The sequence below is a fragment of the Panthera tigris genome, chromosome B1 (genome assembly GCF_018350195.1).
Source record: "Panthera tigris isolate Pti1 chromosome B1, P.tigris_Pti1_mat1.1, whole genome shotgun sequence".
Taxonomy (NCBI): Eukaryota; Metazoa; Chordata; class Mammalia; order Carnivora; family Felidae; genus Panthera; species Panthera tigris.
Window position 1 is genome coordinate 182,902,740 of NC_056663.1, and position 144,179 is coordinate 183,046,918.

The window sequence follows — 144,179 nt, forward strand, 5'->3', positions numbered from 1 at the left end:
ACAGCTTTGTGCCAGGCACTCAAGCGAGTTTATCCTGAACACAAAAAACTACATGTATAAAGTACATTCTTACAGGTTCTGACTGGGCCTGTGACTTACAGGGCCATCACTTGACCTTATGCTTTAGGCTCTAACCCTTAGGTCAAGGTGAATAACCTCTTTATATACATCAGCTACATCGGTCTCCTTCATGATTTCCTAGCACTGAACTTTTTTTAAGGATTTCTTTTTAGTCTAACATTCTAGATTTTTTTTTTTTTTTAAAGGGAAAGACTCCCTTCTGTGACCACTTACTGCTAGAACCTGATGTAGCCTGCCCTCTCCATCCCCGTAAATGGCAATCATCTGGAGGTGCTGTGACAAAAAGAGTAAGATACACTTAATGGATCTTTGGTAAGATTGCTTGGAAAGGGCTCACATACTGTTTATGGCAAGGAATACACATTTATTATTCTCTTCTGAACTCTAAATCAAGTAATCACTATCAATCTCGAGCCTTAAAAGCTTCCGACTTAAATTGTCTCTTATTTAACAATCACTATTTTTAGAGCAAGATGTCTTTAGAAAAATTCTGATAACATGTTTTTCTTGGAAGGGGGGAGAAGTCAGATAAAAAACAAACTTGCTAGGATTTAAAAAATATGTAACGTCCCCTTTAACTCTGTTTCAGTACTAAACACAGAATCTTCTCTCTCCGTATCAGGAGGCCCCACTAAAAAGCACAAACCATCATTGTATGTTCTTTTGTGCATCAAACCAAATACCAACTTTATATTGGAAAAGCAAGCTGCTGTTAAATAATACTCGTTAATCTTGTTGACATTAGCTTGAAATGCTCCTGGATTGGGAGATCTGCCCCGTGGGTGACAAAGCCCCTTTCCTTATTTATTATGTACATGGAGAAAACCCCCAAAACTATCTCTCTGGAAAGCATTACACAGTTACAAATACTGAATAGGAAATGAGCATAGCTATCGCTTTGACGTGATATAGACAGCAAGGTAAGATTTTTAATACGCAAACTGTGATACGTAATTTAATTCTACTTCATGAACTATTCAGAGAGCCAAGACGCAAAGACGTGCATCAGGCACAGCCAACAGAAGACTTTACAATGGTTTGTGTTTCCTTTTTTATTTATTCCTTGAAACTGCCCGTATTGCAGGTTTCTCATGGGCGAAATATGGAACTGAGCAGATTCTTTTTTCTACAAAATTATGGTATAAACTTGCTCAATTTTCTATCTTATTGCTAATAAACCTTACAGGCGCACAGTTTGTAAAATAAACCCCTTAAGGACTGAATGCGTACAGCATGCTGCAAGGTACAAGAAATAAGCTAAAAATGAGCATATAAACCTACGTCTGGACCAACACAGTACTGAATGCCGGCAAACATTTATCACGACACAGGGAAAAATTAATAGGAGATACAGTTCAGTCCTGAAAGGGTTAAATAGAAACCCTAATATATTATTGTTTCTAATCATCCAGCCCACATTACAGTGCTTGAAAACAAAATCAGAAGTACCGAACACACATTTGTTCAGCACTCATTAGAAAACACAGCTGCTTTTGAAATCAAAAGTAAGTAACTTGGTTAATAATTGAATAGCATTTTGTTTAAAAAAGGAACCCCCCTCCCCCACCCCGTGGATTATCTGGTTAAACAGGACGAGTTTAGTTCTCAAAAACTGCATGGGGAATATTCTGTGAGGGCACAGATGGTACCAGTTTCATTAAAAACAAAAACAAAAACGAAAACTAACCAGTTATGATCGCAAATAAGTCTGTGCAGAAGAGGGATAAATATTTCACTAACACATATATGAGGATGCCTTTAGTTGCCACAGTTGAAGAAAAGTCAGCAGCAGGTTAAATATTATACTAGTGTTCGATTCTGAAATCATTCAAAATCAAAAGGGCATTCTGCATTTAAAGCCTTTAACTTGCCTTCCCAATCTATGTGATCAATTCGATGGAACTAAAAAACAGACTGGATCATGGACTCAGCTTCTAGCATATTTTTAGAAATTGCATAGCTCACGAGAGCACAAGATACCCTTCTAAAACAGAATTTTAAAAAACCAGAAACAACCCAAAACTCGAATGTTTTCTAACTGAAGTGGTCACCATTCTAAGAAGAGCATCTAGCATCTCTAATAATGCCATCGGAGGAGGGGCTGTATTCTACTATAACCAGAGGACAAGGCTCCTATAAATTATACACTGAAAATGATTTACAAATCCATAAAGATTTTTTTTTTAAAGCAGCTGACAAAAGAACTACTGATAAAAAAAATAAGCTACAACAGAAATCATTTCAGTCTTTAGTTTGTGGTATGCAGAATGGCATAAAATAGCAAGGGAAATGTCTGTAGAAGTACATTCTTGGACTTTTCAAACAAACAAAAAACAAACAGGAAAAGGCTTTACAGTCTAGTATTTCAAAATTATCTTATTAAAAGAAACAAACAGCCAAAATAAGGTATAATTAAATAGTAAAAAAGCAAAGTTCATTTTAACAAAGCCATAAACTTGAAGAATTAATTTGAGCTGCAAAGCTACGTAAGGAATAGTCTGTTCTTCAAAAGTATCTCATCTGTTATCGGTTAATTTAACATAGTTTTGTATGTAACTAAACACCAAACCTGGGAAGTGGAGGAAACTTGTGGCCCATTGGAAGTAAAGCGGCACTGAAAATATTTCCACGCTCTGAACCAAAAGCAGTGTAAAGATTACTTCCATGACTCAACAGAGAAGAATAAATACTACTCAGAAATAAGCAAGTTTGCAAGAAGGAGCTAGTAAACAGTTAAAACAAAGAAAGGTAAGGCCACAATTCTGCCCTTGATCACTGGATCAGATTTGAAGTGTGAGGCAGGGTCAGCTTACAAGAGAAGCTAGTGACTGGAGCAGATCTGAAGAGAAGGCTATACATATAGAATAATGCAGCCTGTGAGTAATTAAAAAGGCTTGCAGTACGATAAAACCACAATAACTCTGATTTAACCAGTAATGTGTTTTACAAGTGACTTCCTCCTTGAAAACTGAGGAAAAGGTGATTTAGAGAAGTTAGGAATTGTATTTACAATGACACAGTCTGAGCAAAAGAATGAGTTGATGAAGATAACAAAGCTGGGGAGAGGGGGAAAGCTACTGTTTACAAAGTCTACCGATGAAGACGTTTTCAAAACAGCCCATGACACCAGAAAGACAATGTTCTGTATGGCAACACTGTGGGAAGTTAGTTTTGCATTCATAAGGTACTTGTGGCTCCTGTTTTATGGGACAGTAAAAGCTTACCACACTCTAGAGGTAGTTTTGAACTCTAGAAAGAATGATTGTAGTACTAGACTGTGTCCAGAACATCACACACATGGTTCCTGTACTAAATGTAGCCCAGTGAGTCGGCTGCAATTTCTAAGAAACTGAACAAAGGCCTGACCAGAGTGCAGGAATGGAAGCAAGGAAAAACCGGTGAGCCTATAGCATGGAAGGGCCAACACACAACCCGAATGCAACGAAATCTTAACTGAATGGAAAAGAAATGTCTTCTGAGTAGGAGACATCTGTGGAGACACTCAGCACTGGAGAAGAGAAGACAGAGAAGTCAGGAGAGAGATGAAAAGATTAATTGCATTTGCAGTTTTTACAGTCTCACAACTATCTGTTCTAAAGTACTGTCTTCCAAGCTATTTGAGTTGGTCATCTAATAAAAGCATCTTGTTTCAAGGTTACAATGATGTTTTGACCTAGGCTACCAAAAAAATAATAATAATAATAAAATAAAAAAAAATAAGTAAACAAACACATGCTTTTGCTGAGATTTTCTCATTATACAATAAGGGCACCATCTACCAGCTGGTAGCAAATACTTCTCATGATATTTTTTTTTTTTTTTTGTCCTATGCTAACAAGGCGGAAAACACCCTGCTGAAGGAGATCACTGGGAACATTCCAAGTTCAAAATAAAATGTTTAACTTACACATAATACAAGTTATGTACAAGATTAGGAGTGGGGCGGGGGGACCTGAACGAATCTGGAACATGTAGATACATTTACACATGGGCAAAGGGGAGAGAACACTTCCAATACCAACATGTTCTGCACCATGAATTCATTAATGACTAAATGGCCACATTTAATTCCACGGAAATTTTAGAACCTCTTGGAATACCACTATAAATACATTTAGAACAACAACAACAAAAAAAGGAAAACAAGGAAAGAACTACCAACAGTGTCTGAGAATAGAGACTAAGTTAACATACATTGCATGTACTGCAGGCAAGGCAGAGGCATTTTTTTTTAAAGCTTTTGCACAGACTTCATATAATCTTAAAAAAAAAAAAAATAGGCGGGCCTTTACAAGATTTGACTTGCTGAAATCAGAACAATTTTGACTCGTGAAAAGTCATAAGACATCAGCTTTAAAAAAATAAAATAAAATAAAATAAAAAGATCAGTTCCAGCCTTAAACCAAACAAAAAAAACCTGGAAGAATATGGTAATTAGGTTAAACAAGCATGGTCAGGCTTGGAACTTGAATGTACTGTAGAGCAAAAGCTCAGACGGGGTGGGGAGGAGAGGGACCTATTTGGTAACAAAGGTGTACTATATACTGTGATATAAAAAAAGGTATGGTGAAAATGTACCTTTTGCTAAAGCTTATACAAGTTCCTTGGTCCGTAAAAACTATGTTAGATTTGTGTCTTCTAGTTTGATTAACTTTTATTCCAGCCACATCTCTATTTCTTGCCCATTTAAACAAAACCAAACAAAAACCAACCAAACAAGAGTAACAGCCGAAAACAATCGATTCCCAATAGTTTGTACATTTCGACGTTTTGTTTGCTTTACTGCGGCTTCTGCACTTCAGATCAGCACTTGTAGGTAATGGGGTTTCTGAACAGTATCACCTGGTATGAAAAGTTTTCCCAAGAAACCACAAAAGATTGTTCATTTTTTTTTCTTTCTTTCTTTCTTTTTTTTTTTTTTTGTCAACATTTTGCCGCACTCAAGTCAGTTTAAGTCCCAGCAAGAAGCCGGTAGTTAGGACACCACTGTTGCTGCAGATGATGTGACACTGGTAGAATTTGTGCTGACATTTGTGTAACTTCCCTCGCTGTTTGTGTTTGATTCATTAGGGGGCACTTGGCTTGAACTGGCTCGAAGGATTGCTCCTGCCGCACTGCAGTGTGGCCGTGGCCCTGGTTCCGGTGTGTAGGTAAAGGTAAGGCTGGTGGAATAAATGATTCCATCATTACGGACCAAAGTTACTGGAACCTGGACTGGCTGCCGGACCCATCGCCAGCCCTCCCGGAATGCAGAAATGTCTGGGACAACACAGAGCATACTCTCTCCACATCTGAGGAGGAAATATAAAGCACTTAAAAGGAAGGTAAATTTTAGAACTGGAACTTAAAACAAGGTTGCTCGATACATTATGATCAGTATTAGGAAAGAATCTCATGTACCCAACCCCATCAAAAACTCTGGATGACGTAAAAAGTTTCATTAAGTACCTGTACATAGTTTCAGCTTCTACATCCCCAAACCACACTCGTAAATTTGGAGTGAAATTCTGTCCTGTAAGTTCAAGCATTGCTACGTCCCCACCGCCATTCAACTGAAATTCACAGAAAATCAGAACAATGTTGAGAAAACTTTTCATTTTCCATTAAAGTACACATATTAGTTTTTCATTTGACTATGATTTGTGAAAAAAATGGAAAAATAAAACTCTTCTTTTAAATAATATGATTATAAGGACAAAATGAGCTAAAAAACATCTCAAGATAATATAGTTAAACTTAAATTTTCTTGTATAAAAAGTATGCTTTTATTTTTTTTAATCAACAAACAATGTATTAAAATCTCCAAATCTTATGATTAATTGTGAATAAAATCATGCTAAGTCAGAGCAGAGAAAGCAACTGCAAAGAGCTAAAAGTCAACTTGTAAGGGGTCTCACCTGAAGACTTTCTACGACAGGCACAGGGGTGACTGGGGCAAGGACAGGGCCCATCCCCTCGTAAAATGTATACTCTGCCTTATCCGTACTAATGATTGTCCAGGAAGCTCCATCATTTATCATCTCTTTATTTGGTTCTTTTGGGCATGGAGTGGCCTGATGAAGAAAGAAATGTTTAGAAATGGAAGTTTACATACACTGCAGTATAAAGACAATTTTAACAAGGTAACATTCATAGACTGGAGTTAACAGGCAGACAATTTACTACAAATTTCTGAACTTTCCAAACATGGCGCTCTGCCAATCCCTAACTAAACACAGAGCATCAATATGACAACCTCACATCCAGTAGTTTTTTATACCATGAAATATTTCAGGGACATATTAAAAATAATACCTTTCAGAATACCCATTTAAGAGCACACCAGTACCTGCATAATTTCTTTAATAAAAGATAGTATTCGTGATGTAAATAGCTACTTAAAACTCTTTATGGGTCCCTAAGAGAAAAAGAGCCCTTCAAGCGTCAAGAGCAGTTAAACCTAGGTACTCCCAGCAGGAGGAAACCAAGATGTGAACTGGCAACCCCCCACCCCTACCTTCAAACACCCAGGCCAGTCCAGCAGTTCTGGGCTGAGGAGGACGGCTGTATGTGGCCATCTCTCTGAAACGGGGTCTTCAGGTGTTTACAAGTGCGTTTCACACGAAGTGTTAACCATCCCATTAAATCATCTGCCCATGTCATAGACGTCTTCGTGAAAGACTTCTAGTAAACGCAGTTAAAAATCAGCTTTCGAAACATTTCCTCATTACTATCTAGGAAGACCTCGACATAAATCTGATAATTATGAACCCTCCCCAGAAATGTGTGTGCATCTATATACAACATCTTCACACAGTTTCAGAGGACTCAATGAACACCCAAAATCTACTTTTGGATGATCTGAGAACCTTTTTTGATTCCCAGAAATCGATATTAACTGTCTCTCCAAGAACATGTTTATGGATTTGAGTTCTTGCTTGAGGTGGGATGACTGCCATGTCTCAGGATCAAGTAGGTTAAGAACTTTCAGACTTGAGAAAAATACCTGAAAACGGCTTTGTGTCTTTGGGTACAATTAACATTAAACAAGAGTTTTAGGTTTCTGTATGCTGCTAACCGAATAGCTGACACTTTTTTTTTTTTATCAGTAATTTAAAAACATACCTGAAACTGGATTATTCTTTCTTGAGAAAGGCACAAGTACATTCTTTCTGTATCCTTAAGGTAAAATGCACATTTATGGAGTTGTGATACAGGATCATCTGCATCCAGTAATGCGGTTTGCTTATCCACTTTCCTAATTATCTATAGTTCAATAATTAAGAAAGAAAAGGTCATCACATATGGAGAGCTTTCATTCTGGACACTGCCAAGGGCACACGGAAAGAATATGCTATAACAACACATCACAGTGTATATACAAAAACATTTACAAACACTAAGGCTAGGTATAAAAAATACTTTCAGATCACAAGCATGGCAGAATGTGGAAATGGTTACCTTCTTCTGGGAATACCTGAAAAACAGGGCAGGCAAGATACTCATTTTCTAGATCACTGCCTTTCAAGCTTTACTGTGCATACAAATCATCTGGGGTTTTTGTTAAAAACACACCTGTTCTAATCCCACAGATTTCACGTGGGCCTAATAGTCTGCATTTCTAACAAGCTGACAGCTGGTGTTAACCCTGCTGGCCAATGGACCGTATTTTATGTAGCAAGTTCAGTTGACTTTTCCAATGATATACAATCACATCAGAAGAAAATCTCTGAAGACTACTCTCCCTCCCCGCTCCCTCCCTCTCCGTGTGTGTGTGTGTGTGTGTGTGTGTGTGTGTGTGTGTGTGTGTATACATATACATATAATTAAAAACCTGGGGCACCTGGGTGGCTCATTCGGTTGGGCGTCTGACTTCAGCTCAGGTCATGATCTCACCGTTTGAGTTCAAGCCCTGCGTCAGGCTCTGTGCTGACTGCTCAGAGCCTGGAGCCTGCTTCAGATTCTATGTCTCCCTCTCTCTCTGCCCCTCCCCTGCTCATGCTCTGTCTCTCTCTCCCAAAAATAAACATTAAAAAAAAAATTAAAAAAAATAAATAAAACCTAAAATAAGTATCATTTTGTAGATTAGGAAACTGGCTCAGAGAAGTCAGGTAACTTGCTCAAAATCACCTGGTTAGAAGCTGAATGACCAGAATGTGATTCCAGGGCTGGCTGCCTGCCCAGACTGAACTCCATTACATTTTATAATCCAAATATTTCACAAAATATGTATAGGTGTCTGAAAGATAATCCTATCAAGTGTGAGAAGTCCCTTAGCCCACTGGAGGTAATCACTACGTGTTTGATGATTATGAAGATCACCTCCAACAGCATACAAACATGTTACAGAACTATTTCTCATCTAAAATCAAAAGTAAAGAAATTCCTTCCTCGACGGTATGTCACTCTCCCTTCCTCTCCACTCCACGGGTCCCCTTTATACCAAACTCTTCTTCCTCACTGCACAGTCCCCTTAAGTAACTCCAGACTTTTGTCTCTAAGTCTCCACCAAATTGCCCCTGTCTAGGGCCACCAAGGACATCCAGAGAGATGAATCCATGGGCATCACGAGGCATCTGTCCTCACCTTATTAGCTTTCTCAGAAGCACTGACACAGATGTCCTCCTTTTGGGGACAGCCCTGCTCTAACTGGCCTTTAGAGTGTCCCAGAGCTGAGTCCTCTTCTCTCCTCCCTCCATCCTCTTTCCTTTCTGCACTATTTAGAGGTTGGCAATTCCTGAAGTTGTATCTCCAGCCCCAGCCTCTCTCCTCTGGCACGCAACTTGTATATTTAACTACCTACTCAACAGTTCTACTTAAGACATTTAATAGGCTTCTTCAATCTCGATTAAAACCCAAACTGACACAGATGTCCTCCTTTTGGGGACAGCCCTGCTCTAACTGGCCTTTAGAGTGTCCCAGAGCTGAGTCCTCTTCTCTCCTCCCTCCATCCTCTTTCCTTTCTGCACTATTTAGAGGTTGGCAATTCCTGAAGTTGTATCTCCAGCCCCAGCCTCTCTCCTCTGGCACGCAACTTGTATATTTAACTACCTACTCAACAGTTCTACTTAAGACATTTAATAGGCTTCTTCAATCTCGATTAAAACCCAAACTTTTAGGGACAGCTGGGTGGCTCGGTTAAGCGCCCGACTTCGGTTGAGGTCATGACCTCACAGTTTGTGAGTTCAAGCCACGCATCAGGCTCTGTGCTGAGAGCTCAGAGCCTGGAGCCTGATTTGGATTCTAGGTCTCCCTCTTTCTCTGCCCTTCCCCCATTCACCCTCTGTCTCTCTCTTCTTTCAAAAGTAAGTAAACATTAAAAAAAAAAACAACAACAAAACACCCAAACTTCTAACTTCCTCCAACTCACAGCTCAGTAAATGGCACCACCACTCACTCAAATGCAAAAACTTTGGAGTCAGCCTTGACTCCTTGTTTTCTCTTATACCTAATCATCCAAACTGTCAACAAATTCTATTAAGTCTACTTTCAAATAAATGTGTCATCTCTCATCACCTTACTGCTACCATCCTGAATTATGACCAAAGTCCAACCACTGTCTCTCTGTTCCCACTGCTACACCCCATGTTCTCCTCCTCACAGAGCAGCCAGAATTATCCTCCTAAACATAAATCAGTCATCATGCCCTGGTTAAAACCTTCCAGTGGCCTCCTGGCATATGTAGGTAATATAAAGTCCATACTCTAGACACAGAGAGAGACTGTACAAGATGCCATCACATCTACAAGGCTGACCTTGTAGCCTCATTTCCCACCCCTCCCCAGTTCAGACTACAGCGCCTTCCTCACTAGTCCTCACCACTCCGGTCTGACATTCTGTCTCCACTTGTGCTGTCTGTCTGAAATGCCCTTCAGTTTGTGGTTCCCACCTTCGTTCTGGTCTCTGTTCAAATATACCCACTTTGAAGATTTCTCCGACCACTCCAAGCACTCCCCAAGGTCTCTAGGTCTTTACCCTGTTTTAACTTACTTTCCTAACATTTGTGTTAACCTTTAATACGTTAATATGGTTATTTCTTTAGCTAATGTTGTCCATCTCCCTAAAACTGCAAGCTCCATGAGGAAAGAAAGCCCATCTTGCTCACCACTGTATCCAGCATCTAGACAGTGTCTGGCACATGGAAGGTTCAGGACTATTTATAGAATGAACCTGTGCACGTAGGACAGTAACACATTGCTCCACAATGAACATCCTTCACAGTAACTACTGAGTTTTATGAGGATTAAATCAATATATGTAAAGTGCTTAGAACAATACTATTAATATCATGCAATAATATTGGCTTTTATTACTTGGTTTACATCTCAATATCCAAAGATTTTTCTTTAACTAAGCTACAATTGTATAAAAGTCCCCATGTTTAAAGTTAGCATTCTTCATGTTTACATTTTTTAGCTCTGCAGGTCATTTAGTCAGAATATCTTCCATTCTACTAACACCACACCCATTTTCGAGTTTAAAGGGAGACAGCACACTTTAGCGATGAGAACTTCTAAGAAGTCTTCGAGACTGACTAAATTCAAGCAAAATGTTTCAGTCTGATGCTAAAGTCTTAGGGCAATATTTAAATTTGATGAGGTCTGGATTTTAGAGAAATGACTGAGTTTTGAATGACGTAAGCCTTCAGCACTCACTCATCCTTCTCCTCTACGTGAGAGTCATGACTCGTCTGCAGCCCTGTTGTTCGTGCACCCCACGGTTTCTGCACTAGCTAGTGAGAAGCACATCGTGAACGTGAGCCATGTTTGGTTCCATTTTATCCCCACAACAGTTCTCTGGACAGAGACCCTACTGAACGACCTCTCACCAATAAAGAAACCAAAGATGGCCACTACTATTTGGCATCAGAAACTTGCTTTGGTCATTTCTAATTATCAAGAAAAGGAAAGAAATCTGAGACACCTGGCAATGCAAATGTTACAACCTAAGCCACGTGTGTGGTGAATTCTACATTCCTAAAACATCAGGGAGAACTCCAGCCGGCGCTCTCTCCCGCGCTGGCCCTGTAGCTCGCTGGTACAGTATCTACCGTATTTCTGAGATAAACTGGATACAGCCCAACACTGTGTCCCTACCCACCACCCCCCGGACCTTGAATCAGACATACTCCTAAATCCCCTCCGTCTTTAACATAACTAACTTTTCTTTCTGAAAAGGAGGGGGAATATAAAGCGGGAGTATAAGGGGCTTTTGCGTTCATTTTGCGAAGAAAAGCAGTTTTTACAGTTTCAAAATCGTCCTAGCGAACAAAAAGTCCTAAACACCGTGCTTCTCTCTCAGAGTATGAAATAACAATTTAATTTTTAATAACTCTATCTTCTTGTTGGAGAGTAAACTAGTAAAAACTATGCTTATATTTTTAAAGAAGTAAGAATTTCTATGCTTCTGAAACTTGGTCCTGTGGTGGGATATAGCAGGTACCACAAAGAATGAATATAGTATATCTGTACTGGTTAAAGAAAGAAATCATAATGCAATTATTTAGTGCCCTCTATTGAACATGTTCAGATATGCAACCAAGAAGCAAAACGCCACCAAAATTTATTAGAAACAGTGTAACAGAAAGTCATTAATAATGCATTCACAAAAATTGGCTGTCTGCCTTAAATCGGTTTTTGAATAAGGTGGGTGTGATTGTCAATAATCAATAGCAGTGATTATTGACACGTCTTCTTAAGTTAAAAAATGAAACCGAAGCGTATTTTTACATCTGAACGCTGTGCCTTTTTGGTGTTCTTAATTTTCACCACACACAGCAGCAAGAGCAGAGCATACCAGTCTGGGGAGAGCCATGCCGGTAACCGAGCACACAAGTTTGACTGTCTGTCCATAGTGGATGTAGCCATCACGAACTGTGAATTCTTCTCCTTCTGATTCATCATCATCCACTACAGTGGAATGACAAAAGAGATCGAATTATTATCTTTTAGAATTCTTTAATCTACTTAGGAAAATGATAAAACTTAATAGATCTGTGTGTCTTATTATCAAAGAATTTCAACAGCTTCACACTAAAAACATCAAATACACATTTTCATACTCACAGAGATGAATGTAAAATGCTCCCCACTGCTGAGAACTGGCATGGAAATTACCTCCTTCTACATGCAAGTATCTGGTACTAACTGTCTGGGATCGAAGTCGATTAAACAGAGCCACCTTTGTTCCTGAGGCAATGCACACTGCAAAGAAAAAACAGCTTCTATTTATGTGACTGGGGGGAAAGGACCTGTACCTGGCAAGTTATAATTATTCTTTACTATTACTTAATAATTACTAGATTCTGCTAACAAATTGATACCCTAAAAAAAAAAAAAAAATCAAGGTAACTCTCATTAATGATGTCGGGCTAAAGATGTAAAATACGTCCATAAGATATTTTTTAAATGAGAACTATACAGTATATTTAATGCAGTGCTGTTCAGTAAAGGGATATTCTTAAATATCCAACAATAGGAAAGTGATTAAATACATTATAATATCATTCACCTATTAAATAATGTGTATCAAAATGCACTGGTTAAAAAAAAAAAGTATCTCCCTAGTATCTCACTGAGTGGAAAAACGGGCTATAAAACCCTCTCTATACTGTGGTTCCATTATGTATGTATTTATGTGGCTGTACGTGTGTGCCCACGTGCTCACATCCAATCCTATGGAATGTACTCAGGAGTCGAGAAGAATGTTTAGCAAAGTTGAGGCCAAATGCCCCTGGATATTGTGATTTTAGAGATTTTGATTTCTTCTAAATACCCCGAAGTATATAGCATTGCATGAAATTTCTTGAAAAACCAACCACATCTATGTAAGCAGGAAAATATTCTGAAAGTGAAATATGTTCTCTGTCAATAAGAAACTTACAATCAACAGAAAAAGTGAGTTTATTTTTTTTTTATTTTTATTTTTTAGAAAAAGTGAGTTTAAATAAAATCCTATAATTTGAATTGGAGATGGTGTGAATCCATGACATTAGCAAGAACACCCAACTCCCATTATGAAGTAAGCCTTGTCCTCTAGCAACAACAACAAAAACCAAAGAACAAATTTAAATCTGAGCAAGCATCTAAATGGACTACAAAGATGCTCTCCTTGACCAAACTTAAAACATTTTTAAGTTTATTTATTTTTGAGAGAGAGAAAGAGAGAGGGAAGGAGGGGGAACATGAGCGGGGGAGGGGCAGAGAGAGGGAGACACAGAATCCAAAGCAGACTCCAAGCTCTGAGCTGTCAGCAGAGCCCGACGCGGGGCTCGAACTCAGGAACGGCAAGAGCATGACCTGAGCTGAAGTTGGACCCCCAACCGACTGAGCCACCCAGGCGCCCCTCTCCTTGCCCATACTTTAAAGACAGGCTCCTCTTCCCTCTTGGCCCTCCCAGCCCAGTTACTGCAAGATTCCCTAAGTCTTTCTCCCACCCCTGACATCTGATTAAGTTCCTCATGCGCCACCCTGAGTATCTGATCACCAGAGAGAGGCCAGCCTTTAGCAAAAATCCTGTTAAGCTGGCTCCTCTAGAGCCCCTGTACCCTTAATGTTTCCTCTTGGTAATGTTCTATCCACTGCCCCCTCCCCTCACTCTGTTCCTGGACTAACAATCCACTGAGCTCAGCTCCACACTGAAGTCTCTTCTCCCTTCTGTGACAGTACTGAATACAATCTGTCTTTACCACCTTTAACTAGTGTCTGGCTCTACTGTGTTCTCTTTGACACTACCAGTTGATAAGATACATTAAACTACACCAAGGAAATGAAATTAGCAAAATCCAGTATGTGGTAATCTCTCAGGGCCAAATGACTCAGTCTCTTCAATAAATACATTGCAAGGAGAGAGAGCCATGAAGAGGGAATCCAAAGACAAAGAGTACTCAAGGTGGGGTGCCTGGGTGGCTCAGTTGGCTGAGCATCTCTTGATTTCAGCTCAGGTCAGGATCCCAGGGTCAAGGGACAGAGCCCTGCAGGCATCAGGCTCCCTGCTGAGCAAGGAGCCAGCCTATTTTCTGTCTCCCCTACTCCCTCCCTCTGCTCCACTCACTCTCTCTCTCATTCTCTAAAAACTAAATAAAATACAAAAGAAAATAAGTAAGTAGACATGTTTACTTTAAAAAATACTCAAGGACATGTCAATATAATATATAGTGTAAATATCTGATGGGGATTCAAAATTTGAATTCTGATTCAACCAAAGTACTAACAAAATGGCATTTTAGATAATTTTAAATTTGTTTAGACATTTGATAATATGAAATTATTTCTTTTTATAGTTGTTTTATAACATATGTGTTTTTCTGTGATCATGGTATTTTAATTATAATAAGAAAGCAAGAGCCTCAGTCTTTCAGAGATACATGTTTACAGATGAGAGGTCTTATATTTGCATTGAACTAAAATGAGGGCAGAGGAAAGTGGGGGTGTGATACAGGTATAGATGAAATAAGACTGGCCTGCAGTTAAGATCAGTCTTGAAATTAGAGGCTGGACACAGAGCTTTCGTATAATTATGCAACTCTGTCTACTTTACTATGTTTGAAAATTTCCATAATATAAATGGTTATAATAATACTGACTGAGGGAACTAAAACCAACCAATATATAAAAACCGAATAAGTTCATAATAAAACAAAATAAAAACAAGCAAACTAAACAAAACTCCTAAAACCTTGAGCACTTTCAAAAAATACTACTGCTCTTCTGCAAATTAGTAAGCAAGTGTCTATCCTGCCTTTTCTCTGCAGACTATTATTTGAAACAAAACGCTAACAAGTTCTAAGTAAAAGAATATGAAAAAGCCCTTCATAAAACACTAGATTTAAGCAGCCATCGTCAGTGGCTAATGGTTGCTGAGGAACTCTGTACTGATGGATTAGGCTAGCAACAGCTCAACTTACTATAAACAATCTTAACAGGACAAGATGTGGGTATCATCTCAGGTATCATCTCTGACTTCTGATTAGAAGGAAACAAACATATAGAGGACCAGCTAATTCTAAAATACGTCTTTAGGTCTAACCACCAGTTTATGGAAAATATGAGAGACAGAGGCACAAGTAATCAGCCAGATCCGGAATATGGAAATTCCAAAGGAAAAATTACCCAGTTTCTTCAGCAAATGACATGGAAAGATTGGAGGGGGAGAGAACACACTATTATAGGTTAAAATGTATGGGCCTTATTTGGATCCAAGTTTGAACAGGCCAACTGCTAAGAAAAGAAACACACGCACACACACAACTGTAAAATAACACTTCAGAGACCATGTGATAATTCTGCACACGGACTGGTTTTTAGATGGCATTAAAGCACTTCTGTCAATACTTTTAGGCACCACTACTGCAGAAATGATGGTTGAAAGAACAGGTCATCTGAGATTTCCATTAAAATATTCCAGAAGTCAGAGGAGGAAGGACCATGGAAAAAATGAAACAGAACTGGCAAAACCTGTTGAGGCCAGGGGGCTGGTCACCTTACACAAGTCTCTCCCTTTTAGGGAAGTTTGAAAATTTTCATAATAAAGAGTTAAAAAAAAAGAAAAAGAAAATTGGGTGCAGGGGTTGCAATGTGTAACTCAGTCAGACAGCGTTTATCTTTGGTATTTGGTAGGTCTAAAAATCTGCTCATGAGGCAGCAGTCTTTGCCAGAGCAACTGTGTTAAACATTTTGTTTAGGTTTTCAGGAAGGACTTCCACAGCCCATTTGATAACAGTGTTTCTCAAAGAGGAGCTTTTGATGTTCTTGGGGGATCAATTCTCTGGAATGAGAACGAGGACTTTTAGCGTCACTGGTCTGATGCATCCAATGCTATCAGCACTCCCTGTGGTCACTGACAGCACAAGGAATAAATTCCCACTTCCCATATGCCTCTGGGGAACAGTGCAGAAGCAACTCTGGTTGGGAACCATCTCTGTAGACCGAGCATTGTCCATTTCAATTAAAAAAAAAAAAAAAAAAAAAAAAGATGACCATAAAATGGCAATAATACATGTGACGGTTTCAGATTAAGTGGAGGGCCACAAAACCATTACTAACAAATGAATTTGCTATCAAAAAGCAATTTTCAGTTAAAAAAAATAGTTGAATTTGTCTTATTAATCCATCAGGGGAATTGGTGACAAAAAAGAAAACTCAAGGATACGTACAGTCAGCATTCTTCAATGACTGCTTCTTTTTGGAAGGTTTGGAGATGACTTTTATCCGCTTGCTGAGGAACACACCAATATCATCGCTGTTGCCATAGAACATCTTTACAGACAACATGAAGTGCTTTCTCTTGTCTGAATCAGATATGTACAAAGTTTTGGCTGTGCAATAGTTCTGTGAAAAAAAGGGAAGTTTCAATAGCACCAAAAGTTTGCTGGTTATGTACTTACAACTCAGTACAGTCATGGCTAGGTTTTCGATGAATGAATTAGATGAATAGCTGAAAAAACCAACTGTAACAATTACTGACATTGATCCTGGAAGACAAAGGACAGTCTTATCAAGTCTATGAAATACTACATTACGATCCATTTTATCCATTTTAAAACACAGTTTTTTCTTGTTTTATATAGCTCTATACCAACATAAAAGAATTATAAATGCTGTAACAGTAATTTTTTAAAAATAGAACTTAACAGGGCACCTGGTAGCTCAGTTAGTTAAATGTGTGACCCTTGATCCTGACTCAGGTCCTGATCTCAAGGTTAATGAGTTCGAGCCCTGCGTCAGGCTCTGTGCTGACAGAATCCTGCTTGGGGTTCTCTCTCTCCCTCTCTCTCCCTCTCTGCCCCTCCCCCACTTCTGCTCTCTCTTTCTCTCCTTCTCAGAAATAAACAAATAAACATTAAAAAAAACACACAGAATTTTACAGTTCAAAAAAAGCCCATGACTGTATTTCTGCAATGAAACAAAATAAATAAAGCTATCAGAATTCAACTGAATCTGTGTAAGATTTTTAGCAGTGATCCTTTTCAAAATAGTGCACAGTTTTTCTTTACATGGATGAACACTACAGAACCACCTATAAGTCTGATAAAAACAAAGTTAGAGTAACTGGAGAATTATAAAATATTTTATGCCAGAAAAGGTTACGAGCATACTTTAAAGAACTCTATAAAAAATGGTAAACTTTGCCAAATGGGATAATTCATATTATATCATCAAAAGAACTGATTGAGGGGCCCCCGTTTGGCTGAATCAATGGAGCATATGATTCTTGATCTCAGGGTTGTGAGTTCAAGTCCTACATTGGGGGTTGTGCTTACTTAAAAATAAAAAAAAAATATGCAACTGGATTGAAAGGTAATAGAGAAGATAAACATAGCAAGGTGTAATGCCAGTCTACCAGAAAATAAATTCTGGTACCTGAAAAGATAGCATCCAAGAGTTACAGCACTCACAAAGTAGCAGCAACTATCTCAAATATATATGACAATTCTATTATCATTCCTATTCCCCTGATCCCTATGAATTAGGGAAGGAACTGTATTATTTTTTTTAAATGTTCATTTATTTTTGAGAGAGACAAAGACAGAGTGTGAGCAGGGGAGGGGCAGAAAGAGAGGGAGACACAAAATCCAAAGCAGGCTTCAGGCTCTGAGCTGTCAGCACAGAGCCCGACACAGGGCTCGAACCCACAGACCACGAGATCATGACCCGAGCCGAAGTCGGACACTTAACCGACGGAGCCACCCAGGTGCCCCTAAATTACTGATCTCCTTTTCCAGATTGGGTAAATAATGCTCAAACACAGCTTAAGTATTTAAAATATCTAAATTATATTTTTTAGAAGATCAATTCTCTACCTTGTAATTAGGCTACACAAGTTTCCTTGACTACCTCTGTTGTGTGTTTCTTTTAAAAATCAGGAAAAATGCCACTCGTTTAGGAAACAGCTAATGTACTCTAAGTTTTCAACTTTTAAAATTTTAATCACGTGTAATTTTAGCACAACAAAAATAACGCCAGGGTTTATTTCATTTCTCATAGCAAAGTTATGTAAGACGACGTAGGTGCCACTGTGAGTATTTTACACTTCATTAGGTCTTCACAAATTCAAAAATGTGGTAAAAGCTTTGAGAAGCTTTGTTCGACAGAAGATAAAATTAAGATAAAGCTAATAACAGTAATAAGAAAAATAAAAACAACCGTTCTTCGTACTCACACAACTCCTTCTACCCAAGGATCTCCAAGCTCAGAGATGCTATGGCGGGAGTGACAGGTCTTCCATACATCAAAAAGCACTGAAGGTCAAATTAAGCCTACACTGATGGAACTGCTCTGCACCATAAAGTCTAGGAAAATGGGTATCGATATACTAACGCAGACGGTTACAAGGAACAAAACGAAACGTGTATCTAAAAGACAAATTCTCATAGGCAAAAGCCTTTCACACAAAGTTTTTGTCTGGAAAAAGCAAACACACATATCTCTGGAAAAAAAAGGAAAATGTATCCCTATTTTTATAAAAGTGAGTAGTCTGAATCCACAAGAAAATAATCATGGCTAGGACAACTTTTTTTTTTTTTTTTTTTTTTTTTTAAAGTAGTCTTCACGCCCAGCACAGAGCCCAACATGGGGCTTGAACTCACGACCCTGAGATCAAGCTGAGCTGAGGTGGAGTCAGGCGTTTAAGCAACTGAGCCACCCAGATGCCCCTGGGATAACTTTATTAGAATTATTATTTTTTTAAAAAACTAGGACCACTGACTACAAACTCAAATTCCATTTAAAAAAAAGGGGGGGCGGGCACCTAGGTGGCTCAGTCGGTTGAGCATCCAACTTCATACTCGGGTCATGATCTTGCGGTTCATGGGTTCAAGCCCCGTATCGGGCTCTATGCTGACAGCTCAGAGCCTGGAGCCTGCTTCAGATTCTGTGTCTCCCTCTCTCTCTGTTCCTTCCCCACTCGTGTTCTGTCTCTGTCTCTCAAAAATGAATAAATGTAAAAAAAAAAAAAAAAAAAAAAAAAAAAAAAAGGAAAAAGTCACCACTCAGAAAAAGTACTATTGCTTTAAGAAAATAGAAAATAAATAAAATTTAAAGTTACATTCGTCATACCAAAACGCTAGATTAGCTAACAAAATTCTAGAATAGAAAATGGCATATAATAAACCTTTCTATCAATAATGAACAATTTAACTTAAGAACTTGAAGATCTTCAGGCCATAGTAAAAAATGTGCCCCCAAATGAGAAAGCAATACCAAATACAACACTGCAAAAATACTGTAGAAATGTCCGCATCATAGAGTCTGAATTATAGAAATGAAAAAGTGCTAGCAAGTGAGGTGTAGGGGATTAACTTTTAAGTGTAAGAAAAACACAAGTGGGCTAAGTAGGGAATCAATTCATGTTGTATAGCTTACCTAGTTCCAACTATGTAAGATGTAAAATTGAGGAAAAATGAGTATTTAACAAATAAAAACATCATTAAGTGAAATCTCAGGTCCAAAATATTATCAACATAGAGTCAAATGTCATGACCATATGAAGTGCCACATAAATTAGAACTTTATTGTAATGAATATTAAGTATAAGTACCCAGTAGTGCAAAATAAATAGCCTTTCTTTTCCGATAATGACTAAATTGTACCATTCAATGAGGAGGCTACTAAAAGAAAACAGTGTTACCTTAAGTGAATGGAGGTTAAGAGAGACAGGTGGGAGCAAAGGGTCCCTTTTCTGAGGCTCAGCATGTCACTACTCAGGACATCTTTGCCTTCCTAGGCTCAAATATATTACGCACGCCTTTAGGCTCCAAGCACATATGATGTTCCTGTTCCACCTGGAATGCCTTCTGCTGACTCCCGACAAGTCTTCCTTTATATAAAGTAAGTAAGACTTCTCTGATAGCATTTTTCATGAAAACTAATATTAATAGCTTTGGCTTACAGACATTATATGTTTTAAATATAACCCATTAGATGTTTTAAATACTAGTTAATGCTCAAGCTTTCAGGTATTCTTTTCTTCTTCTGTGAATCTTTAGGGCTTAGGGAAAGAATATAATGGTGTAAGTTGAAGAAAGGTATACTAAGTCACGATGCTGATACAGGCAAGTGAGGATGCTGTTTGTTTGGTATTACTTCCCTTAAAATGCTGGAAGCTGGAATTGGTTAAAGTAGGCAAAGAAATTCAGTTAACAATTATATACCCTGGTAGCTACAATCCCTGGCTTCTCACTACCTATTTAAGTACTCATTTCATAGTACCAAGTATCTAAATGTACACCTTGGAGACCTATAACTCCGAGACTTTCTACATAACAGGAAAATAGAGGAGACACAGCTAAGGTCCATCAGATCACCCTATCACTTAAATACATCCTTTACTCCAGTTGTAGGGTCATAATTTAGAAATATTTCTTGCTGCTGTATTTTCTTTTAAGATGAAACCACTTTTATTATAATAAGTTTTATTGCAAACTTAATTAAAAATACATAGTTGATAAGTCTTACCAATAAACATTTTAAGGATACAAATGTCATTCATAAAAATATCTGAAGAAGGTTGATATTAAGGCTTCTTAGTGCTCATGCTCCGTATTAGCTATAAAATGGCTAAAACTGAATCGAAATGTACAAATCTCCTAGCTCATCACCTTCAATGTCACTCTGCAGCCCCCATCTGTACTGCCAGCTACAACACAGCAAACACAAAGATATTCAGTGAAGAATTACTGAATGAGGAAACAGCTTTTCATATGCTATTTTAAAGGATATTCACGTGGTTGTTGAGAACTAACCATTTTCCAGATTTTAATATCAAGGGAAAATAAAATGATAGTTAAATGCTAAGTCATTAAGAACTATTTTTGAATACTAAAGGTATAAAGTGAAATGATTGCTTCATAATTTCATAAAACACAATTAGCAAAACTAATACTTAAATTTCATTCCCTAGCAAATTAATCACAGAAAATCTCTAAAAGTTTGAGTGAAGCTAATTGTGGCTGTTTTTGTCTATAGCATAGTTTTGCTTCACAGAGAAGCTACGCAAAACATTTAAGATCTTTATAACCCAGGTAAATCCTTCTAAGAATTTATCTGTGTCACTTTGTTTCTAGTGTAAGACTAAGATTAAGATTAAGACTAAGATTAAGAGACAGCGCAAAACATTACTGAGCTATACGCGTTCACTGTTACTTGAGTATCATGCCCCCCTGTCAGACACATGAGGGATTAGCCTCTTAAATTTATTACTGGCTTCCAATGGCAATCTGATTCAGACTGTTAAAACTGCTAACAAGCCACCTTTAGATGTCAACAGCTTGTGACTAGACGGCAACTATTTAAGAAGTTTCTCTCTGAGGGATGGACCGGGGAGGGTGTGTTCAGAAAATTGGTACCAAAAGCCATAAAAGAAAAAAAAATCATCACCACAAAAATAAATAAGGAAACTGCATGCTAATAGGGTACCAGGGTGCCCTTTTAGGAGAACCAACACAGTTTAATTTACCTTTCCTTCCAAGTTCAGCTGCTGCATTTCTTGGTCACTATTTCCTATTCCAATAAATGCACATGGTTGAGACTCTTGTTCAGAACAACCATCACGTTCCATTTGTTCTTTTTTTTTCTTCCATCCACTGCCCATAAGATACACACAAGGAGGAGGGCAAAAAAACCTAAACAATGGTAGAAACACACACACACATACAAATACAAAACCAAACAATGCAATTAGATTCAAGAAAGCATTACCTTTCTTTGAACATATGAATATAAAATTATACTGAACTATACTAAGTCATCTCCTAATGAACTATTTTGGTGAAGCCTTTTGTCATGCCAATTAATCATGTCCGTAGCACAGAAATCAAGGCTTCCACAAAGACATTTGTTTGGGGAAGATTCATCTATACTGGAATTATGCATTCAATAAGATTAGATACTTTTTATTTTTATTAGTTTTTTTAATGTTCATTTATTTTTGAGAGAGAGAGAGAGAGAGAGAGAGAGAGAGAGAAAGAGAAAGAGTGTGAGTGGGGGAGGGGCAGAGACAGAGAGAGGGAGACACAGAATCCAAAGCAGGCTGCAGGCTCTGAGCTGTCAGCACCGAGCCCGACATAGGGCTCGAACTCATGAACCGTGAGATCATGACCTGAGCCAAAGTTGGACGTTCAACCAACTGAGCCATCCAGGCACTCCAAGATTAGATAGATACTTTTTAGAGGATGGAGTCTCCCTTTAAATTTTCACACAGCTCAGAGTTCTGAACTATTGGAGTTCAGTAATCCAATGATGTCTAACAGGTTACAAAAAATAATATTGCATCGCAGAATCTGCAGTTATTAAGATCTACTCAAAATGATATATTAATTAATGACATTATTGCTATGGCTATTACATTGAATTTATTTGGTAATTAACCTGGAAAACAGAATTAGAGCAATATCCAAAGGAGAAACTTTCAAAATATTAACAAAAGTAGAAGAATTAAAAGCAAATGGGTAAGCGGATTTCTGTGTTTTATGTATATGACACCCCGGACAAGTGGATGTCTGAAAGAACAATCCACTGCACCCTTTCAACTCACAGATCACCAACAGATTTGTCTTGCTAGTTGCCAAAAACCTGCCCTCAAAAATTCTTCCCACCTAGAATAACTTCCTTATACAGTTGACCCTTGAACAATGTGGGGGTGAAGGGTGCCAAATCCCTGTGCAGTCAAAAATCCATGTCTAAATTTGACTCTCCCAAACTTAACTAATAGCCTATTGTTGACCAGGAAGCCTTATCATTAACATAAACAGTCAACACGTATTTTGTACGTTATATGTATTACATACTATATTCTTACAAGAAAGTAAGCTAAAGAAAATATTACTAAGAAAATCATAAGGAAGAAAAAATACATTTATACTATATTGTATTAACTGAAAAAAAATCTGAACATAAGTAGACTCATGCAGATCAAACCCATGTACTGCAAGAGTCAACTATCTTCTCCTTGACAATTAAAAAATATCAGTTTCAAAGCCTAGTTCAAGCCCCACATTTTATAATTCAGACCATCAATCCAGTCCTTATATACAGGGTAATTTGCTTTTGCTCAATAGTGACACCATGTCTCATCAAGGGGCCTGAAAACTCAAATATCTACCACAAATAGTAGCTAAGTAAACTCAAAGAGTCACCAGGTAAGTAATTTAGTGGGTGAACCAGGTGCACAATAAATAAGGAAGAATATCCTTTAATTATTCAAAGAAGTAGGTTCCCTCTTCTTTCTTGAAACACACAGCCCTCATGGTAATTCTTGCTTTTTATACAGTTATGTGTACAGGAACATTCTTCTTAACTCTTGTAAGCCCACTGTAAGAAGAAGGGCTTAAATGCAATGACAATCAGCCACTGGTTTGTGACTCCGATGATATGGCACAACAGAGAATAGCGAGCCTGTGGCTACACACCCACTCCATCACTTTGCTGAACTACGGCCATGTGGGCCTAGTGTTGGTTACATCCTCCAATTGTTCCACAAACGTTTGAAGCCAAACTTTATATGGGATTTCTAACTTTCAAAGTTAGCAAATATTTATGCTTTTAACACCTTGGAGGCCAACAATGAGCAGACTTAAAAAAAAAAAATGTGCCCCGTACCTATTTGTGCATATGTATGTGACATAGTGACACCACCAGGCTGGATTTGGCCTCAGCTCTTCCTAAAGGTAGTTAGTTAGTATCTACTTCTTGTTTGCTCGCCCCCAGCCCCCAGCATCCAACTACAATATTTATTGAATCGAATCAAACTTGTTATAACAACTACTTTTTGCTCAATTCTAACTAAAAACTACTTTAATTAATTTATAAGAAGTGAGCTAGGTGTATTTAATATTCATCAATTCATTAAATTATTATACCCCTAGTCTGAACCCCTAGTGTAGTGTCGCAGGCATTAGGAATATAGTAGTTAAAAAAAAAAAAAAAAAAAGGCAAATATTCCTGTCCTGATGGAATTCACGAACTCTAATAGGAGAGACAGCTAATTTAAAAAAAAGAAACAAAACAAAACAAAAAAACACTTTACTCATAAAGTTTAGAAAACATTTTACTCATAAATGAGTAAAATGGCTTATATAAGACCAGGGTGGCCAGAGAAAGCTTCCTTTAAAAGGTGATGTTGAGTCACAACCTAAAGCCATGGGTGGCTGAGGGAAAAGCAAGTAGGAAGGACCAAAATGGTCTGTGTCAAAACAAACACAGACAACTCCAGTGTGGCTGGAGTTGAGAACAGATGAAGCCTAGATAATAGGGAAGTGGACCAAGCAGGACCTAGGGGTCAAGCTGAGTAAGGAGGGAAGCCCTGGAGGCTTTTCAGATTTATTTAAACCAGTAAAAAGGAAGCAGAGCAGCTTTCATGCCTGCATACTCTCACTGTGACCATGGACACAGAGGTCACAGCCGAGGTAGTGGGCTCAGCTCCAGGTCACTCCAAGTTTGGAGGGATGCCTGGATTAGCTGGGCTAGTTCTGGAGTTGGCTCAATTCAAGTCTACCCCCAGGATCTTTCTGGCCTCTAATGCTGGGAGCCACCCAATGCTTACCGTGGCACAGATTCAAATACCTAGCTGGCATACTACTGGGAGGTTGAGAAGGCATCAATTTTGGACACTTGTCTCCCATGAGTGTTTTTTAGTGAACACTGGTATTAAGATTCCTTAATAAGCTGGTATACTAGCTATAAAATTCAAAGAGCCATGCTTTAGTGGAGTACACCAGATGCGGGAGTCAAATTTCAACAAGTTTTCATAAAAGACACTTTTATTTCACATCTGAAAAACTATAAAGAAGACTAAAACTGTACAAGATTGGGTAGTGCTCGTTTTCTCAAGAGTACTGGGATAAAATGGCATGAAACAAGGTATAAAATTAGGTTGGCAAGCAATTCTTTATCACTTAAAACACGGACCAAGACTCTATACTGAAAGTGCTTTCCAAATCATGTAATAAGAAAAATGAAGACGAATCTTCACAAATGCCTCAGAACTAGCCTTGTTTTTTAGTCAACTCTACAACACTTCAAAGAAGTTGTGATGCAAGAAAACAGCAAATCCCATACAATCTAACCATTGAGACTATTTCTATACAATGTGCTGATTAAATCATATCTTAAATATCCCAATACTGGCACTCCCTAAGAAATAGTTAATGAATCAGGTTTGCATTTCCACAGACTTCAGTAGCAGCATAATCAAATAGAAGATAAGCATACATACAAAAAAGAGCAGATTAAAAAAAAGGAAATTAAAGGGAGTGAGGATTTTAAAAAGGCTACCTAATTAGCAGAAGAAAAATTAAAATACACCTTATAATGCCATGTGCAATCAGTGATTTTTAAATTTGGACAGTTGGTCAATATGTACCAAATACTCAGTGAAAAGTCTGACCAACAAGTGGCCAGCTCACAGTTTAACAGCTGCCGTAAAAGAATATGCAATGAAACAATGTGCCTTTATTTTCTAATATTTCCCATGGCTATATCTAGCAACTATGACAAACAATGCTTTTTTTCTGCCACTTGGTGGCAATATACACACATTTACAATTTTACTCATTTCCTATTTCAAACAATTAGTCTTTATTTTCAGAGGATGATTCAACAACTTTTTCCTCAAACCCTGAGATGAGGTCTGGAAAATACCTTACAGATTCAAAGAAGACTTTTTATTCAGCCCAATATATAAAATAGGTTAGGTTAGACCAAATCCAAACGCGCCATTTACATTATCTGACTACCTTTGCAGAATCATGATCCTTTGAGGATTATCCAATCCAAAAGCACCAAATAGAAACTTTTTGCACACCTCAGTTACCTCTACTAACACACATTCTCAGTATGACTTCAGAAGCATCATCTAATTCTCTAAATGGCTTTACTGTTGTTGTCTCAACAACATCATTATCACCTTTAGTACTGTTTAATGACTTCCCTTGACACGAAATTGAAGGAATACTAACACGTCAGAAGTAATTTCCCTATCTTTAACGAAAATTTTCCTCTAAACAAAACAATCCTTTTAAAAGCTTATTTTTCAACCTGGAATAATCTTCTTTAATGAAAAAGTAAAACTAATCATTAACATCAGTGGGGTACCAGATGTCCAAAAAAAAAAAAAAAAAAAAAACAACGTTATTAGGTACAGGGTTTTAATACCAAGAACAACTCAAAATTTCAGGATAAATTTTCCTGACCAAATATTTCTAGCATCATTTGCTATAGTTATTTAAGTGCCAAGAAGACTGTGGTCATGTCCCCAGGTGACCTCACGCCTTAGGCCTTGGCAGCTTCTCAGAAAGGCCTGAATCTGTATCAACAAGAAAGAAGACAGATCTTTTACTCTTTCCACTCTACTCTCCACCAATGCATAAGGGGCCAGACTGGCTTGCCAGTCGTCCAGGAGGCTGCAGTACACGAGCAGTCCCTTACTACTAATAATCCTTTTTAAAAATCAAGTAATTTTAATAGGTTTCCACCTTTATTGCAAAGCTAGTACTAACACATGTCTACTCTGAAAATGTAATAATACAAATATGTAAAAAATACAGGAAAGAAAAATACAGGACTCAGGCTTTTTCGTCATATTTTCTTCTTCATTCTTTGGAGGCTAGAAGTTTAGATTCTTGAGGCTTTCCTTTACCTGGTGTTTCAGCCTGGCCAGGCCATAGCCAAACAGAGAAGAGCTGAAGATGAAGGCAACCACACACAGGGTAACCTTTAAATCACCAACCTGAGAAGCCACTATAATTTTGTATTCACTTATTTTTGATAGTGACTAACAAACAGGAACCTTATTTGGACTCCTTTCTGCTTTCCCCTCATGGCCTCAGTTATCTGGTCTTAAAAGACACAGTGACTTTAAAGATCCTTTTGCAAAGTACATGGCACCTAATTTCCTAACCAAAATAAAGAATAAATGAATTAATGAATGAATCCAGTTGTACCAAAATGCACCTTCAAAAATCCAGAGAGAGAACAGCATCGTCGCAATAAACACGTCTATTCCTACTTCCATCAGATCCAGCCCAGTTTCGCTAATGGTGAAGGGACAATCCTAGGCAAAGTTCACAGCTGATGTTCTATAGGCATCTTTACCTCCTCCATCTATCTTTAAGCCCTACTGTGCGCGCAAGCAACACTCAAACACAAAATGGAAAGCTATGAACATTAGGGCGATGGAGAGGATACGAAATTTGGGAGTTATAGTTCCAGGGTTCCAATCCTGGCTCCATCAATTCCTAAACTAAGATGAACCTGGGCATATCTAAAGTCTCTGATCTTTAGTTTTCTCACTCATAGAATGGGGAGTATAGCGTACTGATTAACAAGATTATTCTGAGGATTAAAATTTTAAAATATCTGTAAGGCAGTTATACTCTTGTTCATAACTGGAGCTGAATAAAGGGAAAGTGTTTCCTCTTCAGATTCACGATGAGGTGCAAGCCTGGCCTTCTTTCGACTTACAAGCATGGAGGGTGTTAACTTGCTCTGTTTTGCTTAGGAAAACAAAAACAAAAACAAAAAAACAGACGATGCTCTGCACATACACTCAATTTCACTTGTATAAAGAATATCCAGTATCAACTTCATTAAAAAAAGAAGGTTCCACTATACTGACTTGGTTTCTATGTCCCAAACTGAAGATACCAACTTCTTCCCATATTTAATTCTAAATCAGATGATTACATTTTATTAGTCAATTAAGATAAAATAATCGGAAATGTAGTAAATCTGAATAACGATAAAAAAAAGAACACTTTGGCAGTATGAGTCCCAAATATTACTTGCATTTGTTCATCCTATTTGAGGATAAAGTTATCAGTTAAATAGCTTCACCTTCGTCTTGGCTCAGATTTAGAGGACTTTAATAATTCCCTTCTCTGATGCATATGCTAAGGTTTCCTTTACCTCCCACACTCTAAAATATCAGTCATCCCCTTCAACTTAATGTCCAAACCTAAGTTTTCATTCCTTCTCTCACACCAATTTGGTGCCTTTCTTGCCAATCCAAAAAAATCCCGAAGACAAGAAAACTCCAGCAACCAGATGAAAAGCAACAAAAGTCCATAATTATACACCCAAGATGCCGAAATTCATAAGATACTGCAACAGATGCTAAATATGAAGATCGTTTTTGTTATAATTTAATTCCGCTAACCTGATCACTAGGTTATTTCTGTAGTGCCCACATGCTGAGTACAAACTTGCCAACTCAATTTTACTATTTCTTCTTAATCTAAATAGACACAGGGTCAAGGTGGAGAGCATTGGGAGCTCTTTTCCTTATAATCACACCATGGTTCAATTCAGGGTTTGGTTAGCCTTCCTCTTTTCAAAATAGTTCTCTGGGGGTCACATGTTTATAAAACTGCATTTTCCACCAAAAGGAAAGCTATTTTTTGAACAAGCTAATGCACCACAGAAATACTTAGGGAACATCATGTAGCCCCCCGCCTGAAATTATGGATTCTTTTATTTTATGACATCAGGGATTTAGCCAGATGATCTTTATTAAATATGCCACAGTTCACTTTGTTTCTCCCCTTCAGTAGGGGCAAATCCCCTATTTTTTATTTTGTACTTACAAATTAACCCAATAAAAGAAACCACCTCTAACCTGTATACTAATACATCATTTGCAAATCCATGCACCTGTCAGAAAACCAATAACCTTACCTTTTTTCATTTCCGTATGACTTCTGTGCAACTTTTGCATGAAGAATAAGTACTGTTTGATCCCCTCGCTCCTTTAAGTAATTTCGCATAGCTTCCCTAAAATAAAATATAAATATTACTATTACGGGGGTGAGATTTAGAATATTACTATGCTGTATGATAAAAAGAATAATTAAAAGTATTTTTATTTTCTAAAAATGAAAACAAAAAAGGAAAACCAACCCAAGAATTAAATTTAAATATTATATAAATACTGTTCATCTTCAACTCTGTATTTTATTCTTTAAAAGAAGAAACTGTTGCCTTGGATTTATGCTGTAACTCAAATCACAATTACAACTTCTATACTATGATTCTAGTTAGAATCATTATACACACTCCTGATTTATCTTTTAATTGTTTGTAAAATTAATGGTATGCAACACTTTTGTACTTAACAATCTAATTACCCACCACCACCAGCGCCACTCCCCCAGCTATTAGAATCAGTATCTTCCAATGAATACAAAGCCATAACTTTTTCACATTAGGTCATTATTACATGTTCTTAAACAAACAGCCTTACATAAAGACTAAGCAAGCTGTGAGCTCATGACCTGAGCCCAAGTCGGATGCTTGACTGACTGAGCCACCCAGGCGCCCCTAGAACTTGCAGCACTTAGAAAGTAAGTGGCTTGGGGCAAACATTTAACCTCACCCAGTCAGATAATAATGCAGACCTAACACAGAGCAGTTGTGGATATTAAATGAGATAATCCAGATGGCAGCATTTGTGGTTACTGACTGAAAACCTGTTGGATGCAAGGCAGGGCAGCTAACACTGGGATCCAATAGCTTGAGAATTAATCCCTATCACTGAAGGGACTTCACCAGGGACTTCACTGAAGTCAAGTGAAGACAAGACTTTGGAAAACAAATTGTAATAAAATACACGACTCAGAGGTATGAACGAAAGTACCACTAAAGGAATGTTTATGTAAAGTTAGGGGTGATGAAGAACTATAAACTCTTGAACAACGTGGGGGTTGGGTGCCAGCACCCCGCACAGTCACAAATCTGCATATAATTTTTGGCTCCCCCCCCCCCCACCAATAGCCGACTGTTGACCAGAAGCCTGGTAACCATAATTGATTAACATACATTCTGTATGTCATATGTATTATACACTGTATTCCTCTAATACAGTAAGTTAAAGGAAATGTTAAGAAAAATCATATAAGGAAAATCCATTTACAGTACTATACTGCATTTATCAAAAAAATCTGCATAGAAGTGGATCCATGCAGTTCAAATCCATGTTGTTGTTCAAGGGTTAACTGTACATGGTAGGAAAAATTTCTTAGAAGAGTTAAATTCCAAAGGAAGAGGGGTAGACACAGGAAGTGGAAGGAGGAAAGAACAGGGCATTCCAGAGTCTGGAGAAGTATGCACAAAGACAAAAAAGATCCGGCACATCTGGGTACACTGAGATTCAGGCTGAGGAATCAGGCAGACACAATAACAAAACGGCAGCTAATATTTCTTGATTACTACGTGCCAGGCCCTGAACCAACCTCTTTATACGCACTGTTTCATTTAATCCTCACAATTCAAAAAGGTAAAAGTATTGTTACTACCACTTTGAATGTCTTGCCCAATGTGTTGCAGTTAATGGCAGCCAGGAACTGAAACAATTCTTTGAGTCTGAAGTGAGCCACTGAAGGGAATAAAGCTGATAAACTGGGTAGAGTAAAACTGTGAGAGGCTTGTCAAACGCCTTGAAAATCTGACATTTGTAAATGTATATACAACGTATGAAAGCTTAAGTTAATTCAAATATTATTCTATGCTAGATGATGATAAAAGTGGTAGCAAGTATTACAAATTTTTTAAGACCTGGATAAAAAATTTAAATGTAACAAAATAAAAATAAAATCCATCTCTTAAAACACTGTGCTATAGAATCTGGATTTTCAATCTAGACAAAAGGCAATGGGAGATCTTAAGGGTTTTTTTAAAAGTACAATTATTTTTGCGTTTCAGTTAATTTTTTGTGGTGGAATAGGGAAAGGATTAGAAAGTATTGAGACAAAACTTGAAAAAAGGTTGACATATTAAAAAAGAAGTAACAAGATAGTAGGGGGGAGGTAGAAAAGACTTGATAATTTTTTAGATCTTTTGTTTTGGGAGAAGTAAGTGTATATTAATAGACTCTGTTTGACAAATGTGAATTCTGAAGTATCCCGGACCTCCAAGCTCTAAGTATTCAAAAGGCTGTTGGAAATACTCATCTGTAGTTCCGGAAAGGGGTCAGGGGTGCAAAAATAGGGTTTGCTGGTGTGTAGTTCACACACAAAACCACAGTAGTGAATGCAATCTCGGAAAGAAAGCATAGTGACAGGAGAGTCAAGAAGAAAATGTATAAAAGGAAATGGAGAAGAACCAGTAAGAGAGAGAACTAAGGCTGTTCATTAGAGGCTATTGAAGGAGACAACCTTGAAGAGGTAACTATCAAAGGGTGAGATGCTGCAGAGGTCATTTTAATTTTAGCAAGAAGTCTAACAAATGCCAGGTAACAGAAAGGCTTATAAATTATTTGTAAAATGAGAAGCTACTGTAATGTCTAATGGGTAAGAAAGGAGCCATAAATATTGGCAACACCTTCAAAGGAATGGACAATGACCAAAGATCAGTATCAAAGGAATAGCTAATTGTGGAATCCATAAGTGATCGTGCCAAATCCTACTAGCATTTCAAGGGTAGGAATACAGAAAGCATAATCTCAAAACTGCTGGGTAATGGATAAGGGGTACAGTCTGGAAAGGATAACAATAAGGTTTCTGAGTGGTTGCTAAGTCAGATGTCTGATCATAGAGTTCAGGGTACGTAAGAAACCAAGAACAAAGTCAGAAGGCCAGTCAGTATCTTGAGAAAGCTAGCGGAGAAGTCCAGTTCTTAGCATTGAACTTGAAAAAGTGATATATACTTGAAAAGAAAAATTTTAAGTAGCAATTTTAAGTATACTTACTCCTAATACATTATATTTGCATTTATAGTGACAAGCAATACAATGACAAGCATTAGATCATTAACCATTATATCATTATAATATCTCTATTGTATCAGTCAGCAGTTACTTCATATGTTTGTCAGATTCCACGTCTTTTTTTTTTGTCTTCCCAGACTACAAAGTCTCTGAGACATTCTAGTAGGCATATTTTAGAAATGGGGGAGAGGTTAAATAACTTTCGCAAGATGATAAATACCCAGGATTCAAACTTAGGTAGCGCAACTCTCAAGGACAAAATTATACTATCAGATACTTTGCAATCTCTTTGCTGTGACATACACACACACACACACACACACAGGTCTGAATGTTAACTCTTGTCACCAAGCCTGAGTTTTCTCACCCATAAAACATATGTGTAGATACACGTTTAAAGTTAGCCCCACAAAAGGACATCTACAAAATGTCCGTAAACTCTTCCATTATTGTTGTTGCTATTATTATTATTATTATTATTATTATTATTATTATTATTTTCTTAGAAAGGAGAGGGGCAGGAGGGCAAGGCGTGGCACCACTTCCACTGGAGCTATAGAGCAAACCTGAAAAGGGCCTAGAGGTAAATGTTCAGGCATATCACCTGACTTGGCACAACAGGTAAGCTGCACATTTACCCATCTTCCCATTCAGGATTTATTGAGAGCCTATTATACCCTGGGCACTGGTCATTATGCTAGTTGCCTATGTTGGAAGTACCTGTGTACAATTATGATTATAACAAAAGATTTCAGATCTCAAGCTGTTTATGGTGATTACAGATGACAGCTCCAGTTTTCATCCTTTCCCTTTCTTAAAACAGCAACTAGGACCTTAAGATAATCATTAATAATAGTTGCCTTATAACTAATTCACCATATAGCTTCTTTCAAAAAGGAAAAAAAAACCTGTTTTCTTTTTAAAAAAATTTTTTTTAACGTTTTATTTATTTTTGAGACAGAGAGAGACAGAGCATGAACAGGGGAGGGGCAGAGAGAGGGGGAGACACAGAATCTGAAGCGGGCTCCAGGCTCTGAGCTGTCAGCACAGAGCCTGACGCGGGGCTCGAACTCACGGACTGCGAGATCGTGACCTGAGCCGAAGTTGGCCGCTTAACCGACTGAGCCACCCAGGCGCCCCAAAAAACCTGTTTTCTTAACAGAACATCGAACACATTAAAAATTATGTTCTCTGGTAATTACAGCTTGATCATTTCCTCCAGCATCTTAAGTAGCCATAACCAACAATCAAAGATATATTCTGAAGAAACACAATTAAATAATAAAGCCCACAGAATGCAGCCCATGTGCCTTTCATCCAGACAGAGTAGGGTTTCACCAACAGAATGGGGTTTCAATTTCAGTACTATTGACATCCTGGGCAAAATAATCCTTTGCTGTGAGGGACTATCCTGTGCCCTGTAGGGTGTTCAGCAACATTTCTATCTACATATTTGAAGCCCGTAGCACCCTTCCTCAAACTATGACAACCAACACCGTCTCTAGATAATGGTAAATGTGAAGGGAGTTGAAGGACAAAGTCACCTGGGTTGAAAACCACTGGGTTAGAGAAAAGCCAAAAGTAGTCCAACAAGATGGCAAAATCATCCATTGTCTTTTTAAAAAGAATAAGGGAAATTTTAGCATTGGAAAGCATAATGTAGGTATCGTTAAGAATCTTACTAGAATTACTACTTTGTATTAGTGAATTCTGAAAAAGAATGACAAAGTTAAATCCCAGTTTCTTGGAATAGTTACTATTCTAACAAGTCTGAAGTATATTTTTTGTTAATTTCATTTAACGATTCCTTAGAACGTAAAAATTATTTGATGGGGCATCTAGGTGGCTCAGTTGGTTAAGCGTCAGACTCAGGATTTCCGCTCAGGTCATGATCTCATGGTTCCCCCTCCCAAATAGACAAAGGCCACCATACTGTAAGGATTGGGTCATCATCACTTCTGTATTCTATGAAGTTTATTTTGGAAATAAACCATTTCACTACTTCTTTAAGGCTTTACCCGTGTAGAGAAAAATCGGAGACTTGAGGATTTTGAGAACATGTAACAGTAGGGAGTGCTAACACTCAAAGGTTAAGTCATCACCTTGGTTCTTACATATCTAGGCCTGGTTGATCCAAACTTGGCTCCTCGAATCCCAAGGACCACGCAGACCCTTCCTATTCCAGCTCATTTTCTTCTTCCCCCAAAATGTCCTATAAACATATGACTGGCCTAAGGTGAATATTAGTTGCAACCATTTTTATATGAATTATTTACCACTTATAAACTAACTACCTAATAACCATACAGAGCAAAGATCACACGTTACTATCAACGTATATTCAACTTTATAGTTTTATTTTTATTTTTTTAATTTTTTTTTTTTTAACGTTTATTTATTTTTGAGACAGAGCATGAACGGGGGAGGGTCAGAGACTGGGAGACACAGAATCCGAAACAGGTTCCAGGCTCCGAGCTGTCAGCACAGAGCCTGACGCGGGGCTCGAACTCACGGACTGCGAGATCATGACCTGAGCCGAAGTAGGCCGCTCAACCAACTGAGCCACCCAGGCGCCCCTAGTTTTATTTTACTATAAATCTAAATTCATCTCATTTCTACTTACTTTATATGGTGTTTGCTACCCATGGTTCTTATGATAAAGTAAAATCCATAATTAGGTTAAAACATGAATAATGTACTCTGTAATATAAAACACTTAGTAACATCTGAATACGAATAAAGAACCAAAAGAGACATTAATCTGACCTAAGTTAATAAAGAATGGAGGATTCTCTTGTCACAAATCGAAGAGGGTGGATCATAAATAGACATAGCAAACAGTAACTTTAGCTATAATCCAGGGTAGGTGAGAATACATTGCTATAAGAGTTTCTCAGCAGGCACTAGTAAAATGCTTCTCAAAACTGCATGCTATGGACAAGAAAGAAAAGAGATCCAAAAAGAAAAAATAGGGGCTCACTGAAAGGCAATGGAATCCCAAAATTAATACACAGATATTGACAAAATATATATAACCTGTGAAGTAGAAAACAGATACAGAGGTTAAATCTTAACTATCATCTTAGAATGTTATTACTTACTCTGGAGCAACCTCGAAAACAAACCAAGAAATAGCTTCAGATACTGAGTTTTTCTATAGGGTGACCAGGAGAGTAATGGAGGTTTGTACATGTACAATGAGAACAGAGGGGTGGCAGTGAGACCAACAGAGAATGGGGCTTCAGAAAAAATCCAAAACAAAACAAAACAACAGTGTTAGTCCAAGTGATAGAAAACAGGTTTTCAGAGTAAATAACATAAAATAGTGCTAACAATTACAATTACAGCAAACCCAAAGCGGGGGCGGGCAAGAACCTTACAAAAGAAGTCCTGGTACTAAATTAATTCAAGCAAATGCATGAATTAGTGGGTACCAGTCCACAGTGTCACAAAGGGGAAGAAAGTTAAGAGTACATGCCTTTGAAGGTTACCCAGAACACAAGTATATTCAAAATTCCAGTTCTAACCTGATTGTTGACAATAGGGCAAAGTCTCTTAGTACAAGGGGGTATTAGGTTGAGTAATATCTATGTTTTCTAAAAGTATGTGTTACAGTGCTGTTGCCGGTCATAACTCCAGAGTTCAGACATACTCTCACATAAGGGATAGGCACACATTCCTGGAGACTGACGCCTAATTGCATTGCAACTAATATTTTTAATGATGGCCCCAGGCTCTAAATGACAAAATGAGAAGCCTCCACAATAAAAGAACAACTGTTTCTATATATTAATATAAGGTCCGGGCATTTGGTTTTATTTTTGAATCCACACTCTGCTGTACCCATAAGCCACATTACAGGGACTATTTCAGGAGAGTAGGATGCCCTTGTAAGTTAGTACTCAATTGATTCTATTTGTATTTCTGAAAGAATGCAATTATTTAAAAGGAAAAAAAAGTGAATCTATAATAACACTGAATAGTAAGTACATAGTGTTTACTATCCTTAATCAAAAATTTAAATTTTGAGGAGGTAGAATTGTGTTTTGAACACTACCCAAAATATCATCCTGTAAATAAAAAGGCTTTTTTTTCCCCCAATATTTCTTAATTTGGAAGATGAGGGTACAGAGTAGGGTAGGTTTAGAAGATTTATTTCTTAAGGGACCTTCTCTGAATTAAACTCCCTATTTCCCCATACCCCAATAAAAGAGATATAAAATTCCTTTAAAAAATATTTTTGATAGAATAAAAGACACTAAAGTTTTCCTAACAGAAAACTCTTTAAAGGAAAAATGGGAAAATATGATTAAAAGGAACCAGAAGAAACCTAAATTTGCTATACTATCAAAAGAGAAAACTTCCTAATTTTTAATTTTGGGTTTAAAATTAAATTTTTATCATAGAATTGGTCACTGATTTTTACATTCCAATTTTCTGTTTTATACAAACCATTTTGCTAAATTTGCTTTATATTAGCTTTGATAATAAAGAATAAAAATCTGTAAGCTTGCCATCTTTAAAAAAGATTTAAAAAGAAATAAAACTTAACTGAATTCTCCCCTTGAAGATATATTAATTCCTTTTAGGGTATTTTTAAAGGATAAAAGCAAATAAAATCTTTTACAACTTTATTTAGATTTTTTTAAAATGTTTATTTACTTTTGAGAGAGAGACAGAGTGTGAGTGGGGGAGGGGCAGCGAGCGAGAGAGACACAGAATGTCAAGCAGGCTCCAGGCTCCTAGCTGTCAGCACAGAGTCTGACGCAGGGCTTGAACTCACAGACCGTGAGATCGTGACCTGAGCCAAAGTCGGATGCTCGGATGCTTAACCGACTGAGCCACATATATGCCCCTAGATTTAACTGAAACACAGTAAAATGTAAGTGTACAGTGGGTTGTTTTGGTATATGTATACACCATCACCACATTACAAAGACAGTCCTCATTCCCAACTTTCTCTTCTGCCTCTAATCCCTCCTCCTGTCTCTCCCTGTCCCCGGGAAACCACTGATCTGCTTTGCCATTATAGATTCGTTTCCATTTTCTAGAATTTTGTGTAAATGAAATCATGCAGTATGTATCCATTTTTTTCTGACTTCTTTTGAAAACAGAGCATAATTATCATAGGATTTTATCTATGTTGTTGCATGTATCAACAGTTTATTCCTTTTATTGCTGAATAGAAATCCTCTGTAGAATATATCACAATTTGTTGATTCACTCACCTGTTGGTAGATGTTTGGGTTATGCCTGTTTGGCTATTATAACTGACACTACCACAAACACCTGTGATCAAGCCTTTGTATTCACATTATGTTTTAATTTCTCTTGACTAAATATGTAAAAATGGAATGGCTGCACCATATGGTAGGAGTGTACTTAACTTTTTCAGAAAGTGCCAGATTATTTTCCTAAATTGTTGTATTACTTTACATACCACCAGAGTATAAGAGTATCAGTTCTTCCTACTAGATATCTCATTGTGGTCTTTTTTTTTTTTTTTTTAAATTTTTTTTTTTTTCAACGTTTTTTATTTATTTTTGGGACAGAGAGAGACAGAGCATGAACGGGGGAGGGGCAGAGAGAGAGGGAGACACAGAATCGGAAACAGGCTCCAGGCTCCGAGCCATCAGCCCAGAGCCTGACGCGGGGCTCGAACTCACGGACCGCGAGATCGTGACCTGGCTGAAGTCGGACGCTTAACCGACTGCGCCACCCAGGCGCCCCTCATTGTGGTCTTAATTTGCATTTCTTTAGTGGTTATTTGCCACAGTGTCTGGAGAAGTACCTGTCTCAATCATTTTCCTATTTAAAAAATGGGTTATTTCCTTGTTATTGACTTTTTATTATTTTCATAATCTGGATACAAATGTTTTACTCATAATTTTGAAGAAGTAAAATTTATTCATTTCTTTCTTCCAGAGTTAGTGCTTTCGTGTTATATCTAGGAAATATGTGCTTAATCCAAGGTCACAAAGATATTCTCCTGTATTTTCTTCTAAAATATATATAATTTGAAGTTTTACATTTAGGTATATTTTAAGCTAATCTTTGCATATGGTTCTAGCCACGGATCATAGTTATTTTGTGTCTATGTATATAAATGACAGGGGCATATGGACATACCAATGTTCCAGAATCTTTAAAGACCCTTTAACTAAATTGCCTTTGCACCTTGAATGAAGAACATATACCTCAAAAACTTCCTCTGGCCACTCTTCTGTTAGGGTGATTTACCTGGTTGTCTTTACACCAATACCATCCATGATTACTGAATGTAGCTTAAGGTTGTTTGCATTTCCATATAAATTTCACAGTTTGTCAACTGTTACAAAAAGTCCACTGGGATTTTGACAAGTATTAAGTTGAATCCATAGATCAATTTGGCAAGAAGTGACATCTTAACAATATTGAGTCTTCTGTCCCAAGAATATTTACTCAGGACTTCAAGCTCTCTCAACAATATTTTAAGATTCAAGTGCACAGTGCTTTTACATCTCGTGTCAGATTTTCCCCTAAGAATTACATACTTTTGATGTGATTATATATAGTATTGTTTATTAAATTTCAATTTCCCACCGTTCACATAAAAAAACAATTCATTTTTATGTTGATCATGTATCCTACTATCTTGACAAAACTCACCTATTAGTTTTAGCAGCTTTTTAAGATTCCATAGGATTTTCCATATAGATGATCATGTCTGCAAATAAAGACAGTTTTACTTCTTTCTTTCCAATCTGGATGGCGTCCTTTTCTTTCCTGAACTGATTGTACTAACTAGAACTTCAAGTACAATGTTAAATGGAAGCGGTGAAAGCAGACAATCTTGCATTGTTCCTGATCTTGAGGGAAAACATTCAGTCTTTTCACAGTTAAGTATTGTGTTAAACATAGTTTTTTTGTAGGTACACTTTTTTTAGGAGGAAATACCCTTCTGTTCCTAGTTTGATGAAAATTATGATCAAGGATGAATGTCAAAAGCTTTTCTAAATCTCTTGAGGTGACCACATGATTTTCCTTTTTGTTCTGCTAATATAATGAATTACATTGATTTCCATTTGTGAGATAAAGCCACATTGTTGTTTTCATTTTGAAAATTTAAGACTTTTTGCATCTGTGTTTGTAAGGGATACTGGTCTATTGTTTTATTTTCTTGAAATGTCTTTGCCCTGCTTTTAAAACAGGGCAATGCTGTCCTCACAGAATGCACTGTGAAGTACATCCTACTCTCCAATTTTCTGGAAGAGTGTATATAGAACTGGTATGATTTACTTCTCAAACGTCTGGAAGACCTCAAGAGCCCGTAGTTTTCTTTGTGGGAAGGTTTATAATTACAAATTCGATTTCTTTAGACATTAGGGCTATTCAGGTTATGTTTCTTCTTGAGTAAGCTTTGGTAGTTTGCTAATTTCAAGAAATGTGTGCATTTCTTCAAAAGTTGTTGAATTATTAACAGAAACTTATTTATAATATTTGCTTGTTATCCTTTATGTATCAGTAGAATCTGTAGTGATGTCACCTTTCTTTCTTCATAGTAATTTGTACAGAATCTGATTTCTATCTGCTATGACTGTCCTGCTTGAAAGATTTCTTTAAGTAGTTCAGGCCTGAATATGATAAATTCTTTTCCATTTTTTTTATGTCTAGAAAGGTCTTTATTTTGTCTTGCCCAGGGACAGAATCCCAGGTTGCTGCCTTTTTTCCCCCCTTTGAGTACTTTAAAGCTCTTGTCTCATTGTCTTCTCCTTAGGAAGATTTCAGATGAAAAGTCTCTCATCATCCTCATCTGTCTTCATTCCTTTGTACACATCTTTTTTCTCTGTTGCTTTTAACATTTTCTCTTTATCACCAACTTTAAGCAACTTGATTATAACATGCTCCAGTGTAGTTTTTGCGCTTGGGTTCACTGAGTTCTCAGAACTATGGTTTTACAATTTTCACCAAATTAAGGAAAATTTCAGCCATTATTTCTTCATCTATTCTTTTAACCGTATCTCCCCCTTGGCTGACTCCAATTACTTGGATATTAGCCCACTTGAACATAAACCACAGCTCCCTTACAGATTGAGTTATTTTACCCCGAGAACTTTTTCTGTGTTCTTCATTTTGGATACTTTCTATTGTTATGTCTTCAAGTTCATTAGTCTCTTCTTCAGCAGTATGTACCTATAATTAATCCCATCAACTGTATTTCTTCATCTTAAATATTGTAATTTTCCTCTCTATGAAATCTGATTTAGATACCTTTTAAAATCTTCCATGTCCTCTATTTAACTTGTTCAATCTCTTCTCTAGCTCAGGGATCTGCAATTACAATCATAAACCAAATCTGATGCACCCCCTCTTTGTGACAGAAAATTGTACTCCAGCATACAGACATGCCCATTTGTTTACACATCGTCTGTGGCTATTTTTTTACAAAAGAGCTGAGTAGTTATAACAGAGGATACATGGGCCACAAAAACTAAAATGTTTACCACCTGATCCTTTAACAAAAAAAAAATCTCAAACTCCTGGTCTCAGCACACTGAACACATAGAAGACAAATACAATAACTGCTTTAATGTCTTTGTCTAATTCCATCAGATGTCGTCACTGCTGGGTTGGTTTTAATTGACTGAATTTTTCCCTCATTATGGATCATATTTTCCTGCTTTTTTGTATGACTGGTATATTTTAATTATATGTTAAGACACAATAAATCTGACTTCTGAGTATTTGATACTTTTCTATTCCTGTAAATATTCTTGACCTTTGTCTTGGTATATATTTAAGTTACTTGGAAAGAATTTGATCCTTTCAATCTTGTTTTTGAGTTTTTTAACAAAACTTTTACCTAACAGTAAAATCAGCAGCATTTGGTGTTGGCCAAATTTTGCACCATTATTGAAGGAAAATCCTGCTCTGCAGTACTGTAGTAGATGCATCATGAATTATATTTTTCCACTTTAGCTAGTGAGAACAGACAAGTTTGTAGTATGAGCTTCAGGATGTTTTTCCCCTCTAAATCTTTAGCTTGATTTTTATCCCCCAGCCTTGGGTAGTTTCCTCACACTTGTGTGTTGATCGATACTCAGCTAAAAATAAGAAGGGACCTTCTGCAGATCTCCGGAACTACATAGCTCTTTCCTCTCCAGCTCTCTGCCTGGGAACTCTAGCCACCGTGGGCCCCCGGATTCCCAGCTCCATCTCCTTGGTTCCAGGTGCTTCCTAGGCTCCACACCTGGATTCCTTCTCCCTACATCATGTCCTAGAAACTCTCTAGGTACTAAGTTGGGGCAACTGTGGAGCTCACCTCACGGGTCTCCTGTCTCTCAAGGCTCACTGTCCTTTCTTGCCTGCCATCTGGTATCTTGAAAAACATTGTTTTAATATATTTTGTCCAGGTTTTTTCAGTTGTTTCAGTTTGGAGTAATTCCAGTCCCTGTTACTCCATTTTGGCCAAAAGCAGAAGGCTTAAAAGCTTACAAAAATTTTCCAAACAGGGAAAACCGCTTAAAGAGTAAACGGAAAATCATGATAAAGTAAACGGGGCCTAATTATATTATTGTATATATTTAAGGAAAGGAAAATTTCCTTATGATATTTATTACCATCACAGTGACTGCTATTTTTACAGAGGTATCCCCATTAAAAGCAAGTGATTTATTCACCAAAATATATTCTATGGTTAGGAGTCATTGCAATCTATTACTACTGGTAATAAAATAAAATAATCTATTAAACTATAAATTTCAAAATGTCCATAAATGTGAATTAAAAAATTCTGCTTCGAATTTTTTCCTGGTATATACAAACAAGTAATTGTATATGTCTTTAGAGGAAAAAAAAAACCTTTCTAATTTAAGTAATTTCAGACTTCTAGGAAAGTGGCCAAAGTAGGCAAAGAACTGTACTAGTCCCCTTTCCTCCAGGCTCCCCAAATATCAGTATTTTGCCATATTTGCATATTATGTTTTTAAACAATTTAAGAGCTCATTGTAGATATACAGCCCCTGAGCCCAAATACTTCAGTGTTCATTTCCCCAAAACAAAGACATGCCCATATACAAGCATAATGCAATTATCACTGATACAATACTTGTATATACAGATTTTATTCAAATGTTGCCAACTGTCCCACAAATGTCCTTTATTTGGAGTATGGAAGGCAGTGTTGAGAAACTAATGCCCTTGGACCAAATCAGAACAGCCACCAATTTTTCTAAATTAATTTGAGCTCAAATACAGACATTCCATTCATTTATATATTGATATCTATGGCTGATTTGGGGATGTAAGAAGAGATGAGAAGTCACAACAGCCTCAGTGTGGCTAAGTCTAATATGTTTATTATCTGGCCCATCATAGAAAAGTTTGCTAACTCCAGCTTTAAAACAAAAGACAATTTTTTTCCTGGTCCAGAATTTAGGTGAATTTAGTTGTCATGATTTTTTTGGTCTCCACTAGTCTGCTATTCCTCAGTCTTTGTTTTTCGTCGTCTTGATAAGTCTGAAGAGTAAATGTTGTTTACTTTATAGAATGTTCCTCATTTGTGTCTGTTTCCTCAGGCTTAGACGTAGCTTGTGCATTTTTGGCAGGAACATCACAAAAGTGACATGATGTCATCCTCCTGAGGATGCACATGATGTTTATTTGTCCACTACTAGTGATGTTAAATTTCAATCACTTCATTAAGGTGATATCTGCCAAGTTTCTTCACTGTCATGCTCCTTTTGTTCCCTTTTAATACATACTTTGTGAGGATACACTTAGAGACTAAGTAAATGTTTGTTTCTCATCAAACTTTAAACTGATAGTTTTTCTGCCTGAAACAATTATTACTGTAGTGGTTGCCAAAGTGTGATTTCCTAGTTCCATCATTCCTTCTACATTTATTAGATGGAATTCTGCTATAAGAAAAATTCCTAGCCTCCACTACAGAGTCATTTCTTTAACTCAGTGTAGACTTTTAAACTATATTTTATTCTGTGGGTTCTATTACTATCATTATTTATTTTGAAGATTAAAGTGCTCATGATTTGGCTAAGGAGAACCTATTTAAACTGGCTCCCTTTCTGTGTCCTCGCAGCATGTCTCCATCATTCTTTGAGTACAGCATTTTTTTTAATAATAACAATAATGTGGAAATAACCCAAATGGCCATCAATGTGAAATATTAAAGAAGGAGCAGTGTGAAGGCAATAAAAGACTACGGAGATATGAAAGAGAACAAGGTAGAAGATGTACAGTTAGGTGGAGTTACAAGGTCCAGAGCGATGGTAGAGTATGATGCCAGACTTAAGAAAAGAAAAAGAAGAAATGACAATGATACGCTTATACATGCATATAATATTCTTGAAAGATACTAACAATGCAGGATTAGCATTAACTCTAGGGCTGTAACTGTGCAACAGGTATCTTTTTTATTTACAAATGCTGACTGAAAAAATTTTAAATCATTTAAGACTAATCTTTTCAACCTTAACATTTGTAATTAAAACGTATATTGTAAAATTAATTCGCATAATTAGAACACAATGTAGTATTTATAGTCTCCTTAAAATGATTAAAATCTTATATTTCTTTAAATTTTTTTAAAGCATTTATCTTTCAAGTTTCACTTATAATCAATAAATTATGATTAGCTAAATGCAGCTAGATTGGCCGGATATCGGAAGCTATCTTTACATTGTTGCCTTTGTTATGTTCACTATATCATACTCAAGATTACTTCTTAAAAGGTTTCATTTTTCCCCTTTGAACTATACCCAATCAGCCTGGTTTTGGGGGGTGGAAGGTGGGGGGAGGACGTAGGGAAGGATGGGAAGAAGCTTACGATCTAGATACCAGTATCTGAATCACTTCAAGAGCACCTAATATCATTTTTAAGATGACAGGATCTGGTATTTTCATTTAATGTTTGGGTAAAAGACTAATATAATGCTTACCTAGTGAGTCGTTTAGGTGGAGGCCGCTCACCAAATTTTCTGGAAAAAATAAGAAAAATAAATAAATATATAAGGCTGTTATTCCACAGGAAGCTTTTTAGGCACCATGAAATCTCCTTTGCGACGTATACTTCAACTCTACTACGAACAGCACAAAGGAACGTCCTTTAGCAACCATCCTTACCCAGAAATAACAAAATACATACTTTAAAAATGGTTTCTAAACAAAAACAACACACCCTAAGTATGCCTTACATACCTACTCTGAGCATGTAGCACAATGATCAGAGGAGTGTGACCACTACCTCCTAGAGACACCTTGCAAAAAACCCCCACAACTAACCAAAGACACCCAGTCTCACACACTCTGCAGCACTCAGAAAAATCCTCACAGCCCAAGAGGTGGTATAGAGTTTACCAGTGTCTGTCATGTGCCAGGCACTTTGCTATACATATTTTATACATTACTCTTTTTAATTAATATAAAACAATTCTGTAAAGCACATATTGGCCCATTTAAAAAATGCAGAAAGCAACTTGCCCACTAAGTAAGTTAACTGGCAGGCAGAGTTGAAATTTAAACCCAGCTGTTGACAAATAATACCAAAGTTTGTATGGAACCATAAAAGACCAAGAATAGCCAAAGTTACCTTGAAAAAGGAGAACAAAGCTAAGGGTCTCACAATTCCAAATTTCAAGATATACTACACAAAGCTGTAGTAATCAAAACAGTATGGTACTGGCACAAAAACAGACACATAAATCAATGGAACAGAAAACCCTGAAATAAACCCGTGTTTATATGGTCAATTAATCTATGACAAAGAAAACAAGAATATTCAATGGAGAAAAGGGTCTCTTCAGTAAGTGGTGCTGGGAAAGCTGGGCTAGTACACGCAAAAGAACGAAACTACACTACTTTTTAACAATATATACAAAAATAAACTCAAAATGGATTAAAGACATAAATGGGAAACCTGAAGGCATAAAAATCCTAAAAGAGAAGTAGGTAGTAACGTCTCTGACAGTGGCCACAGCAATATTTTTCTAGGTAGGTCTCCTAAGGCAAGGGAAACACAAAAGCAAAAATAAACTATTATGACCACACCAAAATAAAATCCTTTTGCACAGTGAAAGAAACCATCAACAAAACAAAAAGGCAACTTACTGAATGGGTGAAAATATTTGCAAATGATATATTTAATAAGGACTTAATATCTAAAATACATAAAGAACTTCTACAACTCAACACCCAAAATAATCTGATTAAAAATGGGCAGAGGACCTGAATAGATATTTTTCCAGACATACAAATGGCCAACAGACACATGAGAAGATGCTCAACAACACTAATCATTAGGGAAATGCAAATCAAAGCCACGAGACAGCACCTTAACACCTGTAAGAATGGCTAAAGTAAACAACACAAAAGATAACAAGTGTTGGCGAGGATATGGAGAAAAAGGAACCCTGCGCACTGCTGGTAGGAATGTAAACTGGTACAGTCACTGTGGAAAACAGTACAGAGGTTCCTCAAAAATTAAAAACAGAAATACCTTATGACCCAGTAATTCCACTACTGAGTACTTAACCAAAGAAAATGAAAACACGAATTCAAAATGATATATGTCCCTTGTGTTTATTGCAGCATTATTTACAAGAGCCAAGATATCAAAGCAACCTAAGGACCATTGATAGACAAATGGATAAGGAAAATATGGTGGGTACACACACACACACACACACACAGAATATCATGAAGACATTAAAAAAAAGGGGGGGGAGATCTTGCCATTTGAGAAAACATGGATGAACCTAGAGGGTATTACACTATGTGAAGTAAGTCATATTGAAAAAGACAAATACCCCATGATTTCATTCATATGTGAAGTTAAAAAAATAAAAAATCAGAATCAGACTTATAAATATAGAGAATAAACTCATGGCTGCCAGAGGGAAGGGAGTGGGCGGTGGGCAAAACGGGTGAGAGGGAGCAGGAGACACAGGCTTTCAGTTATAGAATGAGTAAGTCACAGGAATAAAAGGCACAGCATAGGGAATATAGTCAACAACACTGTAATAGTGTTGTATGGTGTCAGAATGTAACTACACTTACGGTGAGCACAGCAGAACACAGAGAAAAGTTGAATCACTATGCTATACAGGAAACTAATGTAACACTGTGTCAATTATATGCAAACAAAATTAAAAAAAAAAAAAACAAACCTAGATGTTACTACTCAAGAAACTTATAGTACATGGCCCTTCAGAAAGAAATAGGCTAAGTGGACAAACAAAAGCATTTCAACTGGTTGTAAGAGGGCAAAGAGAAAAGCTTGAACAAGGGTCAAGAAAGCACAATTTAGGCTGTAATTAGAATACAGCACGGAGGTTAAGAAAAACTCTCTAGAGTAAAATTAGCTGAGTTCAAATCCATGATTTAGTATTTTCCTATTGTGTAACTTTGAAGTTACCTGACTCTCCAGACCTTAGTTTCCTCACATGTGAAGAGGGCACCGTGACTACATTTACCTCAAAGAGGTGTTGAAGGGATTAAATATGTTAATATTTAGAAACACATAAAACAGTGCCTGGTATGCAGTAAGTGCTCAATAAATGTTAGTCATTATTACTACACTTTTGTTATAAATTGGCAAGCCAAAATTATGAAATAAGGAACTAAGCGTGATGTTAATAAGAATAAATAAGTATAGAGGAAGAAGAAACGAACTTCTACGTGATGACCTATTTCCACTGCGAGGTTCTCTAAGAGATGGTGGAAGCACAACACTTGAAAATGGACCAATAGAATTGTTTTCAAGCAGACTGAAGTTACAAACAGGCTAAGTGACTTGCTCATAATTAGTTACAGGTTGCAAAGCCTAATTTGACTTAAGAGTTCTCTACTGTACTTCATGTCCCACAAACTTATTAACTTTGATGATAAAAGCCTTAGCATCTGATGTAGTACATTTTGTTGTGTAATTTAATGCTATATGACATTGTTTATGAACTCAGGATTTATAAACAATGGGTACCTGTGGCTACATTTTTGTTAACCCTGAAATATTGAAATAGTATTCTAACTCAAATAGTACACAAATATGAGTAAACAATCTAAGTTTCTGAAGTTTCTTTTTTGTTAACCCTGACATACTGAAATAGTATTCTAACTCAAATAGTACACAAATATGAGTAAACAATCTAAGTTTCTGAAGTTTCTTTTTTGTTAACCCTGAAATACTGAAATAGTATTCTAACTCAAATAGTACACAAACATGAGTCAACAATCTAAGTTTCTGTTGGAAGAATTACTTATTAATTCTTTGATTTTACCCTGCAGGATATTCAATTTTAAAAACCAAGAAACAAAACACAATGTTTTAGCAGCAACATCAGCAGGGCCACTGAAGACCACAGGTTCTAAACCACTGAACTACTGAAAAACAAACAACAACAACAACAAACACTCACTGAACTACTGGCTCATCTGTAAATTTCAGTTCTGGAATAAAAGCTGAAAATCTACTCCTGAATCTTTTTCCAAACGGAAGACTTTGTTGAATTTTTCAAACTGATTACACGTACCATTAAACTGCCTTACTATGTTAGATATAGTTTACAAAAACCAAGAAGTTTAAGACAGCCTTTAAAATATTTCTTTGCATATACTGTATATGTAAGAAAGAGCACAGTTGCACTTTATAAAGACAAGCAAAGTGAGGTGGTTAAAATGGTGAAAATTTTACAGAGACACAGCTAACGAAATAAATAAAACTTTCCAGTGGAGATCATGACATGGTACCCTTCATACTAGCATTCCATACTAATATTCCAACCATCAGGCACCTTTTGGATCTGACACAGCTTTATTACAGGACGAGTAAGAGATCCACTGTACTCACAATTGAAACATAAATTTTGTTTCTCGGTGCTCTGAAATGCTTTCAAAATCAGATTAACAACTAAGTGTTAATTAAAATATCTGTCTCTATTCCTTTTTGGAAATACCCCTTGGATGAAATCAACAATTACACAACATTCTCATGCAGAATCCCTCCTGCCCCTACAGAAAACATGAGCAAGAGAACTCAGCAAGTCTGCACGTTGAGCTTGGAACAGCACTTCAAAATTTAGCAACATTCTATCCAGGCGGCATCCTAAAGTGAGCAATCTGTTAATAAAATTAAATTGCTTCTTCAGTAGATAATAAAGCACCTCCATTAACTGTTGCGAGCGATCCCAGTCCTTTCTTTAATGCATACGCCATCACACTATCTCATTAAAACTAATGGTTACTGTATTTACTGCAATAGGGGAAGAATAAGAAAATGGGTTTTGTAAGAAAAGTCATGAAAGCATTTACTAGGTTCACAGTGAAGTATTCTGAAGCTTGCAGCTGAACTAAATCCTAATTATTTAATAAAATTTATAGGTCCACATATTTTAAAATGTCAAGTTACATAATAAGGTGCATTATGGATCCTGTAATTTTCACTACTAATCTGATATACAATATATACAACTTCAAGAATTATCTACTGCAAAAAAGAAGGTCCATTTTTAAACATGAATGACTCAAAAAAATTCATGATGCAATATTTATATCATGCAGTCAAAATATTCACCTTTCAGCAGAAAGGACTACAGTCCATTATCAATTTCTCATAGACTGATTATAATTTAAAGATTAAACTCTATCTCTCACTCTTATAATAGGGAATGGTAAGATAGGCATAAACTTTTATCTTTATTTGCAATCTATTTTAAAAACAAGGTGTCAAAAATAAAAAATAAAAAAATAAAAACAAGGTGTCTATTCACATGATCTGTGTTAACAAGTGAACCAGAAATAAGTTGGACCAACCAAGTTTAGACCACTCTCATGTAAAATGCTTTTCATAATAGGTGTATGGCGTATTTAACAATAAAAAATAATCTAAATCCCTAAGTACTCTAAGGATGCTTTTAATTTTATAAAATACGGAATTAATTCTTCATTGTGACAAAGAATCACTGCTATCCAATTATCTTTTTGATAGTATAGATTGTCGATATCTCATCGGCAAGAAGTTTCTCAAATTATATGCATGCTGTATTATATAAAATGTAGTTCTGACTAAATGTAATAATATATAATAATCTGCTTATATATCTAAGGGGAAAGTTATGATTCTGGCTTTTTTTTAATGTTTATTTATTTTTGAGAGAGAGACAGAGAGAGGCAGAGAGAGAGGGAAACACAGAGCCTGATGCAGGGCTCGAACCCATGAACCATGAGATCATGACTTGATCGTAACACATTGCTACAAAAAGTCCCCAAAACCTGATGTTATCTAGAGTAACAATATTAGAACATCAGTTTTAAAAACAGATGTGGCTGGAAAACAAGCTCAAGTCTTTGGGAAACTCTTGTGCCCCTGGGTTGTGGAACTAAAAGCAACTGCCTCTATTTTACTGTATTTCACAAATTTTCTGCTTTAACAGAAATGAGAATAAAATAAAGGCAAGAAACATTGGTGTAGTATTTGCAGGAAATAAGTAGAAAAGAAAGCATGAACAATCCAAACTCATAAATTAAATTTTATACCAAATTTGCTGTGAACAGCATATTAATTTTATACAGTTGGAAAGTATTGGGATTCCCATGATTTAAGACAGTGAAATAAAATAGCACTTGATTGAGGAAAAATTAGTAATGTTGACTCATATCCTCAAGAATGCACACCTGGCCATGCCATCAGAAGGAAACAAATAGGTAATACACATTATTATTCTATTTTATGATAATGTATAATATGAAAAGAAAGCAAAATATACTAGGAAGCTGTTTGATAATTTACTCACAAAAAAATATAAGAGGCTAATTAGAAAAGGCTACATATAACATTCTGTCCTTGCCTCCAGATTCATTCATTCACCTAGTAGAAATCAAATATAGATATATAGAATACATCAGTGAACAAATCTATGTCTTTATGGAACGTATATGCTATTAGGACACATGGACAGTGAAATATATGCAAAGATGTTCTTCTATGTAATTAACAAAAGTAAAATTTTAGAAACTACATATTGTACCTATTGGATAGAACTGGAGATTAATATTTAACCAACTGAAATTTTTTAAAAAATAAATATGTAATTTATCTCTACTGTAAAAAGCTCATCCATTCTCTGTCTGTGGCAGAAAACAGCCTATTAAGTCACACAACTTTGAGCAAAACATGTCTGCCTTTGTTCTACTTTTAATTTCTAGTTTTGAACTTGCTCTTCCCTCAAGAATCACATTTGGTAACAATACTGCTGAAAACCTGTTGAGGTGCAACCAGTGGTCCTTGGCACCACGTGCCCTCCTGGCCATCACATGTATTAAATGTGTTTCTATGAGAACAAATATCCTACGGGGTAGATTTCAAAGACAAGCCATGCTTGCAGCTGGCCCCATCAGGTGGAGAAACGTGCTTCCCCCAATTCCCTGTACTGGTAGAACATCTGAAAAGCACGGTTTCTTTAATTTTTATTCTACCTTTTCTTTACAATAAAAGAAAAATATCAAAGTTATCTTTGTAACAATGTGGCAGCAGTTTGTGAAAAGCAACAGGAAAAGCAGAAAGACATAACTGAAGGGTGACTGAGACCATCATCTCCAGCTATTCTCAGTATCTGCCTTCTTAGATATTTCCAATATTATTACTGGGATAAGGGGGTGCCTTTCCAAAAATCCATTACCTGGGGAAGGGCTTTCCCGGGTTAAATCTGCAAGAGCCATAAGCCTTACTATCCAGATAGCATAACTGAGTTGCGAGAACACTGGCATCCATTAACACTGCAGATGAGATCTTATATGAAAAGTATGCATCTTAAAATCTATGGCTTCTAGAAGAGGGGGCAACTGGACACTGGGCAAACTATGCTAATTTCACATATCAAAAGACTGAATGGGACAAACTGACAATGCTTCCTAATATAATGCATTGAGTACATTATCACTTCTGTGATGTTACTGACAAAAAAATGTAGAAACTGAAGCTGAACACGAGAAAATTTAAACCTAAAGCATGGATTAGTCAACAAAATAACTGAGCTATACTTTAATTACTTAAAAATTTTTTTTTCAATATTTATTTTTGAGAGACAAAGAGTGTGAGCGGGCAGAGGGGCAGAGAGAGGAGGACACAGAATCCGAGGCAGGTTCCAGGCTCTGAGCTGTCGGCACACAGCCAGACATGGGGCTCAAACTCATGAACCGTGAGATCATGACCTGAGCCAAAGTCAGATGCTTAACCGACTGAGCCACCCAGGTGCCCAGTATCTGAACTATACTCTTTTTTTTTTCAACGTTTTTTTTTTTTTTTTTTTTTTTTTTTTTTTTTTATTTTTGGGACAGAGAGAGACAGAGCATGAACGGGGGAGGGTCAGAGAGAGAGGGAGACACAGAATCGGAAACAGGCTCCAGGCTCCGAGCCATCAGCCCAGAGCCTGACGCGGGGCTCGAACTCACGGACCGCGAGATCGTGACCTGGCTGAAGTCGGACGCTTAACCGACTGCGCCACCCAGGCGCCCCTGAACTATACTCTTAAAAGCATCAAGGTTACCATTAAAAAAAAAAAAAAAATTAAAAAAAATTAAAAAAAATTAAAAAAAAATTGGGGGCACCTGGGTAGCTCAGTCGGTTAAGCGCCCGACTTCGGCTCAGGTCATGATCTCGAGGTTTGTGAGTTCAAGCCCTGCATCAGGCTCTGTGCTGGCAGCTCAGAGCCTGGAGCCTGCTTCAGAATCTGTGTCTCCCCTTCTCTCTGCCCCTCCCCTGTTCATGCTCTGTCTCTGTCTCAAACATAAATAAAAAACGTTAAAAATTAAAAAAATAAAATAAAATAAAAAGCATCAAGGTTATGAAAGATAAAAAACTGAGGAACTGGCCAGATTAAAAGAGACTAAAGACACATGATAACTGAGTGCAACATACTATCCAGAATTTACTTCTGCTATAAAGGACATTATTCAGACAACTGACAAAATCTGAATAGAGCTAGCAGAGTGGACAACAGGATTATATCAATCTTAACATCCTAGCTGTGATAATTGTACAGGGGTTATGTAAGGGACTGTTCTTATTTTTATTAGAAACAACCACCACAATATTTAGGGAAACTAAAGGAAAGTTGTCTACTTCTTACCTTCAAATGGTCTACAGAAAATAAATTGTGTGCGTGCGTGTGTGTGTGTGTGTATAGACATACAGAAGAATAAAGCAAATGTGGTAAAATGTTAACACTTGAGATACCTGGCATTTTCCTTGTAGTATTTTTGTAATTCTTCTGTAAACTGAAATTGTATCAGAATAAAAAGGCCACACTCTGAGAAACACTAACCTCTCGATCAAGTTGCTGGCCTGACCCTGCTTTGCCACAGAAACTGGTGGTGACAAACCTATCAAAAAACATTCAGGGGAGGTATCATATAAAAGACTATGGCCAGCTTCCTGATATAGCTTTTATGTTCTCTTGACAATTATGCAAGATTCGCTTATAGATGTAAAGTTTTGCTAATACTCTGTGCTAGTGCACGAGTGGACAAACAAATCTCACACACTGTCGGGAGTTTAAATTTGTGCAATCTTTTTGGAACACATTTTAACAATGTCTATTAATAATTCAAGAAATTTATTATATAGGTAGACAATTTGTGACTGTGGAAAAATATGCATACGAAGAAACATGATGAATAAAGCATCATTTGTATTAACAACAACAAAAAAAGTAAATGTCATGTGTACAATTAGGAATCACTTTCTGACTATATACCACCTCCCAGTCGCGGCCATATATACCTAAAAAAGCAAACCAGTTAGGGGCGCCTGGGTGGCTCAGTCAGTTAAGCATCCGATTTCAGCTAAAGTCATGATCTCACAGTCCATGAGTTTGAGCCCCATGTCAGGCTCTGTGCTGACAGCTTCAGAGCCTGGAGCCTGCTTTGGATTCTGTGTCCCCTTCTCTCTCTGCCCCTCCCCTGCTCATGCTCTGTGTCTCTCTGTGTCTCAAAAATAAATAAAGACATTAAATAAAAAAAATAAATAAAATTAAAAAAAAAAAGCAAACCAGTTAGCAGCATTCATTTTGAATGAGAAAATAAGATCTACATTTTCATCTCCCCCAAGTGCACATATAAAAAAATACATACACCTTATACACAATTATTTGTGATAATTACAGGCAGCAGCAAGAATTCCAATTTGTTCTAGAATGTGTTATACAATTTAACAGGTGCCTTATTCTTTACTAATTAAGTCTGGTTTAGGTAAACAGCAAAATAAAATTACATTCTCTAGAAATCAACTCACACACCAAGGGTACAACACAGGTAGCTTAAAGTAAAAACAGATAAAGGCATACGAGTTAAGAGTTTGCTCAAAAAACAGTCTCAGCAAATTTCCCTGGGAAAGCTACTTTAGAAAAACATATGCCCAATTCAAATAAAGAAATTCACACCCTTAAGGAAAACATATACCTCCACAAAGAGAAATACAATGCAACTTAAAGAGCTTTAAATAGGTTCCAATCTTAGCTATCTGCTTAATTTTTGTTAAGAACTCCTTCAGATGCCTCACTTGACCTTATGAACTGCCTTTTAAGGCCACGTTCCAGAGGTGCAAAGTGTCACCTGATGAGAACACAGAGTATCACACGTGGGAATGGTAGACAAGTGCTGTGGTAAGTACCTGGACCCCAGAGCTGCATTGCTTAAATTCAAATCCCAGATTTAATGCCACAAGTGGAAGTTACTTAAATTCTATGTCTCATTTTCCTCAGCTGAAAACACAGATAACAGTACTTCCATATGAGTCTCACGAGAATTTAAAATGTTGATCTATGTATAGCACCTAAAGAGTACCTGGTACGAATAAGCACTCAGTAAAACACCACTACTCCTTCAAGGCTGGATTACTCAATGATATTTACTCTAACAAATATGGTAAAACTGAAATAGACCCTTCAAACCAAATACACATTTATATTGTTTTAGAAATACATGTAATTAACCATGTATCTCATAGGGATTAACATCCAGAATATATAAAAAACTCCTCTAACTCAACAACAAAAAACCTGATTTAAAAATAGGTACAGGAGAAGAAAATAGGAAAGAGACTTGAACAGATATATTTGTCCGAGAAGATAAACAAATGGCAAATAAGCACGTGAAAAGATACTCAACATCACTAGTCATTAGGAAAATGCAAATCAAAACCATAAAGAAATACCGCTTCACATCCATTAGGATGGTGATTATCAAAAATAACAGAAAATAACAAGTGTTGGTGAGGATATGGGAAACCTCTGTACCTTACTGTGGGAATGTACAATGGTGCGGCCACTATAGAAAGCAGTGCGGTGGCTCCTCCAAAAATTATACATACAGTTACTGCATGACCAATCAAATTCAAGTCTGGGTGTAAACCCAAAAGAAGTGAAAGCAGGGACTCAAACAGATACTTTGCGCACCATTGCTCACAGCAGCATTATTTACAACAGCCCAAAGGTGGAAACAACCCAAATGCCTACTAATGAATGAAGAAATGAACAAATGTGGTATACACATATAATATTATTCTGCCTTAAAAAGGAAATTCTGACACATGCTACGACGTGGATGAACCTTGAAAACTTTATGCTGAGAGAAATAAGCCAGACACGAAAGGGCACATGTTCTAGGATTGCACTTATATAAGGTACCTAGAGTGGCCACATTCACAGAGCCAGAAAAGTAGAATGCTGGTTGCCAGGAGCTGGGGCTGGCGATAGGGGTCAGGGAGCAGAGAGAGTACAGAGTTTCAGTTTGGGAAGATAAAAAGCTTTGGAGACGGATGGAGATAGTTGTACGATAACGTAAAGGTACTTAATGCAACTGAACTGTACATTTAAAAATGGTTAAAATGATACATTTTATGTCATCATATATAATTTACCACACACAAAAACACATTTAGTTTTGCCTTAAACTACGGCTCAGAGAGAGATAAGGGCTCAGCTTTGAGGGGTCCTAAGTTACTACCAGGTCAAGTATCAGCAGCTGCGCAGTAACTTAAACACCAACAAGCAGGTGCCAAAACAAACAAATGAGGAGTATATGAACATATAAATAGAAATAGCACATGTGTATCCACATGTACACAGACACACACACAAACGGTTCCTACCACCATCAAGGCAAAGATACGAAAGGAGAAAGAGAGGTTTGCCCTAGAATTTATACCTTCCAAGGAAGGGCAGCCCAGACAGCACACAAGTAACCCATCAAAAACTGTTTAGGACTAAACACCTTTCATAGAAAATCCACAAGTGATCATGGACAACTGGCTTATATATGAGATGAAGTCACAAAGTTTTCTCCCACGCATGTCCCCTCTTATTTTTCATGCCCACCTCAAGTTACAAGCAGTGAAGATTTTTTTCCTCCCTACAAATTTTCTGTCAGAGATGTTAAGGTTGTCAGTTCTTTAAAGGCTAAGCAGCCACTTGGAATTTCTTTGCAGGAAGAAATAAATCTGATTATTAATCAGAAGAGGTATTAACTTTTTTCTCATCCTTAAATATTCTAACCTTAGTGAGTCAAAAAAAAAAAAAAAAAAAAAAAAAAAAGGAAGGAAGGGAGGGAGGGGTTGAAAAGAAAAAAGAAGGCAGCAAAAGACATTTTTCTCCCTACAGAAAATTTAGAAGGCCATAACAGTATAACCATCCACAATGGGATTTTTTTCCCACCTGTTCTTCGTGGGTTCTACTCTTGCAAATACATGCAACATTTAGTGTATAAAACATCTGTCTGGGAAGGGCTCCAGTTACCTGTTAACCACTGCCTCGGACAAGTGAACAAGAAACGTCTGACACTGAGATAGGTCAGAACCCCAAGAAGTGGCCATCAATGATTTCTGAGATGGAAGCTTACCCTACAGTACAAAGGGCCAAGGAGATTTTTAGTAGGAAAGGATATGAGAAAAATGGTTACATCAGAAGTTCCTGCCTCCAAAGAATAAGTTATGGAAAAATAAGTAATTTTCAGTGAAAAAAACCCACACAACTATTAAGCCAAAAGAACTTGAAATTTTAAAGCCACACTCTATATTGAGTCCTAACGCTCTAAAAATAAAACGTTCCACACACCTGGTATGTGGAGACAGGCCAAGCATCATACATCACATAGGTCCCATCACACGGAAGGAAATGGGAGGAGTAGAAAAAGCATGTTTCCCTTTCAAAGTTAGGTTCAGTGGGTGTCTCCCTACTTAGTCCTGACTCAGCCTATGCAACAGAAAAGCCTGAGAAGCAGTATCACGCAATTAGGCAGGACATGGAGGCCTGTGACTCTTCCTTAAGGCAAGTACACCCGAGAACGTAGTGATACCGCTAGCCCATTGACAACAGTTTAAAATATATTGCTTGCTGACTTGAGATTATTATTGCCGATGAAATTCCAAAGTAGTAAAAATACTCTCCCCACATTATGTGTATAAATGGATACCAAAAGACATGTACAAGAACATCTGTAGCATCAGACATAAGCCAGAACTAGAAACAACCCAAAAGACCAGTGTCAAGGATCAGATAAATTAAGGAATAATCATACAATAGAGTGCTATTCAGTAACCAAAGTGAACAAGCTATCACCATATATGTGATATGCTGATCGCGAGCAAAAGAAGCCAGACTCAAAAAGGCACAAAATTATATAAATCTGTTTATAGGAAATTCAAAAACAAGCCACACTAATGTGCAGTGTTCATCGGGATACGGGTTACCTGTGGGAGAGTAGCAGAGAGACCAGAAGGGGCAACAAGAAGGGCTTCCAGGGAGCTGGTAACATTCTTGCTTCATGCGTGTGATGGTCACACATGTATATTCACTTTGTGAAGATTCACTTTACTGTACGTTTACAATTTGTGTGCTTTGTTTCTGTAGGTTTATGACATTAATTTAGAAATATATATGTGTGTATGTGGGTATTATGCATATTTTTCTTAATTGTTTTTTGAATGAATGGCTGGTTGGGGCGGGGGGTGGAGAGAAAGAGTTCTTTCCTGGAATTCATTCCTATTGCCTTCAAATTTTATTTTAACATCAAAATTTTATAAGGCAGTGATTTTCTTTTTTTCTTTTTTTTTTTTTTTTAACGTTTATTTATTTTTGAGACAGAGAGAGACAGAGCATGAATGGGGGAGGGTCAGAGAGAGAGGGAGACACAGAATCAGAAACAGGCTCCAGGCTCTGAGCGGTCAGCACAGAGCCCGACGCGGGGCTCGAACTCACGGACCGTGAGATCATGACCTGAGCCGAAGTCAGCCGCTCAACCGACTGAGCCACCCAGGCGCCCCAAGGCAGTGATTTTCTAGTCCTGGGCTACACCATCCCAGGATGATATATTTCATATTAAGAAAAGTTAAATATCATGTCAACAGGCATGTAAGTCCTAACAAAATTGGTCTTCCTCCCTCTCCATCCAAATTGTAGATCAGATATTCCCACAATCTTCTCTATTTAGTAGGCAAAATATCAGGATCATCTGTGGCAAATCATCTACCACAAGATTATGTATTTTTAAAAAATCACTAACTATGAAATGTCATGGAAAAAATGCTGAATATGTACTAGGATTAAAATGTTCCCATTATTAATCTTAAAACTGGCTTCCTTTGCCTATCTAATCTAAAACTGAGAAAAGGAAGGAGACAGAAAATGGTTTAATTGTTTTCCTATATTCTGGTTATTTTTATCTTAATCATTTAACACACATTTAAGTGCCTATTGTGTGTTAAGCACTGCACTAGACTTGGAACATGTGGCAACAAATAAGACACACTGTCCCTATCCGTACAGACTACACTGTAACAGCAGCTACTAGAGGGCTGGCGTAAGGCTAGTACTGTGCCTGCATATCTCAACTGCATACACTTATCAGTCCTATAAGGTAGGTGCTATTATCCTCATTATGCAGATGCGGAAATTAGCTCAGAAAACTACCTTGCCCAGGCACCCGGGTGGCTCAGTTAAAGTGTTGGACTTTGGCTCAGGTCATGATCTCATGGTTCCTGAGTTCAAGCCCCAGGCTCCCATGCTGACAGCTGGGAGCCGGGAGCCGGGAGCCTGGAGCCTGCTTCGGATTCTGTGTCTCCCTCGCTCTCTGCCCCTCCCCCGCTCGCACTCAGTCTCTGTCCCTCTCAAAATTAATAAAACATTAAAAACAAACCAACAAAAAAACCAGAGCCAAAGTATAATGTTCATGGTTTTCCATATACTCTGCATTAAGATGGAATTTAGCTAACATGCGAACATGGGGCCAGGGATATGGATTTTATGCTAGAATTGTAAAGTGCGGTAACTGATCCTAAAACTTTCTACGATACAAGCACAGATGTGGTTTGCTTCAGTGAGGGGTCCACAAAAAACCAAAAAGGAAACCTTCTTTACCCTCCCAATGCTTCAGCTACTGACTAAATCTTAAAGGTAAAGGATAAAATTTTCTTCGAATACTAGAAAGTGAAAAAAATGCTGTTTAAAGCTATCAATACATAAAATTCAGTAAATCTAAAGACAATTGCCAGAGGAGCCACACCTTGGCTACCACACACATATGCATACAGACACGTGTGTGCCCACAAATGTATGTCATAAATTTGACATTTACTCTTACATTTTCCTCGCACAAGGAAAAATGTTACAATTGTAGTGGGAACTGTGTCTTATGACTTTACTATTTACACTATCGATCATAATTCTGCAAAGTACATTTTCTTCTGAGTTGAAAGGAACCAAGAATCTACACAAACATCTTCAGTAAACAAAGAGGTTTTACATTCTTCTTTTTTATGGTGATAGAAATTATACAAACACAGTACCAGCCCAACCTCCATCAAACCATGTTTGGCCAATTTCTTACATAGCCAAATCTCTAACACAGTTTGGTATTCTCAAGTATCTGAATTCAGCAGTGCATCCGCCTTTTATTTTCCTTGAAAAAACACGGACCAGAACATTTATGGATAGGGTAGCCAGAATAAGGTCTAATGAATAAAGGTAAGGCTAGGACTCGGGTTTATAAAGGAGTTAAGCAGTTTCAAAGAATCCTGTCCCTGAGGGCATAATAAACGATGCCAATCATAGGACACTGAATTAAAATGGAGAATTTTAATAAACAAAAATAATAAAATGATCAAAATTCATATGATCAGAATGGGAAAGAGACTTCCAAAATGTTTTTTTATAATACCATTGCATGAATAAGGAAATGCCTTTCAGCGTTGAGTGTTAATGCCCAAAACAATGCATTTAACAGGCCATAATATAATAAACCTGCATTTGTGGTAATGCCTAAACCACTCTGAAGAAGTGGTCTTAACCACAATTCAAAGCTTAAAAGATGGCTTTCTGCCAAAGTCTATCCGAGCCAGTAACTTGTCACGCTGCCTTCGTGCACCACTAGGACCAAAAACACGGACCCAGCAGCTAGTATCTGCTTCCTCAAGGCTCACAGGAGGCCCAGGACTCTGAAAGGTAATACGCAAGACAGCGGCACAGAAGTTGAGAGTGCAATCTGACGGCAAACTGCTTTGCCCTGGGTGGTAGGAAAAGCAGCCGAATACTCGAATCATCTGAGGACCTCTGCTCAGCATAAAGGAAAGGTTCTGAACTGGGAACGACCATGAAGTGATTAAAAGTATAGATCATCAGAAACTGATGGTGTCGAAGCACTAACACAGGAGCAAAAGCTGGGAAGCAACAAAGAAAACGAGAATAACCACCTTTAATAGGAAGAGGTTTCACTCACCATCTGAGTCATTCACGTATGTATGTACTTAGTGTTTTGCTGTGCTATGAATTTAAATTATGCAAACTGCAAAGCTGTGTTGTCAGAGTTAATTTACTGTCTAGTCGACGGCCCAACATCAAACTGTCTAACTAGAAAACAGGAGGATAGGTCTTCCTTAAAGATAAACTCTACTGCAGCCACTTAATTCTTAACATTCCTTTTACCAACTTCTACACCTGCATGCTCCCTGAAGACATGTCGTTTCTCTACAGTAGTCTTCTCATTCTTTCCTTCTGTCATAAACAAATCATTGACTAATGCTGCCAACTGTATCTCAAATTATCTTCTATATTTCCATTCCCCGATTCCACAAGGCTAAAGGAAGCTCTCATTACTACTTCTATCCACAGCTTCCTAAACTGGCCTCATATAGAACAGAGAAGTATGTAACAACAAATAGCATGTATCTCCTTATATATGCTGTCACTTAATTCTCATTCATAGCCCTGACCTGTAGGCATTATTTCAAACTTAGAAAGAAAATTGAGCTCAGAAAGTCACAAGGCAGGACTTTCTCCTACCTCTGACTATGCATCGACCATACTAAGGTCAAGATAATGAGACCCACACATAAATACATAAGGAAGCCATACTCTGGTCCTTAAACTGCTTCTTTATCTTCCCAAAATAAGGACTTTTTTTCTCCCTAATTCACTGATAAATTAATGTCTATTTTCTTTTTTCATTAAACAAACCACCCATCATATGAAAATTTAATGTTTCAGAAAAATCATTTTTTAACTTGTAAACTATTTCTCAGCAAACAAAAACTGTTGAATCTCAAGAATGAAATGCTGTAGTAATCAAACTAGAAAATATGAAACAATGCCACTAGGTTAAATAAACCAGGGAAATCTGATGTGTTAACAGCTGTAGGGATTAGTGGAATCCAGAGCCTTTAAAGAGCTATAGGAGAAAAAAAAATGCCAACCTGTTTCCTCAATAAATCAGATAGGCACAGTGGATTTTTTTAGGCCATAACTTTTATGCTGAACAACCTTTTTTTTTTTTTTTTTAAATAGAAGTGTGCATAAGAGAAATATGGCCAAACCTATAAGCTTATATTATTCACATTAAAGTTGGCTCAAGTGTGTATAGTGTTAACATCAAGTTTTCAAACATAAGCCTGTAGACAGTATGTGTTCACTAACCCAATAAACCAGAATAATAGCAAGTCATATGTTAAAAAAGAAAAAAAGGTGGCAAAACCAAAAAAAATTATGGAATAGTAGCTCTTAAGCTATAATATTATTTAGATGAACTATTCTGAATTAAAAATAATCATGAACAAATTGATCTGAAATTAGAACACTATTTTCCACATTGGAGAAAAAAATTATAGTCTCCCAAATAAGTCAATTATTAAATTTACAAGTTTTATAAAGGAGAGAAAGGAACTATTTTACCAAGTCCAAAAACCTAAAACGATGACTAATTTCCTCATGTTAATTAAACTATCTACTTTTCCTAAGGAGAATGTCCTGCTATAGTTTACTATTACTTGCTCAACAATACCAATGTTCCTTAATGAGCCATGTTGACATCTTCAAAAAAGTATTAATCCATGTTTTTGATAGATTCTTATCAAGATCTAAATGGGGCTATAAACAATACTCCTGAAACAAGGTACTTAGAAGTCCATGTTCCTTTACACAGTTTTGAGGAATCTAACTGATAGGAAAACTTACATATACCAGGTATAGGTCTCCAGCAATTTCACCCAGGCAATTTTTCATTGTAGTTTCAATAATCAAATACTAATATAAGATCCATTATGTATAAGCCAATAATATTGATGCAACTGACAAATTAACTTCCTGGGCTTTTTTCTTCTTAATGTTTATTTATTTTTGAGAGAGAGAGCAAGTGAGCGAGGAGGGTAAGGGCAGAGACAAAGGGAGACACAAAATCCAAAGCAGGCTCCAGGCTCTGAGCTGTCAGCGCAGAGCCTGACATGGGGTTCGAACCCACAAACCACAAAATCATGACCTGAGCCAAAGTCGGGACACCCAACCGACTGAGCCACCCAGGAGCCCTTAACTTTCTGGGCTTTTTAAATGATGGTGGTTCCTAGGTATGAAGGAAAGTTTAAGACTAAAATTAGATCCTTAATTCTAAGTATAAATTTGAACTTTGGAATGAAAATCAAAGTTAAAGGGGAGTCACAGTTCTAATTGTTGATTTTTTTTTCCTGGTTATCCCTCAATGCCTTGGTTTGGTTCCAGTATTCCTCAAGAATTAATCCGACCAGTCTGGTCATTATACTCAACAAATCTTTTAATCTGACAGAGGAATACTACTTGTCCTGGGGTCAACCCTTTTGACTTCTGGACAACTTGCTAGGACCTACATTTTATACTATTTTTATAACATCCTCCTTTCTCTCACTTGGTCTGCCCAGTTCTCACACTCAAAAGCACTGTTCACACATTATTTTAAACAGGAAGACTGCAGAGCAAATATTCCTGTTTGTTAAGGCTGCATGTAAAACAGAGAGGAGGTTGTGGGGTAGGAAGAGAAGAAAGGATACAGAGAACACTGGGATGCAACAGAGCAGTGAAAAAGAAGAGAAAAGGATTGCCTGAGGAAGTGTCAGAGCCACCAAGCTGAAGAGAAATAAAGCAGTAATGGAGTGTCTCGCGGCCATAAAAGGGCAATTGTCCACCTCCTAACAAACTAAATCTGGTCAATCCCAAATATGGAAATGTTTTAGTTCAAATACAGAGCTTTTCTTCTGTGGGATACGAGCATAGATCACAATCATTCTTTCCCTATTAAAAAAAAAAAAACAAAAACTCACACTTGGAGATCTACCATTGTGAGAAAAATCTGTTGAATTATTGTATAAACTATTTCCAAGACTTGTTCCCCCAAAGTCCTGGTCTTTCTAACAAAAAACCACTCTAGCCCTTTCACAGTTATTCGAGGGCTTCAGTCTCCTCACTGTAAAATACAAACGTTAATTGTAACAACCTGGAGAGCTGGAGGGGGCATTTTGTAAGTCCAACACTCCTTAAATACTAGCTATTATGCGCTCAAGATTTTCTCGGTCTTTAATACAAATTCTAACTCAGAGTTCAGTGACAATAAAACTGAAGAAATTAAAATCATTTCAAAATGTGATTACTTCCTTATATACCCACACTCATTCTCTCCGTTTGTAAATTAAGAAGTTGGCACCTAAGAAATGGTCTGTCCTGCCATGACAGGTCAAGTGCATGTTAATAACCTCTATTACCAAAAGTTCGTTCACTTAACAAGTATTTACTAAGTACCTGCTATGACTAGTCACTGTCTGGGGGCAGGGGATACAGGAGTCAACAAAACACAGTGTGACTTGTGGGGGTAGAGAGAGTGGCATTGAAAACTGGTTCTCGGCGGCTGGAGCCACAGCTTTTACTTCAAAAGTCAATGTTCCCAAAGGATTTTACCTGCTCCAAGTCACCACCTGTACCTGCCTTGTCCCTGCCCCAGGCCACAATTTCCCACTCACAGATTACTTTGTCCACAGGAATTTTAACCAAAAAGGAATTTTCACAAAGGTAAATTTCATGCAGACTTGATTAATCTAGCCGCTTAGCTGCTACTATCAGCACTTGCAGCACATTTTTAATCACCTTGGTCCTCCCATTGTTGTAACGAAACACAAAAGCACTCCACCAAAGTAAATGCTCTGAAAACATACTTTGTCCTAACGACCACCCCAAGAGTTCCTCCCCAGGATTCCTTATAACAAATAATCACAGAGCGCAAGCGTGTGAGCGAGGGGCGGGCAGAGTGGGGGAGTGGAAGAAGGCAGCTGTCCTTTCCGATCGCTATTTTCCAAAGTCGTACATTTCCAGTCATTATTTTTAAAGAGTATATGCTGATGTGACGGTTGTTAAAGCAACACCTGACGACTTGTGGGCGTCATCTAAAGCTGCCATTATTTTATTTGCAGTTCACTCGCTCTGATGTGTAAGAACCTGGCCACATGGCTGATAAGGTCTCCATAATGAAAACCGTACCCCTCATTTAAGCAACAGGTTTGGGATGTGTGCACATTTCTGGCTCACCTACGCACTAGTCTCCCCATACTCGCCTAGCAGTTCAATATTACAAGATAAACTGATTTCTTTTTTTTTTTTCACAAGCAAGATATTCCCCAATTTTCATGACAATTACTGACCTAGTATATTCCACTTCAGTTAGGTTCATGCTTGAGATAGGGTTCTAAAGTATTCTTTTAATAGATATCCCAGATTCCAGAAACAGGCAAAATGGCAATGTTTTTCAAAGTACTATAAATTAGCTTGAGAAAGTGCCTAATGCTAACAATGTTATTTATACAAAAGATTTTTAAAACTTTGTTATTTTCATAATCTAAAACATTTTTTTAAAACACTCTCAAAGCAGCTAATCTTCATTCTTAAGAGAGTTTTTGACTTGTTTTTAGTAACCAAAAGTATCCTGGAACCATATCTAATAATTAACAGTAATTTATGAAATGTTCTTTCTTCTAATCCTAGATATGTGGTTGGGGCCATCTGTGGCCACTGCTCTCAGTTCGAGGCCAACTAAACTAGAATACAGTTTAGTTTCTTTCTAAACTACATGTTAGGAGGAAAAATCTACCAAAGACAAAGGATACAAGTTGCTGTCATTCTCATGCATGCTGGTAACTAAAGTAAAGGGACATAGTTGTGAAGAAGAAATAAATGCCAGGAAGCAACACCATGAAACTTTGCAGTCTCAACAGGAGAAGCAGCATGAGGAAGAGAGAGGAGGTTGGGAATAAACCGGACTAAAATAATGATGAAGAGCCAAGCGATGCTGTTGATGAGGGTAGGAAGAACTGAACAATCTGGGAGAAGGCAAGGTCGGGTGGGGAGTGGGAGGTTTTGGGGAAATGGAGTAATGGAAAAACGGGATTAATTTTCCCATTCTCTGAATCCACAGGCTGTTTTCTGCCTCACCACTAGCAATTTACCCCTGCACACACTGGTGCAAAGACAACCTACCATCAACGGCGTACTTAATCCCCTGGTTGCGGGGGTGGGGGGGGTGGGGGAGGGTGGTGGTTACTACTTTATCTTCTGTAATTTCAAAACATGATTTCTAAGTTTAGTATATCGTACCCAATTCAGAGCAGGAACTATGTATGTCTGACTCAAATTCCAAGAACTTGCAAAGAAAGATGAATTGTGCTTATCATCTTTTGGCCTCCTATTCTGGCAAAGATTTCTTCCATTTTTCAACTCCCAAGTGGAGAAAGCTAATATACAAATTCCATTGCTATGAAACCATTTACCAGAAGTCTTCATTCTCTTATTGTTTTCTAGAGAGAAACTGTATTTTAGACACAATCCTAAAACATACACATGCTGATATTGTCCTACTTTGAAGCTTTATTTTAAAATATTCACCAGAAACTCTGTGATCACCTTCAACAAATATATAAAACAAATATCTGCCTGTTAGCAGGACACTGCAGTGGACACAGGCACATATACAAAAAAATAAAAGGTCTAACATTTAACTACACTAAATATTATAATCTATCTGATTTATGCTTAATCTTTTTGCAACATTAAACTTATGTCTATCTTCTGAATTGAAGCAGCACCTGTTTATTACATGCAAAGTCCTAACATATAAGGAATGAGAAAATGAACTGGGTGGGTTTTAGTATCTATCATCAGGTGTTTGGGTTTGTTTTTTTTTTTTTTAATTGTATGGGCCACTTTCATCAATGTAAAGTAAGAGTAAATTCGTCCTCAAGCAGTATATATTATAAATTTCTTACCTAGGAGACTTTAAATACTTACCAGGGCAAGCTCACACCTGTTCACACATACCAATAACATGACAAAAAACAAAAACAAAGGGGCACCTGAATGGCTCTTGATTTTGGCTCAGGTCATGATACTGGGGGTCATGGGACCAAGCCCCACATAGGGCTCTGTGAGGAACATGGAACCTGCTTGAGATTCTCTCTCACTCCCTCTTTCCCCTGCATATGCACCATCTCTCTTAAAAACAACAACAACAACAACAAAAATGTTTCACAGCTCATTAACTATAACCTACCATCAGAGATAAGACCACCGACTGAACTGACAATCCTGTTTTAGATATCTGAAGTCTTCTGGCCGGGGTCAGTTTGGCAATCTAGATTTGTAAGACTGAGCTTCATACAATTTCCCAATTGATCTTTACCAGTACTTAGGTCTCTGCAATCTGGCACATATACATGCCCCTAAAACAAAAGTTTTACAAAGCCATATTGTGGGATACATTAAGACATTTGCTATTCTGTTCTTTTCCGCTTCATTTAATTAAGGGGGAAAGGCAGTAACTTATTAATTTGACTCCAGAATAGGCTACTACTGGCAGTTTGAAGATCACTGATCTATAGATGATAAATACCAGAATGTATGCCAAGGGGCAGTATACTTGATCACTCTACTTGATAAAACACCCTTGATTAATGCCACTCAAAAGCCATTATGTTCTCCTATTCTCCTCTACTCCTTAGATACTCTCCTATAATAACCTTCACTTCAAATGAAAGGGATCGTAAGGGGATCCTTGAAGGTAATATAGAGCACGACATACCATTACAAGCCACAGACTGGAACGTATCCTGGTTATTTCTTAACAAGGTGAAACAAGACAGACCAATAGCATCTGTGACCATGGTAGGCACACTTAAAGCAATCCAATCAACATAAATGTGTATACATTTTATTTCAGCATTTTAAAAACCTGAAACAAAATATTTTTTAAATAGCCTTTTCTATAGCCCATGCTCTCTGATATTTTATTTTCTATTCTAATATGTGTCTTAATGCTGATCATAACCCATTAAATCAATTTCTTGACCCGCTAATGAATGGGTTGAAACCTGCAATTTGAAAAACATAGCTTTAGAGAATGCTCTACTTGGGCAGAATTAGAGGACCATAGATAAATTACCAGTCTCTAGTGACCACCTTTCACTGATGAGAAAAAGCCCAAAGAATTGAAAGCATCAGTCAAATAGTGATTGTGCATTTAGCTCTAGGAAGATCATGTGAGAAAGTGTAAAAACTCAAGGCAAGAAAAATATGTTAATAGCATTCCCCCCCCTCCCAAACCAGGTTCCTGATCTGGCATTTGATAATCATCTGTTACTCAACAATGGCTTCCTACCCAGCACTGTGTGTATAATTTATTTATATAGATATATAACCTATATATGGATATGTACATGTACATACACACACACACACATATATATACACACACATATAAAATGCACTAACATAAATTATATAATTATGTGTACTTATGTTACTATATTTTTAATATATAAACCTTTTTTCCATATCATTTTTACAACCTGTCAAAATAATAAACTAAGTGTTAGATCTGAAACATAGGTCAGTTGGCACTAGAGTGTAAGCTCTTAACCACTAAGTTACAAACTTTTCCAAAGGGTTCCCAACTCTGGTCTCTGCATCAAGAATCCTCTGTGGAGTTAAAAAAAAACAAAACAAAACAAAAAACAAAAAACAGATGCCCCATGTACTACCCCACAAAAAGAGATTTTTAAAGCTGAAATAGCAAATATTATAAAGAAATACATTTTATAAACAATGTATTCAATATCATCTCCAACCCATGTCAGAAAAGATCTTTTTAGAGAGTAGATACTATTGAACTGAATGATTGCCTTGGTTAATAAGCAGCCGACCTTACCTCAAAACTTGATTACACTGCTGTCATTATAGGCTAGAATTTAATATAAAGCCCTTTTGTCTTATGTTTAATAACTAAATTCCACCTAGAATTTAACTGCTAACCTGTCAAAAGATCTTAACATAAGGTAGCCCAACTGATAAAAATTACAGACTGCTCTAGTATATTTCTATTAAATTTATCTATCAATGATTTAAACTGTTACCTTCCCAATATACTTTCCTTCATTACCTAAGAGATGAAGAATTCTGAACCCAGTACAACAGTAATAAACTCTGCGTTCTTCCTGGGTTTATTCACTTCCACCATCCCTAAGCAAACATTTAGCAGGAAGCACGCCATACAAAAGTAGGAGGTTTCCAAGGTTTCAAATAATTAAAAAGTAGTTTTGACTACATCAGTCAAATAAAATGTATGAACACAAAAACCCTAACAATTTTTGATGGTTAAGTGGGTAATATGAAACCTAGAATTACCACTATTAGCAACCACAAATAACAGTGGGACTACATACCACAAACACGTGAATGATTAATTAGAGAAGCAGTAACAATCACTGTTAATAAGAAGACACTCATTTTCCTCTCAGGAAAAATTATTTGTAAAAGACAAAAACAAGCATGAACTATAAATGGTCCAAGTAAGAATGATTTTGTTTAGTCAAATTAAGGCTCCAACTAAAGCATTTAACCAACTATTTCCTGTTCAGGCCATGAAATGACAGCACGGCAGACAAACTAGTCTACGATGCAGACCACAGAGCTTATTACAGACTAATACATGAATAATTCCTAAACTATTTGGTAAAAGAAATTACAGCCCATCACTATTCAAATCCAGGGAAAATATCTATCCCAGTGTCTTCTATAACCATTTCTTGGGCCGGGGGTGGGGGTGGGGTGGGGAGGGGAGGGAATCATTCATCAAGCTGGTAATAGATACATGGGGTTTTTTTTTAACAAAAGAAAAAATACTATCACCATAAATCCATAACCACATCTATAATCTAAGTATTAAAATCTCTTTAACTATGTGACAATTAAATATAGAATCACGAGCGTTCATTCTATCCATGACCCTGGGGTCACTGGGAGATTTCTAAAGCATACCTTTTAATCCACGCCATGGTACTTCAAGAACATGTTAAGGTAAGTCACAGCTTGGAACACTTCGATGCACCTCAAAACACCTCAGCCAGTGTATCTGTATCATTCTCCTTTCCTTTTGAGATCATAATGGTTCCGAAGAACTATAACGCTTCCATTTGAATGATAGTCTCATAATTTCAATGACTTAAAAACAAAAACAAAAAATAAGGACTTAAGTGTTGGTATGTTAAGCCACTGGTGCACTGTTAACTGCTGCCACGACTAACAAAAACAAAGCTGCTGCTGCTACCACGGAAGTCATTTTTTAACGTGAGGCCTCATTATGGATGAGAAGGAATACATGCTTAGCAGTTGGCGCGACAGCTCTGGCTTTATGGAGATCCAACAAAACCCCACCAAATCTCTTTGCCCCAAGTGATTCTTCAGTGTTCTTTTCACGAAATGAAAATAATCTAAAAGACAGATCTGAACACTTGGTGGGTGCCTCTGATTGACCAGCTCTTCTATTCTGTGTTAAGAGAGAGCTGAAAATAACCCACACAACCTGTATAAGAGGGAACTCATTAGTAAGCACAGCAGAGGGTCCTGTCCCACCTGATGCTAACATCGCTAAATCTTTTTAATTCCATGGAAGTCATTACGCTGAAAAGAGCTCCAGTTCGTAAAGCTTACTTTTATAAGAGTATGCACGTATCAATGAACAACACATGGCTAACTACCAAGTGGTACTGCTGCTCTGTGGCTGCCCTGGCAGGCTTCCGTCCCGCGGTCCTCACTCCCACCCACCTTTCTTATATAAAATACTTAAAACACTTCATTATTCAAGTGATACGATAAGTTTATATGCCACATTGTAAATCTAAGAATTCACTCTACTTTTGCCTCAGGTTTGGCAATCTGTAACAGTCACCAGAAGGAGTACTCAAGCTACACAGAGAAAGTAAAACTAACTGACAATCAATACGCATTTGTCATAAAGCAATTAAAATTACTTTAGGATGACTGAAATAAAAGCAAGCCATAAAAAGGGCTTCCAAAGAAAAAGAGTCACCGGAACAGGTCTGTGATGCTCTGGGTCTACAGAACAGCTCGTGTGAAGGTAAAAGACAAGAAATGGAAAATGACAAAATTTCCCAGCCAGCACTAAAAAGTCTGTGTTAAGGAAAAAGTGGAACTATTTCCTTTTTGCAAAAGTAGATTCAATTGATGAAAACCTTTCAAAGTCCGATGTCAGAAAATTACATATTTTTGAGATTTAGATTTATTGCAGGTTGTGGACAACGCAGATAACAAAATACAGGTCTCTCTTCAGAAAGCTGATGACAGTGACAAAACTGCATAGAGGAAAGAACTCTACCAGGGTAGGCAGGAAGAAGCTAATGAAGAACACAATCAAGGGACCCGGTCCAGTGAAATCACTAGAGCCACGGTAGTCTTTCTGAACAGATTGTTTTACCACGCAGTGGAACCCCCCTGCCCCTTCTCACTTCACCTCAAGGCCTCCTGACGGGCCAATAGATGTTACAACTCCCTGGAAGGGCGCTCGCGCTGCTTCCTATACCCTGCTCCTCCAAGTAAATGCGTCCTACACACAACTACTAGCTTGATATTCCTGAAGGACAGCTCCTCCCTTGCACGTAAAAATTAATGCCAACCATTGGGAAGTAGGGCAAAATATAAATACATTAGATAAAAAAGAATCAAAGCCTAGGTCCGAAGCTCTTACTCATTACGTCGTTTCATTTTTAGAACCTCATTTTATAGAGGACAAAATGGACACTGTGGCCAACTAACTGACCTAAGAAAGCAAGCAGTAAAAGAACTAGGACCTAAATCTAGACCTTTTAGCTAGAATTTCAGCACTTATCTGTTACGATATTGTTGCAGAATATTGCTGGGGGAGTGGGGGTCCTGAGGCTGACATCCGTTGTCATTATGCCAAGAACCGTGCAAAGCACCACTGCTATTTCATCCTGGTCTACCACGCCCGGACTGAGGAGTTAGTTGCCTCCTTCTGCAGTGGGGAGGTCGGGCTCAGAGATTATTTAAGCAATCTGCTACGCCAATCTATCTTCTAGAGTAAGTCAGAAGAAATCAAGTCCAACACTTACGTTTGTTTTTCAACCTGGCTGATATAACAATAATTTAATTTTACATTTTTTTTCAACGTTTTTTATTTATTTTTGGGACAGAGAGAGACAGAGCATGAACGGGGGAGGGGCAGAGAGAGAGAGGGAGACACAATCGGAAACAGGCTCCAGGCTCCGAGCCATCAGCCCAGAGCCCGACGCGGGGCTCGAACTCACAGACCGCGAGATCGTGACCTGGCTGAAGTCGGACGCTTAACCGACTGCGCCACCCAGGCGCCCCTAACAATAATTTAATTTTACAAAGCCTTCTTCACTCAAAACCCAGTCAAACATACGTAAATAGATCTGTAGCCATGGTTTATATGTACACTTTGTCAAGCCACTAAGGATTAGAATCAGACATATACACTAAAATCAGAAACTCCATTTGAGTCCTACAAATGAAATCTAGTATTTCCATGAAGTTATACACTTAAATATCTTTTCAAGAGGACTTGGAAACCACAGTAGTTATCAACATGAATTTTAGATGACCAAAGAAAAGTGAGCAATGAAAAGTATTTTCCTTAGGAGGATACATGCCAGGATGCCCGGCTGGCTCAGTCAGCAGAGCATGTGACTCTTGATCTCAGGGTCATGAGTTCAAGCCCCATGTAAGGTGTGGAGCCTACTTAAGAAAAAAAAAAAAGAGGGTACACTGCCACATTTTTCCAAACAGGTCCTGTCTCATAAACTGCTACCAGTATTAGCCTCATGGAAAGAGATATTTACTAGCTCAGAGAGGGGAGGCCATTCAGTCAGGTTATCAGTAATTAAAAATACAAACAAAACAAGCCCCCTCCCCAAAAGTAGATGGACAGCTCCCTCCAATACTTCAAAACATTATTAAACTAAAAAAGAAACAAAAAGGACCGAAGAAAAATCCGCCAAGTTAAGGAAAGGAAACTCCTAAACAATTTCAAATTTGAATGGAAACCATGCATCCACACTACATTCCAAAACTAACTGCAGAAGCGATCAACACAACTACTACGGCCACTGTTTGGTAAGTAGTTAGATGACTCAAAGAAACCATTTTATACACTGCTGAAACAAAATCCTGCAGAATTACTACATTTAAGAGTCAAACTATTACAATAAAAAACTTAAAGGTCTTTTTAAAAATATCTTCATCGGGGCGCCTGGGTGGCTCAGTCGGTTGAGCGGCCGACTTTGGCTCAGGTCACGATCTCGCGGTCCGTGAGTTCGAGCCCCGCGTCAGGCTCTGTGCTGACCGCTCAGAGCCTGGAGCCTGTTTCAGATTCTGTGTCTCCCTCTCTCTGACCCTCCCCCGTTCATGCTCTGTCTCCCTCTGTCTCAAAAATAAATAAACGTTAAAAAAAAAATTAAAAAAAAATATCTTCATCAATAACACTAACCCTTCTGTATAACTCATCTTACAAGCATTAATATCCAAAATAGTGGATTACAATAGGAATGCCCCTCAGAAATTCTGATGTGCAACTATATACTTTTTAATTGTAAAATTAGTGTTTTAATTAAAGACTCTATCAACTGTCTACAAAATATTTCACTTCTTATAAAAGAGACAAATATATTTCCATGCCAGTCGTTACAGCCTCCTTCACTATGCTATGTCCAATAGGGAAACTGTTATCTTTATCTTTTTAAACGTATTATCTAACTACCAAAGACCTGGAACAAACTAGGCACTAATGACCTAAGTATGTGAAAATGTTACGCACCACACTTTGGATACATGATTGACAACTAAACAAAGAATGTTCATGATGGGGGGCATGTCTGATATACTCTAAAAACATAGTAAGTATAGAAACATTTGAGGGGCGCCTGGGTGGCTCAGTCAGGCGTCCGACTTCGGCTCAGGTCATGATCTCATGGTTCATGAGTTCAAGCCCCGTGTTGGGCTCTGTGCTGACAGCTCGGAGCCTGGAGCCTGCCTCGGGATCTGTGACTCCCCTTCTCTCTCTGTCCCCTCCCCAACTCATGCTCTGTCTCTGTCTCTCAAAAAATAAAGAAACATTAAAAAAAAGATTAAAGGGGCGCCTGGGTGGCGCAGTCGGTTAAGCGTCCGACTTCAGCCAGGTCACGATCTCGCGGTCCGTGAGTTCGAGCCCCGCGTCAGGCTCTGGGCTGATGGCTCGGAGCCTGGAGCCTGTTTCCGATTCTGTGTCTCCCTCTCTCTCTGCCCCTCCCCCGTTCATGCTCTGTCTCTCTCTGTCCCAAAAATAAAATAAAAAACGTTGAAAAAAAAAATTAAAAAAAAAAAAAAAAAAAAGATTAAAAAAGAAACATCTGGGGGCGCCTGGGTGGCTCAGTCGGTTAAGCGTCCGACTTCGGCTCAGGTCACGATTTCACAGTCTGTGAGTTCGAGCCCCGCGTCGGCTCTGGGCCCGGAGCCTGCTTCCGATTCTGTGTCTCCCTCTCTCTCTGCCCCTCCCCCATTCATGCTCTGTCTCTGTCTCAAAAATAAATAAAAACGTTAAAAAAAAATTAAAAAAAAAAAAGAAACATCTGAGTAAATGAAAGAAAATATTTAGGAAGGGCTTATACACTGCAATGACAATATTAAGGACAACAGAGACTTTAAAAGAAGATAGTTTGACATAGGACATTTTTGACTGAATTCTGTTTTGTTTGTAACTACTGAATACAATGCTTATGAAGGTAGATTAGCACTACTGCTAAAGGGTAAACTTCAAAAAATTAGAAACAGATGCCAGTAACTTCAAATTTTTAGGTTTTTGTAAATAGACTCACATAGTAATTTGAAATGACAATAATGAATGCATTCTGATGTTCACTGCAATATTACTTACTAAGAAAGGAATGAGAATTTCTTTCCAACACAGGAATAGTTAAATTATGCCATATCCACACAATGGAAATAACAGTCAATGATACTGAAATTTATAACATGGTAATATGCTAATTATATACAGTTACTTAATTATATATAGTGTTTTCCCACATTGTGTATCTTTTTAGATATTTTAACAAATATAGAGAATTATAAATACAACATTTATAAATATCTAAGTTCCATGACATCAAGAACCATTTCAGATGTACCTCTAGCACTTATCACAGTGTCAGAGAGGTGTCTTCACACAGGAGACAATGAAGCGTGGTGGTTAGAACGGGCTCTGAAGAAAAGACTGCCTGGGTCTGAATCTGAATCCCAGATCCACAACTTACGAGCTAGCTATGCAACTTCAAGCAAGTTAATCATCACTAGGCACCTGAGCTTCTCCTTTTGAAAAATTGGGATAAAAATACCATTTGTGTAATGGAAGAAAAAAAAAATGAGTTAATACATGTAAAAGCTTTAGAACAGTATCTGGCACATAATTCTGCCCAAATGAAAGGAGACAGAGGATGAGAAAGAGAAGCAGTGGGTTCTCAAATACCTAAGTAAATGAATGGATACTATCTTTACAATATAGATAGAAATGCTAAAAGCATACATAAATATTAAATAAGAGTTTTCCAAACTTTGCTTACCATCACCAAAAGTAGGTTTTTATACATAACCTGATACGCACTCAGAAATATTAACTGTATCCTATTCTGTCATGATTTAATTTAAATGCTAGTTGTAACCCAATAAATTGATTTCATGCCAACTAGCAGGTCACTGTCTAAATCACAGACTCTTAAATTCTCCTTTATTTCTGTCCTTCAACTTTATGTTTCTAAATAAAGGGCAAGAAAATTTACCCATTAAATCAAGAATCTAAGGTCAGAAAATACTCCAAAAAAGTTTTTGATCTGTCACATATTTTTGTTTCCTTCTTTCTCAATTCTACTCTTTACATTTAAATGACGAGAAATCTCAACAGAAAATTTAAGAGATCATTAAAAGGTGATACAGAAATTTGCCAGCTTTTAACATACGGAGGTAGAGTTACTCTTGAAGAAATTAAGTTTGGACGACAAAAGAACATAAAATTAAGAAAGTTATGAAAGAATACAGGTTGCTGCGTTTGGGGTTTAGCTGGACAACTGCATTCCCACAGGGTCTTTTCCTGATCCAGCTTCTTAGCTTCTCCTACCCATACAAATACAATGTACGTTCTAGCCATAGTGGAACTTAGAGATTTCTCAGAACACACAATGGTGTTTCAGATCTCTGGACCTCTTCACATGACCCCCAAACTGCAGGAGCAGTGTGTGAAATAGACTTTAACATCACAATGACAATATAAGAGTAAAGGAGAGTCTGGGTGGCTCAGAGTGTTAAGCATCCCAACTCTTGATTTCAGCTCAGGTCATGATCTCAAGATCTTGAGATGGGGCCCCACATTGGGCTCTGCACTGAGAGTGTGGAGCCTGCTTGGGATTCTCTCTCTCCCTCTTTCTCTGCCCCTCCCTGGCTCATGTGCTCTAAACAAACAAACAAACAAACAAACATACATAAATAAATAAAGGAGACAAAAAAAAAAAAAAAGAAAGAAATAGGTGAGACCAGAAGTGAAAAACAAGTTTTTTTTTTTTTAATGTTTTCAGCACCTACAACGTATGACATACTGAGCCAAGTTGGTATTTTTATATAAATCCTCACAAGCTTATTGTATATAAAAATATTTTGAGAAAACATGGTATACTGAATTGATGAAGCAAAGTCTTTTAAATTATGTAACATAATTTACAGGATGTGTTCTACAGACACTTGAATTTTAAACAATTTCTGTCAACCAAGTCTTGGAAACAATCTTGTTATATAATGACAGAAAATTAACCACTGCTATTATCAAAAGTATGAAAACCACACATTCTAGGAAATTTCAACTTTAGTTTTTGCCAATGCTAAAGAGGATTATAAACCTAAAGTTAAACCTAACTTTGAGTAATTTTCAAAGAATCTTTCCAAGAATCATAAACTCTCATGATTCCCATCCTGATAATAAAACTGTACTTCCTTTTCCAATTAGGGATAAGAGAACATCAGAACCTACAGCTAAGAGGCTAAACTCAAGATCAACTAGGCTCAATAACTAAAAGACATTGTGATACAGCAATTCTGGAAGATGGAATATTCACCTAATTTTACTTTTGAGGAACTCCCAACTGGGAAAACTCTTTTCTTAAAACGTATATCCTAATCTTCGGTAACACTGATAAAAACTTCCATCAAAGTGGCTGAGGCTGCTGCTACTCTTAAAATAGTAAACACCCGGGGCACCTGGGTGCCTTAGTCGGTTGCGTGTCCGACTTCAGCTTAGGTCATCATCTCATAGTTCGTGAGTTTTGAGTCCCACATCAGGCTCTGTGCTGACAACTCAGAGCCTGGAGCCTGCTTTGGATTCTGTGTCTCCCTCTCTCTCTGCCCTCCCCCTGCTCACGCTCATTCTCTCTCTCTCTCAAAAATGAATAAACTTAAAAAAAAATTGAATAAACACCCAGGGTTTAACCACGATATGCCCCCATATTTCTGCTAGAATTCTAGATGACACAGTATATATACACAGGTATAATTTAAACATAATTACACACAGGCATGCGCGCGCGCACGCACACACACACACACACGCGCACACACACACACACCCCTATCCTTTTTCAAATGGATCGGTGTTAGCAAGTTGTTACCTGTCCCAGAGACCAAAGCTAGGAGTGGGGGGAAAGTGGAGAGGGACATGAAAAACCAGTAGTTCAAAAGTGCTGAGTAAAGGATGTTAGGGAAGCAAAAGCAGTAGCAGCAAACTAAATCAGCTCATAAACACTACTATACACTTATTCAAAACAAGCAAATCAACAGAAGCTTCTTTCCGTTCTAGGACTTGGGAGGAAACTAAGAAATGCTAAAGAGCCTGAGTCAAATTTACCTCTACTTTCTTCATACTTTTTATGTACGTACACATTTATGAGTTTACGGGTGAACTGAGCTTCTATTAGCTCCTTCAGCTTAGCTACTTAGGTCCCTTTTTCTTTAAAATAAAATGCAAATTTTGGTGACTTGAAAAGAGCGTGTTGTCATGAGTAACACAAGAATGTGCTGATCAAGTTCTGCAGTCGAGTCAGGAGTCACAGGTTAGACACTTACTGAACACGTGACGTCTCACCCATCACAATCTTGGTGGCTAATACCTGCACAAAACTGCAGTAATAATGCTTCTATAGGAAAGCATTAAAAAACACTGCCTGCCTGTGGAGGCATAAACATTTACGGACTCTGGAAGCACAATTTGGGAATCAGTTACGTCGTCTGCCAATGCCACAATTCTAGAATCAAAATAAAACACTTTCCTAGGAATGTTTTAATTTAATGTTCAAGAAGTACTTATGATTTAAGTTTGAAAAAATTTTCACACTTAATGTTTATTCCAATTATGCAGGCGATGATCCAGTCTGTGGCTCTAACTCATCATGCCTTCAAGCATTCTCTCCTTTCTCTTGACAAATTCATTAGCTCAACAAATATTTGAACAACTACAACGTGGCAGCCGTTTTTAAGCACTAAGGATACTTGACTGCACAGATCACACCAAAATCCAGCACAGAGTTAACACTGTAATTAAGAATTCCATATGGTGGTAAATGCTATGGAGAGAAACAGAGAAGAAAAGGACAAGGAAGACAGGATACGGGGTGCAACTTTAACTAAACCCTCACCGAGGTCGTATTTGAGCCAAGACCTGAAGGAGGTGGCGAAAGCGGCAGGTCCAGGACTCCTGAAGCAAGAGGCCAGTGTGGCTAGGACACAGAGGCTGCAGGACAATGGATCAGACGAGCCACTGTGTGAGGGTGAGGGAGTATGGGTAGGGGTGCGCATGCACCTGTTCTTGGGGCCACCACGGATCACCAAGGCCTCAGCTTGTTACTCTAAATTTTGAGTCAAGGAAGATTAAGATCTAAGCCAAGGAAGATGAGCATGAGTCTGGCTGGTGAGCAGAGAAAGATGGTGAGACATAAGGGAAGAAGAAGCAGAGACAAATCAGGCAGATACTTAACTATGTAGGTAAAGATGACGGAGCCTGACACCAGGGTGGAAGCAGTGGAAATGTCACACGTGACAAAAACTACAGGCATATTTTACATCTTTTTAGAGAGAAAGAAAGAGAGAACACATGCTCATGTGAGCAGGAGAGGGGCAGGGGGGTGGGGAGAGAGGGAAGGAGGGAGGGGGGAGAGAGATTGAGAGAGAGAGAGAGAGAGAGAGAGAGAGAGAGAGAGAATGAATATCTTAAGCAGGTCCACACGGGGCTGGATCCAATGATCCTGGGATTGTGACCTGAGGCTCATCGGCCAACTGAGCCACCCAGGTGCCCCTGGGCATATTTTAACGACAAAACAACATCTGCTGACACACTGGATGGCAGAGTTGGAGGAAAAAAGGAAGAGGCCAATGGTGACTCCAAGGTTTCTTCTAGCCTAAAAAACCAAAGGATGGAGTGAGTTACTGAGCTGGGCAAGACCGCAGATTTGAGGGCGGTTTCAGTAGTCTGATGTGGACATACATAAACTGGATACGCTCAGATATTCTAATAGAGTTTAAAATTACAGTTTATCAGAACTTTCTGCCAAGGGTAGGGAGATGTGACAAGTCAAGTTAGTCTCTTTAGTTCCTTCTTGCGGTTGGATTAGAAAAAAAAAAACAACTGATGAGGTAAAAGTATTCTTTATTAAACAAGTGTTCTGATAATCTTCATATTTTAATTATGCATCCTGGGCCATCTGCAATCATCAGTATTAAATAAAAGATAAAGTGACAAGAACATTTAAGAAAATGTCTAATAACAGAGACTAATTTAAGGGAGATAATCCATAGTCAAACACTGTAGATGTTAAACAATAAAGGCAATTTCAGCTAAGAACAGCAACCTATTATCGGATGCTCTCCAGCTACTAAAATGCCTCAGTCTCAAACCCACAGATTAGAAATAATAAGTTTAACAGTAACACGGAGTGCTTTCCACATGCTAAGCATCTCATTTAAATTACCAATTATCTTCCATTAGCTTACCTGTTACAGTGGGACTGAAAGAAATTATTAAAGCTAAGAGCTGTCCTATAACTTTAGCCATCCTAGGAAGAACCAGTTTAAGTCTCCAGACACTCCTTTTAATCTGTTGTTTTAATTTTCCATTTCCCATCTTCATCTATATTTTGTATTCTCTTCATGCTTTTCAATTTTCCAATGCCAAATGCTATGCAAGTTTGACATGCAACAAACAGTATGTGTGGGTGTATGTGTTGATAGGAAAGGAACAGCAAGGAAAAGCATGTGTGAATGAGTTCCAAAACAACACATTTTTCTGAAATGGAACTACAATGAAATGTATTAATAAAAGTTATAATTCAGATGGTGAGCCTATAATTACAACTCTGCTACAGAGCAATGGACTGCAGAGAGCTAGGGAAGTAAATACATGTTTTCTAGAGAGTAATGAATAAAAAGAGCAAGGAACCTCCCTCATACACTTATTCTCACTTCTCTGTTCTCATTGTAATTTCAATTAGAAAATTATTATGACAGCCATCAAGATTCTGGAGGCAGTTTCACAATTAACAGGTAACACCTTCTCGGTGTTCACCTCTCTTCTATGAAACCTGTGTCATTTAGGTTATTTCATCAGATGCAGGGACTATTTTATTTCATCTACCTAATAATTCAAAATTCTTTCAAAAACAGTTCCTCGGTTAAACAATAAGCAGGCTAGAACATCTAGTACAATACCTTCTCTGTGTTTTGGGCACTTCAAAGTGTACAAAATTTTGTACGTATTGCCTAATCCTCACAATATTCCAATAATGATATTAAAAGCCTGCGGTCCTCTAAATCCAGTTTATGCTATACCTTGGATCATCACAGTGTCTGCCCACTGGTAGGATAAGCATTTGGGGTCATTTTTCCAATAGCCATAATATGCAGGAGTTGTAAAAAAGTGAGATCTTTTGTAATCATCTTTGGCAACAAACACTATTTTCTAGTAGTGGATCTACACAAGAGTACCGTGGTTGTACAGGTTTATGAAACTCAATTTTACTGTATTCACACTCTAATAAAACAAAATAAGACCTATCCCCTCCCCCCAAAAACCTCAACAAAAACAACTCAAGTGTCCACTGGCAGATGGATAGATTTTTTAAATGCATATGCACAAATGGAATACTATTTTGCCATTAAGAAGGAAAGACATTCTGACGCATGCTATAAAATGGATGCTTGGAGACATTATGCTAAGTGAAATAAGCCAGTCACAGAAGGACAAATAATGTATGACTCTACTTACAGGAGGGACCTGAAGCAGTCAAATTCATAGAGACCAAAAAGCCAAATCATGGTTACCAATTTACTTACCAGGGCTCAGGGTAAGGTGGGAAGGAGACTTATTGTTTAATGGGCTTAGAGCTGCAGTTTAGGAAGACAGAAGAAGTTCTGGAGATAGACGATGGTGATGGTTGTACAACAATATGAATGTACTTAATGACAGTGAACTATACAATTAAAAATGGTTAAAATTTTAAAATTTATGTTACGTATATTTTACCACAATAAAAAAAACTGAACATACCTTATAGAAATATATCAGTGGATAGTAACTTATTTTATTCCTTATATTTTAATAAAAATTTCCCTTATTTTTCCTCAAACCTAGGTTTTTCCCAAACCTATTTCTCATTCTATTTTTGTTATCTTCATAAAAGGTGCCACCTAGGCACTCGGGGAGCCACAACATTCAATCTTTTACCTTCTCATCCTGAGCCACTAAGACTGATTTTAAATCTGCACCACTGCTTGAATCTGATTTTTTCCTCTCGTTTCTAAGGCCGCGACCTTCATTATTGCATATGATCACTGTAACAGCCTCATAGCCAATCTCCCATCCTCAAAAATCTAGCCTTCATAGTTACTGCTCTTAAAATACAGCTCACATGAAAACCTTTTGAAAGGCTTCCATTGTCTACTCAAGTTTAAAGTTCTGAACACATTAAAAAATACTTTGTTATTTGGTCCAGCCTAGGTTTCTGGACTCATCTTCCACAAGCCCTTCTTACTTCCTATATTCTACATCAGATTCTATACTCCTTGTTTCCTCACCATACCAACTAGGCTCTCCTGCCTCCATGCTTTTACTCATGCTTCTTTATCGGTGCAGAATCCCCTTTGTTTCCATTCCCATTGAATTGTATTCACCAACTCTCATATACTGTTATAAATATGGGTGCGAGTAATATAAGCTTTTGGAGAACAATTTTGGCAGCATCTATCAAAACTATAAATGTGTTATGTATCCTGGCAATTCCACTTCTAAGTATGTCCTGCAAAAATATTCATGCATATGTGCCACACAAAGATATTTACTACAGTGTTGTTCCTAAAAGAGAAATCTAATTGTACACCGAACAGGAAGTGGCTAAATAAATTCCATTACACCTATATTATGGGTATGGAATACCACACAGATTTAAAACAAGAGTGAAGTAATCCTAAATACATGCCAAGAAAAGAACGCAAGAATTACATTTTAAAAATAAACATAAGATAGGAATATGAGACCATCTGCCCTGAAGAAAACCCAAACTATATGTATGTACATTAAACGTGTAAGTACACAGAAAATTGTCTGGAGGAATATGTTCTAAATTTTTAACAGTGGTTACCTCTGAGGAAGAGAGCAGCATTGGAGACTTCTAGACTATCATCATAATGACACAGGAATATATTCTTGTATTAACTGTGTTACACTTCAATAGGTTACAAATAAGCAGGAAGCACCTACACAGACAGGTAAGACAGACTCTCCTGATCTATCTGGCCTGATTTAGCTCCTACTCTATTTAGCCAACGGTACCAAACTTAACCGAATGGCAGTGGCTGTCTGGAGAAGCGCAGGCAGCCAACCTTGGCACAGATTAACCTTGGCTCTCACAGCTGTCAGTACCACACTCAGGTTCAGTTCGAGCAGAGTTGAGAAAACAGATGCATTCTCACTGGGCCACTACTCAGGCTGACTTTTCAACTGACTTTCTATTTTCTTCCAGTCAAAGAATGTTTGTAAACACTGGCACTCCTGGCTTTTGAATCAACTTAATCTGTCTCCAAAGAGAACCACATCCCTACTGGGAGGGGCAGAGGACAGAGTCAGTACATAGGTATTCCTGCACAAAATCTGCCTCCAGATTTCCAGAACTCATCTTCCTCTAGCATAATTTAAAAGTTTAAAAATAAGAAGAGGAAGAAGAAATCCTTTGAGTTTTGCTAAAACCCCCAGTCTGAATGAACTTCTTCTCCTGTACCTCAAGGTTCCTTGTGAAATGTCTCTATTATAGGAGCCACTGTATTCTCCTGGCATCCTGCAGTTAGTTATGAGCAATGACAGATTCTGCACTACAGCCCAAACTACTGAGGACGAAACTTTAACTCATCTTTTACAAAACTGAAGGTGTTCAAAATTCTTGCCTGTACCAGGTGTTTAAGAAATGACTGTGAATAGAATTTGCTGAAAACATTTCAGTGCATGATACCAGACAGTTCGCAGATGGGATATTTTTAACTTCAGAAATAAAAATCTCAACAGGCAACATCAATTTTAAAAAGACTGAGTAGTAAGTTTTAAATGGAGCTCCATATCAACTTATCGGGCAAAATGAAAGCTTCGAGTTGGAAGAGAATATAAAACGTTCAATGGCATTTAAATGAAAAAAAGTCCATCCCTATTGTAACCTAAGGAAAAAAACTTGTTTGTAGCCCCTTCACGTCATAAGAGCCTAAATATAGTCACAGCTTCTGCATATTCTGATTATTTTATCAGTTTACTATACAAATCTTTGCCAAAAAATGAAAATACAAATCTCATTTACTACATTTTATATATATCCTTTCCTTGTGACCTACATTTGATGATAAAAACACAATCCTGTCTTCTCTTATTTTATATTAAATAAAACTGATCAAGATGTAAAAATTATTGGAAATGTTAAAACTTGCTGAAAATATTCCTTGGTAGTGGTACGTTAGGTCATGCTCTGAAGAATATTCTGAATTATAACAGCTAACATTTATTAGTAAACTTGGTGTGTAAAAAAGATTGTCTAGTATTATCTCATTTACTTACTACCAACTCTGTGGGTAGTATAATAATTCCATTTTATAAATACAGAAATTGAGGCTTAAAGAAGTCAAGTAACTTGCAGAAAGTGACATTTCAATGGCAGAGCCAGAATTCAAAGTCTGGTCTGATTCCAAAACTAATACTCACCTGCCACTCACCATATGCAATTTTATAAATCCAATCAAAACAAAAATAAACTCTGTTCTGCTACAATGTATCTCCCTTTGCTGTGAATTACTTCTCAGGAGACTAGAAACAGGGAAATAAAGCTAGTATAAAAGGAAGTCATATTGACATTAACATGATTTTTCCCAGCATATTAATGTTTTAAGGCAACTGGAACAAGCTTTTTCACAATTAGAGAGAAAACCTTAGCAAAAGATGAGTATTTTAAGGAAAAAAACCCTGAAAAATCTACAAAAGTACTTTTCTTCCTTGTAAATAGAGGTTGATCTAGTGGCTTCAGGAATTGTTACTCTTTTGGCTAAATTAACCTATTTGGCAAAACAAAGCTGCCTGTGAAGATGAAGAAACTGCAAAAAAATTCCACCTGTATTCAAACAATGGATTGATGAAGAAGGCTACACACCTCGGATTCAATTTTTAATTTTAATGAATGGTCTCTTGGAAGCAATGCCCTTCTAGAACTTACAACTCCTACAACAGGGAGGAGGCTATAGCTCAAGGTATAAGACTCCGAAGACTGATGGTAATACAAGGTACAAAAAGTGTGGTCTTTTGTTTTTTGTTTTTTATTAGAATTGCTACTGTTCTTAGTATTCAAGAGCAGAGTTCCATGGATTTTCAGTAGTCTGCCCCATCCATCCGTTTTGCCCCAATAAGCTTTATTACTTTCACGGCACGATTTTGCAGTCCAAGGTTTGTCAAGATATATATGGCATCGTGGCAGAAACTCCTGTGTTAGACAAAACAATTCCTATGAACCTTCTCCTATATGGACTTACTAAAATGCCGCGGAGAGTTTTTTGTTTGGTTTTGGTTTTTAAAAGCTGTGAGGTCAACTCCAATCCTACAGACAAAACAATGGATGTGTTAAAACTGCTACCATTAGGACAAAAATGCAGTAGAGATTAATGCTACTTTGAATTAAAAACAATTTAAATGACTTTTTATTGATCTTTAATCAAAGATAAACAGTATCGCTATCATAAACAATATCAACTCTTTGTGATCCCAAAGTAGACACCCAACAAACACAAACACACATACACCAAGGCAGCTCTTGGCATACTTCCCTTCTTAACTGGAGAAGCTGCTACTATAGCTTTCCTACTGAGCAACCGACTGTATAAACTAAGGCAGCAGGTTCCATCTAGCATATACATAATTCCAAATATATAAACATACCATCAAAACAGAAAGCTCATAGAAAAAGATAAAAGTTTGTACAGAAAACAGGCCATATAAAGAAGTTACTCTGACAGACATAGTTGCCTTGAATCAATTCTTTATGTCACAGAGCATTCTCAAAAAAAAAGTTTAAGCGATGCCTGGAGACCTAAGTATGTGGTTAAATGGGTTCTGGTACCAATTCCAACATGGGGAGGGTATTTCCCACACCAACAAACAATTCTCTGGATACCAGCAGGATGTCCTACAATTCAGCTCAATTCTGACACTACCTGGAGACAGATTCCCCAGGTGAAGAGTTCAGTCCCAAAGACTGCCCCCACCCCCACTTCTGATGCTAGTTGCAAGCCCAGTTTATTACCTGTGCTTCTGACAGACCAGCTATAGACTGGAGGTTCCAAGGAGCTTCTTGGGTTTGATTAATTTGCAAGCTCTGCTCACAGAACTGAGGGAAACATTTCACTCACTAGATTTCCAGTTTAGTATAAAAGCATATAACTAAGGAACTGCCTTCCAGTTTAGTATAAAAGGATATAACTAAGGAACTGCCCAATGGAAGAGATGCACAGGGCAAGGTACGAAGATGGGCACAGAACTTCCATGCCCTTTCCAGGCATACACGACTCTCCCAAGTAAACTCCAAGTGTTCGCCAACCTGGAAGTTCTCTGAACCCTGTCCTTTTGGGTTTTAGTGGAGGCTTTATTACAAAGTCATGATTTATTAAATCATTGGGCTTTGGTAATTGGTTCAACCTCCAGAGGTGGTGGGGAGGGGCGGGGAACGAAAGTTCCATCCCTCTAATCACAAGGTTGGTTCCCTCCGGCAACCAGCCCCCAACTTAAGGGGCCTTCCAAAAGTCATCTCATTAACGTAAGAAGAGAAACCCTTATCACTCCCATCTCTTAGGAAATCCCAAGGGTTTAGCAACTGTGAACCATGCCCTGTGGATGAAGACCTATATGAAAAAAGGCAGTGTGGTCATCTGAATAACCAAATATATATTTCTCATAAATCACAATATCCCAGCAGTCAAATATTTATGTCTTTTTCCCACTGATCTTAACATTAGGCCTTCACACTGTCCTATTTCCCTACTTCTGTCTGAATAGTCTTAGTATTTACGTTTTTCCTAGGTCAGAGATTATATAATAATCTGTATAATGGTGCTATATTTATTGTTAAATCAACAGCATTAGGAGAAACGTTTTGCACCTTAATATAATAAAGCAAAAATTTTCAAGTAATTATTTAGGTAACCCAAATTAATGTATAAAACATGTTAACTCCTGTAAAGTTCCTCTCCTTTACAATTACATTTTGCTCAGGCAAATAAATTTGTTCATCTTCCTTAACTATCAATTTAGAGTAAAACACGTTTCTTACCAAGAGTTAGCCTGACATCTTTTAATCTGTCATCATGCAAATCCAGAAGCCACACTGTCTCTTTCACTAAAACTACCTTTTAGTATGACTTTTTTTTTTTTTTTTTTAAGTAAACTTGAACTCAGGACCCCCAAGATCAAGAGTCACAAGCTCAGGGCACCTGGATAGCATTGGGCTGCTGTCAGCATAGAACCCACTTCGGATCCTCTTTCTGCCCCCCTTTCTGCCCCTTCCCCACTCATATGCTCTCTCAATAATATTAAAAAAAATTTTTTTAATTACATAGTATAAGAAATTTGCCATATAGTTGGTAGTATAGATGGTTTTTTAATATGCCTTATAGTCTTTTCTGACTTTTTAATGAAATGCAAAATTTTCTAAGAAAATATCTATGAAAATATTCTCAATTGCAAATTCATTATACAGTTAAATATTTACTGAGTGTCTTTTACATAACAAGCACTCTTCCAGGTGCAAGTGATAGAGCAATGAACAAAAAGACAAGGTATCTTCAGGAGGGAGCTGTTTTGACTTTAATAAAAAGCATTTTACAGAAAACCAGTGAGAGCATTATCTGCTGTGAGCATGGCTGCTTTAACCAAAATAAAAGCAAATTCCTGTAAAAAGCATACTGAAATCCCATCACACAAGAACTTTCATTTTATCTTTCATTAGCAAGTGACAACAGGATGACAGAAAGGCACAAAGTACTACCAGATGCCATGGATGTGGCTAGTTTTGTAAAACATTGTATCTTCATGAGATAAGAAGTAACCAGGAAAATCTCTCCTACCACACAGAGGTTTGCTTTGCTCTGTAACTAGTGGCAAAGCACTTCAAAGGGCTGTGAAACAAGACAGTTACTCATTTTTCTTATACAAAAATGTACTGAAATTGATTAGTTTTCTTGTGAAGACAGGCAGCTTCCTGTAGTATGCTATCTACAAGTTATTTTTGTAAAATTAAAATCACTTAAGGTAAACAATGGCTTTTAAGCTAAGAAAAATCACTTGATGTGTATAGAAATAAAATGAACTTGAATCTAGTCCTTTGAATGACCCTATCACAAAAAATTAACCAAGATTTTAAAAAATTAATGAAGTATATATTATGTACACTTTACCACAATTTAAAAAATAGCAAAGTGGTCTTTAAATACAATGCCACCACTAAAAAACATGTGCAAAGATTAAAAAAAAAAAGTTTTTTTCCATTCTTTAAAACTTTACTTCATTTTTATCACAGTATTTTTCAACATTTCAAATTTCCGTACATATTTTGCTGTGTTTATTATTAAAGTACAACAGTTCAGCGTAATTGAATACATCATCACATACACTGTGGTACATGTTACCTTTCTATGGATACAGGTGAGCGATCAGAAGTCTAGAAACTGGGGCGCCTGGGTGGCTCAGTCGGTTAAGCGTCCGACTTCGGCTCAGGTCATGATCTCGCGGTATGTGAGTTCAAGCCCCGCGTCGGGCTCTGTGCTGACTGCTCAGAGCCTGGAGCCTGTTTCAGATTCTGTGTCTCCCTCTCTCTCTGACCCTCCCCCGTTCGTGCTCTGTCTCTCTCTGTCTCAAAAATAAATAAACGTTAAAAAAAAAAAAATTAAAAAAAAAAAAAAAAAAAGAAGTCTAGAAACTATGGCACAGTGCACAGTACAAAACGAACTGCTGCACGTGTCGCACAGCTTTTGCAGTGTGTGCGGATCAAGATCCCAAAGACATGCAACCTTCTTTGGCTTCACAGGAAATGAAAACCACCACTTCACATAATCAGAGAGACACCAAGCAAAAAATATTAAAGAACCAAGCATAAGCGCCACCCCTTCAGGAGGAAAAAAAAGAATCTCAATCTTAACTCGAGACAGTGCACGCGAAAAGACTGAGAAGTTAACAGAAATTCGTGAACTTCCTCACAGTCACAGCATTACTGAATGTGCGGCCGCCTCCCCAACAAAAACCCTTTGTAAAAAGCACCAACAGAGTTTTCAATCTAAGTTTCATCCTCTTCCCTCTCTGTGTTCCTTCCAATCGGCAACTAAACAAGTCCAGCCTACTTCACTTTCAAAAGCTCCATCACAACACACACAGCACAGCGTCCCTCACACCAAGTTCACAGCCGTCACTCCTGAAAGAGTTGTCTCCGTGCCCTCACCCACGACAATCCCCAGTACAGACCCCACTGCACTGAAACTGTTCTGGTCAAGGTCTTTGAAGTCTTCCATCTGGTGAACACTTGGATTTACAGCATTTGCCCTCTTTCCAATTTGACACAAGTGACTAGTTTCCCTCCTTCTGAAAGTACTCTTTTCATTTTTGTGACATTACACTGCCCAGGTTTCTGTCTCTTTTGCATTAGTTTCCTTTCACTGGTTTCTACATCTCTACTGATTCCTTAAATGTTGGTGCTCACCAGCAGTTCATCCCTGCTTAACGCCAACTCCCAAGGAACATTGTGCCCACGCCCAAGGTTATAATTACCATCTAACAGCCTTCAGGTGTGTATCTCCAACCTGGCCCTCTCTCCTGAGCTCCAGGAACCACAGACATAACACATATACATACCTGGCCACCAGATGTCCTCATCTGGCTCTCCTACAAGGGCCTCAAACTAAACACACTCAAAACCAGAAACTTCTCCCCCTCAACACTAACTCAACTCCTCTACTGTGCCATTTATCTCTGTGCCATCCCATCTAACAAATGGCACCACTACCCTGCCTCTGACAAGTATAAAGCACCGGAATTTTTTGCCTTGACAAATTTTTGATAGCTCCAAAGTTGAGATCTACCATAACTGTATCTACTCTTACTTGCCCCAACCAGTTACACTAAAGATGGAAAGCCCAGCCCCATCTTTCCAAAAGGCAACGTGTCTTCACCAATCTCCAAAATGTCAGTGGCTTTCAGATGCCATTAAGAAATGACTTCAAAGCAAACAAACAAACATTTATTGCTATTGGGTAAATATAGCCTACAAATGCAAAGTTCTTAGAATCTTAATAGTTGACTATGGTTTTGAAATTTCAGGAGCATAAGCATACATGCAAATCTCCAATACACGTGTGCAAGAGTTTTTAAATTTCCAAACAGAAAGAAAACAGACGTGTTAAAAAGGGATAAGATAATCCCATTAGTAACAAAATGTCCACAAAAGCTTCACATTAGAGCTGAAAAAAGATGTGATCTTGTAATTGTAAGCCCCTGCATCATTGTATCCTCTGGAAATCTTCCTCATACACAACGGAAACCTATCCTTAATCCTAACAGAAACTACCAATGCCTCAAAGCACTGGATGGGCTGATCATCTGACCAGACAGAAATGAAAACAGCACACTAATGTCAGAGCTAATGAAAGTCAAAAAGTGAAAGAGGTAGCTAAGGAATCCCTGACAGGACAGCTGAGGCATTACTAGCCACTGCCGATTGCTCTAACACAAACAGATTACCTTCCCCAGGAGCGTGGGAACTATATACACTTCCAACTTTTACAAGTTCTCAAATTCACGAAGTCATTTTATCATCTACATCATATTCTCTTACCAGGTGTGATCTTTCAAAAGGTGTGATTAGGAAATCATCCAACATAAACATCAACCTCAATAGGCACTGCTAGGGACTAGAGCTAGGAAAGCCATCTGTTCGATGGAAAGAATATTTCTACTTCCCTAGTGATTACAGCTATCAGTGACAACTGTGAAATCCCAAGAGAAGACATTTTAACTGCCTTAAAACTAATTATTCATATAAAACTGGCCAAGAAATTAAATGTTACACAGAGGGCTCTCTAACCCCCTAATATGTTTTGGCTAATTATTCCATTGGTAGTCTACATCTGCTCTGCTAAAACTTGGTTATGAATCAGAGGTAACTCACCGAAAATGCTTTTATAGCTACAAGTGACTATAGACAGTAAGTACAATTCACAAAAATTGTTATTTTTCAATGGGCATAAAATCCTCTTGAAAACATGTCCCATACAATAAAGAGACTACTGTCAAAGTTTAAAATTTACTACTAGGAGGAATGAGACTAAATTTAACAAAAAAAAAAAAAGTCAATTTTAACAACTTATTTTTTTATATCCTCAATACTCAACAATTTATGATCAAGAAGCATGTTAAGTACTGTCTACAAAAGCAAAGTTAATCTGGGGCGCCTGGTGGCTCAGTCAGTTAAGCGTCCATCTTCAGTGCAGAGCACGTTCTCACAGTTCGTGGGTTGGAGCCCCGCATCGGGCTCCACGCAGACGTGGAGAGCCTGCTTCAGATTCTGTCTCTCCCTCTCTCTCCCCCTCCCTCACTGGTGTTCTCTTTCTCTCTCTCTCAAAAATAAGTAAACATTTGGAAAAAAAAAAAGTAAAGTGAATCTATTATGATGATTTAAATACATAAATACAGACATTTGCAATTCTATATTCTAAGACATTCAGAAATACTGGTCATAATTCCACATACACAGTGGTGGGGTTTTTTTTGGCCATGGATCCTCATTTGTTCCAACTATCACTTTTCCACCCTTCCTTTTTTTTAAAAAAGACATTTTCTAGAATTCTTTTGAGAAATATATCTCCTAGATATTTTGATAGAAAAAAACCACAGCTCCTCAATATTCCTTGTAGCTCAGCTCTAGATGTGGTATTTCGTATCTTGGAGTAAAACTACTTTTAGTAACTTAGAGTTAACTATTTGAACCTGTTCAATAACATGTTAAAACCATATGCTTTTGAAATAAAAATGAATAAATGCGCTGTACCTAAAACTATTGATATGCATGAGCTAATCATACCGAATAGAAAATATTTAGGTCCAAACAGCCCAACACTTAATAGTTTTAGACAGCAGACACAGGTTAAGTATCATTCACAAGAGCTATTATACACAGTAGTTGCTGAGAGTAAAAATATTCGATGACAGAAACTAGGTCCACAGAACATCGTAGTATTACAATTTACCTTTACATATATCCAAATAATACATATAGAGAAAGAATCATCAAAGAGGTCAAGCAAAATATTCCAAATTCCTTCAGCCACAGGACAGAGCAGTAGCAGAAATGACTCCAAAGATTACCAGAACAGAAACACTTTCTCAGTCTGTACTATCCTAACTCACCCCCCTCAAAACACATTTACCCTTAGGGATTCACAAATAACAAACACAGAATTCATTTCAACTGTGGCTACAATTTGTGAGCAGCCTTTCATTGCTCCATAAAGGCTCATCATTGTAGATGCTCATCAGTTTTTAAGCCACATCCACAGCTGCTGTCTTAGAAAAACAACATTTGCAGCAAAAACTTTAAAATTACATTTATAAAACAGTTTGACATAAAACAAAATCAAAAGTACTCCAGTGTAATACAAAAAAAAGCAAACGTATCTAGAGCACCAAAAACACGTGACTCAAGTCATTCTTAATAGTACTACCTTTCGTTTACACAGTATAAGAATTATTTTCTAAGTTCTCTGACACGTATAATATCCTGTTTAACTTACAGCCTAAATCACAGGTATTATTCACACACACAAACAAAAGGGGAAGCAGAGCATCAAATTAGTTAGTAGTAGTGAAAAGAATGTGTTTCATGACCTTCAGCCTGTGTTCTTTCCACAACCTTTCTTCCAAAATCATACGCTGAAATGCAGAGACCAAAATCCCACATAAACCAAATTCCTGTTGAACTTCATCCTCCTGCCTCAGATCTTCACTCTGGCTGGAGTTAGGGAAGGGGCTCTTCTATTCAGTGAGCCACCCAATCCTGTAGATGGAGGACTAAAGGTTATTAATCTCAAATTTGAGGAGGAGGGTGTGGAGAGGAAGACTGCCCAGTAGCATCATCACATACTAGATTCCACAATCCTTAGCGACAGGAGTCTGAATTTCAACTCTTCCACCAACCAGCAGGTAAACCTGGGTTAAATCTGTATCAAACACGACTGCTACTTTCCACACCAGACAATGGCAAGAGCTAAATTTAACAACAGATCTCAAGGCTACTGAGCATCACATTCAGATAACAGATTACATTTAAAACACATTAGATGAATCTGTATTAATACCAGGAAGCCCCTTAGGGATGCCTGGGTGGTTCAGTTGGTTAAGCATCCAACTCTTGATTTGGGCTCAGGTCATGATCTCACAGGAGTGAGATCAAGCCCCGCATCAGGTTCTGCACTGGGAGTAGAACCTGCTTGAATTCTCCCTCTCTCTTTCTCTCCCCCTACCCTGCTTGCGTGTTCTCTCCCTCAAAATACATATATATTTTTTAAAAACCTTGATAACATACGGTAGTAGAAGTAGGGTTTTAAATCAGTGAGAAAACGACAGAGCATTCAAAAAGTGATGTTGCTAGAACACTTCATCGGTTCGTTCATTCAACAAATACTCACTGAGTACCTTCTATGTACCAAGCACTCTATTTTAGTAGGGCAGAGAAACACAAAATCAAAAGGCAAATAATAAATAGTTAGAAATTGATATATGCGAGTGAGAAAAATAAAACAGGAAGGAGTACAGAGTGTGGGATAAAAAGCAGGATAAATGTGGTAAAATGAGAACGTACTAGAGACCAAGAAAAAGGTGACAGCAAGGTGGAAAACCAAGAGTGTGGTATCCTACAAGCCAAATGAAATAAAAAATGTTTGAGCAAGAAAGGAGTGATCAAAGATATCAAATGTTCATCAACTCAGATAACATCTGAAAAAACTGACCACTACAATAACCTGCAGGGTAACTGGTAACTGGTAACTGGAGAGGAGCAGGTTTGCTGGAGTGGTGGAGATAAAAGCCTGGCTGAAGTCGCTTTAGGGAGAATGAAGAGTAACTGGAGATAGAAGAACTCTCCACAGGAAGTTTGCTGCAAAGGGCAGAAGAGAAATCGAGGACTAAAGCAGAGTCCAGAGAAATAACAGCATGTTTGTATACTGTCAAGCATGCTTCAGCAGAAAGGTAAAAACAGACCAGAGACAGGGGAGACTAGCTGGCTGTCCAAATGTTCTAGAGTAGCTGAGAAGAGATGGGATCTTGCGCACAAACAGAGGGCCTGCCCTTCTTTAAAGAGTTCTCACGGTGTTTTACAAACTCCAACTGGCACCAGAACCACCTGGAGGGAAACAGACTGCTGGACTCCTCACCTCCAGAGCTTCAGACATAGGAGGTCTGGGGTAGAGTGTGAAAGAATGTGCATTTCTTACAAGTTCCCAGATTATCCCATTGCTGCTGGTCCAAAGACCTCATTTTAAGAGCCACAACCCTTTAAAACAGAAGACAGAAAAAAATGAGTATATGAAAACAAGGCTGTACATTTGGTTATACATTTGGAAAAAATAAGGTCAGCCTCTACATCACATAACACAGCAAAAAAAACCAACCAACCAAACAACCAAACAAAAACGTCCCAGAAAGGTTAAAGGGATAAATCATTTCTTAAATTGTAAAAGGACATTTATAAGAAAAACATAAGAATGCCTTCATAATCTTAGGGGTGAGGAAGACAAGCAAAACACAAAGCAAAAGGACAAACTACAAACTGGATTACGTAAAAACTTTTAAACCATTTAAGACAATTAAGTAAGTAAAATTGAATGACAAATGGAAATCTGTGACAAAATACTTTATATAAAGTTGAAAGTATCATCTAAAAAATAAAAACTTGTTACACAAAATAAGAAAAAGACACATTCCCATAAGAATACAGTTATAGTCAAATCTAACTTTGACTAAATCTAGATTTAGTCAAATCTAATTTCTAGAACACAGATTTATTTTTAATCTCTAACAGAGAGTAATCTAATACTTTATTTGAAGTAATAATCTAATATAATCCCCTTTTCCTTAAAGCCTTTGTTAGACTTCTCTCTGGGATTGCTTGCTTGCAGCTTCCAAGGGGCTTGAAGCTCTCAGGTGATTACCATTTAGGTAGAGAAACAAAAGCTCTACCAATACAGAGGATAGTAAATGGCAGAGGCAGAAGTAAAGCTGTGTGAACTTGAATTAAATTACTAAATTCCTGACCCTCAGACTTATCTATAAAATGGAGATACCATCTCCCTCACAACGTAGTTGAGGACTCAGCAGATACTCAACAAAATGTCAACTCCCTAAAACTTCTTAATGTTTGCTAAACTATTGACACGTAATAAACAGAATGTCAGCATTTCCACTTTAAAAGAAAAAGTTGCGGGGCGCCTGGGTGGCTCAGTCGGCTAAGCGTCCGACTTCGGCTCAGGTCATGATCTCGCGGTCCATGAGTTCGAGCCCCGCGTCAGGCTTTGTGCTGACCGCTCAGAGCCTGGAGCCTGCTTCAGATTCTGTGTCTCCCTCTCTCTCTGACCCTCCCCCGTTCATGCTCTGTCTCTCTCTGTCTCAAAAATAAATAAACTTTAAAAAAAAAATTTTTTTTTTTTAAATAAAAGAAAAAGTTGAAAACTATACTCCCAGTTGTTCACAGTAGTTAATTTCCTGGTGGAAGACTACCATGGCTGACTTTCCATGACATATTTAAATAACTTTTGAATTTCTTATATGAGTGATTTTTCCAACACAAAAAATAATCAAGGTAACTGTTTACAGATGACACTAATTAACCCTTAAGAAAAACTTCCACAACACAGTCACTTCCTTGAAATAATTAGAAAAACAAGCTAAAATGAGATGAAAAAATAAATCAACTGCACATCTAAGCCTCCATGTTAATTTAAATCCTAATGTAATTTAAGATATTTAATCGACCAACTGACAACTTTCAGGAATTGCACCCTGGAAACTAGGCTTATGTCAGTGATATGTATCGTCTAGGTAAAATCCTATATGGAAAAGTATCTCCCCTATATGGGGGGGGGGGGGCGGGGGGAAGGCCAGGATGAAAAATGGCTTGTTTATCAATAATTAGTTAAGAATCTTTGAAAGCTACAGCTACCAAGTTTGTTTTTTAAACATTATAATAGTGAACTGGCAACTCCCACTAATGCAGTGCGATCCATTTAATCAAATAATGGCACTCATTATAAGCTGTAAGTAAATTACTAAAACTATCACTACTACCTCTGGAATGCTGAAATGGATTTAATTCACTTCCTTGACATTTGAATAAGCACAGATGACAGATACAACACAATTAGTGAATTCCACAGTCAAGAGAATGATACTGCCTTGAAATACACACTAGAAAACTCACTGTATGAAAATCATTAGGCTCACAAATGAGCCTATCTTTCACTATAAAATTTCAAGTTGTGGCCTCCTTCCCTATATGACCATCTTCTTTTTCTCAATCTCCTCTTCTGTCCTTCCATTTTCTCTAACAGCGGCTTTGGAAACAACCAGCTGCAATTTAGTGCAAGTGGCAGAACTAAGATGCTAGAGAGGCAAGAGGCAGAGAGGCTGGGCTGAGCCAGGGGTAACTGAACCAAGACAGTTCTTGAGGAAGGATGGCTAAAGCACACTGGGTGAGAAGTGTGCATTGAGAAGAAATGTGTTCTAAAAGAGGCCACCCTGGTCAGTCAGAAATACAAGATAAAGAACACAAGCAGCATCAAGAAGGAAGACAGCAGGAGGTAAGAACGGCAGGCTCAGAGCTGACCGGCAGGCTCAGAGCTGACCGTTTATTTTGTTTTGTTTATTTTTGAGAGAGTGCAAGCAGGGGAGGAGCAGAGAGAGGAGGACAGAAGATCTGAAGCAGACTCTGTCTGAGCTGACATCACAGTGTCCCATGTGGGGTTCAAACTCACGAACTGCGGGATCATGATCTAAGTCAGAGTCAGAGCCACCCAGGTGCCCCAGAGCTGACCGTTTATTAAGCAACACTGGCAGTATCACTCCAACCAGGCTCGGAGATGAGAGATTTGTATTCTTGGTCGAAGACCGCACTCACAGAAAGAAAAAGAAAGCAAAGTGCATGTGACATTAAAAGGTAGCTGAATGGGGATGCCTGGGTGGCTCAGTCAGTTGCGTATCCAACTTGGGCTCAGGTCACGATCTCACAGCTCGTGGGTTTGAGCCCCGTGTCAGGCTCCGTGCTGACAGCTCCGAGCCTGGAGCCTGCTTGGGATTCTGTGTCTCGGTCCCTCTCTGCCCCTCCCCCACCTGCACGCTCGCTCACTCTCTCTCTCTAAAATAAACATTAATTTTTTTTAAAAAGTTAAATTAAAATATTTTTTTAAAAACGGAGCTGAGTGGTATAAATTGAAGAGAGTAAAAGACCAGCACAAGTCTCTCCCCAAAAAGCATGCTAGAACTAGTCTCAGCTCATTCATTGAATGTGTCTCAGCCATTAGCCAACTGGAAATTATTCAGTCCATCTGTGCCTACGTTTAAATGAGTGGTGACTTTAGAACATATGATTAGAAGATCTTTTCCAGCTCTGAAGTTTCCTGAATGGCATGGATTTAATAATCTGTAACATTTGTCACACAAGATATAATTACATTCTAGGGTATGTTACAGGGAGAATATAATATACCAAAATATAAATAAGAATACAGAATCACAGTCTAGTATCCTTACAAACCACACTTCATCATCTTTCATTAAGTCCAATAAGAAGCAAATTCCCAAAGTCTCCTCCTTAAACCTTAGAAACTATAGCCTAAACTCTAACCATCAGGCTTCACTGTCAATACATTTGGAGATGGAGAGTTTGGTCACTTGTGGCATTTCACTGAGCCTCTCCTTTCAGCTTTTTTCTAGAGGACATGTTGAAATGGCATTATGCTTTTTCTATTTTTCAACACTATGGGTTTTCAGTTTGCTAATGTTTCGTATTCTACTTCAAAAAGTATGGTCCAGAAATGGCAGAAAGCTGAACATAATCCAGGAGGTCAAGTTTCTCCACGGGTTTTTCATAGACCAACTATGCTGAATGTCAGCCTTATCACTTAGACTAAGTGCCACCTAGTGGCAAGCGTTATATATAATTAAATCCATTCAAGTCCTATTCATCCAGCACGTAACATTCTAGCTGATAACAGCTGTACCATAATTATACAAGATAAGTAAAATATTGATCCTGTCTTTATGGAGCTCGCTGACAAATCAGAGAGAGAGGGAGGGATACTCGACACAGATCTATTCATGTAACGCAGAAAGATGTTAAATGTTACCAAAGTATACAAAATTGTTACAGAAATACGCAAAAGTAAGTATTCAGCAGTTGTTTAAAAGCTAAAAGAAACAAAACACTACCAGACAGATTCTCCTGTACCTGCTCACATCACTCAGACTTTCCTACTTCTAGTTGCTTTACCCAAGTTTCAATCGTTGCATTTTTTCCTCCCCACTCTCCTTTCCACCCTTGCCCACTCCCCATCCTATCCTTTAAATTCTCCAGAGAGGGGGAAGAGAAGGACGTATTTATTGAGTCCACCTACTACTCCCAGAACTGAGCTAGGCATTTTATATCCCATATCTCATTTAATCTTCACAACAATACCATGAAGTATTATCTTCTCCGATTTTTCAGACAACGGCAAGACAGATTAAGTGAATGCTCATAGCCATAGATCTACAGTGCACGGATTCCAAAGCTTCCTATGCCATCCTGTCTCAAAAAGAGCTGCTTTGTTCTTCCCATTGATAAGCCTACTACCATCAAGATCAGACCCTGATTCTATTTCTCTTTTGGTCTCCATCCATCCCATTCTATTCTACAGATTACACCCAGCCACACCTCTTCAAAAATGTTCAAGCCTTCCTGCCCCCATCCCTGATTGATATCCAAATCCTTAGCACTCAAGGTCCTCCAAGAAGACCCAAACACTCTTCCAGTTTGATTTCCTAACACCCCCCTATCAACTCTCACCTTTTCTATGAACTTTCCTCCATTTAAGATAATCATTCACACCTCTGTGTTCCCACCATTATACATGTTACAGTACTTATAATTTCCCTTATTATAACTCTGTTTGCTTTCCACTAAATCATAAGCTTCACCAGACAACTTCTTTTTAAGACCAATACATGGCAGTCATACCTATTACGTGCTCAACAACTGTTTAAAACATTATTTCTGCAGTCACACTGAAGAACCACCAAAGCATGGTTACACTCATTTCCCTGAATCACCCTCCCCACCCCTTCATGACGGGGAACCTCAATGTTTCCACTTCCTCCAGTTGGTATACGGATCAGGAGCTTTGTACAGAACTATATAATTTTTTGAGTGAAAGATTTTCTCAGACTCAAATCAAAAGTTAAATGAATTGAAAAAGTATGCTGGAAACTGTGGAGATAATAAAAAGTGCAGTGGTTGCCAGGAGGTAGGGTTGGAGAGGGGATGAGTAGGCAGAACACAGAGGATTTTTAGGGCAATGAAACTACTGTAGGATTCCACACCGGTAGATACATTTACATTTGTTCAAACCCAAAGAAGTTTAAGGTAAACTACAGACATAGATAATAACGTGTTGATGTTAAGTTTTTTTTTAATGTTTATTTTTTGAGAAAGAAACAGAGACAGAGAGTGAGCGGAGGAGGGGCAGAGAGAGAGAGAGGGAGACAGACTCTGAAGCAGGCTCCATGCTCCAAGCTGTCAGCACAGAGCCCAACACGGGGCTTGAACTCCCGAAACATGAGACCATGAACTGAGCCAAAGTCGGACGCTCAACCAATGGAGCCACCCAGGTGCCCCCATAAGTTTATCAATTACAACAAATCTACCACTATGCTGGGGGGTGTTGATAATGAAGGAGGCTATTTATGTACAGGGGCAGGGAGAACATGGGTTATCTCTGTACCTTCCCCTCAATATTGCTGTGAACCTAAAACTGCTCTAAAAAATAAGGTCCATAAAAAAAATAAAATAAAAACAAGGTATGCTAGCAAAATAAGATAAGATCTTAGTGGGTCTGCAGTTTTCCAATGAGGGAATAAATACCCTTCCTTCAATTATGCAAACCAGCCTAAAGCTACTATGTTCTGTCTGGAGCAAGACTAGTTCCAAAATAAATTGTTCATAATAATAAAGAAAAAACCCCACAACACTAGCTCTATACTTTATGTTATATAACTGCAGTATTAGTTACCTTATAATCTTTGTCACACTAATAAAAAAATAACAGGATTTCATAAAGTGAGCAACGTTTTTCCTGGTTATATAAACTTTTTATGAGAAATACACTCTTATTCATTTATAAATCTATCATCTGATTAATAATGCACAGAAGACACATTAGCTCTAAGGCCAAGTTAAAACTATCAAATATAGGAAAGGAAGCATGGATGAGGAGTTAAAAAGAGGCAATTTGATTTTCTAGCATATTCTAGCTCATATCCAACAGGTGCAGCATTTTCACCTCAAGGCTTTTGCAACTTAGGATACCTAAGAAACAGTGGTTTCTATACTGTTTTGTAAACTTAAAATAGTGCAGATATTTCCAAGACTGCCATGAACATAACCAATCGGACTAAAAAACTGTCGTGCTTATCATTATACACTGTCTCAGCATAACAAACCTACACAAATATTTATGCAGATCGGTAATTACTACCAATTATACAACCCAAGCCACAATGCCTCTAATGCTTCCTTTTCCTCAGAAGTATGTTCAGGAAACACATTATCTTTTTCATACCACTAGGATATCATTTCATTCCCTGAAGCAGAAAAAGGCCTAATGAGGCATAAGTGATACCACGATATTGTGCCAGGCCTAAGGGGCATCCAGAACTGTGGGCAGGGTGTATGAAAGATGGTAGCAGTTGGGCATTCAACATTCCTACATTATTACCACCACTGTCCAGGCAGAGAGGAAAGCAGTAACAAGGAGACCCCAAAAGTTGGGGGTGACTTAATGGCAACATCCATGGTCAAGCAGTAATTTACCAAATATGTCTGCTCAAAATGCCAAAATACATATTTCAAGGGCTGCGGTCCACTGCACTAAATACACTGCTGCCTTCCTAAAACATGACCCACAAACCACAGGTTACAAAATAAAAAGCCCATCATGAACCCTGCCTATGAAAGGTTACCAGAAGAAACCAACTGTTACAACTAAAATATTTGTATACAGTGCTTTACTCTTTACAAATCACTTAAACATACATGTTTTTATTTGAACTTTACAATTTCACATATTTGACCTTACTTGATAGCCACGATACCTGTCAGATAAATACAACAAAATTATCATTCCCTTTTATATAGAGGTAGAACATGAAGCTTGGAGAAATCATAGGTAATTTGTCCACAATTCCTGAGGCTTCCTGAAGATTATCAAGTTATTATTTCATTCAGTGGCATGGATCTCCCCCCGCCCCCACACACACACCCAAAAAGGCAGTCCACAGAGTCTTAAGTTTCAACATACATCCCTATGCATCTAGGGACTTAAAACATTAAAAAATAATAGAACCTTTTGAGAAACACTCGCCAACCATGCAAAAAACAAAATGTGAAATTTAAGCTTGTCAGTTTTGCACAAACAATACAGTATAATCCAAAAGGAGATTCTAAGATTTTACTATAATGTTCTCATAGGCTATGAGACTGCCTGTAGCTGAAAATATCAATTCCTTTGGGTACCTCAGCAACTAAATTCCCTACAGAATCAATACATTCCCTGTATATATCAAATTCTGCCTACAGGAACCAGTTTGCAACAAAGTTTCAAAGTACGAGTCATTTGTTCAAAAAACCTTTTTACTGAGTCCCTATCATGTACTGGCCACTCTTTTGGGTATAAGAATTTATAAATGACCACACACACACACACACACAGTATCTGTCACCAGATAACTATAAGCCTTTGAGTGTGACAATTACAACTCAGCACGACACAAGAGAATTATACTGACTCCTTTAAGAACACATGAAAGAGGCAAGGAAGCTAGCCTGCTAGATCCTGGTAGACCATCCTCAGATTTATGTCTTGAATAATAACCCAATACCAGCACTTTTCATGCACATTAAATTGCTAAATCCATCCAGGAAACTACAAATTCTTAAATACAGCTGGAGCACTGATGATGAAGGGAAGTATCAACAGTTCAGATGGAGATAAAGTAAATGAAATAGTTAGAGGACCCTATATGCCACACTAACATTTTTTGAGCACCTGCTATGTGCCAGACATCCTACTAAATGTTTTCTTGCGTTTAATCCTCAAGTCCCACTGAACGAAAAAAAATTATCTTACAATTGACGGAAAAGGCAAGGAAAGTTAGATCACTTTACAATGTTACAGAGGTTTTAAGAGGCAGAGACAGAATTGGAATCCAGTTCAGATTAAATTCTAAATGTGAACTACAACTCTCTACTCCACTGCCTCTTTAATGAAGACTGCTAGGGGGAGCCATTGAAAGGTTTTTAAACTAAGAAATGAAGTGATCAGATTTGCTCTTTAGACGGTGTGGAACCTGGATGAAGGAGTTGAGTCTACAAACAAAAAGGAAGCTGCCAATGTTTATAGTAATCCAGGTGAGAAAGGAGAACAAGAATTGTGGCAGTAGGGGTGAAGGAGACAGATTCAAGAGATTTTTCAGGAGAGAAAAGTTTCAGTTGTAAGTGACTAAATGTGAAGAGTTAGTGTGAGAGAGGAATCCAGAAACCTAGCTTGGGGAACTTAGCTGGGACATGTTATCATCTACCTGGAACAGAGAAGCAACAGTTTTCGTGTGTTCAGTATCTACTGAGCATCTCCCAAATGCGAAACTCTCCTCGACCGAGGGCCAACCCTGAAATTTATGGTCCTGGTTGTTAGAAAATATTCTTTAGAGCAAATAACAAAGCTTTGAAAACTATAAGGTATACTAAAAATCAGTCATTACTATGAACAAATTTGACCTACAGTCTAGTAAAAACATTTTGTGCTACCATTAAAAAATATATATTGCCACATGCATAAAATAAAAACTTGAAAAATATTACCACATGCAGAAAACAAATCAATAGAGGGAAAACATCCCACAACTTTACAACATATTATTAGGAGTTTGACCGATTTTCAGTTTCTTATACAACACACACGTCACCTGTAATTTGTTATACTTAGCCGTCTCCGTCTAAGCCTATAGGGGGAAAAACGTATTGGTTTTATTTACCCAAGCTATAATGCATATTTTCATTTTTTTTCATCCCACTATCACCATTGCAACTTGCCAAGAACTTCGTTCATAACCTCCTACTTGACTTCCTGTAAAATATGACCTACTTCACATCAGCTTATTTTGGTAACAATTCCTAGACTTTACTACACCTTTTATCCAAGGATGCTCTCTGCAAATCCTACGGCACAGCAATCCTGTGCAGATGTGGCAAGTTATTACAATTCCCATTTTACTACATAGTTAGGAAATTGGCCCAGGGGAAGTAGAGTAACTTGGAAATAATCATAAAGCCAGATGCCAAGAATAACAACTTTTAGTCAATCCATGAGAAAATACTGCCCCTAGTTGAAATAACATGAAATTTAGTATTAGGAGGAAGCAAAAAATGTTTTAAAGCCACATCCTAGGTTTTTAAATTTTATTTTTAAAATGACCCAATACTAGAATTAAGATTTGTGAGAACTTTCAAACACACCATTTTTTCACTAACACCTTATCCATCCAGAGTGCCAAAGATTATTTAATAAATTACAGCTGGCAAGAATGGCTTCCCCCCCACCCCCCACACCCCCACAAACCATTTTTTACCTTACCCCTTTAAAAGACATTGATAGAAATCTGTTATTGGACAATTGGTAACTTTTTAACAAACCTAACTGCTTAAAATCTAATACCTAGAAGCGTATGTTAAAATAGATCTGGAAAGTGAGCACCTTATATTTTTTTCCCTGAAAACACACTCTGCAGACCAACTTACAATATGAATGGACAATAAATTTAAAGCTTTTATAGTGAATAATCAGAATGAAAGTTTCCCAACCACAACCCATCCCGTATGTTTCTAAATATGTTGTTTTTGATATAATTTAGTAAAAGCAACATTTTATTTGATCACAAAATAAAACTCTTATTCAATTCAGAAACAAAAAACAATTTGTGAAAGTAGTTTTTATGATGTTTGTGTGATCATTCTTACACGTACAAGTCAGAACAAAATACCTCCCATTATTACACCATATTTATACTTTGCTTACTGTCAGAAAAAGCGCACTCAAGATTTTACCTGCAACAGAATGGTTATGCACAAAGAACAAGTATGGGAGACAAATGATTACTGGTAAAATCCACTCATGGAACCCAGACTGAAAACAAAGTTTCACAAAACCCTCACGTATCAATTATGAAACGTCATTTTCCATTAATTAAAACTCAAACTACTAATTCTAATCACAGCCTTCAAAAAAAAAAAAAAAAAAGATTTCTACTGCACCAACATTCCCCACACTAAATCTTGTACATCCTCTACTAAGCATCACTTTACGTGGAATTTTAGTTTATAAAGGAAATGACACTCCAAATGATTTTGTGGGTAACACAACTTCTAAAAATAGTGATCAACTAGTAGGGGGAAAAAACTTGTGAACAGTATATTCAGTCTAGTAATCCTGGTAAATCAAAAACTTCTTATCCCCAGCACCAGAATATTCAGGCTATTTAAATACACCACACCAACTCTCCCCCACCCCCACACACAACGCCCAGTTTTTACATTACCATAACAATAAGCACTCTGAACGATTTAAAGCTCCTTTAACATTAGAAGTGACTTTACCTAAGACTATTACTTAAATGTCTTTTAATTGCATTTGATTAATGCATTCCACGAAGATTCTAGAAGCAGTATTCATCAACCAGAAACTGCACTCTTAATTAAGCGTGTTCCTCATTTCAACTCCAAAGATGGGACAGAACGGTTGTCACAAATCTACAGAGCAAAAACATACAACTATAAACTATCTAAAGATTAATAAAAAGTAAAATATTTATATCAAATTCCCAAGCAGGATGCCTCCCTTTTTCCTTAGGCAGGAGTTACTGCTAAAATAAACTCTAGAACTAGAGTCTAGAAAATGCTGACATTTTCAATCCGAATACTCACAAGTCCTTTAACATCAAAATTCACTCCACTACTGTTCACGTACAAAATGAATATTCCGTGTGGATATCTGAAACTAGTCTCACACACCAGCAGGAAAAGGATACCTCGCACCTCTTCTAACCGTCCTACAATACCCTCAGGTAACCCAGAGGCAAAGCTACGACAGCTGCCCTTGGCCTAGGCCGTCAGAAACAGCCTAAGAGCGGGCGGTGGAGGGGGCGGGGGGAGCAATAACCAAGAGACCAGATCTTTTTCCAGGGCTACTGTTTCCAAGCAAAACAACCAGGGCCCAAAGAGACCGCGAAGAGAACTGGAGACACTGTAATCCCGAGAGAAAGGTGGGGGGGGGGGGGGGGGGGGGGGGTTGTGCACGTAATCCCAAGAGAAAAGGGTGCTGAGCGCCGAGGAGGAAACTAAGTATCCCCATGCATCTTTAAGACCCACAGAAACAACAACAAACCGTAGGGTCTGTCTGCTCGCAGGAGCACCAGATGGAGTCCCCGAGGCTGAGACAGTTCAGCCGACATACTCCGTGGGTAGTGGATAAATCAACCGATGATGAGAGGGAAAGGGGGATGCCAAGCGAATAAGCCACTGGATGGGGGAGACAAAGACTCTGGGGGTGATCAAGTGCCAAACGGAAAGGTGAGAGGAAAACAAGTGAGAAAACGGAAGAAAAATTAAAAGGCAGAAATCTGGTGCCTGGGCTATGGCAGGTCACGGAGCTACCGAGTAGAGAAGGGCACAACAAAGGGGCACGGGAGGAAGGACAGCTGAGATGAGGAGATGGAAAAGGGATGCGGGGCGCGACGGGTCGGACAAAGCGCCCAAGGCGGTGAAACAAAGGGCCGGGGGTAGAGAGTCGCGGGGGGCAGCGGGGAAAGACAAAGCGCCCGGGGCCGGGGGCACCGGCCGGGCGAGGAGGCGGCGACCGCCCGGAGGAACAAAGCTGCGCGGGGCCGGGAAGCAGGGCCCGCGGGCGGCGGCGCGAGAGGCGCGCGACGGGCACGGCGGGCACGGCGCCCGCGGGCCCCGCGCGCCCGGCTGCACTCACGCCCGCACCCGCCGGCGTCGCCGCCGCCGCCGCCGCCCGCCCTCACGCGCGAGAGCCCGAGCCACGGCGGCGCAGAGCGGGGAGCGCACGGCCACACGCCGCCGCCGCCGCCGCGCTCGACGCACGCGACGCCGCCCCCGCGGCCCCGGACGCCAAGCGCGCCGCGGCCCCCGAACACGCTGCCCGCCACGGGCTGCGAGACGCCCGCAACTTTCCCGATTCCCAGCGCTCCGATTCCCCCAGACTTACCCTGTCACAACAGGCGCCATCTTCCACAAACTCTCGCCAAAACTCCAACCCTCGCGAGATTCCCCCTGACGCCTTCCCTGGTCCCTCTCCCCCGCCCCTTCCCTTTTCCCTCACTCCTCAATTCCACCCAGCCCCCGCGCTTCTTTTCCCCTCGCAGCCGCCGCGAAGAGCCAGACGCCTCGCGCCGCCCGCGGAGTAGGGGAGCCTGCTCGCTGCCTTCCCTGGAAACCTACCCAAGCGATGGAGCATGCGCAGGCGGCTCCTCCGCGGGCGAGCCCTCAGTGTGGTCCATGGGGAGCGCTCCGGTTATCCGGGTTTTGGGACGCGCCCTGAGGGACGTACGTGGAGACTGAGGAAAACCGGAGGGGATTACAACGGGGACGGGGAATGGAGGGGTCAGGAGGCGGGGCCGAGGGGAAGGGAGGAGGGGTCCTGGGAAAATCTGCCGCGTTTCACAGGCCTAGATGAAACACCTCCTCAAATGGGTGTTTTCCAAGTGGCTTCCCGCTCACTCTGGTTCCCAGCCCTTTTCATTCATTCAGACGTTCATTGGACGCCTCCCTTATGCTAATGTCAGCGTTAGATGCTGGAGCTACAGAGATGCCTGGAGTTCTGCGAGTGACAAACCTAGAACTGTCTTCGCTCATTGGGTCCCCCGTGCTAGCGCATAGACAGACAAGTTACAACGTGGGCTGACCCTCCAGAGCTCTGTAAATGGAAAACTTTTGCAGTTCAGCTCTGTGGACTTAACTTTCTTCTCCTTGGGTGTGAAACGAGGTCAGGCCAAGGCCTCTGGCAAAGACACCCCTCATGTCCACCTCTCTCACGCATGTTAGGGCTCTGCGCAGTTTTCTCCAGAAGTGAAAACTGCGTTGGAATTGAGAGCCAACACTCCCCCCACCCCGCACTCAAACCAGGGGTGCCGCACTCAAACCAGGGGCGCAGATTGGCCTGCTGTGTGAGCCTTTTTAGCATCTGATCGCAGTCCCCAGCCGTGTGTGAACGCAGGGGTAATGGGGGCAGACCCTGCCCAGGTCCTCCCGTGGGCCTGGCAGAGTGAAGGACGCTGGTCGCTGCCCGAAACGTACTTCAGGCAACCTAACCCTGGAAACACCGGAGCCAACTTGGTCCGTCTGGGCATTTACCAGGAGGAAGAAGGGCCTGAATCCTGACCCCTTCTTCCTACCTGCAACATCCCTTTCTCCACCTCCAACCCACCCCCACCCCCACCCCCGCCCCCGCCAGCCTTGCCCTTTCAATTCCTAGAGATTCCCAGATCGAGCACTGCCTCCTGTAGGGAGCCCCAAAACCCGGAGAACTGGAATCCGCTGCCGGAGACCTGCTGAAGGCGCTGCAGGATTGGCGCGGCACGCGCGAGCGGCACTGCGCATGTGCCCAATGCGGGCAGCCCAGTCTCACGCTACACCTCCTTCCCACCGCCTTCCACTACTCAACTCAGACACAACACGGGCCGTGGGAAATTTCCTAAACCTCGCGAGAACGCGCCCACTGTTGCCTATGCTTTCGCCCCCAAATCTCGCGGAGCCCAGGCGGGACAGGTGTTTGTCTAGTGCAGCTCCAGGCGCTGTTCGTGCCGCGCGTGCCCGGGCGGCGGGCGGGGTGGGAAGGGAGCGGCTCGCCGCGGAGGCGGGGCGGGTGGGCGCGTGGCGGGGAGCGCGGGGCTGAAGGCCGCTGGGAGGGGGCACGACGTGTTGCACACACACGCCGCGTGACACTTTGTGGAAGAAAAATGGGTGGCGGGGTGGGCGGGCTGTAAAGCAAGAAGGGGAAGCCAGGAGATTAGAAACTCCTCTTGGTGCTTTTGGTAAGAGGTCAGACTGTAGGGCAGGAGGAGCCCCAGGCCGATCCCCCGGGGAGGTTTCCTGTCGCCTTCCTCGAGCCGGGTACTTTCCTAAAATGTGTTTGACGCCGCACCCCCGGCCTCCGGGAGCTGACGGCCCCCACTGTCGGGTTTGAGTCATGCCTCTGAGTCACCTAGTCTGGCCACCACTTTACTTGGTTTAAAACAAGTTCAGATTTCCTTAGCTACTCTCTTCTAGCAATTGGTTGTTTTCTTTCTGATCTACCCGCTGGCCTCGCGAGTTGGGTAGGGAAAGAAGAGTGCTCTCTGCGCTTCTGCACTGTCGCCCGCCTCGCATTCAAGGACACAATTTAAAAATTTCTTTCCCCTAATCTCTTCCTAGCTTTTCGAAGTAATTCCTATATATCAGTTTCTGTTCTTGTGGATTTTACTTTCCTTTCCTTCCACTAATAAGAGTTAAACTGTTGGCTTTGCTTTCCTTCACCTTTCTATTTGCTGAAATAGTCATTCCATTTTAGGTATTGTTTCATCAGATGCTTTAGCGATGACTGGTTTCAGTGTATCCCTTCTTTTGAATTATTGGACCAGTGAATTCGTGGTTACATTCTTCAATCAGGCGCGTTTCATATTGTCCTGGTGTGGTTTCTGTACCAGCTTAGCAGGGCATTCTCAGGAACTGGTGGCTTAGTGACATCACGGACCGGCAATTAGTTTTGATTCAGTTAGAATTGAGTTTTGATTTTTGGAGGACAGTGAGTCCTCTGATAGAGGCTCACGTTCTGCTTGTTACGTAATGGACAAGGAATCAAGTTTTTGAGTTGTTTGCAGGATTTTTAGTTATGTGTGATGATGTGTGTGCGCGCATTTTCCTATCCCTTTGACTAAATATTTCACAGAGAAAAAGCTGTAAGAATATTTAATACTATAGCTCAGTGCAAGTCATATTTGGAACGGGATAGCTCTGCCCATGGGCAGATTCGTTGGAGCCTTCATTCCAAGAAGGCATTTCAGTCGTGGTCTAGTCCAGGCCATTTACTTAATTTGGAATCATGGCCATCTGAGAGTCCCAGCCACGGAAAGCCACGGTAACCATAAGCCAAGTCACAAATCATCTTCACCCTAAAACATGCACTGCCTACATTCTTTCCCCATTTCAGTAAGTGACAACTCCAGCCTCCCACTTCTCTAAGCCAAAAACCTTGGAATCATTCTTGCCTCCTTTTCCTCCCACATCCAACATCCAGTCTAACCAAATCATGCCAGCCATTCCTACAAAATAGACCCACGGTCCAAATACTCCCACACCTCCATGGCTACCAACCCGGTGTGACCCATCTCCTTCCTCACCTTGTTTCTAGAAAGTCTCCTAAGTGGTTCTCCCTTCTTCCATTCTTGCCTCCTGCCCCCAGTCTGTTGTCAATAGAGCATTCAGAGCAACCCTCTGGAGCTCTTTATGGTTTTCCCATTTCACTATAAGGATTTATGCCGTCTGACCTGCTACCCAAATCCCCTGATGTCGCTGACCTCACCTCTTCCTCCTGCCTTTGCTCACTGAGCTCTAACCAGCAGTCTGACTTGCTGTTCCAGGACATACCGGGGACACTATCAACTGCTTTTGGTCTTTCCTTCAGATACCTTGTTCATTTTTTTAACCGCTTTCCAACCTTTGCTGAAACGTCACCTTCTCAGCGAGGCCTTCCCTGACCACCCTTCACAAAAGTGACTCCTCATACTCTCTAGTCCCTTCTTTATTTTTTCCCAAAGCACTTATAACTTAACATACCACATATCATACCTGTGTGTTGTGTTTCCTCTCTACCGTCTCTCGTTATTCTGTAACATTAATAATGACAGGGACTTTTGTCTATTCGTTGTTTAAACCTAAGCCACTAGAACAACGTCTGGTGCCTGATAGTCGCTCAGTGTGTATTTACAGAATGAACAGTATGTCTTCTCTACAGCAGAGGAGAAATGATTCTGGAAGCTCACTAAGCCTCCTAGGGTTGAAAACAGTATTGGGGTTAGACCAACAAGAAATACCCCAGTGCCAGCCTGCCTGGGGAGAAGAGATCCTATAGAGTAATCATCTGTGTTGACTTACTGCAAAAAAATTTCTTGTTCCTGGGCTAGGCCAGTAGACGAATTCACACTTATTCAAAGGGTTTCCTTTATTCATTTTAGAACCTCAGGAAAGAAAACACTATTGGAAGGATATTAAGAAACAGGTATTTACGTATGTTGCTAATGAGAGTGAAAATACGTATAATCTTTATGAAACCATTTTATACAACTTGTTAATCTGTTAATACTGTTAACCTGTTAATCCTACAGTTGCATTTCTAGAAATCTAGACTACAAATATACTCACACATGTATGAAATTACCTATATATTGCAGCATTATTGATGGTAGAGAATACTGGTAACAACCTAAATGTCAATCAAGAGGTGTCTTATTTAACAAAAAAAATGGGGGCACCTGGGCGGCTCAGTCCTTATGCATCCGACTTTGGATCATGATCTCATGGTTCGTGAGTTCCAGCCCCGCATCAGGCTCTGTGCTGACAGCTCAGAGCCTGGAGCCTGCTTCAGATTCTATGTCTCCCTCTCTCTCTGCCCCTCCCCTTCTCATGCTCTGCCTCTCTCTCTCAAAAATAAATAAAGTTAAATATATACCTGAAACTAACACTGTATGTTAACTATACTGGACTTAAAATTTAAAACTTAATTTAAAAATCGTGATGTATTCAGGGCACATGGACGGCTCATTCGGTTGAGCGTCCGACTCTTGATTTCAGCTCAGGTCATGATCTCACAATTTCATGGGTTCCAGCCTCGTGTTGGGTTCCGCACTGACAGCGTGGAGGAGCCTGCTTAAGGAGGCGCCTGCTTAACATTCTCTCCCTCTCTCGGCCCCTCCCCTGCTCACACTGTCTGTCTCTCTCAAAATAAATAAACTTAAAACAAAAACAAAAAACCCAGGCACCTGGGTGGCTCAGTCAGTGGAGCATCCGACTTCGGCTCAGGTCACGATCTCATGGTTCGTGGGTTTCAGCCCCACATTGGGCTCTGTGCTGACAACTCAGAGCCTGGAGCCTGCTTTAGATTCTGTGTCTCCCACTCTCTCTGTCTGTCACCCCTTGCACTCTGTCTCTCTTACAAAAATAAACATTTTTTTAAAAAATCATGATATGTTCATAGAATTGAAGAGTATGCATCTGTTAATAAGCCCAGGCTGCTTTTCATGTACTTATATGGAGCTATCACAAAGTTTAGACTACAAGATACAAAACAGTATTAGATAAATACATACCTTTTGCTTCTATGTATCTAAAATGGCTCTGGAATAGAAACTGTAACAATGCCTGCACAGCATAAGGGATTCAACCGTTGGAGGATGTACGCAAGAAGAGGACTTATCTCACAATCTACTGTCTTGGATACTTTGACTTTTTTTTTTAATGCTTTGGTTTTTTGTTTGTTTGTTTGTTTTTAATTTTTGAGAGTGCGAGCAAGGTAGGGGCAGAGAGAGGGAGACTCAAAATCCAAAGCAGGCTCCAGGCGTCAGCACAAAGCCCAACTCTGGGCTCGAACTCACAAACTGTGAGACCGTGACCTGAGCTGAAGTTGGACGCTTAACCGACTGAGCCACTCAGGCACCCTGGATGTTTTGAGTTTGGTACCAAGTGCATATATTGCCTACTCAAAATATAAAACATTAAAAAGGGGGGAAAGAAAAGGGAAAAAATGTGCGAGAATAAAAATAATTGACCAAAGAAAATTATTTCCCTTCTGTTTGCTATTAAAATTATTTTCTAAATTTTTTAATTAATTTATTTATTTTAAGAGAGAGAGAGAAGGAGAGAGAGAGAGAGGGAATGAGTGGGGGAGGGGGAGGGAGAGAGAGAAGGGGGGAGAGAGAGAGGGAATGAGCAGGGGAGGGGGAGGGAGAGAGAGAGAGAGAGAGACAGAGAGAGAATCCCAAGCAGGCTCTGCTCTGCACTGCCAGACCAGAGCCCGACATGGGGCTCGAACCCACAGACTGTGAGATATGACCTAAGCCAAAACCAAGAGTTGGACGCTTAACCAACTGAGCCACCCAGGCACCCCCAAAATTAGTTACTAATAGAAGTTATGTACTTGACCTACCATCTCAGTAGAATTAACTGCAGAACGGTCAGTATTTCACTCCAGCCATCGGGCAACCCTGAACTCATAAGCAAACCCATTCACACAGCAAGTTTAGAGTCCCGACCATCCATGTCAGACATCATCTTTGGTGGTTTAAAAAGCTGGATAATGCAGAGACCTCAGGGGACTCCCTGGCCAACAGAGTACACAGACTGGCTGCTGTGTAATTCTAGGACAGATGTAGTTTAGTGGCATTGGAGTACAATGGAGGAAGCACCTAAGTCTTGACTGATGGACCCTGGGAAACCTTGCAGAGATGACTATTGAACTGACTCTTGATGGAGGGGAGTTCAGAAGACAATCAGAGGAGGAAGAAACATGAGAGGCACAGGAAACAACATGTTCAGGCTCTGAGGTGTGAAAAAGCATCTTGTACTCAGGGGAACTCCAGGTGGGGGGGTTGGTGCATGTAGAAGCAGGGGGCAGGCATCCTAAACAGGGTCATAAGAAGGACCTGCAGAAAGGTCCTCAAAACTTGGCATCGGCATCAGCTGCGTCCCACTCCCTAAGACTCTAAACGAGTTCATCTGGGCTGAAGCCCGCGAACAGGCATTTCTAGCAGGCTGGTCAGGGATTCTGATGCAAATTGTTCATGAGCCAAACTTTGAGAATCTTTGTTGTAGGGGGTAGATGTAATCTTTCTTCAAGAGGTTCACGTTTAGGGGCACCTGGGTGGCTCAGTCGGTTGGGCGTCCGACTTTGGCTCAGGTCATGATCTCACAGCTCGGGAGTTCGAGCCCCTTGTCAGGCTCTGTGCTGACAGCTCGGAGCCTGGAGCCTGCCTCAGATTCTGTGTCTCCCTCTCTCTCTTTCTCCTCCTCAGCTCATGCCCTGCCTCTCTCTCTCTCTCAAAAATAAATAAACATTAAAAAAAGAAAAAGGGGGTTCACTTTTGGGGCGCCAGGGTGTCTGACTTCAGCTCAGATCATGATCTCACAGTTCATGAGTTCAAGCCCCGAGTGTGGCTCTGTGCTGAGAAGACAGAGCCTGTAGCCCGCTTTGAGTTCTGTGTCTCCTCCTCTGCCCCTCCCCCATCATGCTGTGTGTGTGTGTGTGTGTGTGTGTGTGTGTGTCTCAAAACCAAATATTTAAGAAAAAAAAAGTTTCACATTAAAGGGAGTAATCGCATGTAGTTTTCTTTAAAAAACAATAAACACTATCTAATATGAAAAGGCATGAGTTTGGGAGCCCCTGAGTGTATATATCCAATAGGTATGTGAAGCAGTTAGTGGCAGTGACATAAGCACATTCATGAAAGGGGCATGTTTTGCTGTGGTGGTTTAAACCACAGGGACATATTTCAACAATTCTTTTATTCTAACACTAAATTGCACCATCTTCTATTAATGAGGCACAGTGAAACATTGAACATCAGCCTCACGACGGAGAACGTGGGCTCCAACGCCACATCGTATGGATTCTGGCTCTAAGACCTTAGACACGTTACTGCCTATTGTCAGTGCCTCAGTTTCCTCACCTGTAAAATGGAGGTGATAGCACCTAATTCATAGGGTAGTTATGAGAATTCAAAATGTGTATTATGTCATGAGGATTCAAAGTGTTTATTATGTCTAAGTCATACAGAATGACACCCGGGACATAATTGCTATGGTGGTGTCAGTTTGTATCATTATTATTTTTATCCGATAAATCTATGAGTTGCATTCACCTAATGAAAATTATTGCAAAGCATGTGAAAATATCTTTAACACTTCAAAAATCAGTGTTGAAATTGCTGAATATAGGGGTGCCCGGGTTGGTCAGTCGGTTAAGCATCTGATTCTTGATTTCGGCTCAGATCATGATCTCACAGGTCTCGAGAGCAAGCCCTCCTTCGGGCTCGTGCTGACAGCATGGAGGCGGTTTAGGATTCTTTCTCTCTCCCCCTCTCTCTGCCCCTCCCCCGCTCACACATGTGCCACCCTCTCTCTCTCTCAAAAAATAAAAAATAAGTAAATGAATAAACAGCTGACTACAGTGGCAATTTTATCCAGATTGGTGTGAATTCATTTCTTTAGCCTCTCCCACTTAGAAATAGCAGTATCACTATTATTATTTAATTTTCGGAGATGCACGGGTCCTAAAAGGTTGGAAACCTGTTGTAGATAGGCAACGAGAGCCTCTCAGGATGTAAAGCAGGGTTTGATGCGATGGGATGGCGTGCTTAAGAAAGCCTGACAACTCACATTAGGTATTTGGGACTGTTTACTCCAGAGAAGTTTCTTATGGTTTTCATTCATCTTTATACCTTTTTTACTTCATACCTTTTTTAATACCAATATTCCCATCACTTTCTACTCCATGCTAATTAAGGTCAATAAAATGTACAGGGGATTGAAAGAGTGTTCAGGATTCCATCAGACTGTGTAACTCTATAAGGAAAACAAGGATTAAAAGAAATAAAGACAGCATTGGAAATGAGTCACAGATTTGCCTTCAGGAGAACTTGAAAAACAAAAATAAATATTCATTCTTTTCTTTCCAATGTATTTGACTTTCACAGTATTCTTTGGCCCTGGGAATTTGATCTTTTTTTTTTTTTTTTCTTTTTTTGCAGGCCCAAGTTAAGCTTTACATGAGTTGCTAACATGTGCAGCAGTTCAAGAAGGTGAAGTAAGAAAAAGAACGGGCCATTTACTCCAGTGATGTGGAACGTGAATGGAATCAAATGCACATTTGGTGTGTACAAACCTAATAATTTGTCAAAAGTTTTCATAGCTAATGTAATTGGAAGAAAATGTTTCCACGTGGGATTGATATGCCTTGTTCTTTTTATGATATAAACAAGACAAAGCCAGTTTTACAAACAATGACAAAACGACAACACTTTACAAAACAAGAAAATACCATATGAATCATAAAATACCAGTTATTTGTTGACAAAGGAATATATATATATATATATACATATATATATATATATATGTATATATATATATATATATACACACACACATGTTGATTTCCTAAACTTTCCACCTGGTCATGTATCACATATTGCACTGGTTTTTGGTTCTGTGTTGAGTCAGTGTTGAACACCATAGTTAAAAAACAGCTGGCAGGGGGCTTCAGCTCAGGTGATGATCTCACGGTTCATGAGTTCGAGCCCCATGGTGGGCTTCGTACCAACAGCCCGGAGTCTGGAGCCTGCTTGGGATTCTGTGCCTCCCTCTCTCTCTGTCCTTCCCCCGCTTGTATTCTGTCTCACTCTCTCTCCAACATAAAATAAAACATTAAAACAAATAAAAAAAAATAACAACAAATAAAAATTAAAGAAAAAAAAAAGAACAGCTGGGATATGAAGGAAAGAGCACCGGACCAGCTCTACCATTGAGTCCCACTACCAGCCAGAAGGCCAACTGTGGGGGCAAGCTAATTTTTCCTCAACTGCTAATGGGGAATGTAGAACCTATTGCTTAGGGAAGTTTCGAGAATTCGTTCAGGTATTACATGAAATAACTATATACATAGTACGTACTCTGTAAATGTTACCTCTTTAGGAAAATCACCCATACTGATGCTGAGTTTTGTTTTGTTTTGTTTTTTCTCTATTAGTTGGACTAAGGCTACCTCAGAGATTCATTGCACAGAACAAACTAGATAATTATGTAGTTGAATAAATGGAAATAATTGTCTCTCAGTAATTTTATTGTATTTGTTTTTGGTTGGCACATTTATTTGTAAAAATTTGACTATGGTTATATAGGAAATCAAGAGAACAGAAAAACACCCCTACATTTTCTCCTCTGGCCTGTGTTACTATTAACCTTGGGCACAGATGGCCTTTACCAGTTTTTCAAAGAAAGCCTTTATTCTTTGCATCTGTGTTACTTTGTGTCATAGATAGTGTAATGATAAGCATCAACTGGTAGATATGACCTTTGTGGCTAGCACCCTTGCCCAAAATAGACTAAGATCAACTTTGGAGCCAGTCTATTCAAGCACTGACAAATAGTGAGAGATATCAGTTCCTGTCTTCTGAAATACCTATGCAGACAGTCGACTAAGAATGCCCTTAAACATCATGATCAAAGTTGTACATTGTCACTTTTAATGATTGCCATTATATCAATATCATCCACATTTCTAATTGTAATTAATTTTTAGAAGTTTAATTATTCAACATGTAGGAATTAAAAAAAAAGATCTTGTGAAATTACTGTAGGAAAAAAGGTATCTAAGATAATTTCTAATTAGGCTATTAATAAATATTGAGTATGGACTTAGTTTTATGCAATAGGTATGTCTGAAAAGTTTCATCTCAATCTCATAATGATTTATTTCATTTCTAAAAGGCTTTAGAGAACCTCTCCATTTAAAGATATCTTTAAAAACCATGTCAGGGACACCTGACTGGCTCAGTCAGTAGAGCATGAGACCCTTGACCTCAGGGTTGTGAGTTCGAGTCCCACATTGGTCATAGAGTTTACTTAAAAAAATAAATAAATAAAAGTCCATATGTGTTTTTAAAAAACTAAATAAAATCAAATTTAAAAAAAAATGACTCCGTGTTAGACATTATAATTGGTATTATTGTATGTGTAGTTTTTGCTACTTAAATAATTATTTAACTAAATTTGATCATAATTAGAATCCTAGGGGAGGTAAAATAATATATAGTAAGGTGTTATGAATAGCCCACTAGTGGAAAAAACATTTCTCAAGATCTTAACTACAAATCTCCTCCCATCTAAGTACTTTGGAAAGATTTGGAAATTTATGCATGCTTCTTTTTTTTTTTTTCTCCCAGCTTTCCAAACACTTGGCTTAAATTCTACCCTCAGAATCACTCTTGACTTCAGTGAGAGTTATAAACTATCGTCTGAGAGAAGGATTTGGCTCCTACTTTTCAAGTCTAAAGTTCTCCAGAAATGTTCTTATGAAATGCGAATCTGATTTTCATCACACAGTTTTACCTACATAGCATCATATTTTCCTTCACCAGCAAACACTAAGTATTTTATTTTTAACTTAGCAAAGCTATATCTGTATTTGCATGGTACTTTCCAAGTTTCCGAAATAGGCAACAAATCAAAGAATCTAGGCAAAAAAAGGACTTAAGAACTGAAAGATAACTTCTGAAAAACAGATTACATACAGAAGTATTTAGTTTTATGCAATAGAGGGTTTTTGAAGATTTTTATGCCAATCTAACACACAAGCAAGCAGCTTGCTATTTAAAGGGATACTGTGATATGCAATCTGTGAATCAATAGTAAATATAATTGAGTCTACCTTGTCCCAAGCCTGTTTTCACAAATATCATCTCCCTCAGTCCTCAGAACAAGGGGGCAGGTAGGGGCTTTTATTCTTGTTTCTACAGATGAGGCTCAGAAAGCATGACTTATTCAAGTTATACCTCTAGAAGTGGAGTTTCTGATTGTCAGTGAGTTTTGGTCTTTTACTATAGAAATTCCAATGATTTTATTATTACAATCTGATAGAGAATATCTTCTGTCAAGTACTCAGAGTAACTGATTATAATTTTAATAACTTATTTACAAAAATATAAATGGTAAGGAATTTAAAAAGATTTATTTTTAAATAGCTGTTTATATGAACTAGTAACAGTGAGTGGCTAAGGGTGGGTAGCCAAGGCAGGGAGAAGACCTAATACCCTTGTAGATTTTTGGGGGGTATGTTTATTATTTTAAAAAATAATTCACCAAAGACACCACAAGAGAAGAATACTGAAGACTAGTAAATAGAGGCACAAAATCCTCAACAAAATACAGATGGCCCTTAACTTACAATGGTTTGACTTACAATTTATTGACTGTATGATGGTGTGAAAGTGATATGCGTTCAGTAGAAGCCATACTTCAAATTTTGAATTTCGATCTTTTCCCAGGCTAGTGATTTGTGGTACGATCCTCTCTCATGGTGCTGGGCAGTGTAGTAAGCAAGATGCAGCTTCCAATCAACCATGCAATCATGAGGGCAAACAACTGATAGGCTTACAACCATTCTATGCCCATACAATCGTTATGTTCTTCGCTTTTAGTATAGTATTCAATAAATTACATGAGGTACTCAATACTTTATTATAGAGTAGGCTTTGTGTTGGATGATTTTGTCCAGCTTAGGCTAGTGCAAATGTTCTGAGCATGTGTAAAGTAGGCTAGGCTAAGCTGTAATGTTTGGAGAGTTAGGTGTAGTAAGTGCATTTTTGACTTATGATATTTTCAATTTATGTTGGATCTATCTGGACATGACCCCATCATAAGTCAGGTAAGATCTGTACTAGAGAATACCAAACAAACTAGGAATAGAAGGAAACTTCTTCAACCTGATAAAGGGCATCTATGAAAACTCCAGAACCAATATTTAAAGGTAAAAGACTGATGTTTTCCCACTGACATCAGGAAGAAGGCAAAGATTTTCATTCTCACCAATTGTATTCAACATTGTACTGGAGGTTCTAATCAGACAATTTGGCAAGAAAATTAAATAAACAGCATCTAGAGTACAAAGAGGAAAACTATCTCTATTTGCGCATAACATGATCTTGTAGAAAATTCTAAGCACTACACTAAAAAAGTATTATAACTAATATACAAGTTTAGCAAGGTTGTAGGATACAAGGTCAAAATACAAAACGCCTTTATATCACCAAATATTTGCAATGGATGAACCAAAAATAAAATCAGGAAAACAATTCCATTTATAACAGCATAAAAAGAATTAAATACTTAGAAATAAATTTAATAAAAAAGTTTAGTTTTTATATTCTGAAAAATACAAAACATTGTTGAAAGAATTTAAAAAGATCTAAGTAAATGGAAAGACATCCCATGTTCGTGGATTGAAAGATATGATTTTTAAGACGGCAAACTCCCAGATTGATCTGTAGAGTCAACATAATAACTATCAAAGCCCCAACTGTCTACTTTGCAGAAATTGACAAGCTGTTCCTAAAATTCATATGGAAATTCAAGGAAACCAGAATAGCCAAAACGATCTTGAAAAAGGACAAAGTTGGAAGATCTATACTTCTGCTTTTTAAAACTTACTACAAAGCTATAGTAATCAAGACTATATGGTCCTGGAATAAGGTAAACACACAAATCGGTAGAACAGAATGAGAGTCTAGAGGGAGGCCTGGGTGGTTCTGTCAGTTAAACAACTGACTCTTGATTTCAGTTCAGGTAATGATCTCATGGTTCAAGGGATCGAGCTCGCTCTACATCAGGCTCTGTGCTGACAGTGCAGAGCCTGCTTGGGATTCTCTCTCCGAATCTCTCTACCCTGCCCCTGCTGGTGCTGTCTCTTTCTCAAAATAAATAAGTAAACTTTTAAAAAAAAAAGAAAAAAGAATGAGACCCAGATATGAACCCTCACATTTGTGATCAATTAATTTTCCAACAAGAGTGTCAAAACAATTTAATGGGGGAAAAAATAGTCTTCAACAAATGGTGCTGGAACAACTAGACATTCGCATGTAAAAGAATGAACTTGGGCCTGAACTTCATAACATATATAAAAATGACCTTAAAATGGGCCAAAGTCCTAAATGTAATAACTAAAACTGTAAAACTCTTAGAAGAAAGCATTGAAGTAAGTATTCATGATCTTGTACTAACAATGGTTTCTTAGATATGACAACAAAGTACAAGCAACAAAAGGAAAAAAAATGGGTAAATTGGATTTCATCAAAACTAAGCTTTTATGCTCAAGAAAGTGAAAAAGGCACCCCACAGAGTGGAAGAAAATATTTGCAAGTCATATATCTGGCAAGGATCTAGTATCCAGAATATGTAAACACCAATATATAAACAATTCTGAAAACTTGAGTAATAAAAACTACAACCTAATTGAAAAATAGGCAAATGATCTAAATAGACATTTCTTCAGAGAAGATATGTAAATGGTCAATAAGCTCACGGGAAAATAGTCAACATCATTCGCCATCCAGGAAATGCACATCAAAACCACAGTGTGATATCATTTCACACCCACTAGGATGGCAGTAACCAAAAAGACAGATATTGACAAATGTTGGCAAGGATGTAGAAAATCAGAACGCTCACACATTAATGTGATGGAAATAAAAAAATGATGAAGTCACTTTGAAAAGCTGTCTGACAGTTCCCCGAATGGCTAAAGGTAGACCCAGCAACCTCACTCCTGAGTAGATACCCAAGAGAACTGAGAACCTGTGTCCACACAAAAGCATGTACATGAATAAGCATGGCGGCATTATTCATAATAGCCCAAAAGTGGAAACAACCCAAATGTCCATCGACTGATGAACAGGTAAATACAATGTGGCATATCTATAAAATAGAATGTTAGGTCGCAAAAAGAAATGAGGTACAGATATATGCTACAACATGGATAAATCTTGAAAACGCACTATATGAAAAGAAGTGAGTCACGAAAAGTCCCATATTGTACGATTCTGCTAATACGAAGTGTCCAGAATAAGTAAACCTATACAGATAGAAATCAGTTAACAGTTGCCCAGGGCTAGAAAGAATGGGAGTGGGGGATGGGAGTGACTGCTAAAGTGTGAAGGACTCTTTCTGGAGTGATGAAATGTTCTAAAATTGTGGTGACGAGGGACACCTGGGTGGCTCAGTCAGTTAAGGGTATGGCTCTTGATTTTGGCTCAGGTCATGATCTCATGGTTTGTGGGATCGAGTCCTGCTATGGGCTCCACACTGAGGGCATGCAGCCTGCTTGAGATTCTCTCTCTCCCTCTCTCTCTGCCTCTCCCCTGCTCGTGCTCTCTCTCTCAAACAAAAAAAAAAATAAGTAAACATTAAAAAAAATTTTATGATTGCACAGCTCTGAATACACTCAAAACCACTGAATGTGCAATCATATGGTATGTGAAGTATGTCCTGATAAAGCTGTTAACAACAACAAAAAAAGGTAGAAAAAAAATTAAACTGTAACTGTATTCAATTACGTGATATTTTTTGTCTTAGTCATTTGCTGAGATAAATATGTGAGTGTAGGCAAATAAACAATAAACTCCATAGAAAATTAAATAATCATCACTATGTCAGTTGATTTATCCTCTAGTTAGATTTATAGTAAGTTTGAGATTATATTTCTCGCAAGGATAAGATGTCTTTACATTTGAGAAGTGGACTGATCTTATTTTAAGATAAAAGTCATAGTTGAAATGACTGAGATCCCCGAGATCACAAGTCACATGCTCTCCTGACTGAGCCAGCCAGGAAACTCTACTCCCCACTTTTAATAACTAAGGAAGCTGTGGCCCAGAGCAGTTAAGTAACCTTCCTCAGTGCACACTTGGTTACAGACACAGCTAGAATGGGAATACTGCGGGCTCTTCTGACCTTTCCTATAACGTGTCCTCTGCTAGGCCTGCTGGGTCACTTTCTCTTTCATTACCATTGGTAAATTAAGATCCCAAGGCTGGGATCCTAGGGTAGGGTAATTACATAATGGGTATGTTAATGTTACCTTGAGAACCTTAAAAACTGGGACACCATCCCTAGGCCCCTGGTGGGAGCTGGTGATGGGGGTGGAGAGGTGTGGGGGAAGGAACTGGAAATAGAATTTCCTAATTTCCAAATGTGCTGGAAAAGATGAAGTAATTGAAAAGAAAATTCCAAAGTTCCTTCCAGCTCTAAAGTTCAGTCAGTTTAAGGCTCCACCTTAACAGAGCTGAAGGTACCTGGAATTCAGATAACAATTTCTTTCCTCTCCTGACTTAGTCTTGTTCAAGATCCACGGACTGACGTGTCTCCCTCAGGGTTCCAATGACTACAGATTCACCAGGAAGTGTGTTTTCAGACTTTTTCCCTTTGGCTGTACCGTGTTGGCAAAATCCATGCCAGAATTATCTTTGCAAATTTCGCTCTTTTATACTTATTTAGAGAAATTATCCTTAGGCCACATATTTAATTTCAGTCTATCCTGTGTCTACTTCTTGTCCTTTGCTAAAATTGCCTTTGAATATGCGACAAACTGCAAAAAACACTTTTTAAAAAATCTAATTATTTTTAGAATGGGGAATATGTACCCATGGAACAAAATTTAAAATGTACAGAAGTGAATGCACATAGAGCTGAGTTGCCAGATCGGGCAAGCAAAAATACAGGACACCAGTTAAAATACAGTTCAATTTCAGATAAACAACAAATACATTTTTAGTATAAATTTGTCCCATCCAGTATTGGGGACATATTTGTACTAAAAATTAATTTGTTGTTTATCTGAAATTCAAATTTAAGTGGGCATCCTGCATTTTAGCTGTTAACACTAAATGGCACAGAAGAGTAAAAATCCCTCTGGTTGCTGTCTCCCAGGGAACCAGTCAGTTACCCTTTCAAAAGAAAATCCTGTAACCAATTTCTTGAGTATCCTTCCAGGGATATTCTATAATTAACTTTCTTTTTGCAGCAAAGTTTTCAAGGCTCAATACAAAATAGATTTTGGAAAAAAAAAAAAAAAAGAAGGATCTAAACCAAATATAACAGTGTCAATGTTTTTAATTTGGACTCCTGACAGTTTACTAAAGGAAGTTAACGGAGGCCATGTGATGATACCTCGGGGAGGGATATTAGTTCATACCAACTGGGTAGCCTTGAATGTGTTCCTTAACTTCTGAGATCCTCTACAAAAGGAGGTTAATATTAATACTCACCTCATGCATTTACAGTGAATAATAAGTAACGCATGTAATATGCATGCAAAATGCCTGGCACAAGGTAGGCGTGGGATCAGCAGAGGATTCTCTTCCTGGATATTTTAGGGTATTCATTCATCTGTAACTTTCTTAAGAAGTTCATCATAAAGGCCTCTGTCTGGAAACAAAGGCCAGATGAACTAAGACCGTCTCACTATAACCTTCTAAGTTTGCCACTGGGTAACTCATTAACTCAGTTTTCTCCTTACAGCCTCTACTCCACCACATACGTCATTCAGGGTCCTAATGCCTCAATGTATCCTTTCCTACTTTCACTTATTGAATCTATTCCTCTGTCAACCATGGATTCAAAAAAGTATTTACCGAACACCCACTCTGAGCAAGGCATCAATCTAAGTACTGGGGAGACAGGTTTGAGCAGGTAAGACAAGATCATTGCCCTAGTGTTCAGGGATGGAGACAGAGATAATAAAAGGGTAAACAAATAAGTCGGACTATTTTGAATAATGATAGAAATTGTGCAAAAAATTAAACAGGAGTGGAAAACAGTAGGGGGAGAGGGAAGGTGACTTTATTCAGATCAACTGCCCTATTCATAGTAAATTCCTTCCATTGTACTTAAGCTGCTGGAAGTACTTTAATTGTGTCATTCCTTTAGAAAAGTTTTTGAACAATGCAAGTAGAGAGCAGCAACCTTTACAATTTTAAGTTCCTTAGACTCAGCGGTATGTAGCTACCAAGATCTTTCAAAGGTGTGGACGTGGGTATTTCTACCTTTCTTTGGTAATGTCTCCATGGGAAAACGAAAAGTGATAAGCATTCGAATTCTGAGTGCAGATAATTAATGAGCAAAACCTCAGACCCGTTATTTACATATATAATTCACCCCAGACACACACATGCACACACGCACACACATCCCCAGTGCTGCAAGTTGGCTATTTTCACACCCAGATCAGAATAGGACAAACCAGATTTGAAGCCATCTTTCTGCCTTTTTATTTATGCCAGTTAACCCATGATTTCATGCCATTTCCACTTCTCCAAAAGCCTCACTTCTTCATTAAGAGGTTTTCATTAAAAAAAAAAAAAAAAAATCACTGTAAAGGAAGTTGGGATATGATGAAGAGGTTTGGCATTAAGTATGTCAACATCGTTAAAAAATCAAAATATAATAACTTCCCACCTCATTTTGCCTGTTAGGTCACATGTTATCAGAGCTCATATTCAGAGATAATTATCTATTTGTAACGGAGTGATCCCTAAATTATTTTTAAAGCAGTTTAACTATCTTTTCTGAGAAGCTCCTTGTTGTTTGCCAGGATAATGCAGTTCCTGTTCGTGCCTTATAACATTAATACAATTCATATGAAGAAAATCTTCTTCCTTTGCTTCTCCCAGTGAAATGATGCATTTTCGTGATGATTGAAAGCAAAACAGCTGAAAATGCTATATTAGTTCACAAAAATTTCTCAGAATAGAGTATTAAAACTGAAACTGACACATTACGGAGGTGGTAAAATCTACTCACATTCAATTATTTATGGACAGAAAAAAAGATTAGATACCATCGGTGTTTGCAGATCTACGTGATGTGTCAACAATGATGTTGAACATAAGCATGAAATTTATCCTCTAAATAAGGATGTTCTTCTAAACCAGGGTTAGAAAACTTGATTCATGATTAGACTCATAAAATTAACTAAGGTATAAAATGAGAAATACTTAAGGTATATTATTATATTGAAACTTAGCTAAGACGATGAGAATCATTTTGAAATGTGACTGCTTTCCAGCTTCTTAGTTGACTCCCCCTCCCCTGCCCTGTCTCTTTTTTTATCTTTTGAGGTATAATGTATATTTATTTCAGGGATGCCTGGGCGGTTTAGTCGGTTAAGCGCCCCCGACTCTAGATTTTGGCCCAGGTCATGATTTCACAGTGCGTGGGACTGAGCCCTATGTCGGGCTCCGGGCTGACAGTACAGAGCCTGCTTGGGATTCTTTTCTCTCTTTCTCTTTCTGCCCCACCCCCACAAGCACAGTTGCTCTCTCTCTCTCTCTCAAATTAAACATTTATCAATAAATAAATAAATAAATAAATGTATATTTATTTCATTGCCTCATTCTTGTTTTAGTCTCTTTCTTTCTTTCGTTCTTCTTTCTTTCTTCTTTCTTTCTTTCTTTCTTTCTTTCTTTCTTTCTTTCTTTCTTTTGAGTGGGAGGGAAATGTGGTATTTCTTCAGGACAGGTTGCATATTTTGTGGCACCAATACAACTTCCGCTGTTCTACCTTTTTTCTTAGACGTCTAGATTTTCAATGCTTCTAAAATGGTTCGTCTCAATTCTACTTAAACTCTTTTCACAAATTTCTTTCTTTTTTTTTGTTTTTTAGGGTTTTGTTTTTGTTTTTTAGGATGATGATGATGATGATGATGGTGATGATAGTAATCTTACACCCAACATGGGGCTTGAACTCACAACCCCGAGATCAAGAGTCACAGGCTCTTCCAACTGAGCCACCCGGGTACCCCCAGATTTGCTTCTTTAAAGTGTTTTTTGAGAATATTACTTTGTGTGTCAATAACTCCACCTGTGTCTCTGCCTCTAAAATTCGGATTTTTTTTGACTTGGTGATATCGCTTTTGGTTTTGTCCCTTGTTGTCTTCTCTACCACCTGTTTTCATCCTGAGTCTGTCTCTACAGTTAATAATACCTTAACTAATGTGCTAAAAACAGGCTCATCAAGAATACTGCTTTGAACTTAAGTTTTATAGGAATTTATAAAACCAGAATGCTCCCTCAAATTATGATTATATTGAGCAAATATTAGTTATTAAGAAGATCCTTTAAAACCTCTTCTTCCTCTTCACTCACTGCAAAGGGTTTGTCTTCTTTTGGAGGCACACAGCCAGTATGGAACACGGCTTTGCCCATCTCGTGCACATCCCCTGTAGGGTTTGTAGAACTTCAGCCCATAATCCCCTCTTGAAAAAACACACTGATTATTTGTGCTTATGTTGGTTCCAAATATTACAATAGTTTCTGGATTTTTGCCACATTCCTCTCTAGATGGTCATTTGGGAGACTTTGTTTATAATGCGTGTTTTGAATGAAATTTTAAAATTCCAAGACCACAGGATGTAAGACTGAATTGTGGGTTAAACTTAATTTTGCATGTTTTCAAAGCGGCCCTCCTTCGATTACAACAATAGCAAACATTGAATAGAAAATCAGAGAGGGTATGTTTCTTCCAAGGATCAGTATATGAAAGAATATGAGAGAAGCATGCTGTTTCCAAGGATTAAGGAATGTTTTCAAAATGGCCTACAATGTTCCGTTGGTGCTTTAGGTAAATTAAAACATTAAGCTGTTTTATGGATATCAGCAGAAACATTTTCTTTATCAATTGTGCTAATTGTGACTTTAAAATCAGAAACAAAACCCTGAGTTTAAAATAGCATCCACCCCCCAAAGAAATTAGTGATGTTCATGAGGATAAACAGCATAATAATATATATATATTTTTTAATTTAAGGCAATGTTAAAAATATAAAAGCTCCTTGGAGACTTTTTCCTTCTAATAAATTCTGGGGTTTTTTTTTCCCTCTTATACTCTTTGTTTATTTTAGAAGTTGATGCTTGTGAAAGAACCCTCACAGATTTTAGGACAAAATAAGTTGGCTTTAAAAAAAATGTGAATGGAGACTTTTTGCATCTGATTACAACCTTCAGGAAGCTTTTTAACTTTACAAATGATAGATTTAATCAATTGGTATGTCTGACTTTAGTTGTTTGGTGCTCTGGCTCTCTGTTACCACTTGGATGTGTTCTTTTACTCTACTGCTTTTACAAAACAGAAAACAGTGAACACAGCAGACAAATACGTTAAGGCCAACATTCGCTATTGACGTTCTCAGACACTGTCAACTGATGAATTTCTCCTCAAGAAGTTTCAGTTTATATACTCTCTATAAATCTCTCTCTCTCTCTCTCTCTCACACACACACACACACACACACACACACACCCCAGTGATTTCTATGACATAACCTTTCTGGAATTCTATAAACACAGGATATGCAACACGGGTTAACCACTTGTCTAGGAAAGAAAGTAAGCAGACAGTTGCCCACAGAACACATCTTACATTTGAGGTTCTATGTATGCCAAGAAAGTGATCCAAGAAAGTGATCACTTTGAGTCCCTGCCTGAGTAACAACAGGACCTTGAGAACACTATTGCTATTTTAAATGGATGTTGCTTGTTAACAGAATGCAGAGTGCAGAATGAATTATGGCCTCTGTGGTAAGCTCTTTCTTCTATTGTTGACCTTGATCTTCAGGGAGGATGTAGGAAGTAGCCAACTATAAAGGTAAAGCTTATATTAGGACTATAGAAAAATATTCTACTTAGAAAGAAAATAGAATATAAGCATTAACACCACTGGTTAAAATAAAATCAATTTGTTACTCATCAATGTGAAGAATAAGATATTACTAGTTCATACATAGCAGCTTCCTTGAAACTTATGAAATGGAGTGGAGAATAAATGAAGGGTAAGTAAATGCCTTCTTTGTTAAGCCACCTGACTGACATTGGACCTGGTTAATATTATCCTAACACAAGGACATCCCCCACAACTTGATGCTTAGCAGCTAATTTTAACAATGGACTTTAGGTCCAAGAATATTCTCAGTGACCTAGGGCTGGGGTAGGGGGGAAGAGCACCGTTAGAGGTTGTATAGGGTGTGTGTGGTAAGTATGACCAACAAACAGCCTTGTGTTCTGTAATTACAGTGAGAGATCACTGTGCAAAATATTAGTAACTTTTCTATTCTACAGAAACAATGACTTCAGGAAGCTACATTGCTGCTGCCAATGACATACACTGCCCATCAAAGAGTCAAATTAGCCCCCCCCCCCAAAGTGTCTAAACTCCACTTTAAGACGGATCCCAAGGAAGGCTCTTCCGTGAAGGCCAAGGGAATATTGTTTCTCCATTGCGTCCTTATGAACTCATCTGGGCTCATCAATTGAGGTGCTTTCTTAGCAGTTCTACATGGGAAGAATCTGGGGGCACCTGGTTGGCTCAGTCGGTTAAGCGCCCAACTTCAGCTCAGGTCATGATCTCGTGGTTCTTGAATTCGAGGCCCACATTGGTCTCTCTGCTGTTAGCACAGAGCCTGCTTCAGATCCTCTGTCCCCTCCTCTCTCTCTGCCCCCCTGCTTGTGTTCTCTCTCTCTCTCTCTCAAAACTAAATAAACAGTCAAAAAAATAAGTGGGAAGAATCTGTTTCTTAATTATGGGTATAAGTACTGCAGGAGTGAATTGATTTACTGTGGTTGTACAATTATATAATTCCTCTCATTTCACCCTTGGGGCACCTCAACAGCATCACGATCTGAATGTGAACCCAGCAGAAGGGCTCAGACTGTGGAGGCAGTGACTCCCTTAAGAGGCTCCTTTTGTTCCTTCAAACATCCTTGGATTATATGATTATGGGATGAGCAGGAACCACGTGGCTGAACATCCACAACCATCACCCCTCCTCCAATCTCCAAATCAGCCCTGTGATTGATTCTTTGATGTACCATGGCCAAAAGTGATGGGAGGGGCTGCTAGCAGACTGGCTTTTTTCAAAGAACCAACCCTGAGAACTGGGTGTAGTCAGGGCAAGCACCCCTTGGGGATCCCTACACATTCTTTTACCTCTTTGCGGCTGTCAGCATTTCCCTCTCACACCCACCTCATCAATGGTTTCTGGTCCTGAAGCCATCACCTCACAGCCACTCACTGCTTTCCAAAAAAGACAAGGACTAGCCAGATGAAGCAACCCACACTGTGCGAGAGAGAGAAGCCCTCCTCTTCCCCATGTGAGGGTGCACGCACACACACGCTCACACCCTTTCTTCCTGGATGGCAGCCATGCTTGTCATTTCACCCAACAAAGTCATTCTGCTGGAGGAGATGTAGGCATAATAGAAGAAGAGAAAAATGGTCTTGTCATTTCCCTATTTAAATGTTTTCAATTATTTACAGCATTTCATCCCACAGCCCAAAGCTAGTCAGTCCAGAGGAAATGTCTAGAAGGGATCATTCCTAGGAAGAGCAAAACCTAGTGAACCGGGCGACACTCACCCAGATGCTCAATGGTTCTTCCTTGATACTTCTCTCTCCATCATCAACCCTATCCAGTCCATTGGCAAGTCTCATTATTCTCAAACTATACCCCACATCTAATCATTTTTACCCTCCCCCCATGACATCCTAGTCCAGGGCACCACCGATTCTCTCTAGGTTCCTGAATTACCTTCCTACTTTCTTCTACTTTTACTCTCCGCCCCCCCCCCCCCAGTCCATTCTCCATGGGATATCCTGGTATGATCTCTTAAAAATGTAAATCAAATCATGTGACTCAAATTTAAAACTTCTCATATACATGTCTATTATTTTTTTGTGATTCTTCAAGCGTTTTGCTATCACACTTAGCACTGAAGATCCTTTAACAAAAAAGCTGTGTGCTGTTTTATAGGAAACAAACTGCAAGCTGAGGGCACCACCTTCCAGATGCAAGAGAAAAGGTGGGCGGTGATAGGTGTCAGAGGAAGGAAAGCTAGAGGGCCCTGGGGGCCTGCAGTTGAGGAAGGAAAAAGGCTACTGAGAGCTGACCTAGGCCGGAGCAGGAGCCTGGGCTGAGTAGTGGAAGGACCCCTCCAGGGTATGGCTCCTGCCAACCCCTCCATCCTCTTCTCTTACCCGCTCTTCCCCCCTCACCCCCTCCCCTTGTCCTGTGCTCTGACTGCCAGGATGCGTATTTGCCACTCATTTTCTCCGCGTTGAAGAATGGTCTTCACCACCCTTTCTTCCTGATGAATATTTATTCAGTTGCCAGACAATTCCCCAGACTAATGTCCCCCACCATGAGCTGATTTCTTAATTTTTTCCCCTTGCTCTGAAGGTTGTAAAATTGCTAAACCTGTTCTTTTCCTCCAAATGACAACTTTGTCTTTCCGTAGTTTTCCAATGTCTGAAGTTTTCTGTGTGCCATGAAAATGACATTTATAATTCTATTTGATATTTCAAAAAAAAAAAAAAAAAGGTGACACTGGACAACGTCCTGTTACTAGGAGGGGCAAATGACCTCACCTGCTACACACAACCCATGGACCTGAAGAGAACGTAAATACACAGTGGTTCTGACAGGTAGCTGTCCTACCTTGTCTGCCTCCTTCTCTGGACTCTGGATTATCGCACAGAGAGTCACCCTCTTTTGTCTCTGCTCTTCCCATGCACACTGATTTTTGTCTCTCTGTAACCCTTCTCACACAGGTATTATAGTAACAGAGATCATTAACAGAAAGCAGAGCTCGTAAGTGAATAAATACTCACTGGCTCAGGGCACATAAACTGTGTTCACAAAGAATGTTTTTAATTTTTTTTAAATGCAGGATTATTTACTTTGTTATCTGTCTACTTCCTTAAAGGAAGACTGACTGGTTTAAAACAGAAGTTAAGGGCTATTCTGGAAGAAGGATCCCCATTAATAAACAGAAGCATTTAGACGTAGTATAATATCTAAATAAAAGCACAATACGGCATCTACTTTTCGGGGAACATTGAGGGTGGTTTTGTTTTTTGTTTTTTGGTTTTTTTTTTTTAGCTAACTGGACAAATCTTGAAAGAACTGGAGTATTTAAAGAAAGCACATTATAGGGGCGCCTGGGTGGCTCAGTCGGTTAAGCGTCGGACTTCAGCTCAGGTCACGATCTCGCGGTCCGCGAGTTCAAGCCCCGCGTCGGGCTCTGGGCTGATGGCTCAGAGCCTGGACCCTCCTTCCGATTCTGTGTCTCCCTCTCTCTCTGCCCCTCCCCCGTTCATGCTCTGTCTCTCTCTGTCTCAAAAATAAATAAACGTTAAAAAAAAAATGGAAAAAAAAAAAAAGAAAGCACATTATTACTGGAGCTAAACTTGAGTACTTTTATGGCAAGATTGGACAGCTGCTTGCACCTGCCCTAACTTTTTTTTCAGGCTAAAGTTATCTATTCCAGGATCCTATGTCATGCAGTATAAAGCTTTGGTTTCAATCAGTCGCTAACCCAGGACCTTGGATATATTTGAAATTCCTTTGGGGGGAAAAAAAATTGGCCAAGGCTTTTGACCGCACTGTTTCTCACACCCAGGCCAGAGTGGGCTGGCTCTCCATGGCGACAAGAATGCATATTGGAATCTCACCCTTAAAGCCACAGAATCAGAGCATTCTGGTCCAAAAAGGGTCTTTAGAGTTCATATGGTTCTTCCTTGCTCGTTTTACATTTTTCTATAATGTTATACTAGAATTCCTTGCTTCCATATAGCAAATATACCCAACTCTTAATTTAACTGACAATATAAGACATTTATATTATTGGTGGCTGATAGAGGAGGTCAAGACAAAAAAATAAGATTCAGCAGTTTATTCAAGGACGCTCACTTACAATTCGTGATACTAAGAGAGATAGTCCAGCAGACAGATTCATCCTCTGTTCCTGTATATTCTCCAACTTCCATCCCTTAATTTTTTTTTTGTTTTTTTTTTTTTAATTTTTTTTTAACGTTTATTTATTTTTGAGACAGAGAGAGACAGCATGAACGGGGGAGGGTCAGAGAGAGGGAGACACAGAATCTGAAACAGGCTCCAGGCTCTGAGCTGTCAGCACAGAGCCCGACGCGGGGCTCGAACCCACAGACCGTGAGATCATGACCTGAGCCAAAGTCGGCCGCTTAACCGACTGAGCCACCCAGATGCCCCTTCCATCCCTTAATTTGGTAAAGAAATGAGAGGAGGTTTGCCTGGCCTGCATTTTCCTCAGTCTCTGCCTCAAATATATTCATAAAAGTTAAAGGGGAGGTATGACCGGGGCACCTGGGGGGCTCAGTCGGTTGAGCACCGGACTTCGGCTCAGGTCGTGATCTCATGCTTCGTGACTTCGAGCCAAACACGGGGCTCGCTGCTGTCAGCCCGTCAGCAAAGAGCCGGCTTGGGATCCTCTGTCCCCCTCTCTCTGCCCCGCCCCCCACTTGCACTCTCCCCCAAATAAATAAATAGTTAAAGGTGAGGTATGACCTCTGTTTATATACGGGGTTAGTGTGAGAATATCTTTTGCACAAACAAGATTGAAGACACTGACCACAATGTCAAATGGCATTATCTTTACACAGATCCACGTGATACATTCCTTCTCGAATTTAGCTGCAGGCAATGATAACGTGTATGCTGGCTCTCGCCAGAAAGTAAAACCTCTGCAGCAGATTATGTTTCTCTTTTCACCTTTGCTGCCAGAAAAATATGAACCAGACTTATTGCCAAGGGTAATCTGATAAGCTCTGGTGCCTAGAACTATTCACTCCTCTGCTTTCTTCAATATTTTGTTTGTAAACGGCCTCGCGTCATTGGAGAAGCACGTCCGTTGACAATACAAATTTAAATGGAAGAAAATGAGTAAAAACAATTGGCAGGTAATAAGGAACGGTGCAACTTGCCAATGACACTTGTCTGTGCAAAGACCTTCCTGCCCACGTTCCCGTTTTTTAGGGGAGTGAAGATGGCTCGTGTTTTGCATCAGAAAACCTGAGCTTAATTCCCAGCTGAACAACTTCCTCACCGAATAACCTTACAAAAGTTACCTAAGCCTCTATTTCCTCATTTCTAAATGGGGATATTAAAGCTGTTGATACACTGGCTTGTTGTGACAACCAAATGACAAAACAAGGAGACATGCTTTCTCAATAGTGAGTCACTCCAGAAACGCTCGTCGTTATAACTTCCGTACTCTGCCTGACAGTGCTGACCCTCCCGAACCAATCCATGTTTGCAGGAGTTTGAGAATAAGTTCACAAATTCACAAATGAATTTAGAAATTCTTTGACACTCCCCTTTTTAGGGGGTGGAGCCTCCTTTCTCTCCCCTAGAGCGGCGGGGGGGGGGGGGGGGGAGTGTATTTAGTAACTTGTTTCTAGCAAAGAGAATGCGGCAGAAGGTAACAGTATATAGTCGACTTGTGAGACGGGGTCATTAAAAGCATTGTGGCTTCCTCTTTGCTCTCACTCTTAGATCGCTCATTATGGGCCAAGGCAACTGCCGTGTCATGACACTCAAGCAGCCTTACAGGGAGCTCCATGTGGCGAGCAAAACTGAAGTCTCTTGCCAAGTGAGCGGTTATCGTGGAAGCAGAACTTTTGGCCCCGGTCAAGTTTCCAGAAGACTGCACCAACCCCCCACCCCCACCTGGCCAACTTCTTGCCTACAGACTCCTAAAAGACCCCAAACTAGAACCACCTGGCTAAGGCACCCCGGAATTCCTGACCCTCAGAAACTCTGTAAAAGAAGACGTGTGTATTCTCGCTTAACACCCTTAAACTTGGCCTACATTTGGGCGTGGGGTGTGGTAATGTATCACACAGCAAAACTAACAGATAAAACGTCTGTAGATACTTACCCATCCTCTTGGAGGACACGACTGAGGACCAGTAACAGACCTGACTCTTCTCAGATGTTATTAAAGCTAAGTCAAGTGCGACAGTATGTTAGACTGGTTGCACTGGAAATCACCCCAGTATCATGTGGTGCAATACCTTCATTTTACAAAGGGGGAAATTGAGGAGCAGAACAGAGAGAAGCTCAAGGACATTTAAATGAATGGCAAACTTAGGGCTAGACCCTTTCCTGGTCTTCTTCCATTTGATATCATCTTTCTTTTCTTTCTTTAATGATCTAAAAGCTCCTTTATTTTTTTTTTAATTTTTTTTTTTAACGTTTATTTATTTTTGAGACAGAGAGAGACAGAGCATGAACGGGGGAGGGTCAGAGAGAGAGGGAGACACAGAATCTGAAGCAGGCTCCAGGCTCTGAGCAGTCAGCACAGAGCCCGACGTGGGGCTCGAACTCACATACCGCGAGATCGTGACCTGAGCGGAAGTCGGACGCTTAACCGACTGAGCCACCCAGGCGCCCCAAAAGCTCCTTTATTTTTAAGCACAGATTCAAGAATAATGGAATGGTTCAAAATTGATACTCACTTCCTTTCTACCATACCATGCCCCTTTTTCCCTTTGCTTTTTCACCTGAAAAATGCCAACCAGTATTTAGTTTATGACATCATTTTATGATGGAAAGGGTGCCCCTCAGATAAGGAAATTGCCCCGAATAAATAAATATTGATGTGAGCACCTGCTGTTTGTAAGATACTGTACAGGATCAAAGAAGATTAACAAAATCCAAATTCAGGTCCTTAAGTTTCTCACAGTCTGGTGGGGACAGAAGGTTCTAAGCACAGTCAGAACGATGAATTCTGGGATATTGCAGGACAGAAAGATCACATGTGAGATAGAAAAGATATTAGGCCAAGAACCCACAGTACAAGTTCAGTAATCCTCCCCAAGTAAGGTCTAAAGTCAGTCTTCAAAATTAATTCGGTAGCATGAAAAAAATATTAGAGATTTTTTAGACTAAACTCTTCAATGCATCTTAGTGGGCAATTTTATCCATGTAATCAATGAGCTGCTCTAAAACATCAAGTGCTGTGCTAGGCTCTGGGCATACACATAATTTATACTCAGACAGGGACGGTTCAAGAATTACTATGTAAGGGGCGCCTGGGTGGCTCAGTCGGTTAAGCGTCCGACTTCCACTCAGGTCATGATCTCGCGGTTCGTGAGTTCGAGCCCCACGTGGGGCTCTGTGCTGACAGCTCAGAGCCTCGAGCCTGTTTCCGATTCTGTGTCTCCCTCTCTCTCTCTGACCCTCCCCCGTTCATGCTCTGTCTCGCTCTGTCTCAAAAATAAATAAACGTTTAAAAAAAAAAAAAAAAGAATTACTATGTAACACAGAATTAAGGAGGCAGCAATCTGTTTGGAAAATGGTGCTGGGGACTCGTCTGGAGTCTGCATTTGGTAACATGCCATCTTTACACAGGGGTTTCAGATGGGATTTGAACTTGATGGCCATCATGACCTTGGAGCCCCTACTATACATACACTCTTGATGACCATCTTGTCTTTGGCACCCTCTCCTTTCTCTCACATTCTCTTTTCAGACCGCGGGGAGCACCAGGTTGTAATCTTTATTTGCTAAAATTTCAAGGCAGAGAAATCTCGCAGAAGACTCTGTGAAATGACGGTGGGGGAGTTGCCAGTGTTAATGTAGATATAGCTGTTCCCATACTGGGGGTGGGTGACACGGAGTGGGGTTGGGATGATAAACGTTTGTGGTTGTTTTAAGTTGCTAAGCTCTTTTACGCGGCACTAGGTAACTGAAAGCAGGCGGCAGGTTATTCCAGATCACCAGCCTCTGGCTGCCAGTGTTGGTAGTAGTAGAGGTATGGGGACTTAGAATAGTTTTCTGGGGATGGGGCTGCTGTGCAGAAATGCCTTTCCAGAATCTGAGCATTTAACCTGTTCCAGGGATGGAGGTCATAAAACAGGCTTTCTCATCCCAAACAAAAGAGGAAAAAATAGAGTTGATCTCGACCAGAAAACATGCTTTGGGGCACTCTCAACTTGGTAATGTCACTTTCTGACCAAATAACTATTAGTCAGTTGCAAAACCAAAATTTATTGGGGCGCCTGGGTGGCGCAGTCGGTTAAGCGTCCGACTTCAGCCAGGTCTCGATCTCGCGGTCCGTGAGTTCGAGCCCCGTGTCAGGCTCTGGGCTGATGGCTCGGAGCCTGGAGCCTGCTTCCGATTCTGTGTCTCCCTCTCTCTCTGCCCCTCCCCCGTTCATGCTCTGTCTCTGTCCCAAAAATAAAAAAAAATAAAAGCGTTGAAAAAAAAAAAAAGAAAAAAAAAAAAACCCAAAATTTATTTCCACTAAGTAGGAAGTTGTGGGCTGAAGAAGCTTAACTACAGTAAGGGATAAATAAGTGAAGGGCAACCTTTCAAAATCCAGCAACACAACTGTTAAGGAAATGCATTCGAGCTTGCTCTGATGAATGATGTGAGGTCAATAATCTTATCATTTATAGTCTTCTTTGGTCTTCACCCCTCATCTCTCACTTTTGGATTTTGCAGGTAGCATAACATGTAATCATAAAGTAAGTACTATTTAAAAGAACTTCCAGTTTGAGAGGTGCTTTCAATAATCATAACCTGAATTCATCCCGTAATTTGGATATATTGATTAATTTAGATATTGAAAGAAAATGGAGACTGGTGGGTTAGATCAACGCCCAATATCATTTACCTTTCACTAAGTTTTCTGGATGCCTTACCAAACCACAAAAATCACCGTATTAAAAAGTTTATTTAAATGCATTCAGTAGGACAGAAGAGAAAATCAGTAGCTTCTGATCCCTTTTGCTTTAGAAAACTTTATAACATATCTTTAATTTAAGAATAGGATTCCAGGCTTAAAAATAAAAGGAGCAATATTTTCTTGATCCCAACCAAATAGTTCCTTGAATTAAATATTAAATTATTGTGAAATATATCAAGTTCGTTTGATGTCATAATTTCACTTCTTAGATGCTTATTTGAATATGAAATGTATCGCTCCGCTCTCTCTTGTCCCAGTTTATTTTGTTTTTGTTTCTTCTTTCAGATGATTTTGTTCCACGTTCTCATATGTAATACTAAACTGGAAATTAAATTAGGGCACAATCTCGTAGTAGGTGGGGATTTTAACATGGTGTTGGAAGCTTATCCCAGAAGAAAGAAATTCATCCAACATGGATATGTTCCTCTTCAAGGGTTTATTTCTCTCAGGCACCTGATGGTACTGTCCATAGCAAAACTCCTTTTTAGATGATTCATAGGCAAGATTTATATTAGCAAAACGAAAAGGAGGATTAAGGATGGAGGCAATTATTTACATTTTGTAGAATCCCTTGAAAATTTAATGAAACTGTGACCCTTTCCCCTAGATAAACATATACACATAAAGTTTGCATGAAAATTTGTCGAGGGAGGTCCTCTCTGATCTAGAGAATTTGGAAAGGATGAAGCATTTTGTTTGAAAGAGTTCTATAAGTCAAATAGAAAGGGAGGATTAAATGAGAACAAAAGGGTTTTTAAAAATAACTTTATAAGATCAAGACTAAGAACTGTTAAATTGGCATAACTCCTTTGCACAGACATTAAGGAATCAGAATTGTGGTGTCTATGATTATTTACACGTAGCCAGTGGAAGATGGGGTGGTACTGTATTGGATAACGCTTTCTGATTTCCCTGTTCTGAAGATAAATATACATCTTGCTTCAGTTATTTTTTCACTGGCTGCTAAAAGCAACCCACAGAATATAAATCTTTTTCAAACACTAAATATTTTATAATTATAATAATAAACAAGTCAGAGAGAATTTTAAGATGATGTAGTAAAGTGGTTTCCAACATTTTTTCTTTAAGCAATGGGACTCTCAATAGAATCCTAAAATATAACAGATTACAGTGGCATTTTTAGCATAAATTGTTTTTATATGTTAAAATGAAAACAACTCCTTATTATAATGTCATTCTAAGAGGCTGTTTTTGCTCAACACAAACATTTAGAAATAGGACCTAATATAAAAGAGTTATACACCCATCTTCCATTGTATTTCTGTATTTTGTTTTGGTTACCCAATAAATATAAAGAAGATTCTGATGTGGATATAAATGTAGCTGCAAACTAACAATTTTTAAGTAGTCACCTTTCAATCTCAGGGTATTCTTCAAATAGATAAAGATGGGAGGAAATGCTTTATTCAAAGTTTATGTAAGAACTTGAGAGCACCTGAAAAATCTCCTATTTACGAAAATTTAGCATATGACTCATCTGAATGTCCACTGGTTTTTTAAAAATTTTTATTGTGATAAAATTTATTTAACATAAAACTTACCATTTTAATCATTAAGTGTACAACCCAGTGGCATTAAGTACATTCACAAGGTTGTACAACCATTACCACGATTTCTAGAACTTTCTCATTATAGCAAACCATTTGCTTTTTTTTTTTTTTTTTTAGTGTTTTATTTATTCTGGAGAGAGAGACAGACAGAGCACAAGCAGGGGAGGGGCAGAGAGAGAGGGAGACACAGAATCCGGAGCGGGCTCCAGGCTCTGAGCTGTCTGCACAAAACCTGATGGGGGATGCTGGAACCCATGAACCATGAGATCGTGACCTGAGCCGAAGTCGGACGCTTAAGCGACTGAGCCACCCAGGCGCCCCTCTCTGGTTCACTTTTCAAATTAATTTATGCCACTGCCCTCCTTTAGGAAGATTCACATTAGAAAGCATTATCAGGTGAATTATCAGCTGGCTAATCCCCATCATTAATAAGAAATAGCTGCTTGCAGAGTATTGGAACCTCATCCCTCCCCTGCCCACCCCAGCTGTGTATGACAGTTCATCCAGAGCAGGGCTCCCCAGGAAGACTCCACCCTGACTGTGCATTCTACCTGGAGCCAAGGAAGCAGTGTGCCAGGCCTCTGGCACATGCTTTGTCCCGCATTAATCTAACCATTTGCTTTCAATTGCCAACTTTAAAACAGTAAAAAAATAAAATTTGAATCAAATGTTTGTAAAGCTCCTAACGCCCCTTTCTAGAACAGCTTAAAAAGCGTGGGGCACCCGGTGATCCGAGGCACAGAGAACGAAGGGACAAAGACAAGTTTCACCGTCCACGGGTAGGCCGGGGAGGGAAGGGGGCTCTCTCCTGGCCACCAAACAGTGCTGCTTTTTCTATCGCGCCATCCGGAGTCGCAACGTCTCTTTATGATTCTAGTCTTGAAAAGGCAATTTCAGTGCCACTCACCAAAATCCTTTCTCCTCTCTATACTGAAAATAAGAAGTTCAAATGTGGCGTGCGAAAACCTGCTATCTCCCTGGGAGGTTTTACTGAAATTCATAGCTGCTTGTCTAGTCTGGTCTTAGAATCATCCTAAATTGAAAGCAAGTCTAAGCGACTACAGGAATTGGTATAAACATCTTCTTCTGTAAGTGGCCCCTCTATGTTTATAGCTAGGCTCAGATCACCACCCTACCTTCTGTGCAGTCAGGTTTAATTTAGTGATATTCATTAAGAACTTCCAGGAATGACAGACATTTACCACAAACAGTTAAAATTTATTGAGTACCTACTATGTGCCAGGCAATTTTACACCTATTGAAAAATTCATGTCAGCATTCCAGATTGCCTACATATTTATTTGATCTTTAAAACTGTCCTCTGAATTGGTTTTGATGTCTTTCTGGTTCCCTAATGGATTAATGAACTCAATAAAGCCTTTAGCGTATGTTCATTTTATATTTGTATGAGAGTCATGATTTTACCTTTCTGAAAATTCTATTTTAGTACCTTATCTTTAGAAGACAACTTGAAGAAGCATAGGAAGCATGTGTGATAAAGTGAACAGAAAACAAAGGCAGACAATAGAAGGTAAAGGGGTAGTCGGTGAAGAGCTCCTGACTAGAATGTCAAAGCCTTGGCATTCTCAACAGACACACGAAAAGATGCTCCACATCACTCATCATCAGGGAAATGCAAGTCAAAAACCACAACGAGATATCACCTCACACCTGTCAGAATGGCACAGATCAAGAACGCAAGAAAAACGAGTGTTGGTGAGAATGTGGAGAGAATCAACGCTTGTGCACTGTTGGCGGGAAAGAAAACTGGTGTAGCCGCTGTGGAAGACAGTGTTGGGGTTCCTCAAAAAATTGGAAATAGAACTACCATCTGACCCAGTGATTGTACCGCTGGGTATTTACCCAAAGAATACCGAAATGCTAATTAGAAGGGATATATGCACCCCTATGTTTATTGCGGGATTATTCACAATGGCCAAGATATGGAAGCAGTCCAAGTATCTGTCAACAGATGAACAGATAAAGAATGTGTGGTATATATTTAACTCATTACTCCACTAGGGAACCAGAAAGACGTCGAAACCAAATCAGAGGACAATTTGAAGATCAAAAAAATATGTAGGCAATCTGGAATGCTGAAATGAATTTATCAAGAGATGTAAAATTGTCTGGCACACAGTAGGTACTCAATATATGACATTATATATATCATATATATACATATATATGGGAATATTGCTCAGCCATCAAAAAGAACGAAATCTTGCCATTTGCAACAACACGGACAGATCTAGAGAGTGTAATGCTACGTGAAATAAGAAAGAGAAAGACAAAAACTCTATTACTTCACTCCCATGCGGAATTTAAGAAACAAAACAAATGAGCAAGGGAGGAACAAAAAAAAAGGAGACAAACCAAAGGACAAACTCTTAACTTTGTTAAGAGAACAAACAGGTGGTTACCAGAGGGGAGGTGGGTGAGGGGCTGGTGGAATAGGCGACGGGGACAAGGAGTAAATACACTTATCTTATCTTGATGAACCCGAGTAATGAGTAATATATGGCATTGTCAAATCACTATATTGTATAGTGAAACTAACACAGCACTGTGTTAACTGCCCTGGAATTAAAAAAAAAAAAAAAAAAAAATGCAGGCCAAACAAAATTCCTTGGGATTCTCAATCACAATACTGTACCCAGTGCATAGCACATAGTAGGCGCTCAATAAATATTCAGCAAAGGAACTAGCTTGGAAAACAAGATATACACAAATACTAGGAAAAAGAACACGAAGCTATCATGCACAAAAAAAAACCTCGTAAATATGACATGGATGTTGAATCCAATTTTTAAAAGCATGACGGAAACCTATGGGGAAAAGTAATACATTTAAAAACACTAATTGTGCCAGCAAAATTCTTCCTCTGTGCTTTTGGGGCTGGAGAAGGTCGGGAGGGCATTTCTCTCAGGGAAAAATGTGAGCTCACATGTACAAACAAAGCCTCTCCCTTCTGCTAACATTTGCCATGTTTTCTTCTATCGCTGCTACCCTAGACAGTTTAAATCCTGCAAAAGAGATAAATGGGCCCCCTCCAGCCCTGGAAGCCTATGTGTCCTTCATACCATGCTCCCCACTAAACCAGATTTTCCATGGCGCTGCCCTGGCTCTCTTGGGCACCTACCGCTCAGCCAGGCTGGCCCTTACCTACACAAGGGCCCTCTCAAGGGCCTTAAGGGCCACACATTGGAGACCCCAGACCCCACAGTCCTCAGGCTTGCAGTCTAGTCCTGGACCCAAGAAAAGGCAAGACTGGACTGATGGTTCAGGGAGCGGAACAGAGATCATCCTATATTGTAAGCTAAAGAATTCCATAAATATTGGCTTTTTCATGAATGCTGGTGTTACAGAGAGGGATCAGAGCCTCATTTTCACAAGTTTGGCTTTTTTTACTCATAGAAAACTATGCGGCCCAATGATTCTGGGACAGCAAAGACAGACTACTATCTAGCCAAAAGGAAAAAAAAAATTGAAACTAATTTTACAGGTTTAAGAAGGAAGATATGATTTGACTCTGCCCTTGCCGTAAGGGAAAGAGAGAGGCTTCCTTTGTTAAATAGCCTTTCTCCAAAGATACAGGGACACTAAACCTAACACTTTGCTTGTTTATTGGAAGTTTTTCTTGGTACAGTATACGCTCAATGAAACTTCAAACAATCAAAGCCACTACTTTCGGCCTGAAGTCTTGGTGACGCAAAGACTTGCTTTCACTCCCATTTAAGTGACTCTTAAGTGTTTCACATACAGCATTTAAGCAGCAAACCCACGAAAACAGTGAGGTGGTCAACAGACAGCATTCCGGTGTATTAACAAGGCCCGCACAAGCCTGGAGCCCAAGGTGATTTGAGATTTTCCATAGATTGCATTTTAATAGACTTCTCTCACTGTGTCATTTCAGGGACGCGATTCCCCCAGAATATTCCGCACGCATCCTCAGCTGCGGCCAGCCCCGGCCAAGCAAGAACCCTCGGCCCCCAGTCCTCATCTAGGGTGCCAGACCTGCTAATGCTCTGTTTAGCCACCTGAAAGAAAGCATTTTAAATCCGAAGCTTCTCAAAGATTTTTTACCTTTGCGATAGCTTCAGAGTCAGCCTGTCACTCTTAATATCTCTATGGAGCGATAAAAACGGTGCGGTTTAGGGAGGGGGTGACAATTATGATATATGTCAAGACACCGCCTGCCTGAGTGGTTTTTCTCCAGACCATTGACCTAACAAGTTGCTTAACCATAGAGTGAGTCACGCAGCCTTCCTGGGTTTAATTTCTTCTTCTAGAGTTATGAACGCTTGTTCTCTTGCTACCGCACCTGGCTGCCTGGAGAAGTAATGGAATGCGGATGCTAGGTCCCACTTTTTCATTTTCTTTATAGGGAACAGGTGCCCCCAGAGATTCAGAGCCTTGCCTGAACTGACACAGCCAGTGAGTGGCCCAGCTGGGATCTGAATCCGGATCTTAGGCGTTTTAACTGAATCCGCTTAGGATGCCGACTTCCCAAGCTTTGTCCCAGACAGAAGTCAGGGAACCAACAGCAGCAGAGCGGAAAGAACGCACCTAGAGAGTCAGACGTCCACGAGGCTATCTGCCACTTTCTCTCGGCACGGCCTTGGGTAAGCATATGACCTTGCCTATGACCTTGCTGTGCTCCATTTCTTCATTTATGAGACATCAACAATGACATCTAACTCACTAGTCTATCATAAGCATGAAGTGACCAACACCTCATCACTTAAATGTCTTTCTCCATGTCTTCTATTTTATTTAATCTTTTTAGAAAGAGATCAAGTGGAGAAGAGGGGCGGGGGGGGGGGAGAGAGAGAGAGAGAGAGAGAGAGAGAGAGAGAGAGAGAGAATCTTAAGCAGGTTCCATGCTCAGTGTGGAGCCTGATTCAGGGCTCAATCCCACCACCCTGGGATCATGACCTGAGCTGAAATCAAGAGTCAGAAGGATGTTCAACCGACTGAGGCATGCAGGTGGCCTCTCCATGCCTTCTCTTCTCTTCCTTCCAGCCCTGGTACTTTAGAAAGAGTCTTTTTGATCAACAACTATCCCTTCCCATATCTTCTTTTTGGTTTCGTAAATTTCTCAAATTCACCCATCATTCAGCAAATACTCGTTGAGCACCTACTCTACACCGGGCCTTGTTCTAGAGGCCAGGGTGTCGTGGTGAGCACAATAGCCCATGTTCCTGAGCCTTGCGGTTTCTGTTCTAAGAGGCCAAGTGTGTGGCAGGTGGCAGAACATAAGAAATGGAGAAGCATGTTGTGATGCATGTACCAGCGTGTTAGACGTTCCAAGCATCATGGAAGAAAAGAAAGCAGAGAAAACGGTAGCATAGGATCCATCAGGGTGGACACTATGTCTGCGGTCTGGGGTCTGTATCTTCTTCTCTCTGAGAAAGTAACATCCGAGCAAAGACCCATAGATGGCAAAGGAGTGAACCAATAACACACTCTCTTTCCCCAAACTAGAGGTGATACACACAGCGCCAGGAGAAGCAAGCACAGACCCAAACAGGTTCCCAGGAAGGTGTCCGTGGAGATGCCTTAGTCTTGCTTGCGTGCAATTTTCAAGAAGAGAGAAGGGCCAAAGCACGAAGTTCTGAGACAGTGGCTGCAGGGGGCACGGGGGAAGGCTGTGGTCACCACGGATGACAACTTCCCCTCTTTGACGAGGGGACAGAGGCAGTTGTGTGAACAGCTCATTGGTCCAGTTCCCCTAGGCTTTTCTGAAGGTGGCTGTGTGGCTTGGGGCAAAAAAATGGTTAAAAGGCTGGTTCTTCCCGGGGCTTGTAATATATGCCCTCCTTCTCTGGGATTCCAGAACGGCTTTGGAAATCTACACCCTTCTCCGCCGCCGGCTTCTTTTCAGCCAGCTAGAGCTGGAAAGGCCCTCATCCTCGCTGCCTGCCAAGGCCAGGAGGCCCCCTGGGCGGCATCCCACCCTCCCAGAGGTGGCCAGCCAGCCAGCTTTGGAAAACAGGGCGCTCAGAAAAAAAGTCACTTGAATTTTACAAAGTGGTAACTGCTGTGGGGCTTCATGTAATTAAACCTAAATGCCATTTTCCTCCTGCAGCTCTCCGGTGAGGTAACAGTTCTCTTTAATGTTAACTCAGGAAGTTTTACCCAAGAAAAGGGAGGTGGGGGGGGGTGCTGTTTGCCAAATCAGGAAATGTGAATTAACTGACAAGGAGCTGAGAAAATAAGACGGGCAACGAGGAGAAGGGAAGTGAGAGAGAGAGTTGAAACTTGGGAAATACAGGCCACTTTTCCCAGCAAGTCAATACCGCTGGTCCGACCTTCCTTTTATTCTGGGTTGCTTTGGAAAACTCAGAGGGGAGAAAAAAAAAAAAATCCCAAAACTTACTGCCGCCTTCATGGAAGGAAAAGCTAAGGTATTAGCAGGGATTGCAGCCTCTCCAGGGTAAACATTCACCTTGGGCATGGAGACTCTTGCTTGGGGAGCACACATCAGACTCCCCGCTTCTCACCCCTAACCTGCCCACAGCTTTAGCCGCAATGTATGCTTTTAAACAATGAGTACATTATGTACATCAAATAAGACTTGCCTCCGCCACCACCCCCCACCCCCAGCCCTCCCCTGGTTATTAAGACCTACCTCTTGGTTTCAAACATGGTTGGCACACCCTCAGGACAGAAGGAAGGAAGCCCTGTTTTTAAGCAGGTGTTAGGAACCAAGAAGAATGAATCACTCCGGAAAAAATGAAGGCAAAATGCAGGTTCGTCCGTCACCAAAATCTGCAGTGACTTTTCGAAAATATAATTAACCTTTTCATTTTCTCCTTTCCTTCAAATACCTGTGGTCGTTGTTGCTATTTGTTAATCTAGAAACAGGAGCCAAAGGTCTGAAATACGAGGAACTTTGTCCAACGAGTTTTTGCCCTAAAACGGCTTTCTCTCTCCCTCTCCCCACCCACCTCCTTTCTAGACTCAGTCTTGGTCGGGGCTGCCCTAATGCCTCCTAAAATGCCCAGGAGACATTTTAAAGGACCAGGTAAGCGACCCCAGGCACCGGCCCCGCAGAGTATGTATGTATGCGCACATGGGTATGTAGGTGCACGTGAGTGACATCAGAGCTTACGTGTTGGAGGTTCCTGGGTCTCTCCAAATGGACAAACCACTTTCCCCCAGAAGGCTGGGTCTCTGATGAAAACCGCTCTGCATTGTTTGGACCTGCGTGGTGTGCAAGGGGATGAAGGGCACTACAGAGCTTTTCAAACCCTAGTACGTGAGATGCTTATAGAGAAAAATCTCTGAGGTCCCACCCCTGGGAGATTCTGAGTCCAGATTCCTTCTTGTTTCCATGGAATCTTTCTGGTAACTTTTTAGTGAGCGTGTGGCCTCCTTCTGAGGTTCTGGATCCTTCTTAAGGATAAACGCTAGCTGCCTCAAGCTAATCTGGGGTGCCAGTTTGAGTCCTCTCTTCTGCTCCTTCAGGCACTCCTGGCCTCCTTTGCCCCCTTCACTCTTCCGCAGATTCTCTTGCTTCCACCCACCCGTCACCTCCTCCAGAAGTCGTTTCGCGAGCTTCCACTGGAGTTTAAGGTGCCGGGGCTATCAAGATGAATTAAGACGTAGCCCCTGCCCTGGAGAAGCTGAATTCTGCTTGAGGAGACAGACACATTGAACAGATCATTTCCACAGAAAGAGCCAGGAGTTAAAATAGCTCTTGAGTTGGGAGGCTCGGAGGGAAGGGTATTTGAGAAAGCGCTTTGAGCAATGCCAAGTGCTATGGTTTTCCAGTTAGCTGGAATGGGGGCGCGGTGGCAGAGCCTGCTGAGAGCACCCCGGCTCCTCCCACCAAACGAAAGCACACGGATCTGTCAATTGCCAAGTTAAGACACCAGGAGAACAGCCGGAGACGCTGAATATCAGAGAAAAAGAACAAAACTGATTCAAAGTGATAACGATGGAATTGCCACAGCGTCCAAAATGCCCAGGATTGAACACACGTTTATCAAGTTGGTACATGAAATCTGTTCGAAGCAGATTTTCTGAATTTAGACTCTGCTTTCCGCATTTGCATGCGAAGGGCACTGGCTG

The 144,179-nt window shown here is 39.1% G+C and overlaps 1 protein-coding gene and 1 long non-coding RNA gene across 7 annotated transcripts; one reads left to right on the top strand and one right to left on the bottom strand.

Moving 5' to 3' along the window:
* Window positions 1-1,123: 1,123 nt before the first annotated feature.
* RBPJ (recombination signal binding protein for immunoglobulin kappa J region) lies at window positions 1,124-104,987 on the bottom strand. 6 transcript variants are annotated; one of them, XM_007091126.3, is made up of 12 exons: window positions 104,601-104,821; window positions 68,382-68,564; window positions 43,689-43,727; window positions 28,728-28,823; window positions 21,514-21,679; window positions 16,214-16,388; window positions 12,126-12,263; window positions 11,857-11,969; window positions 7,186-7,326; window positions 5,979-6,134; window positions 5,530-5,633; window positions 1,124-5,372 (listed from the first exon to the last, which is right to left on the bottom strand). In XM_007091126.3, exons 2-12 carry the CDS (start codon window positions 68,396-68,398, stop codon window positions 5,057-5,059), a joined length of 1,461 nt encoding a protein of 486 aa, XP_007091188.1. In that variant the 5' UTR covers window positions 68,399-68,564; window positions 104,601-104,821; the 3' UTR covers window positions 1,124-5,056. The 6 variants fall into 6 exon arrangements, with proteins under 6 accessions (XP_007091188.1, XP_042840756.1, XP_042840757.1 ...); XM_042984822.1 differs by lacking the exons at window positions 68,382-68,564; window positions 104,601-104,821 and adding an exon at window positions 104,834-104,987 and having other exon boundaries at window positions 1,124-5,243; XM_042984823.1 differs by lacking the exons at window positions 68,382-68,564; window positions 104,601-104,821 and adding an exon at window positions 104,834-104,986.
* LOC122238100 lies at window positions 45,302-47,224 on the top strand. The gene is made up of 2 exons (XR_006217053.1): window positions 45,302-45,408; window positions 47,032-47,224. It is a non-coding gene; the product is annotated as an uncharacterized LOC122238100 (long non-coding RNA).
* Window positions 104,988-144,179: the final 39,192 nt, after the last annotated feature.

What these genes read in the sequence shown, in the direction of transcription:
- RBPJ (XM_042984823.1), bottom strand. Translation starts at nt 104,892, where the DNA reads ATGGACCACACTGAGGGCTCGCCCGCGGAGGAGCCGCCTGCGCATGCT. An exon ending in AGCTGAACTTGGAAGGAAAG is followed by an intron (nt 16,389 to 21,513) that starts GTAAATTAAACT and finishes TTTTTTTCACAG; the next exon opens with AACTATTGCACAGCCAAAAC. An exon ending in GAAGCTGAAACTATGTACAG is followed by an intron (nt 5,373 to 5,529) that starts GTACTTAATGAA and finishes TTTCCTCCTCAG; the next exon opens with ATGTGGAGAGAGTATGCTCT.